This window comes from Somniosus microcephalus, chromosome 20, assembly GCF_052327205.1.
Source record: "Somniosus microcephalus isolate GS21.2 chromosome 20, FLI_Smic_1.0, whole genome shotgun sequence".
Taxonomy (NCBI): domain Eukaryota; kingdom Metazoa; phylum Chordata; class Chondrichthyes; order Squaliformes; family Somniosidae; genus Somniosus; species Somniosus microcephalus.
This window is the reverse complement of record NC_141006.1, coordinates 25,613,158-25,757,336: the sequence shown is the minus strand read 5'-3', so window position 1 is coordinate 25,757,336 and position 144,179 is coordinate 25,613,158. Positions and strand designations below refer to the sequence as shown.

Below are 144,179 nucleotides of genomic sequence, written 5' to 3'. Positions count from 1 at the left end.
TCAAAGACAAAACAAACACATGGACTCAGAAGGGAACTGTCCTGAGTGAAGTTCAACCAAGATCATACACCATTCAGACAGATGAGGGTGCTGTTCTGAGAAGAAATCGTCGAGATCTTCTCATGGGACCAGCCACAGCAGGTCAAGAGACTGATACTGTTGAACAACCTGATCACACAGCTAAGAACACATCATCTGAGGCAACAACTCAGATTCAAGGACAATCAATCAGAAAATCCTCAAGACACGTGAAGCCTCCTGAGAGACTCATTGAGCAAGTTTAAGGACTATTGTTATAGAAGGAAGTAATGTTATCTTATTCTTTCTTCAAGTTCTAGTGTATTGACATATTTCATGTGAACACACAAAGCAAGGTTAAAAAACCTTGATCATGATAATGATAATGTAAGTTCATTAAGTGTTACAGTTAAAATGCAGATTAATACAAAGAAAACATGTTGTTAGTTAAAAGTAAAATACTTTTGTTTTAAGAAAAGGAGATGTAATGATATCAGCAAATAGTGATGTTATTTGCCTGTTCGATTATGATGCCTACCAGCATGATTGCAGATATTGACTGCGTGTGCCTGACCAGCAGAGGTCATGTGACCGAGACAAGCAAGGCAGTCTAGTTTAGTTTCGGTTTCGTTCTAGATGCATCACTAGCATAATGGTGTCTCCTGAATGCTGTATAAAGAGTTGAACAGACTTTAGATTAAAACTCATTCTCTTTCATAAATGTGTATTCATTGAACCCACAAAGAAATCAATACATGTAGGAGAGGGGAGGGGGTGTAGGAGAGGGGGGGTGTAGGAGAGGGGGAGGGGTGTGTAGGAGAGAGGGAGGGGTGTGCAGGAGAGGGGGAGGGGTGTGTAGGAGAGAGGGAGGGGGTGTAGAAGAGGGGGAGGGGTGTAGGAGAGGGGGAGGGGTGTAGGAGAGGGGGAGGGGTGTAGGAGAGGGGGAGGGGTGTGTAGTAGAGGGGGAGGGGTGTAGGAGAGGGGAGGGGTGTAGGAGAGGGGAGGGGTGTACGAGAGGGGGAGGGGTGTGTCGGAGAGGGGGAGGGTGTGTAGGAGAGGGGGAGGGGTGTAGGAGAGGGGGAGGGTGTGTATGAGAGGGGGAGGGTGTGTAGGAGAGGGGGAGGGGTGTGTAGGAGAGGGGGAGGGTGTGTAGGAGAGGGGGAGGGGTGTGTAGGAGAGGGGGAGGGATGTAGGAGAGGGGGAGGGTGTGTATGAGGGGGGAGGGTGTGTAGGAGAGGGGGAGGGGTGTGTAGGAGAGGGGGAGGGGTGTAGGAGAGGGGGAGGGGTGTGTAGGAGAGGGGGAGTGGTGTGTAGGAGAGGGGGAGGGGTGTGTACGAGAGGGGAGGGGTGTGTAGGAGAGGGGAGGGGTGTGTAGGAGGGGGGAGGGGTGTAGGAGAGGGGGAGGGTGTGTCGGAGAGGGGGGGTGTAGGAGAGGGGGAGTGTGTGTAGGAGAGGGGGAGGGGTGTGTCGGAGAGGGGGAGAAGTGTGTATGAGAGGGGGTAAATGGAGGAGAGAGTTGGATATGATCGAGTGAGATATGTAGAAGGGGTTGGAGTGTGTACGAAAGCGTCCGGGTATATATGAGAGGGTGGGTTTGTGCAGGAGAACGTTGAGGTATCTAGGAGAGTTAGTGTTTGTTGGGGAGAGTCGGGATATGTTGGAGGGGTGAAGTATGTATGCAAGTATTGTCAGGTATTAAGTACATAGCATACAGTTGGTGCTTTTACATCAACAGCAGCAATAACGTGTATTTATATAGCGCCTTTAACATAGTCCATCTACAGGAGCAAGGGATCCCACTGACCATGAGAAGGTGCTACAGACCCGAATTCATAACAGTGAGAAAGGGTTGGGTTTTATATGAGTGGGCTAGTGTTACAGTGTAGTAAAGGGTTGAAGTATGTAGGAGGAAGCTCGGGTATGTATAGAGCAGTGAGCTTTGTGTGAGTGGGATGTTGAAGAACAAGAACGTTGGGGTGTGTATAAGAGGGATAGCGTGTGTTTCATAGGGTCGAAGTACGTGGGAGAAGGTTTGGGTATGCAGAGTCTCAGGCTGTGTGTGAGTGGGATGGTGCCTGTACCAGTGGGTCAGAGTATGTAGGAGAATGTTGGGGTATGTAGGACAGGGTTGGCCTTTATAGGAGGTTTGGAGTGTGTACAAGAGGATCGGAATATGTAGGAGAGGGTCGGGATATATAGGAGAGGGTCAGGATATATAGGAGAGGGTCGGGCATGTAGGAGAGTGTCGGGATATATAGGAGAGGGTCGGGATATGTAGGAGAGGGTCAGGCATGTAGGAGAGTGTCGGGATATATAGGAGAGTGTCGGGATATGTAGGAGAGGGTCAGGCATGTAGGAGAGGGTCGGGTATGTAGGAGAGGGTCGGGATATATAGGAGAGTGTCAGGATATGTAGGAGAGGGTCAGGCATGTAGGAGAGGGTTGGGTATGTAGGAGAGGGTCGGGATATATAGGAGAGGGTCGGGATATGTAGGAGAGTGTCGGGATATGTAGGAGAGGGTCAGGCATGTAGGAGAGGGTCGGGATATATAGGAGAGGGTCGGGATATGTAGAAGAGGGTCGGGATATGTAGGAGAGTGTCGGGATATGTAGGAGAGTGTCGGGATATGTAGGAGAGGGTCGGGATATGTAGGAGAGGGTCGGGATATGTAAGAGAGTGTCGGGATATGTAGGAGAGGGTCGGGATATGTAAGAGAGGGTCAGGCATGTAGGGTTGATTTCCTTGACAGCTCTGCATTTTCCCCTGTGTTTTTTTGTTTTATTTTTGTTCCTTCATTTCTTAGCTCTGTTTTTTAATCTTGCCATTTCCATTTCTTTTGCAGTATTGCCGACGATTGTCGACAGGTTGACTGAGTAACCTGGAGACTCCATCAGTGTCTGGCTCACGGAGTCCCCTGCTGACATGATTCAATCACAATACTGAATTAATACTGACTGGTGCCAAATTTCATAACATGAGGGTCATTTCATTGAAGGGGAGACAGTGCTGTGCATCAGAATCTGAGAGACAGAAGCTTTATTTAAAGAATCTAAGAATTTTGAGGAATAAACTGTCTTTATTTATTCACTCTCGAGGTGTGGGCGGTGCTGGCAAGTCAGCATTTATTGCCTATCCCTAGTTGCCCTTGAGAAAGAGGGGAAAGTGGGCCTTCTCATTGAACTACTGGCAATAGTTTTGATGGGCCTTAATAACCACAAAACTAGAAGTTATAGACATAAACAAGTTGGCTTTTAACCACTAAGATCAGAGCTAACATCTCAACACACCGACTGGTTCACAGGAATGAGTCATACAGATCCTGGGATCTTTATGTAAGAGAAGTCAGGGGCGGAGCCAAGAGCCAAGACCTGGAACCTCCCAGGTTAGTCGGGAAAGAGGAAGTGAAACTATACACAGTGGGGGAGGGTAATATACATGAGTGCAAAACGAATACAGGATCAAGACAAACAGATTTCATTACATTCACCCCTTCTATAGATTTAGTCCATCGGGGTGATGTTTCTTAAAAGTTGGTATAAGTGAGTCTGTCAGGAGGTTTTGCAGTTCTCAGTGATCGGCGCAAAGCCGGTTGGGGTGCCTCTAGGGGAGTGGATTCTGGCTCCTCCGCTGTCCGGGCCTCCGCAGTGTCTTCCAGGTTATCTGCAGTGTCCTCCAGGTTAAAGTTGGGTATTGATACCTCTGGGCGTCCTGTCTCTTTGTAGTGTAGGTCTTCATCGGGTAGTCTCCCATCGTTCTCTCCGCTCCCCGAGGGAGCGAGGTCTTTTATGGAAACAGTGTCCTCTCGCCCGTCAGAGTATTCGATATAGGCGTACTGAGGGTTTGCATGGAGGAGCTGTACCTTTTCCACAAGGGGGTCCGTTTTATGGCCTCTCACGTGCTTCAGCAATAGTACTGTCCCCGGAGACGTCAGCCACGCGGGTAGAGATATGCCCGAGGTGGATTTCTGGGGGAAAACGAACATCTTTTCGTGAGGGGTAGCGTTAGTGGCAGTACATAACAGAGACCTTATGGAGTGGAGCATGTCTGGGAGGACTTCCTGCCAGCGGGAGGTCGGAAGGCCTTTTGACTTTAAGGCTAACGTGACAGCCTTCCAAACAGTAGCATTCTCCCTTTCCACTTGCCCATTACCCCGGGGGTTGTAGCTAGTGGTTCTGCTAGTGGCTATCCCCTTCGAGAGCAAGAACTGGCGCAGCTCGTCACTCATGAATGACGTCCCCCTATCGCTGTGTATGTAGTTCGGCATGCCAAACATGCAGAATAGATTACAGAGACACTTGATGACCGTGGCACTGGTCATGTCTGGGCAGGGAATGGCGAAGGGGAAGCGGGAATATTCATCAATGATATTGAGGAAGTATACGTTACGGTTGGCAGAGGGAAGGGGTCCCTTGAAGTCCAGACTTAGGCGCTCGAATGGCCGTGTGGCTTTGATAAGGTGTGCACGGTCAGGCCTGTAGAAACGAGGCTTGCATTCCGCACAGATGCGGCAGGCTCTGGTCATTGCCCTGACCTCCTCGATGGAGTGGGGCAGATTGCGGGACTTTATAAAATGGTATAGTCGGGTGACCCCTGGGTGACAGACGTCGTTGTGGAGACCCTGTAATTTGTCCGTATGAATGCTGGCACACATTCTCCGCGATAGGGCGTCTGGGGGTTCATTAAGGGCTCCCGGCCTGTACATAATATCATAGTCGAACGTGGATAGTTCGATCCTCCACCTGAGTATTTTGTCATTCTTGATTTTCCCCCTTTGTTTGTTATTAAACATGAAAGCCACCGACCGCTGGTCAGTGAGCAGGGTGAAACGTTTGCCGGCTAGGTAGTGTCTCCAGTGCCCCACTGCCTCCACTATAGCCTGTGCCTCCTTCTCGACAGAAGAGTGCCTGATTTCAGGTCCCTGAAGAGTTCGGGACAAGAAGGCCACAGGTCTCCCAGCCTGATTGAGGGTCGCAGCTAAGGCAAAGTCTGACGCATCGCTTTCGACTTGAAAGGGAATGCATTCGTCCACTGCACACACTGCAGCCCTTTCAATGTCCTGTTTAATACTGGTGAAAGCCTCCCGAGCTTCAGCTGATAGTGGGAAGGACGTCGATTTAATGAGGGGTCGGGCCTTATCAGAGTAATTGGGCACCCATTGGGCATAATACGAAAAAAATCCCAGGCACCTTTTTAAAGCTTTGGGATTGTGTGGCAGGGGCAGTGCCTTTAGGGGGCGTAATCGGTCAGGGTCCGGTCCAATTACCCCATCTTCCACCACACAGCTGAGGATACAGAGACGGGTTGTGTTGAAGACACATTTGTCTTCGTTGTAGGTTAGATTCAGCTTTAGGGCAGTTTTTAAAAATCTCGCAAGATTTAGATCGTGGTCTTGCTGGTTGTGCCCGCAGATAGTGACATTGTCCAGATAGGGGTAGGTAGCTTGTAGTTTATTCTCGTCAACCATGCGGTCCATCTCACGTTGGAAGACCGAGACCCCATTTGTTACCCCGAAGGGCACTCTGAGAAAATGGTAGAGGTGCCCATTCGCCTCAAAGGCGGTGTATGGGCGGTCCTCCGTTCTAATGGGGAGCTGGTGATACGCGGATTTGAGGTCGATAGTCGAGAAGACTCGGTATTGCGCAATCTGGTTGACCATTTCTGATATGCGGGGTAAAGGGTAGACGTCCAGCTGGGTATAAATATTAACAGTCTGGCTGTAGTCAATTACTATCCGTTTCTTTTCGCTATTTTTCACTATGACTACTTGGGCACGCCACGGGCTGGTACTGCATTCAATAATGCCTTCCCGCAGGAGTCTGTCCACTTCCGCCTTGATAAAGTGTCTGTCTTCCAGACTGTACCGTCTACTTTTGGTCGCTATGGGCCTACAGTTCGGAGCGAGATTAGCGAATAAAGAGGGCGGGCTGATTTTTAAGGTTGATAGGCCACAGACTGTGAGTGGCGGCTGGGACCCGCCATATGCTAGCGTGACACTTTCGTGGTGGCACTGGAAGTCCAGGCCCAAGATTACATTAACACAGAGTTCTGGCATCACGAGGAGTTTAAAATCCTTGTAGTCCGTGCCTTTCACAGTCAGTGTTACCACACAGTAGCCCAAAATGTCCGAAGTGTGGGGCTTAGCAGCCATAGCAATTCTGCTCCGTGTAGGGGTTACCGTTAATGAGTGCCGCCGTACCAGGCTAGGGTGGATAAAACTCTCGGTACTCCCGTAGTCAATTAAACATTTCATTAAATTCCCGTTTACCTGTATGTCCATCATGGATTTTGTCAACAGGTGTGGCCTGGATTGATCCACCGTGATCGAAGCCACTGTTGGGCCCTGGGCGGCCGTTGAGTCGGGAAAAGATGGCGGATCCCAAGATGGCGGCCCGCACAGCACGCACGAGGCGGTGACGGAGTTGGAAATCGGATTCCCCCTGCAGACTTTGCTAAAATGCCCCTTTTTCTTACATTTGAAGCATGTAGCGTCCTTCGCTGGGCATCGTTGTCTGGGGTGCTTGGCCTGGCCGCAGAAGTAGCATTTCGGGCCTTGAGACATTGCCGCTGTAGTAGGACTCCTGGGTGAACTTCTGTGTGGGGACTCCGGCGGCGTAGAGCTGGTCTGAGACCTGGATGGGGAAGATGTCTGATTCCAAGATGGCGGCCCCCTCGGCGCACACGAGGCGGTGAGGGCCGCATGGCCGGAAGAATAAGAGTCAGAGTTTCTCTGGGCCACGTCCAGCGATCGCGCAGTGGCCACTGCCTTTTTTAAGTCCAGGACCTCCTTCTCCAGCAGTCTCTGCCCGATATAATTTGATTTGAAGCCCGTGATGAAGGAATCGCGGACCAATTTGTCAGAGTACTCGTTGGCCGTCACGGCCTTGCAGTTACAGTCCCGGACCAGGTCCTTTAGGCCCTGTAAGAAATCGTCCATTGATTCCTCTGGTCGCTGCCTGCGTGTAGCCAGCAGATGTCTGGCGTACACTTCGTTTACCGGCCTCTGGTATTGGGCCTTCAGGATAGTGATGGCCTCCGTGTAAGAGGTGGCATCCCGGATGAACGAATAAATCCGATGACTTACGCGAGTAGTCAGTAGACTCAGTTTATCTACCTCGCTAGCGGATGAGGCCCCCGCGAAGAGTTCGAAGCATTTGAGCCAGTGTCCAAATTGATTTGATGCTTCAGCAGAATGTGGATCCAAGTCCAGACGCTCTGGTTTTAGGAGTCGATCCATCCTAGTATTTTTTAGTGATTAAAATTGATGGGCGTTCAATAACCACAAAACTAGAAGTTATAGACTTAAACAAGTTGGCTTTTCATCACTAAGATCAGAGCTAACATCTCAACACGCCGACTGGTTCACAGGAATGAGTCATACAGATCCTGGGATCTTTATGTAAGAGAAGTCAGGGGCGGAGCCAAGAGCCAAGACCTGGAACCTCCCAGGTTAGTCGGGAAAGAGGAAGTGAAACTATACACAGTGGGGGAGGGTAATATACATGAGTGCAAAACGAATACAGGATCAAGACAAACAGATTTCATTACAAGTTTTTAATACGACTGAGGCCACTTCAGAGGGCAATTAAGAGTCCACCATGTTGGTGTGGGACTGGAGTCACATATAGGCCAGACTGGGTAAGGATGGCAGGTTTCCCTCCCTGAAGGACATTAGTGAACCAGATGGGTTTTTTACAACAATCTCACAGCTTTGTGGTCATTTTTATTGACACCTGCTTTTTATTTCCAGATTTTATTTTTAAACTGAATTCAAATTCTCAAACTGTCATGGTGAGATTTGAACTTACGTTCTTTGGATTATTAGTCCGAGCCTGTGGATTTCTGGTCCATCAAGCTAGCCCATTTTCACTGATCTGCAACCCACCCGCTCAGTATATCCCTCAATTCTTCCTTCTCCAGCGATGCATCAAATTGGCCTCTTAAATACATGAAAGTTGCAACACGGAAAGAGGCCATTCAGCCCAACTGGTCCGTGTTGGAATCCATTTTTACCGTGTGTTTTAAAGTCCCTCCCTGGTCACATATTCCACATAAGAAGGGGGTAGCAGGGCAAAATGGAGTACAAATACATTTACAATATTCTTGAGTTGGTAAAACTGTGCCTCCCTACAGTATATTAAAATCCATGGGTCACGCCTGTTATTTGCGCTCCAGAGGTGGGGCTCAAACACATAACTATTTTCCTGACTGCAAGCGAGCCCAGGGGAGATTTTCTGCTACAAAGTAAAAACTAAGAAGATAATCACACACCATTTGTAACGGCTCTGTGGATTATATTGTTCTTTTTTCGAATTCAGCTTATTCTTACTTTGTTTCAGTACACACCAAGAGAGGAAACAAGCGAGCCCGGGTCTAAATACAATCCCTCCTTCCTTCCCTCCACCCACCCCATCCACCCCGATCCCCACCCCCACCCCGCCGCATCCCCCTGTCCCCACGCGTCCCCCCCCACCCCCGACCGTCCATATCCCATCAGAGGCCTCAAAACTTTACAATAGGGACACATCCTTACAAGCCCTTGATTGGGTTAATTTCATACTTTCCATTTCATCGCACATTCCAATTACTTCACAAAGGCAACAGGAAATGTCATGAATTGTTTTAAAATTATATATCTGTACCAGACTGCGCATTATATGCTGGTTAAGGGGCTCATTAATAAATACCATGTGACACTCTCGCAATGAATAATGATTGTGTATCTCGGACATGCTCTCTCACAGAGTCTTTCAGTATACCAGGCTCCAGCGGAATTTATTGTGGCCCCTGATACTCAATGTAGCAGATAAATCTTACACTGTTATTCTCTTATCTCTACAGTGTCAGCCATGGCTCAGTGGGTAGCACTCTCGCCTCTGAATCAGGAGGTTATGTAGTTCAAGCCCCGCTGCCAGAGACTTGAGCACACAATCTAGGCTGGCACTCCAGTGCAGTGCTGAGACAGTGCTGCATTGCTGGACGTGTCGTTTCTCGGACGAGGCATTAAACCGAGGCCCCCGTCTGCTCTCTCAGGTGGATGTAAAAGATCCCATGGCAGTATTTCGAAAAAGCGCAAGGGAATTTTCCCCGGTAACTTGGCCAATATTTCTCCTTCAGCCAAAAACAGATGATCTGGTCATTATCGCATTGCTGTTTGTGGGACCTTGCTGTGCACAAATTAGCTATTGCGTTTCCAACATTGAACTACACTTTAAAGTACTTCATTGGCTATAAAGTACTTTGGGACATCCTGAGGTCATGAAAGGTGCTATATAAATGCAAGTTCTTTCAATTTTATTATATCTACTCCTTTAGGTAAAGGGACAGAGCCGGTAGTGTAGGATACACCGAGGCTGAAAACAAGACGAGAGAAGACGAGGTGAATTGCATAGTGGTGGTTAAGTGATGCCAAGATTGGGAATATTTAGCAATAGATGGGAGTGTGATCCAATACACCACTGAATATATTCCTTATCATCCTGGATGAATCTCATCCCTTTCTTATTTTAACACCTATCTGGGGTCCATCTTCAGCTTCCACAGTATCAGTGGGCAGTGACCTTTGTGCAGGGCCGTAGTTCAGCTTGAGTCCCAACAACAACATCTTGCATTTATATAGCGCCTTTAACGTAGTAAAACGTCCCAAGGTGCTTCACTGGAGTGTTTATTAGACATAATTTGACACCGAGTCACACAAGGAGATATGAGGACAGGAGCGTCTTAAAGGAGGAGGGAGAGTTGGAGAGCAGAGAGGTTTAGGGAGGGAATTCCAGAGCTTAGGGCCTAGGCAACAGAAGGGGATGCGCAATGGTGGGGCAAAGGAAGTCAGCGATGTACAAGAAGCCAGAAGTGGAAAAACGAGTTCTCGGAGGGTTGTAGGGCTGGAGGCGGTTACACAGATAGGGATTAACCTTTATACAAATAGATTTTACAGGGTAACAATACTGTCTGCCGATTTTTTGATGGGGTGTGGTTCAACAGTCAGCTGGTGCCCTCCAATTCCTTGCTGGTTCCCGATGTGTGAGCCAGACAGTGAACATCGGCAGGCTACTCCATTGAAGGGGGCAACCCAAATAATCTTCTCAGTTGATGGCCACACTGACACTTTCTAAAGGGAGTCAATGGATAGCATTCAGGAACCCTGGGTGAATTTTCACTCTCTAGCCCATGGGTGATGATGCCACATGTAACACCCCCAAATGCCACCTGGGCACAGAGCAAGACTTGAATGTGGGGCCTTTTGATCTGTATGGCTCAGTGAAGCATGAGTGACACAGTGCTCTGTGCAGGAATAAACTGACCTCGCAAGATAGTTCATCTAAATATTGTAGCAGTACCTCTGGCCTACACTGCATAACTCACAGGGATTACCATGGTGATCAGAGCCGGAGTGTTAGGTACCAATAGGCAGTGAAGGGATTTTGGACACCTAAGGTTCACTATGTTTCTTTTTTAATTGATGCAGTACCAGGTTCAGACTGAAGAATAGTCCAGTACAGGCCAGTTGCAGCAAGCTAAATTTTTCCCTTCTCTCATAGCTCTACCCTAAACACATTTTCCAAATAGGCACTTAGTGGCTCACCCGTCTCCCTTTTGCTCGCTGACCTCATATATATTTTGATCATTGCCAGAATGGATATTAAGAAATTGACTGCTGTAATTGCAAAAGTTTTTTGTCTCATTATTGCCATTGCCACATCCATGCCTTTGTTACCTCTAGACTTGACTATTCCAATGCATTCCTGGCCCGCCTCCCATGTTCTACCCTACGTAAACTTGAAATCATCCAAAACTCAGCTGCCCGTGTCCTAACTCGCACCAAGATCCCATTTGCCCATCACCCCTGTGCTCGTTGACCTACATTGGCTCCCGGTTAAGCAGCACCTCGATTTCAAAATTCTCATCCTTGTTTTCAGATCCCTCCATGGCCTCGCCCCCTCTCTCTGTAATCTCCTCCAGCCCTACAACCCTCTGAGATCTCTGCGCGCCTGCAATTCTGGCCTCTTGCACATCCCCGATTTTCGTCGCTCCACCATTGTCGACCGTGCCTTCAGCTGCCTAGACCCTAACCTCTCCGCCTCTCTACCTCTTTCTCCTCCTTTGAGGCACCTTAAAATACATCTTTGGCCAAGCTTTTGGTCACCTGTCCTAATATCTCCTCATGTGGCTCAGTGTCAGCTTTTTGTCTGATAACGCTCCTGTGAAGCGCCTTGGGATGTTTTACGACGTTAATGGCGCTATATAAATGCAAGTTGTTGTTGTTGTAGGATGACATTTCGATGCATTATGGGGAAACCATTTAATTTAATTATTGTCTGGAACATGAAGGAGCCTCGTCCCCATTCAGTACACAGGCTCCCACGCTCCAGTCACTGGCTGGCTGCATCAGGCCTGGTGTACGCTGTGCATGTCCATGCCTGATTATATGGGACTATTGCAGTATCAGCCCCATTGCGCTCAACATCAAAGCCTTCGAGGGACCACAGTCATTTTATAAAACGTTTTTCTTAAATTAATTCTTGGGATATGGGCGTCGCTGGCAGAGCCAGCGTTTATTGCCCGTCTTTGGTTGCCCCTTGAGAAGGTGGTGCTGGGCCTTCTTCTTGGACCGCTGTAGTCCGTGTGGTGAAGGTGCTCCCACAGTGCTGTTAGGTAGGAAGTTCCAGGATTTTGACCCAACAACCATGAAGGAATGGCCGATATAAGTCCAAGTCAAGATGGTGTGTGGCTTGGAGGGGAACCTGGAGGTGACGGTGTTCCCATGCACCTGCTGCCCTTGTCCTTCTAGGTGGTGGAGGTCGTGGGTGTGGGCGGTTTCATATATTTTACATTTTAAATGGATAGCGACATCAAGTCTCCATTAAGAGCTGTACCCCGCAATACGTAACAGCACATTTAAGCACCATAATTTCAGACTCTACGACTAAACTTGTGTTTTTTTAAATGTAGAAAGATTATTTGGTTACAATTTAGTAAGTATTAAAATGGTTAATGGGTTTAATTTGCATTTACACAGGTAATGGATGCATTCCTTGAAGATGAGCGCCAGCAATATTTAATATACATTAGATTACATTCAAAATATTGGGTCATATCGCGGGTTATATCACATTTTTAACTGAATTCTTTACCAATTGCTGTTTGTTATTCCCCTCTGACAGAATTTCTATCAGCAATGAAGCGGAAACAGTGACAGAGGGATATATTAATCCCTCTAGAAGTCGCATTTCCTTATGAATTTATTAAATCAATTTCTGTAATAAAAATGTAGAAACAGTAAAATTATTATTGGCCTTGTGCATCAGTGCACATTTGCTAGAATGGCAGACCTGAAATAATTACTGTAACTATATGAGTGAAACTGAATTAAATTTAATTCCCAAAACAATTCATGTTTTAAAAAAAACATGGTGTTCTACTATCCAATCATTAACTGTTTCCAAGACAAAGTCGTAAGAAACGTCCTCAGGAACACGGGGACATAATCTTAAAATTAGAGCTAGGCCGTTCAGGGGCGAAATCAAGAAGCATTTTTTCACACAAAGGGTAGTAGAAATTTGGAACCTTCTTCCCCCAAAAAGCAATGGATGTTGGGCCTAAATTATAGCTTTCAGGACCGAGACAAATAGATTTCTGTTAGGTGAGGGTATGAAGGGATATGGCGCAAAGACAGGAAAATTAAGCTGAGGTGCAGATCAGCCATGATCTAATTGAATGGCGGAGCAGGCCCTAGGGGCTGAATGGCCTACTCCTGTTCCTCATGTTCCTATGTCCCAAAGTGGTTCACAGGCAATGAGTTGTTTTTGAAGTGTCGTCCCTGTTGTTTTGTAGGCAAACATGGCAGCCAATTTACACACAGCGAAGTCCCACAAACAACAATATTACATTGAATTTATAACACAGAAATAGGCCATTCAGCCTAACTGATCAATGCCAGTCTTTATGCTCCACATGAGCCTCCTCCCACCCGACTTTATCTAAACCTATTAGCATATCCTTCTATTCCTTTCTCTCTCATGTACTAGCTTCCCCTTAAATGAAAAGCTCCTTAGTTCACATTCAGTCACTGATTCACATTAAGCTGTTCTTACTTGTAAGATAAAAAATATCAAAATATGCACCAAGAGGTTATAAGCAATTCATTAATCAATGGCCGGTTAATCTGTTTTGGTGAAGGGGAATAGGTGGGATTGAGGGAACAGCGCACTAAAACATGGTCCAGGCACTTGGTTCAGATAGACTGGTTGTACTGAAGCGCTGTCCTCTCCCCATTGGCTGGGTCCTGATGGGACGGTTGTGTTGGAACACAGTTGTGACATCTTGGCACGGCTGACACCAGTGGTACATCTGGTTCTGCTTAAAATACGGCGTATTCACTACCTGTGTTCAAATGCTGACCAGACCGATTGATTGAAAATCTCCTGGTGAGGATATTATCTTTTGATTCCCTGGGATTTGTGATCCAATCTAGATCCAAGATGGACTGGATGAGTATCTCTTTCAAATGGGGATCAGTTGTGTTGGAACCCTCGCTGTTTTGCTTCTAAGACCTGGATTCAGGCTGCAGCATTGTGTCAGCATACTGTCCTTTCACCTCTGGTACTTGAAAGAAAAAACTTACATTTCTACAGCGCCTTTCACGACCACCGGACGTCTCAAAGTGCTTTAAAGTCAATGAAGTACTTTTAAAGTGTAGTCACTATTGTGATGTGGGAAACACAGCAGCCAATTTGCACACAGCAAGCTCCCACAAACAGCAATGTGATAACGACCAGATAATCTGTTTTTGTTATGTGGGTTAAATATTGGCCAGGACACCGGGGATAACTCCCCTACTCTTCTTCAAAATAGCGCCATGGGATCTTTTACATCCACCTGAGAGCACAGACGGGGCCTCGGTTTAACGTCTCATCCAAAAGACGGCACCCCTGACAGTGCAGCACTGGAGCATCAGCCTAGCTTTATGTGCTTAAGTCCCTGGAGTGGGACTTGAACCCACAACCTTTAGTGACTAGGAGGTGAGTGTGCTACCAACTGAGCCACAATGTGACACCGTGCTGACAGTTGAGTTCAAGTTCAGATCAGATGAGAAGGTAGGAAGTCCCCTCCCCCATGGGGAATGAGTAATAGAGTTGTTATAAAAAGTTGGTCATTCATTTCTGGAACTCAACTGGTTAAAGTCTCTCTGGTGGTTGCGAAGAATCATCCAAAGTGACGTGAGTTTATGGGCCCAACCTAATCTCCAGGGAAAATGGCTCTACATAACTACCCATAATGTCACATTAATTATCAATTGGAAAAGCACGCGCAGTAAGCAAAAATTGTGCAAGACATCAACGTAGCACAATAGTGCCATGGAGTATACTTCACAAATTGAGGGTTGAGGCAATTGTCACGTCATTCTATAGAAGTCCTAATATGGAAGTGCTTAGTGCTTTCACTGAAAAGGGAGAAGGAAGACATTATATTGCACAACCTGTCAGACACGAGGCACCTCCAGTCAATATATCTTTCACGAAATAAACAGTTTGGGCATCTGGTGTCAGTTTTTGTAATTGTGTTATTTTTACCAATGTCAGAGATCATAACAATTACAGTACATGGCCTTGCACTCCTGAATTGGTTTCATACAGTTCCTGTCTTGTCAGACAACACAACCACTTCAATGAAGAGAGCCTTTCAGACAAAGTATAATATGCTTCTCCTCACTTTAATCTGCCGAAACGATCTATGCCGGTGACCTTCACGTCCAAATGGATAACTGTCTCTTGTAGAATTTTTTTTTTTTTTTGCGCCGTTATTTTGTAACGGATACGAAACAAATTTTAATGGCAAAATGTTAAGCCTTAGGTGAGAGGAGTTATCTCATTGGGGAGCAATGACAGTGGCACCAGGGAGCTACCTGATCAACTTTACTCACTAAAACCCGGTAGCGTCCGTCATAGGAGCAGGTTGGTCTTTCACTTCCCGAGTCCCATTCAGAAGGAAATCTGACCTTTGGGGCTGGTGTGCGACCAAAGGCCAATTCTGAGCAACGCGGGCCTGGAGTCGGCACCTCGGGGAAACAGGACAGAAGAAGATTTTTACATCGGTAAAATAGGGGACAGGTATAACAAAAATATATCATTGGCAATAAAGGAAAAGTAAAGTTAAAATAACAGAACAGAATAAAGAATAGGGCGGAAGGGAAGTCAGGGCAAGTGGTAACAAAAAGGCTGATATTCCTGCCCTCACCCAAAGTGTACTCTGTGGCTCAGTGGGTGGCACTCTCGCCTCTGTGTTAGAAGGTTGTGGGTTCAAGCCCCACTCCAGTGACTTGAGCACATAATCTAGGCTGACACTTCACTACAGTACTGAGGGAGTGCTGCACTGCCAGAGGATGAGACGTTTAACCAAGGCCCATTTTGCCCCCTCAGGTGGATGTAAAAGATCCGATAGCACTATTCAAAGAAGAGCAGGGGAGTTCTCCCCGGTGACCTGGCCAATATTTATCCCTCAACCAACACCTAAAAGTAGATTATCTGGCCATTGTTACATTGCTGTTTGTGGGAGCTTGCTGTGTGCAAATTGGCTGCTGTGTTTCCTACATTACAACAGTGACTACACTTCAAAAGAACTTCATTGGCTGTAATGTGCTTCGCGATGTCTTGAAGCCGTGAAAGGTGTTACAAAAATGCAAGTTATTTCTTTACTTTTTATATCAATCAATAGATATTATATGTATAATATATATCATACTAGCTGAAGTGCCCGGCGGTGCCGAGGCTTTTTCGAGGGAATGTTGTTGTTGGAAGAGAGAGAGAGAGCGACTGGGGGGAAGAGAGAGAGCGACTGGGGGGAAGAGAGGGAGGGGAGGGGGAGGGGGGGAGGGAGGGGAGGGGAAGGGGGGAGGGGAGGGGGGGAGGGGGAGGGGAAGGGGGGAGGAGGGGAGGGCGGGAAGGGGAGGGAGGGCGGGGGGGAAGGGAGGGGGGAAAGGGACGGCGGGGGGAAGGGAGGGGGAGGGCGGGGGGGGGGAAAGGGAGGGCGGGGGGGAGAAGGGAGGGCGGGGGGCCCCCCCGAGGGTCGCGCCACCCCCACCCCCGCCCGAGGGTCGCGCCCCCCCCCCCGAGGTGAAGACCGCCGATTGCGCGCGCAGCAGGAGCTGAGACGCGGCGTCTCTGGCTCGGCTGGCAGGCCCGGTTGCCAGGGTAACCGTGGCGCTGACCAAGCCCCGCCCCCGGGCCGAGCCAGAGAGAGACGCCGCGTCTCAGCTGCTCCTGCTGCACGCGCACGGCCCCCCCCTGAGGGTCGCGGCCCCCCCCGAGGGTCGCGGCCCCCCCCCCCCGAGGGTCGCGACCCCCCCCCCCGCCCGAGGTGAAGACCGCTGATTGCGGCTGTGCGAGACGGCCGGCCGGGGTTGCCAGGGTAACGCTTGACGCTCAGCAAGCCCCGCCCCCCGGCCGAGCCAGAGAGAGATAGCTCCTGCTGCGCGTGCTGGGCTGAGGCTCGGCCCTCCAGCCTTCGAGTGGGGCCGGGAGGCGCCTAGCTCGGGCGTGGGTGCGGAGGAGACGCTGAGGCTTCTAGGCCTACCTGGAAAAACGGGGAAAGGTAGGAAAATTAATGAGATTAGATAAGTTAATTACTTTCTAAATCATTTTTTTTAAAAACAATATGTGTTTTAAAAGCAACGTTTTTTTTTAAGACGCAGAAAGCGGGAAAAAGAAAGGAACAGTTTGGAATCAAGATGGCGGCGACTCACCTCGGTTCAGAAGGATAAGGCCCGGCCACACGCGCACCGATTGGCCCGGCAGCACACGCCAGCAACCTGCCGTACGATTGGTCGAGCTCGAGGTCACTCTGTCGCTAATGAGCGGATAATGAGATGCTAATGAGCAGAACGTTGAAGGTTTTTGGGATACCGCTGGCGGGATTTTAGCCCGGCCAAAACGTAAATACACTTAAAACCGTCTCGGAAGCGTAAGCTTTCTTTGGAGGTAACGCGCGCGTAGGTACGCCCTGTAACTTTCGAGCGCATAGCTCGCCAGACGCACACGCGATGACAGAATGACAGACAGACACACCGACCGATTTATATATATAGAAGATATATTTCTGATCATTCCCAGAATGGATATTAAGAAATTGACTGCTGTAATTGCAAAAGTTTTTTTTTCTCATTATTGCCATTGCCACATCCATGCCTTTGTTACCTCTAGACTTGATTATTCCACCGCACTCCTGACTGGCCTCCCACATTCCACCCTACGTAAACTTGAGGTCATCCAAAACTCGGCTGCCCGTGTCCTAACTCGCACCAAGTCCCGTTCACCCATCACCCCTGTGCACGCTGACCTACATTGGCTCCCCGTTAAGCAGCGCCTCGATTTCAAAATTCTCCTCGTTTTCAAATCCCTCTATGGCCTCGCCTCCTCCCTATCTCTGTAATCTCCTTCAGCCCCACAACCCCCCCCGAGATATCTACACTCCTCCAATTCTGCCCTCATCCCTGATTATAATCGCTCAACCATTGGCGGCCGTGCCTTCTGTTGCCTAGACCCTAAGCTCTGGAATTCCCTGCCTAAACCTCTCTGCCTCTCTACCTCTCTTTCCTCCTTTAAGATGTTCCTTAAAACCTACCTCTTTGACCAAGCTTTCGGTCATCTGCCCTAATTTCTCCTTATGTGGCTCGGAGTCAAATTTCTTGTCTTATTACGCTCCTGTGAAGCACCTTGGGACATTTTACTATGTTAAAGGTGCTATATAAAGACAAGTTGTTGTTGTTGTTGTCGCCTATCTCATAGTGTAGTAACGCTAAGATCAGCATATACACCGAGTTGTCATGAGCAACACCTCAGGAGATCCACTATTATTACAATGATAAAGATACTCCTGACATTTCATGAGCTGAAGTTTGTTTCAGCGTCAAGTACGTGGGGCTGCTAACATTTTAAAAATGACCAGTCCCGAGAGCCTGGAAGTTCTCTGGATCTGCTGACAGCTAACAGGCTAATGATGCAATATTAACATCTTCACAACAAATGGAACGTGTAACCTCAGTGTTGTCCAGAAGCAAGCAATTTGTGCATTTATTAGTCAATATATAACTGGAGTTGCATCAAGTAGAGCTACAAGGTGTGAGACCAATTCATCTCTGAGTCGTCAGGCTTTGACCTCCAGTAGAACTTTATGCTGGTGTCGAGGGAGAGATCAACTGAACACTGCAGGTTAAAGCGACATTCAGTCCTGTTTTTTCTGTAGTCAGCAGGCTAAGATGCTGCATTATTATAATATACGTGTTAAATTTATCAGTCAGAATCCTGATGTTTACTGCATAAGTTAACACTAGGCAGTTTCAATTATTCATTAAGCAGGCCTTCTCCTTTCCTAAAGTCTGCAAGGAGCTAATGAGGGCTCGGGCTGGCAGCTTCATCATTATCTGACAGTAATACAGGGAGACGCACACAAGCCAGCGGGAATTCCATTCTAATATCACGGTGTACAATGTGGATTTGCATCGAGTATAAAATGGTGTTGGATTTGAAAACTATGTCACCCTGATTTTCCAATCAATTTATTTTAAATAGGTTAACGCTGACATTAAAGTAACACCAATCAGATAATCCAGGTTTATATGTCACAGTGAATTATGTTATATCCAGTTCTGTTAGCAATAACCAGCTACATCAAATCTATGTACTGTACATAACCAGGCACAATTGAATTGATACTTATCTGGTTCAATTGAGTATTCAATTGAAGAGCGCAATCAAAGTATGTTTGTGTGGAAGTACATTGTACAGAGCTTTCAATGCTGAAGTTCGCCTCAATCGGGAACGCTTTCCCACATGGTTGGCTAAATTTTATATTACATCGAGTGTCAGCTGTGGCTCAGTGGGTAGCACTCTCTAGGTGGGAGGGGCTAGGAGTGAGCAGGTGTTACTGGTTGCCTGATTTCTGCAGGGAGTTGGAGGGAGTTTGTAAAAAGTTGGTGGTGGGTTATTTATTTCAGGTTTTAGGGCCTGTTTGGCCCATAAACAACAGCCAGATGGCTGCTGAGGTGTCCAGAGTGCCGGGCCTCTCAGAAGACAGTGTTCTCAAGATGAATTTAATTAGGGGAGAATCTGTGGTTGGAAGGGAAAGAAAAAGGCCCAAAGATTTGGGCCGGGACCCCAGGAGGTTTGGAAAAGAAAACATGGTGGTGGTTCAGTGCAAGGATAAGGAGATACGAGCTTAGGATATTATCCAAGCGGTACATGCGGACTGTGGCGCAGGAAGCTGCTTTGCCTGCTGACCAAAGCTGAATGTTGGGTTTGCGGTGACGGTCAGTAGCCGAGAGGAGTTGGAAAGACTTTTACTCAGTTTGAAAGTTTGCGATAAGTTCTTGGAGGTATCTCTGCTATATTCAGAAGAGGTGGTGGTCTCATTCTTAAACTTGCCAGTTTATATTGAGGACGATGTGCTAATCAAAAAGTTGGAGTTGTGGGACATTAAAATTTGCTCAGCAATAAAGAGGAGATACTATCAAGGAACACGGGTAGCAGATGGAACCCGGTATGTAAAGGTACGGTTCCCAGAGGGGGTGAAGTCATTACCGTACAGCATGAAATTCGAGACAATGGAAGGAGTGCAGTACTTCCGAGTACTGCATGATAACCAAGTGAAGGTTTGTTATTATTGTCTTCGACATGACCATCTTGTAAGAAACTGTCCAGACTTGTACTGTTATAACTGCGGCACACCTGGACACATCGCTCGGAGCTGCAAAGCAGAGAGCTATGGGGTGTGTCACAAAGGCCCCACCCGCTGTGAGTGTGAGACAGAAGGAAGCTCTATGAGTGATGAGGAGATGGGAGAAGGAGCAGGAGGTGTAAGTGGAATGGCCAGAGGAGCGGTGCAGTCGGAGGACACAGCTGGTAAATTGAAGGAGAAAAGAGAACAGGAAGAGGCAGAAAATTGTGGAGCAGAGAACAGGATGGAGATGGTGGAAAACACACCAAGTACAGTGGAAAAGAACAAAGACAGCAGAGGGTAGCAAGGGTCGAGTGCAGACTCGAGCCTTAATACGGTTACATAAGAACATAAGAAATAGGAGCAGGAGTAGGCCAATTGGCCCCTCGAGCCTGCTCCGCCATTCAATAAGATCATGGCTGATCTGATCCTAACCGCCAATCCACTATGACAGGACTATCTCCTGAATCTAACAGCATTAGGCACACGAAAACAGGAGCAGGATCAGGCTACACGGCCCCTGGGCCCGCTCCGCTACCCACAGGGCCATGACCTATCCGAACCTAGACTCATGTCCAAATTCCTGCCCACTCCCCGTAACCCTTAATTGCCTTTTCTACTAGGAAATTGTCTATTTCTGTTTTAAATTTATGTAATGATGTAGCTTCGACAGCTTTTTGGGGCAGCATATTCCATGGACCTACCACCCTCTGAGTGAAGTAGTTCCTCCTCATCTCAGTTTTGAAAGAGCAGCCCCTTATTCTAAGACTATGCCCCCTAGTTCTAGTTTCACCCATCATCTGGAACATCCTCCCTGCATCCACCCGATCCAACCCCTTCATAATCTTATATGTTTCAATAAGATCGCCTCTCATTCTTCTGAACTCCAATGAGTAGAGTCCCAATCTACTCAACCTCTCCTCATATGTCCATCCCCTCATCCCCGGGATTAATCGAGTGAACCTTCTTTGTACCGACTCGAGAGCAAGTATGTCCTTTCTTAAGTATGGACACCAAAACTGTATGCAGTATTCCAGGTGCGGTCTCACCAATACCTTGTACAACTGAAGCAATACCTCCCTATTTTTATATTCTATCCCCCTAGCAATGAAAGCCAACATTCCATTGGCCTTCTTAATCACTTGCTGCACCTGCATACTAACCTTTTGAGTTTCGTGCACCAGGACCCCCAGATCCCTTTGTACTTCAGTACTTTCAAGTTTCTTGCCATTAAGATAATAACTTGCTCTACGATTTTTCCTGCCAAAGTGCATAACCTCACACTTTCCAGTATTGTATTCCATCTGCCAAATCTCTGCCCACTTACTTAGCCTGTCTATGTCCCCTTGCAGGTTTTTTATGTCCTCCTCACTCACTACTTTCCCTCCCATCTTAGTATCATCTGCAAACTTTGACATGTTACACTCGGTCCCCTCCTCCAAATCGTTAATATAGATTGTAAAGAGTTGGGGACCCAGCACTGACCCCTGCGGAACACCACTGGTTACTGATTGCCAGTCTGAATATGAACCATTTATCCCAACTCTCTGCCTTCTGTTAGATAGCCAATCCTCTATCCATGCCAGAATATTACCCCCAATCCCGTGATTTTTTATCTTAAGCAATAATCTTTTGTGTGGCACCTTGTCAAATGCCTTTTGGAAGTCTAAATACACTACGTCCACTGGTTCACCTTTATCCACCCTATATGTTACTTCCTCAAAGAACTCCAGCAAATTTGTCAAACATGACTTCCCCTTCATAAAACCATGCTGACTTTGTCTTATTAAATTATGATTATCCAAATGTCCTGTTACTGTCTCCTTAATAATGGACTCCAAAATTTTACCTACCACAGATGTTAGGCTAACCGGTCTATAGTTTCCAGCCTTCTGTCTACTGCCCTTTTTAAATAAGGGTGTTACATTAGCAGTTTTCCAGTCTGCCGGGACCTTTGCTGAGTCCAGGGAGTTTTGGAAGATTATTACCAATGCATCCACAATCCCTACCGCCACTTCCCTCAAAACCCTGGGATGTAAGCCATCAGGTCCAGGTGATTTATCCACCTTGAGTCCCATTATTTTACCAAGTACTACTTCCTTAGTGATTTTAATCGTATTTAGCTCCTCCCCCCCTATAGCCCCCTGCTTGTCAAGTGTTGGGATATTCTTGGTGTCCTCTACTGTAAAGACTGATGTAAAATATTCATTCAGTGTTTTTGCCATCTCCATATTTCCCACCATTAATTTCCCGGTCTCATCCTCTAAGGGACCAACATTTACTTTAGCCACCCTTTTTCTTTTTATATAACTATAAAAACTCTTACTATCTGTCTTTATATTTTTTGCTAATTTACTTTCATAATGTATCTTCCCTTTCTTAATCAATCTTTTTGTTATTTTTTGCTGTCTTTTAAAGTTTTCCCAATCCTCTATCCTCCCACTAGATTTGGCTACCTTATATGCCCTTGTTTTTAGTCGAATACTATCCTTAATTTCTTTACTTAGCCACGGATGGCTGTCTTTTCTTTTACACCCTTTTTTTCTCAGTGGAATATACTTTTTTTGGAATTTGTAAAATAACTCCTTAAATGTACACCACTGATCATGTATCGTCTTATCCTTTAACCTATTTTCCCAATCCACTTTACTCAATTCCGCTCTCATACCTTCATAGTCTCCTTTATTCAAGCTTAGCACGCTTGTTTGAGATACAGCCTCCTCACCCTCTAACTGAATATGGAATTCAACCATGTTATGGTCACTCATTCCAAGGGGATCCTTTACTAGGACATTTTTAATTAATCCTGTCTCGTTACACAGGACCAGATCTAAGGTTGCTTGCCCCCTGGTTGGTTCAGTTACATACTGCTCAAGAAACCCATCCCTAATACACTCAATGAACTCATCCTCAAGGCAGCCCAGCCCAATTTGATTCGTCCAATTTATATGATAGTTAAAATCCCCCATAATTATAGATGTTCCCTTATTACAAGCCTCAACTATTTCCTGATTGATACTCCGTCCAAACGAGTTGCGACTGTTCGGAGGCCTATATACTACACCCACTAGTGTTTTTTCCCCCTTATTATTCCTTATCTCCACCCAAACTGTTTCATTATCCTGATCCTTTGACCCAATATCATTTCTCTGTATTACAGTGATTCCTTCCTTTATTAACATAGCCACCCCACCTCCCCTTCCTTCCTGCCTGTCCTTCCTGATTGTTAAATAACCTGGTATGTTTAATTCCCAGGCATTGTCACCCTGCAGCCATGTTTCTGTAATGGCCACAAGATCATACCCATATGTAGCTATTTGTGCCTTTAACTCGTCTATTTTGTTACGAATGCTACGTGCATTTAGATAGAGAACTTTCAAATATGTTTTGTGACACTTAGTTCCTGCTATTGCCCTTTTTATTACTTTATCTTTTACTCCACACCTTCTACCCCTTCCTGACACGCTCTGGTTTTTAATTCCCCCACTGCTACCTAAGTCTATGACCTTCTCTGTTGTCATTTGTATTATTTGCTCTCTGGGAACCTCCCCCCCACTAGTTAGTTTAAAGCCCTCTCTACAGCCCTAGTTATATGATCCGCCAGGACTCTAGTCCGCCAGCTCAACTATTCAGCTCTCCCTAAAGAATCTGGTGTCTGCGGGGGGAGAGGAGGCGGGAGCGGGGTGCGTGGTAAATGTAAGTACTCCAAAGAAAGATGGGGAGTCGCACATCTTGGTAAGCAGGAGGGGGCAAGACAAGGAGAGGGTGCAAGTGGCAGGAGCCGCAAAGGGGCAGCAGGAGAGGAGCGGCAAGACAAAGACGGCAGAAGGGAGCAATATAGGTGCGCCATTGTCCCAGAGAGAGAAGGGTCAGGGAGCAAGTGTCAGAGGTGGAGATGAGGTCAAAGGGAGTGGCACTGTTGGAGAAACCGCGATAGCAGGAAGACTCTCTATGGGAGATGATGTATCTGACGGGGAGCAGGCACAGAGGGTTACAGAAGAGCTTGAGAGTGAGGAATTAGAGGGGGGCAGAGACATGGAAGTGGGGGGTGGGGTGGCATCATGTGGAAAGGGAAAGGTTAGTGAGGGGCAGAAGGAGGGAGAAAGGGCAACTCCTTGGCCCAAACTTAATGCAAGGAAGAGGCTGAAACAGCAGGGAAGGTTCAAACAGGAGGTGAAAAAGAGTTGGAGGCTGCAGGAAAAAGCAATAGCTGGCCGAAAAATTGGGAAGGAGCATGAGAGGAGGGAAGGGCCAGAGATTAAATGATGGGGAGATTATTAGGTATACTTCCCTTCTTCGGAGCCATGATTACATTGGTCTCGATTTAATGTGAACGGACTGAGGGGTGAGAAGAAATTGCAGCAGTTGTTGCAGGGTTTTAAAGGCACAGACTTGTTGTGTCTGCAAGAAACCTTTTGGGATGAGGATATCCTAGAAAGAGTTCAGAAGGTTTGGAAGGGAGAGGTGTTTGCAAGTTGTACAAACAATAACCGTAGAGGGGTGGCTGTTTTGGTGAGTCTGTCCATAAAAGAAAATGTTGCCTTGGTGAACAAGGACACTGAGGGGAGATTTTTACGGCTAAGGGTAAAAATGGAGGAATTTAATTGCGATCTCTTTAATATCCATGCACCAAACGACCATTGCAAGCGTCGCAAGTTTTTTCGGGGGTTATTCACTGAAGTGGCAGAGGTGGAAAATCCTTGTATAGTGGGGGATTTTAATGTATTTTTATCTCGGATATTTTAAACTGTGGCTTTTAAACAATCAATACCTGAAAGAAATTGTTTATAAAGAAGGGATTTTAAATATAATAAAGAATGCTCGGAAGGAACCTTTGTTCTTGAAAGAAAGAAGAGAGTGGTGGCACAATTTCAAATATGAGGTAAAAGTTTTTTCGGTACGTTATGGGAAAAAGAGAGCGGCAGCTAACCGGCGTCGAGAAGAGAATATAAACAAAAGGTTTACGGATGTCTGTAAAGCAGTTGACAGAGGGGATAAGGGAGCTGAGACTAAGCTCCGGGTGCTAAAGGAAGAGTGGGAATTATTGCAAGCTGAAAAATGCAAGGGGGCCATTCTCCGTGCAAAGGCTAGAGATGCATTGGAGGGTGAAAGATGCATTGGATATTTTCTAGAGCAAGAGAAGCTGCGACAGAGATTATCATTAATTGGAGAGTTGAAGGTTGGGGAGAAGATCATTCATGAAAGTGGGGAGATTTTAGAGGTGGCTAGCAGCTTTTATCAAGAGTTGTATACAAAAGAAGACATTTCGAATTTGGCGATGGAGAAGGTTAGTGCTTTTATTGAAGAGGGTTTAAAGGAGGATGAGAGAAGCATGTGTGACAAAGAAGTAGGATTAGCGGAAATAAAAGTAGCAATAAGTGGAATGAAGGGGGGGGAAAGCCCAGGGTCTGATGGACTAAGTGCAGAATTTTATAACACATTTTTTGAAATTTTAAGTCCATTGCTCTTAGTTTTTAAGGAAATTAAAATTGAGGGAAGCCTGGCCCCATCTATGAGGAGAGTTGTCATAAGCTTAGCTTATATAAAAGTAGAGGGGATAGAAGGGATCTGAAGATTTGGAGGCCCATCACATTATTAAATGTGGATTATAAGACCTTGGCGAGGGTTATGGCAAATCGTATGAAGGAGGTGTTGCCGCAGATAGTTTTACCCTCTCAGTTGTATGGAGTCATAGGCCGGGACATCGCAGACTCTGTAGTCTCAATCCGAGATGCGATAGAGCTCATGGAAGAGAGTGGGAGGGAGGCTTATGTATTACAGATAGATCAAGAGAAAGCCTTTGATAGGGTCTCTCCTGAGTTTTTATTGAAGGTTTTGGAAGCATTTGGTTTCGGGGAAAATTTCATTGAGTGGATAAGGATTTTTTATTCAAACAAATTTAGCTGTGTTAAATGTAATGGTTTTTTATCCAAGTATTTTCCGATACAGAGACAGGGTTGTCCCCTGTCCCCATTGTTGTACACATTCGTAGCAGAACCATTAGGTTACATGATACGAAAGAAACAAGGTGTAGTTGGGATTGTGGTTCCCAGTTCTGGGCTGGTGTCGGTGATACACCAATATGCAGATGACACAACTTTAACATTGAGAAATGGGGAGTCAGTGAGGAAAGCTATGGATGTAGTGGAGGAATATTTTAGAGCTTCAGGAGCCAGAGTGAATTATAGTAAGTCCCAATGCCTGGTTGCAGGAAGGGGTAGGGGGGAATGGTTGGAGGAAAGTTCCTTTAAGCTGGTGGAGGTTTTGGAAGTTCTGGGGGTGCACGTTAAAAGATTTTGGGAAGATGAGAAAGAAGGTGGTTGAAAGTGCAAGGAAGAGTGACAGTGGTGTCTGCTCTCCTGCTTTCTAAGCTATGGTACTTATTGATGGTGGAGGATATTCCTGAGTGGGCAGAAAAGTCCATCCGAGAGGCTTGAGTGAGGTTTTTATGGGAAGGGAAACCAGCCTTGGTGGTTTACAATACCAGCATTGGATGGAGAAATCAGAGAGGACTCAATTTCCCAGATATTGATTTGAAGAAAAAATTCTTTAGAATCAAATGGGTGAAGAGATTTCTTCAGAAGTCAAATACAAGTTTTTGGAAGAGTTGTTTTGAGCATTTTTTTAAACGAAGTGGGATAGGAGGGCAGGGGATATTGTATATGGAATACAATAATATGTTTTTGAAATCAATTAAACTTCTCCCTAGGTTTTATAAGGGGGTTGTAGAGACTTGGGCCCAATTTTTAAAAAGTGTGTAGTTTATGCCCAAGGGGGCTGAGGAATTTTTAGAACAGCCCTTATTTTTGAACAGGTGGGTCAACATCGAAGGAGAGGTTTTATTTAATCAAGCTTTTATAAAAGCTGGTATTATGTGTGTGAAAGATGTATTGTAGGAGGTAATTCCAGGTTGGTTGTCGGAAGTGATAGTGAGGGACATGGTGTGGGAGGAGGATCAGGAGGTAGAGGAAAAAGCAATAGGGATCATGTATGAGAAGATTGTGAGGGCAATGCCACAGGATTGGATGGAAGAAATAAATGCGGAAATCTCCAAAGGAAGTAAAATGTATCCCGCTTTTCCAAGCTTTCTGCTGGAGAAAGGGGGAGAGTTGGTCTAATTTGACAACTGTAATACTTGAGATTTCTATGAGGTATTTAGAGAATGGAGATTCAAGACACCTGCTGGTCAGGAGTTTTGGCAGAGTATATACCCACAGCTGGACTTCAACAGGATTTGGAAGGGAGTGTGGGCAAATTTTAAATGCCCAGAGTGGATTGAACTGGATTTCAAATTGGCTCATAACCGGACTTTTACCATGGCGGTCTTGTGCAAGATTGGACGAGTGGAGGGGGCAACTTGCCCAGTGTGTGGGACACGGGATGAGACTGTCCCATTTACTGGTGTTATGTCCGCAGTTAAATGATTTTAAGTACTATGTTCGACAGTTGTGTGAAGTTTTTTTGCTGGGTGGGGACTGAAGAGCGAGAATGGGAATCCCGTGGGACTCAATTTTGAGATGGGGATTGCAGGAGAGTCTGCCCGAGTCTAGCGGAGAAGCAATTAATTTAATGTTCAGTTAGGCTAGATACGTGATTGTGCAAAGAAGGAATGCTCTGCTTTTTAAGGGGAGGAGAATCAATCTAGAAGAGTATTTTAAATATAAGCTAAAAGATCATTATAAGGCTCTGTGGATGTTTTATTCAAAAAGGAATTTAAAGATAGTATTTTACAATCAATTTTTAAAGTACAATCGATTAATATATGTTACAGGAGACAAATTAAACTTCAGGTTTTGATGTTAAAATGTGGTGGCGGAATGGCTGTGCAGAGCGGCGGAATTGATTTGTATGATACAATGAAATGATCACGATGTTGTAAATGTTCCTAATATTCAATAAAATATATTTTTTTAAGAAGTGGATAGCTCCCTCGCCTCTGAGTCAGAAGGTTGTGAGTTCAAATCCTGCTCCAGAGACTTGAGCACAAAATCTAGGCTGGCACTCCAGTGCAGTGCTGAGGGAGTGCTGCATTGTCTGAGGTGCCGTCTTTCAGATGCGACTTTAAACCAAGGGCCTGTCTACCCTCTCAGGTGGATGTAAAAGATCCCACTGATACTATTTCGAAGAAGAGTAGGGGAGTTCTCGCCGGTGTCCTGGCTTTCTCCTTGGGTCATTTGGTGTTATAGAAACGGGGGCTAGTTGGGACCCCACACACTGCTTAGCCCAATTTCAGTGCTTTAACAAAAGTCTGAGAGCACTCCAGGGGTTGGTTGCTGTTGTGCACATTTTAGCACTCTCACCCCTGAGTCAGAAGGTTGTGGGTTCAAGTCCCACTCCAGAGACTTGAGCACATAATCCAGGTTGATACTCCAGTGCAGTTCTGAGGGAGTAAAAAGAAAGACTTGCATTTTTATAGCACCATTCACCTCAAAGCACTTTACAGCCAATGAAGAACTTTTGGAGTGTAGTCGCGGTTGTAATGTGGGAAACACGGCAGCCAATTTGTACATAGCAAGCTCCCACAAAAAACAATGTGATAATGACCAGATAATCTGTTTTTGTTACGTTGATTGAAGGATAAATATTGGCCAGGACACTGGGGATAACTCCCCTGCTCTTCTTCGAAATAGTGTCATGGGATCTTTTACGTCCACCTGCGAGAGCAGACGGGACCTATTTTTAACGTCTCATCGAAGGACGGCACCTCTGACAGTGCAGCACTCCCTCAGCACTGCACTGGAGTGTCAGCCTAGATTTATGTGCTCACGTCACTGGAGTTAGACTTTGAACCCACAACCTTCTGACTCAGAGGCGAGTGTGCTACCCACTGAGCCACAGCTGAGTACTGCGTTGTCGGAGGTTGAGTCGTTGCACCGAGGCTCCGTCTGCCCTCTCAGGTGGATGTAAAAGATCAGGGCAAGGGTGCTCAGTGGTGCCCGTCCCAATCTGCCCACTTTAACTCGCTCCCTGTGGTGCCCCAAGGCTCTTTTGGGTCAAGGAACAAACTTCACTCCCAGCGCACGCTTTATCTCTGCAGATTAGCGTTTGCGCCCCTTCCACAGGCTTAGGTTTGGACATATTCCTGGAGGTACCATCGCTTGACCTGCTGCCTCCGACCACCCCAATCCCGCTATTGGCCGCCTGACACGTCCACCCTCTCGGTTTGCCTCCTTCCCACGCCAAGAGGAAAGTGTATCGACTTTTCGTTGCCTGATTGGATGATTCTTGATTTTCCGGTATAACTAATCAACAAAAGTGTTCAAAGAATTTTTTTTTGAAAAACACAATTTCCCTGTTATTTTTCTCCCGGGGTCGCTGGCGGCAGTGTCCTGGAGATTAATCTTTAATTCCTGGAGACTCCTGGGCAATCCGGGAGGGTTGGCCACCCTCCACCGGCTGTCAGCTGGTGTAAGTTCCACCGTGGCCTGCCGAGGGCGGAGGTTCCCAGGAGCTCCCCCGAGTTACAGGCCCTTGACGCAGGGAGGCAGTCGAAGGTCTGCCCATAGTCCCACGCCACTGGAATTTAAAGGAAGGCTGTAAATGCGTCAGAATCCCGGTCCACCCAAATTCCTGGGCAACACCCTCCCCATAGACCGCCGATTAGAACAAATTATCCATGTGACATGAATCAATCATTCATGAAAGAAAGACTTATGAAATAATACTGAGCGGCCTGCGGGTGGCGCTGTCCAGGGAGAGTATAAATACTCGGGCACGGGCCCAGCTTGCGCAGGACATTCTTAACAGGAACTAGTGAAGGACACAACTAGACCTCCATGTTATAAAACAGTTGATTAAAGCTTTGTTTAATGCTTAGACCAAGTGCCTAGTAGTTTTCTTACGTCACTGTGTATGATCAAGTCCGTTATAAGTGACTTACCCCATACACAGGGATAGAGTTATCGCATTCCCCTTGTTTGGATTTGTTTTCATTTTTTCCCTCAGCTCTCACTTGCTCTCTTGCGATTGTGCGGGAAATGAAACTGGACATGGTTTTACTGGCTGGTTAAGGCAGTATTTTAACTGCCTAGTGTGTGTTTAGGATATACAGGGAGCTACGATCTTCTTGTTCAATGGAATTTAAACACGCACAGCGCTTTGGGCTGTCGTTTATCTGGACATTTTCTACACACAGCCCCGAGACATCACTTCATAGCAGGTGACTGTCATCATCTCTGTCAGTGCTCAACACAGGCAGAGTGCCTTAGCTCACCTACCAGCAGGAGCGCTCTCCTGTTCCCACTCGAGGATGTGTCTTGAGTGTTAGTGTGGCTGGTGAAATGAAAAGAGCCAATATCCTGAGCGCATCATTTCAAAGATACAAGATTTTAACTGTGCGTGGCCCAGAGGCATTCAGTTAGAACTAATTAATGTCAGAAGGCATAACTGAGATGGGATTACTGTACTCATGAAATATTTAGATGCACATCGATATTTTATAAAAACAGAAGCATTTACTCCAGTAGACGTGTGAGTTGCCTAACTTGTGCAGTTTAAATTATTTACTGGTTTATATGTACATTTTGTGCTTTTCAAGTTGAGAAACGTTAGAGTTAGGGACTGGAAGGATTTCCCCGCCCACCCCTTTATTTTATAAAAAAGAAAGACTTGCATTTCTATAGCGCCTTTCACGACCACCAGACGTCCCAAAGCGCTTTACAGCCAATTAAGTACTTTTTGAAGTGGAGTCACTGTTGTATTGTGGGAAACGCGGCAGCTAATTTGCGCACAGCAAGGTCCCACAAACAGCAATGTGATAATGACTTGGTAGTCTGTTTTTAGTGGTGTTGGTTGAGGGATAAATATTGGCCAGGACACCGGGGATAACTCCCCTGCTCTTCTTCGAAACAGTGCCATTGGATCTTTTACGTCCACCTGAGAGAGCAGACGGGGCCTCGGTTTAACGTCTCATCTGAACGACGGCACCTCCGACAGTGCGGTGCTCCCTCAGCACTGCACTGGAGTGTCAGCCTAGATTTTTATGGTCAAGACCCTAGAGTGGGACTTGAACCCACAACCTTCTGACTCAGAGGTAAGTGTGCCACCCACTTCTTTTTTTTTATTATACTTTATTGAACATTAAGAACATTTACAACATCGTGATCATTACATTGTATGATACAAATCAATTCCACCGCCCTGCACAGCCATTCCGCCACCACATTTTAACATCAAAACCTGAAGTTTAATTTGTCACCTGTAAAATATATTAATCGATTGTACTTTAAAAATTGGTTGTAAAATACTGTCCTTAAATTCCTTTCTGAATAAAACATCCACAGAGCCTTATAATGGTCTTTTAGCTTATATTTAAAATACTCTTTTAGATTGATTCTCCTCCCCTTAAAAAACAGAGCATTCCTTCTTTGCACAATCACGAATCTAGCCAAACTGAACATTAAATTAATTGCCGCTCCGTTAGACTCTGGCAGACTCTCCTGCAATCCCCATCTCAAAATTGAGTCCCACAGGATTCCCATTCTCGCTGCTCGGTCCCCACCCAGCAAAAAAGCTTCACACAACTGTCGAACATAGTACTTAAAGTCATTTAACTGCGGACAGAACACCAGTAAATGGGACAGAGTCTCATCCTGTGTCCCACACATTGGGCAAGTTGCCGCCTCCACTCGTCCAATCTTGCACAAGACCGTCATGGTAAAAATTCGGTTATGAGCCAATTTGAAATCCAGTTCAATCCATTCTGGGCATTTAAAATTCGCCCACACTCCCTTCCAAATCCTGTTGAAGTCCAGCTGTGGGTATATACTCTGCCAAAACTCCTGACCAGCGGGTGTCTTGAATCTCCATTCTCTGAATACCTCATAGAAATCTCGAGTATTACAGTTGTCAAATTGGACTAACTCTCCCCCTTTCTCCAGTACAAAGCTTGGAAAAGCAGGACGCATTTTACTTCCTTTGGAGATTTCCGCATTTATTTCTTCCATCCAATCCTGTGGCATTGCCCTCACAATCTTCTCATACATGATTCCTATTGCTTTTCCTTCTACCTCCTGATCCTCCTCACACACCATGTCCCTCACTATCGCTTCCTGCAACCAACCTGGAATCACCTCGTATAATACACCTTTCACAGATATAATCCCAGCTTTTATAAAAGCTTGATTAAATAAAACCTCTCCTTCGATGTTGACCCACCTGTTCAAAAATAAGGGCTGTTCTAAAAATTCCTCAGCCCCCTTGGGCATAAACTGCACACTTTTTAAAAATTGAGCCCAAGTCTCTACAACCCCCTTATAAAACCTAGGGAGAAGCTTAATTGATTTCAAAAACATATTATTGTATTCCATATACAATATCCCCTGCCCTCCTATCCCACTTTGTTTTAAAAAATGCTCAAAACAACTCTTCCAAAAACTTGAATTTGACTTCTGAAGAAATCTCTTCACCCATTTGATTCTAAAGGATTTTTTCTTCAAATCAATATCTGGGAAGTTGAGTCCTCCCTGGTTTCTCCATCCAATGATGGTATTGTAAGCCACCAAGGCTGGTTTCCCTTCCCATAAAAATATCACACAAGCCTCTCGGATGGACTTTTCTGCCCACTCAGGAATATCCTCCACCGTCAATAAGTACCATAGCTTAGATAGCAGGAGATCAGACACCACTGTCGCTCTTCCTTGCACTTTCAACCACCTTCTTTCCCATCTTCCCAAAATCTTTTTAATTTTCATAACCTTCGGTTCCCAATTTAATCGATCCACTTCTTCCCTGTCTTTCTTGCACCCCATATGCACCCACAGAACTTCCAAAACCTCCACCACCTTAAAGGGACATTCCCCCAACCATTCCCCCCTACCCCTCCCTGCAACCAGGCATTGGGACTTACTATAATTCACTCTGGCACCTGAAGCTCTACAATATTCCTCCACTACCTCCATAGCTTTCCTCACTGACTCCCCATTTCTCAATGTTAAGGTTGTGTCATCTGCATATTGGTGTATCACCGACACTGGGTACCACAATCCCAACTACACCTTGTTTCTTTCGCATCATGTAACCTAATGGTTCTGCTACCAATGTGTACAGCAGTGGGGACAGGGGACAACCCTGTCTCACTGATCTCTGTATCGGAAAATACTTAGATAAAAAAACATTACATTTAACACAGCTAAATATGTTTGAATAAAAAATCCTTATCCACTGAATTAAATTTTCCTTGAAACCAAATGCTTCCAAAACCTTCAATAAAAACTCATGAGAGACCCTATCAAAGGCTTTCTCTTGATCTATCTTTAATACATAAGCCTCCCTCCCACTCTCTTCCATGAGTTCTATCGCATCTCGGATTGAGACCACAGAGTCTGCGATGTCCCGGCCTATGACTCCATAGGATTGAGAGGGCCAAACTATCTCCGGTAACAGCTCCTTCAAACGATTTGCCATAACCATCGCCAAGATCTTATAATCCACATTTAATAGTGTGATGGGCCTCCAATTCTTCAGATCCCGTCTATCCCCTTTATTTTTATAAGCTAAGCTTATGATACCTCTCCTCATAGATGGGGCCAGGCTTCCCTCAATTTTAATTTCCTTAAAAACGTCTAAGAGCAATGGACTTAAAATCTCAAAAAATTCCTTGTAAAATTCTGCACTTAGTCCATCGGACCCTGGGCTTTCCCCCCCCCCCCCCCCTTCATTCCACTTTTTGCTATTTTTATTTCCGCTAATCCTACTTCTTTATCACACATGCTTCTCTCATCCTCCTTTAAACCCTTTTCAATAAAAGCAGTAACCTTCTCCATCTCCAAATTGGAAATGTCTTCTTTTGTATATAGCTCTTGATAAAAGCTGCTAGCTGCCTCCAAAATCTCCTCACTTTCATGAATGATCTTCTCCCCAACCTTCAACTCCTCAATTAACGATAATCTCTGTCGCAGCTTCTCTTGCTCTAGAAAATATCTAGTGCATCTTTCGCCCTCCAATGCATCTCTAGCCTTTGCACAGAGAATGGCCCCCTTGCATTTTTCAGCTGGCAATAATTCCCACTCTTCCTTTAGCACCCGGATCTTAGTCTCAGCTCCCTTATCCCCTCCATCAACTGCTTTACAGACATCCGTAAATCTTTTGTTTATATTCTCTTCTCGATGCCGGTTAGCTGCCGCCCTCTTTTTCCCATAACGTACCGAAAAAACTTTTACCTCATATTTGAAATTGTCCCACCAAACTCTTCTTTCTTTCAAGAACAAAAGTTCCTTCTGAGCATTCTTTATTATATTTATAATCCCTTCTTTATAAGCACTTTCCTTCAGGTATTGATTGTTTAAAATCCACACCCCTGAACCGATCTTAACTCTGCTGTTCTTAATTCTAAGAACCAAAGCCGAGTGATCACTAAAAAATACTTTTTTATAATAAATCTCCATCACCTCCGAACTTAACCCTTCCCGCATTAACACAAAATCTATTCGGCTCTGTTTTAAAACATCACCCACCCAACCTGCTCTGGAGAACTCCCTTTTTATGGAGTTCCGGTCCCTCAATAAGTCTTTGAAATTTAAATTTGCCATCATTTTTATAATCATCCCTCTGGAGTTATCCTCTTTAAAGGTCATCTGGGCTGAAATGGCCATCCAAGATAAAAATACATTAAAATCCCCCACTATACAAGGATTTTCCACCTCTGCCACTTCAGTGAATAACCCCCGAAAAAACTTGCGACGCTTGCAATGGTCGTTCGGTGCATAGATATTAAAAAGATCACAATTAAATCCCTCCAATTTTACCCTTAGCCATAAAAATCTCCCCTCAGTGTCCTTGTCCACCAAGGCAACATTCTCTTCTATGGACGGACTCACCAAAACAGCCACCCCTCTACGGTTATTGTTTGCACAACTTGCAAACACCTCTCCCTTCCAAACCTTCTGAACTCTTTCTAGAATATCCTCATCCCAAAAGGTTTCTTGCAGACACAAGTCCGTGCCTTTAAAACCCTGCAACAACTGCTGCAATTTCTTCTCACCCCTCAGTCCGTTCACATTGATCGAGACCAATGTAATCATGGCTCCAAAGAAGGGAAGTATGCCCAATAACCGCCCCATCATTTAATCTCTGGCTCTTCCCTCCTCTCATGCTCCTTCTCAACTTTTCGGCCAGCTGTTGCTTTTTCCTGCAGCCTCCGGCTCTTTTTCCCCTCCTGTTTGACCCCTCCCTGCTGTTTCAGCCTCTTCCTTGCCTTAACTTTGGGCCCAGGAGCTGCCCTTTCTCCCTCCTTCTGCCCCTCACTAACCTTTCCCTTTCCACATGATGCCACCCCATCCCCGACTTCCATGTCTCTGCCCCCCTCTAATTCCTCACACTCAAGCTCTTCTGCAACCCCCTGTGCCTGCTCCCCGTCAGATACATAACCCTGCTCCCCGTCAGATACTTCATCTCCCATAGAGTCTTCCTGCTATCGCAGTTTCTCCCACTGTGCCGCCCCCTTCGACCACGTCTCTACCTCTGACCCTTGCACCTTGTTCCCTCACTCCATGGGACAATGGCGCACCTAAATTGTTCCCTACTGACGTCTCTATCTCGCCGATCCCATTCTGCTGTCCCTTTAAGGCCCCTGCCTCTTGCACCCTCTCCCCGCCCCGTCCCCTCCCGCTCACCAAAATATCCGACTCCCCGCCTTTCCCCGGAGCACTCACTTCCACCACACACCCCGCTCCTGCCTCCTCTCCCCCCGCAGACACCAGACTCCCCAGGGGGAGCCGAACTGCACTAAGGCTCGAGTCTGCACTCGACCCTTGCAGCCCGCTGCTGTCTTTGTTCTCCTCCATAGCACTCTCCATGTTTTCCGCCATCTCCATCTCGATCTCCGCTCCGCCAACCTCTGCCTCTTTCTGTGCTCCTTTTTCCTTCATTTTACCGGCTGTGTCCTCCGACTGCACCGCACTTCCGGCCGTTCCACACTCCTCTCCTGCTCCTTCTCCCATCTCCTCATCACTCATTTCGCTCCCTTCTGCCACACACTCACAGCGGGCGGGGCCTTTACGACACACCCCACAGCTCTCCACCTTGCAGCTCCGCGCGATATGTCCCGACTCACCGCAATTGTAACAATACAAATCAGGACAGTTTCTCACGAGATGGTCATGTCCCAGACAATAGTAACACACCTTTACTTGGTTATCGTGCAGCACACGAAAGTATTGTACTCCTTCCAGTGTCTCGAACTTCATACTGTAAGGCAAAGACCTCACCCCCTCTGGGAACCGTACCTTTACATACCGGGTTCCGTCTGCTACCCGTGTTCCCGGATAGTACCTCCTCTTTATTTCGGAACAGATTTTAATGTCCCACGACTCCAACTTTTTGCTCAGCACTTTGTCCTCGATGTACACAGGCAAGTTCAAAAATGAAACCACCACCTCCTCTGAATATAGCAGAGTCACCTCCAAAAATTTCTCCCCAACTTTCAGACTGAGCAGCAGTTTTTCCACCTCCTCACGGCCACTGACCGTCACCTCAAATCCCACATTTGGTTTTGGTCGGCAGGCAAAACAGCTGCCCTCACCACAGTCCTCATGAACCGCCTGGATTATATCCCAGGCTCGAATCTTCTTATCTTCACATTGCACCACCACCGTATTTTCTTTACCAAACCTCTTGAGGTCCCGGCCCAAATCTTTGGGCCTTTTTTTTCCCCTTCCCACCACAATTTCTTCCCGAATAAAATTCCTCTCGGGAATATTGTCCTCTGAGGGGCCCGGCACTCCGGACCCCTCAGCAGCCATCTGGCTGTTTTTTGTGGGCCAAAAAGGCCCTAAAACCTGAAAACAACACCCCAAAACTCACCACCAACTTTTTACAAAACTTCCTCCAACACCCAGCTGCAATTAGGCAACCAGTCACACCTGGCTCACTCCTAGCCCCTCCCACCTAGAGAGTGCTGCCCACTGAGCCACAGCTGACACTAGCCAGTGTCCGCACCAAACACAGACCAAATACAGAATAAAATTCCTTCTACACTATCCTACCAGGGTGGCACACTCTGATTGGATGTATTTCTGGAGGTTTCATCACATGACCTGCCGCCTCCAGCCGCCCCGCCCCACACTCCCGCCATTGGTCGTCCGACATGTCCATCCTCACAGTGCCCCGCCTTCCCAAACCAATTGGAAAGTGAACACTCTGGGCCACCCCAAGTTGATGATTCTTAACTGTCAGTTAAGCCACCTTTTTCTCCCATCTCCGATATTTTTAGAATAATTCTACGTGCTTAGAGAACATTTAAAAAACGCAATTTTTTTTAATTGCCCCCTGTGATTTTTTTTCTCCTGGGGTTGCTCGCAGGAGTGTCCAGGAGATTAATCTTTCATTCTTAGAGACTCCAGGCCAATCCTGGAGGGCTGCTAAACCCCATACTCTACCTATCTACTCTTGCGGACTTTCTGAGTGAATGTACCAATTTGGCGCATTTTCGTGTTATGCACTATTCTATCAGTGTGGCCCAGAGCTGAACCGAGGTTCTAGAGATGAAAGGAAAGAAAATGTAAAACAGACATGGTAAGGGATCCTCTTCAGAGGGTGGGGTTAAGGTGCATTGTCAGGTTAGAGGAGAGGGAACTGTACCTAGAGGTTTCTGATATTGGGTGCTAAGTGGTCTCCTCCCCACAAAGAAAGAATGTACAATATTTGCAGTTAAATTTTCATGTAGTCTTTAAATGCAGTCAAGGATGCTGAATGCAGGTCCTGGTTTGTAAATCATGACTGAATTATTATGTTTTAATAGCTAATGTACAAATTTATTGTCCTGCACTGAAAATCATACCACTGTGTTGTGCCTTAATCTATAATTATTTTCTTATTATTTTGCAACTCTGAAAGCACAAGCATGTTCCTTTTTGTCAACACATCCGTCCAATTGGCACCCTGACATAATGGCCCAGAAATTCGGGTCTCCACGGGTGAGTACACATGGCGTACTCACCCGTCGGCCCAATGGAAGTGCCGGTTTCCTGCATGCACTGCGCATGCGCGGGAAACCGGCACTTCCGTTCCCTGAAAGAAGGGGTTGAAAGGTCAAACGCGTGTGCAGGAGAGGCAGCGCGTGCGCATCGAACTTACATTTTTTTTGCAGGTTTTCCCGGGAGGGTAAGTCTCCAGAAGTTACACATTTAAAAAGCAGGTGTAAGATGTAAGGCCTGCTTTTTACAAGGTAAGTGGTGAATTAATGAAAATTAAAACATTTTTTCCACAGGTTTATTATTTTTAAATACTTTAAAGAAAGTTAAGTTTATTTTTAGACCCGTTAGAAAATAAAATTATTTTTTCAAAAATTTAAATTGTTTAAAATAGTTATTTCATGTAATTTATAGTTTATTTTAAAAATGTGATTAAAAAAATTAATTATTTGAAGATTTAGTGATGTTTTGGGGCCCGTAGTATTTATAAGTTTTGACAGCTCTTCCTGTCAAACTTATGAATGAAGCATTCCCTGCTACCATTGGCTCCCCATGGCCCACGTGATCCCAAGGGACACTTCGAACTAACTGCGCCCCTGGGATACGCAAGCACTGCGCGCCGGCAGTTGGAGGAGGCCCAGGATCGGAATCCCACGCGGGCCCACAGCACAACGGCCGGCGCGCAAGGTAAGTGCAGGTCAGAGGCTTGCACCCGCGGGAAGCCCCCGACCCGAATTTCTGGGCCATTAGCATATTATTTTGAGGTCATCCAAAACTTGGCTGCCCGTGTCCTAACTCGCACCATCACCCCTGTGCTCACTGACCTACATTGGCTCCCAGTTAAGCAACGCTCCTGATTTTAAAATTCACATCCTTGTTTTCAAATCCCTCCATGGCCTTGCCCCTCCCTATTTCTTTAATTTCCTGCAGTCCCACAACCGCCCCGCCCCCCGCCCCCCCGCGAGATATCTGCGTTCCTCAAATTCTGCCCTCTTGAGCAGCCCCAATCTCAATCGCTCCACTGATGGCGGCCGTGCCTTACCCTGCTGAGGCCCTAAGCTCTGGAATTCCCTCCCTAAGCCTCTCTCTCTTTCCTCCTTCAAGACGCTCCTTAAAACCTACCTCTTTGACCAAGCTTTTGGTTATCTGCCCTAATAATTCTAAGTGCTTAGAGAAGATTTTTTTTAAAACATTTTTTTAAATTGCCCCCTGTGATTTTTTTTCTCCCGGGGTTGCTTGCAGGAGTGTCCAGGAGATGAATCTTTCATTCTTAGAGACTCCAGGCCAATCCTGGAGGGCTGCTAAACCACATACTCTACATATCTACCCATGCGGACTTTCTGAGTGAATGTACCAATTTGGTGCAGTTTCGTGTTATGCACTATTCTATCAGTGTGGCTCGGTGTTAAATTTTGTTTTATAACACTCCTGTGAAGCGCCTTGGGATGTTTCACTACGTTAAAAGGCGCAACATAAATACAAAGTTGTTGCTGTTTAATGAAAGACCTTCAAATTAAAAACAATTCAGCTCTCTCTTGAGGCATTTCCTAAACTAAGGGGGCACTCCACGTAGCAGTAAGGAGGCATTTATGTCTTAAATCCTATTCCGCACGAGTCTGCTCTGACTGCTGACCTGTGAACTGTGTATCGAGCTCTCCATGCACTAACTGGTGACAGGAACGATTTCTACAGAACTGACCAACTAGTCAGATCTTTATGAACATGCGCACTTTCAGAAAAGTTCCAAATTGTTACTCAGTATTAATCCCCACAACACAAGACTCTTTTACCATCCCTGCAGTGATACATTACAGTTATCCATTCCATTTATAGAGTTCCTTACTAGCTTTGGCTTTGCACACGCGTGGGTAGAATTTTTGTTCATGCCATGTCCCCAGTGTAACTCACAATCACACACAATGTCTCAGTCACGCCAACCATCCGTTTCACGAGAGTGAGTTAGCAGCTCACAGAGGCAACAATGCAATGCAATTTCAGGACTCAGTCCCGATGCAGCCAAGCTATGCAGTCCACTGAAAGAATAATGCCCCGTATTCAGTTTTGTCTCCATGCCATTTCCTCCTTGGTGCTAAGCATTGTGAGTACCCGAGAAACTGAACTGAAAGCATCAAATGGTCCAGCTTTACCTTTATTTCTGATTTGGGCTGAATTTGGGCTTTTTTTAAAGGAGATGGTAGCAAATCCATGCAACAGGACAAAAGACTCAACCTAATCCCAAGTGGTCGTGCACCCACGACCACAGAACTGTTGATAATTCACCTCCAGGCAAAGCTATTAGCACTGGTGTTGGGAATGGTAAAGTGGAGGCGAACGGACGTTGAGGCATGTAGTTGGGACAGAACAGAGCGAGCTTTAATTTCAATCTAACCGGAGCCACAACTTACCTTGGAGTGCTTGATGTTGACACTGGCTGCAATAGATGGAGGGGGGGTGCTGGGGGGATTCCATTTTCCAGTGTTTACCTCTGTCGCCATAAACATTTAACAAGAACTATGAATTAAAATGTATGACACCTTGATTTTATTAACCACACTTTATTTCAGTGACGTTTTCTTCACTTTCCTCTACAATAGAATTACATTATTAAAGAATTAAATTTGGCATCAGCCTTGGCTCAGCGGGTAGCACTCTCACCTCTGAGTCAGAAGGTTGTGGGTGCAAGTCCCACTCCAGAAATCTGGAGTGTCATAATCCAGGCTGACTCTTCAGTGTCGTACTGAGGGAGTGCTGCATTGTCGGAGGTGCTGTCTTTCAGATGAGAATGTTAAACCGAGGCCCCGTCTGCCCTCTCAGGTGGACATAAAAGATCCCATGGCACTATTTTGAAGACGAGCAGGGGGAGTTCTCCCTGGTGTCCTGGCCAATGCTTATCCCTCAACCAACATTACTAAAACAGATCATCAGGTCATTATTGCGTTGCTGTTTGTGGGAGCTTGCTGTGTGCAAATTGGCTACTGTGTTTCCTATATTACAACAGTGACAACACTTCAAAAATTACTTCGTTGGCTGTAAAGCGCTTTGGGACGTCCTGAAGTTGTGAAAGGCGCTTGAAGTGTTTTCTTTGTTGGCATCAGGCAGGCTTGTTCGAGATGGTCTGTGGTGTGGCTAACCTAGTACAATATCGCCATCTGCTGCTTATCAGTGGTGCAGCATAGGGCTAAGCAAATGTTCATTGATCGAAAACCTCACCAAAAAACTGCTTTATTTAAGAGAGGTATGAATATAAACTACTTTTTGTGTTAAAGGCACAACAAATAAAATCTATACCTAAATCTCGGAGAAAGAACTAGGGAAACTATTTTTTGTATAAAGTATTCCATATGTTATATTAAAAAAGATGGGTGATATATGTTACCAAATTGATAACCTTGTATATCTAGATTATTGTCCTTGCACATTTTCTATTTCTGGATTCCACTGCCCTGGCTGAGCATTCATTTCAGAACTGAGATTGATAGATTTTTGTTAGGTTAGGGTATTAAGGGATATGGAACCAAGGTGAGTAAATGAAGTTATGAAACAGATCAGCCATGACCTAATTGAATGGCAGAACAGGCTCGGGGGCCTGAATGGCCTCCTCCTGTTCCTATGTCTCTATGGCCCAACATTTGTGACCAGAGGCTTCCTGTGGGCGGATGCCTCCGACCTGTAAAAAAATCTACGCCTTTACCTGGTAGCCCAGGAGGTACGGAGACTCGCGCTCCTGGGCCTCTCCGGGTACCCATGGGCAGAGGTGCAGCATAGGGCTAAGCAAATGTTCAAGCGCCTCTGGGATCACGTGGGCCGGCCCAACCAATAAAAGAAGGGAATCTCCATTCACACTCATGGGAGTTCCGTACGTACGGAATCCCCATAAGTATGAATGGAGATCACTTAAAATATACACAAACACATGAAATAAATTTTTCAAAAAGACATAATTAAAATTAATTAAAATGCCATTTAATTAAATATTTTAAACAAAAATTTAATTTAAAAATTTTTTTTTAAATATGTTTTAACGGGGCTAAAAATAAACTTATCTTATTGGACGGGGTTTTTAAAGTGTAAATGAGTGATAAAACTTTATTTTTCTATTTTTTAAAACTCTTATGCAAGTAATAGTAGGCCTTACGTCTGCTTTTACCAGGCATAAGAATTTCACGGGCATTCAGCGGCCAGAAGTTGGGTAAATAGCGCAACTCTCCACCCACAGAGGCCCTTCTCCCGGGGATACGGAGGATTGACAGATCGCAAGTTCCGTGTTTTCGCGCATGCGCTTCACACGCCTGAACCCAGAACTTGCGCGGCCCCTACGGGCGCGTGCACACCTCGTTCGCACCCGTAGGGGTCGCAAAATACGGCCCAATGTAACTCTAGTGTTTCAAATTAGGAGAGCTACAGTGATTATACACCGCTTGAGTGGCTCCGTGTCAGAACACAGGCCAATGTGGACCGTAGGCTTGCTTTAAGATCAATAGAGCAACTCTGGGAAGCATGCAAGCTGCCCTTATGAGTTAAGACACCAAGCAGTGCAGAGAGAAATGGTGAGGCCCAACAAGCCAAAAATACTCTGTAAAAACATGGATACCTCCTAAAGGGTGGCCTTTTTTTCTCTTCTGTAGATGGGAAATAGGGGATATAGCAATTTGTGCAGAAAGCACTGCTGAGCTTCTCCCTCTCCTTTATGACAAGTACTAAACTGGATTGTAACACTTGGAGAGACTTGGGGGTTCACGCACACAAATCTTTCAAATTGACTGGACAAGTTGATAAGGCTGTTACAAAAAAGCATATGGGACCCTTGGCTTTATAAATAGAGGCATAGAGTACATATAAACACGTATATATATTTATACAGAAAGTTTTCTGCCAAGTTGACATTTTGTCTGTCAGACTTCAGCATCACACTGTGTAGCTCCTGCAAATCTGTGCGTCAGACACGTGCTCGATTTGCTGAAATTTTGGATTCATAAAATGATGAATTACAATTGAACAGGTATGGAAAGTACCAGTCAACACATAGCAAGTGGGAATGAAAACCACCAATCATCAATTTTGCAAAATTTCCAATCAGAAATTCACCTCCAGCAAATAGCTACCAATAGCCAGGAACAGAATGCAAGTCAATGAAATAGTTTCAAATACTTGTTGAAAACCCATTCAGCCATCATCTTGTTTTCTCAGAGTACTTAGTAATGGTATTAATGTTGTTACATAAACATAATGGCTCGGATTGTGTGGTCAGCGGCGAAGGAACAGCGCTCGCCATTCACTACGTGACAGCTGCCCACAGACTTTTCGCGAGCTTTTGAGCGGAGACTCGCTGTCATTGGGCGTCTGATCCAGAGCGGTGCCCTCTACAGGGGATCTGTGGCGTGTTTGAGCAGGACAAGCAACAGCGTGTCTCCTCAACCAATCAGATTGAAGAATCCTCACCGCAGAGTCTAAACCAGGAAGAATAAACCAAGAAGTGTAAACTAGACTTAAACCATGCACAGAAAGCAAAATAAAGATTAAGAAAGATGGGATTAAGAGCAAGAGATAAAGGAGACAGAAAGAAAAAGTTAAAAAAATGTAATTTAATTTTTTTTTAATTAAATTCTGAAGGAATGAGACTCCACACTTGTAAAATTCATTTTCAGTGCCAGAGAGGTTGTTTGGCAGTAATTAAGGCTTACCATGACGTTAAAAATTCACTTACACCTGAATGCCGTGCTTAAGAAAGACTTGAAAAGAAAGACATACATTTCTATAGCACCTTTCGCCACCTCAGGATGTCCCAAAGCACTTTACAGCCAATGAAATACTCCTGATGTGTAGTCACTGTTGTAATGTAGGAAACGCGGCAGCAAAATTGCGCACAGCAAGCTCCCACAAATAGCAATGCGATAATGACCAGATCATCTGTTTTAGTGATGTTGGTTGAGGGATAAATATTGGCCAGGACACCGGGGATAACTCCCCTGCTCTTCTTCGACATAGTGCCGCGGGATCTTTTACATCCACCTGAGGGAGCAGACGGGGCATCGGTTTAACGTCTCATCTGTTTAACGATTAGTGGGTAACTAGTGGGTACGTATCACAACTTCATGCCCTTACATTGATTTCAATGCCGAGTCAATCGACGAGGTACCGGTGTAGCGCAGCCTGTGGAGGAGCAGGGTAACTCGGACAGCAACTTCCAGATTTCCACGTTTAACTGCACATGTGCGTACTCCGGAAGTTGCTTAATTCCATAATCACGGTGAGCACTGATAGCCTTACCGTTATTCTCAATGCAAAATCTGGCCCATTGAATATGACATAATTCATCATAAAGTCATTAAACTGACCATTAAATTTACTAATCCCATCTTCTACTTACTCCAACAAATGCTGCACAAACACCCACTGGGCCTAATAAATATCCCCCAATCTTGGGACTTGAACCCAGTCTCATACAGGTCTGTTCCAGCCGATGCCTGTTTGAAACAGCCTGCCCTAGGCCTGGAAATTGTGCCAATTTCCAAAAGCCACCTCAGGGCCCATCTTCCACCATCGTGCATGTGGATATTTTTTTTTCCAAAAACTGTTCCTGCCAATCTGCTGTCTCACCCTCTCACTCACCTACCTGGAGACCTGCTGTCTCAACCTCTCACTCACCCACCTGGAGACCTGCTGTCTCACCCTCTCACTCACCCACCTGGAGACCTGCTGTCTCACCCTCTCACTCACCCACCTGGAGACCTGCTGTCTCACCCTCTCACTCACCCACCTGGAGACCTGCTGTCTCACCCTCTCACTCACCCACCTGGAGACCTGCTGTCTCACCCTCTCACTCACCCACCTGGAGACCTGCTGTCTCACCCTCTCACTCACCCACCTGGAGACCTGCTGTCTCACCCTCTCACTCACCCACCTGGAGACCTGCTGTCTCACCCTCTCACTCACCCACCTGGAGACCTGCTGTCTCACCCTCTCACTTACCCACCTGGAGACCTGCTGTCTCACCCTCTCACTCACCCACCTGGAGACCTGCTGTCTCACCCTCTCACTCACCCACCTGGAGACTTGCTGTCTCACCCTCTCACTCACCCACCTGGAGACCTGCTGTCTCACCCTCTCACTCACCCACCTGGAGACCTGCTGTCTCACCCTCTCACTCACCCACCTGGGGACCTGCTGTCTCACCCTCTCACTCACCCACCTGGGGACCTGCTGTCTCACCCTCTCACTCACCCACCTGGAGACCTGCTGTCTCACCCTCTCACTCACCCACCTGGGGACCTGTTGTCTCACCCTCTCACTCACCCACCTGGGGACCTGCTGTCTCACCCTCTCACTCACCCACCTGGGGACCTGCTGTCTCACCCTCTCACTCACCCACCTGGGGACCTGCTGTCTCACCCTCTCACTCACCCACCTGGGGACCTGCTGTCTCACCCTCTCACTCACCCACCTGGAGACTTCCTGTCTCACCCTCTCACTCACCCACCTGGGGGCCTGCTGTCTCACCCTCTCACTCACCCACCTGGAGACCTGCTGTCTCACCCTCTCACTCACCCACCTGGGGACCTGCTGTCTCACCCTCTCACTCACCCACCTGGAGACTTCCTGTCTCACCCTCTCACTCACCCACCTGGGGACCTGCTGTCTCACCCTCTCACTCACCCACCTGGAGACTTGCTGTCTCACCCTCTCACTCACCCACCTGGGGACCTGCTACCTACTAAGGTCTCAGCCATGGCTCAGTGGTAGTCAGAAGGTTGTGGGTTCAAGTCCCACTCCAGAGACTTGAGCAGCTAATCCAGGCTGACACTTCAGTGCAGTACTGAGGAAGTGCTGCAATGTCGGAGGTGCCGTCTTTCGGTGGAGACACTAAGTTGAGGCCCCTTCTGCCCCCTTAGGTGGACGCAAAAAATCCTACGGCACTATTCAAAGAGCAGGGGACTTCTCCCAGTGTCGTGGCCAACATTTATCACACAACCAACACCTAAAGCAGATGATCTGGTCATTTATCTCATTGCTGTTTGTGGGACAATTATCTGCAAATTATGCGCAAATTATCTGCCACGTTTCCCTACATTACAACAGTGACTACACCTCAAAAGAACTTCATTGGTTGTAATACAAATGATTTACAGCACAGAAACAGGCCATTCGGCCCAACAGGTTCATGTCGGTGTTTATGCTCCACACGCGCCTCCTCTCACACTTCCTCATCTCACCCCATCAACATATTCCTTTCTCCCTCATGTGTTTACCTAGCTTCCCCTTAAATGCATCTGTGCAAGTCGCCTCAACTACTCCTTGTGGTAGCGAGTTCCACATTTTTGTAAAGCGCGTGGGGACGTCCCGGGGTCGTGAAAGGCGCTATATCAATGCAAGTTCTTACTTTTTTTTCGTACCTGCCCCGGAGCCCTCCTACTGATGGCTTCTCATGCTGCAACACAAAAGCTGGATTGCATCTTCCCAACAGTGACCAGTACTCACAATGATGAACGTGTGAACTCAAAAATATCTTGGAAGGCAGTTTCCACAAGCCTTCAAAAATAAATAATAGCAGCAGAGGTAACTATTCATTTCCTGTCAGAACACTGCAAGGAGTGTTTCAAAAAGAAAATCAAATGTAAAAGCTAATGACAATGTAATGATATGAATACAAATGGCCTACTGTGGCTGCGTTCCAAATTGACTTGGCATCAATCAAGTGGGGCGATAATGATAGCTAAACTGCTGAATAGATATTGTTACTATTTTATAACAGCCTGCACACATTTATCACACATAAATATATCCAAAATGAGCAGCCACAAGTTCCCCTGGGCATTGTAATTCAAATGACTGACATCTAAGTGCAAAGCTGTTGTGGTGACTGATGGAGTTGCTTGCCAAGACAGCGGGAAATTTGATTTGAAGGCACACTGGCTGTTCCAAGCACTGTTGCCGCAGCACACCAATACTTTAGGCAACTAAACGATATTCCTTATTTTTTTTAATCCTTCCTGGGATGTGGGCGTCGCTGGCAAGGCCAGCATTTATTGCCCATCCCTAATTGCCCTTGAGAAGGTGGTGGTGAGCCGTCTTCTTGAACCACTGCAGTCCGTGTGGTGAAGGTACTCCCACAGTGCTGTTAGGGAGGGAGTTCCAGGATTTTAACCCAGCGACGATGAAGGTTCGGCGATATACTTCCAAGTCAGGATGGTGTGTGACTTGGAGGGGAACTTGCAGGTGGTGGTGTTCCCATGCACCTGCTGCCCTTGTCCTTCTAGGTGGTAGAGGTTGTGGGTTTGGGTGGTGCTGCCAAAGAAGCCTTGGCAAGTTGCTGCAGTGCATCTTGTAGATGGTACACACTGCTGCCACAGTGGTGAAGGAAGTGAATGTTTAAGGTGGTGGATGGGGTGCCAATCAAGCGGGTTGCTTTGTCCTGGATGGTGTCGAGCTTCTTGGGTGTTGTTGGAGCTGCACTCATCCAGGCAAGTGGAGAGTATTCCATCACACTCCTGACTTGTGCCTTGTAGATGGTGGAAAGGCTTTGGGGAATCAGGTGAGACACTCGCCTCAGAATACCTAGCCTCTGACCTGCTCTTGTTGCCACAGTCTTGATGTGGCTGGTCCAGTTAAGTTTCTGGTCAATGGTGACCCCCCAGGATGTTGATGGTGGGGGATTCAGCGATGGTAATGCCATTGAATGTCAAGGGGTGGTGGTTACAGACTCTCTTGTTGTTGATAGTCATTGCCTGACACTTCTGTGGTGCAAATGTTACTTGCCACTTATCAGCCCAAGCCTGAATGTCGTTCAGGTCTTGTTGCATGTGGGCACAGACTGCTTCATTATCTGAGGAGTTGTGAATGGAACTGAACACTCTGCAATCATCAACGAACATCTCCACTTCTGACCTTAGAATGGAGGGAAGGTCATTGATGAAGCAGCTGAAGATGGTTGGGCCTAGGACACTGCCCTGAGGAAATCCTGGGGCTGAGATGATTGACCTCCAACAACCACAACCATCTTCCTTTGTGTTAGGTATGACTCCAGGCAGTGGAGCATTTTCCCCGATTCCCATTGACTTCAATTTTACTAGGGCTCCTTGATGCCACACTCGCTCAAATGCTGCCTTGGCGTCAAGGGCAGTCACTCTCACCTCACCTCTAGAATTCAGCTCTTTTGTCCATGTTAATGAGGTCAGGAGCCGAGTGGTCCTGGCGGAACCCAAACTGGGCCTCGGTGAGCTGGTTATTGGTGAGTAAGTGCTGCTTGATAGCACTGTCGACGGCACCTTCCATCACTTTGCTGATGATTGAGAGTAGACTGATAGGGCGGTAATTGGCCGGATTGGATTTGTCCTGCTTTTTGTGGACAGGACGTACCTGGGCAGTTTTCCACAATGTCAGATAGATGCCAGTGTTGTAGCTGTACTGGAACAGCTTGGCTCGAGGCGCGGCTAGTTCTGAAGCATAAGTCTGTTGCAGTGAATGAGTTCTAGGGGCTTCTATAGATTCAATGGAGCAAATGTTCCTCTTACTGCACTTGTGCATAAGGATCCACCTGGACCGAATACCTAGAGGAACATTGGGCGGGGAGGATCGCATCGCCGTGTTGGAGCCTGCCCGGTACTAGATCTGTTAAAGTAATGGGCAGAAAGTATTGCGGGCTCTGTATGGGTGTGCGCCACCCCCACCCAATTTTTCTCTATATGTTGCGTCCAAGAGATCCTTCGTGCTCAAGCGCAATCAGAAGAATATCTGTCCCACCATGTCCAACCACCGTGCAGACCGAGAACTAAATTAATTGAATCAATTGTTGCAGGGGTTCAATTTTTTTCTTCCAAGTGACTGGCATTTAAAATACACTCATAGATTAGAGAGAGGGGAGAGCGGCGGGCCAGGAACTTGCCCACTGGTGTTGTGTCCCTGGTGGTAACTGTTAACAGCGGCGCTACGGTGGGGGGGCCTGATTTGGAGTGCGGCGCTGGATTTGCCTCGCCCCGGCGCTACTGCATCAGCCCCCCATTAGCGCCCCCGCCAGGCGCTAACGGGGGGCACTAATCAACTGAATTTCTCCCCATAGGGTCCAGCTTCCACATGTACACTGATGGCACCCCACTCTACCATGTCTCTTCACTCCTCCACTGCTTCTGTGCTGTCAGACTGCTTGTCCAACAGTCTTCCCATGACAAATGGTAAGTGAACCGACTCCTCGGTACCTGATTGGATGATTCTTGACTCTCAAACAGCCTTCCTCCCCCCCACCCTCAATATTTGTATAGCTAAGAAATGGAAATGTTCAAAGAAAATGAAAAAACATTGCTTTTTGATGCCCTTTAGTTTTTCTCCCGAGCTGCTCGCAGCGGTGCCCACGAGATTAAACTTAAATTCCTAGGAGACTCCAGGACAATCCTGGATGGTTGAAAATCCTAAAAGCGCTATATAAATAGAAAGAAAGAACTTGCATTTATATAGCGCCTTTCATGACCTCAGGATGTCCAAAATTGCTTTATGGCCAATGATGGATTTTTGATGGGTAATCTCTGGTGTAATGTAGGAAACGTGGCAGCCAATTTGTGCACAGCAAGCTCCCACAAACAGCAATGTGACAATGACTGGATAATCTGTATTTTAAGTGATATTGATGAGGGATAAATATTGGCCCAGACACCAGGGGAAGAACGCCCCCCGCCCTTCCGCAAAATAGTGCAATGGGATCTTTTACATCCACCTAAGAGGGCAGACGGGGGCCACGATTTAACATCCAAAAGATGGCACCTCTGACATTGCAGCACTCCCTCAGAACCGCACTGAAGTATCAGCCTAGATTTTATGTTCAAGTCTCTGGAGTGGGACTCGAACCTACGACCTGATCCGGAGGCAAGAGCGCTGCCACTGAGCCCTGGCAAAATGCAAGTTGTTGTTGTAGTACTGCCCGTGTACAAGGTCACAAGAGATCGACCGGTATATGTAAAATATCAGGGTGAAAACTATACTTTCATTATTCTCTACACAGTGAGTGAATTTCTCATTTTTCTTAAGCAAAACAAAAAAAAATGTTTTGAAACTTTGGGTCAATTCTTCTCCAGAATCTGATATTTTCTACACTAGACGTATCGTGTGACTGCGTACTGCCACGTTTTAAAATTTTCTCTGCAAGTGCTTTGTAGGTTCTAAATCAATGTTGTACACAATTTGGGGGCGAAATTCATTGTTAGCCCTCTAAGAGAGAAGTGGAGCGCTAAGTCAAGCGTTACATTCCTAACTTAGTGCGCTAACCTCAGAGCGGGGCGCTACTCGTACAGCGATAAAGAAGGTCATGCACAGTCCAAACGTCACTCTTTAATCTCACAGGCTGCTTCCATCTCTTAATGGGGAGAGCGGGAATATGGTATTGAGATAGAGGATCGGCCATGATCATATTGAATGGCGGAGCAGGCTCGAAGGGCCGAATGGTCTACTCCTGCTCCTATTTTTCTATCTATGTTTCTATAAAGGGAAGGGCCAATCACGCTGTATAACCTCAGTTATCAGTGGTGTTTTTCAACGTGACCTGGGCGACTGCCATTGCAGCCCCCATCACTTTCAGAAAGAGCAGCATTTGGAGATCTTTGAGGAAAATGTGTAAAAAATTTCACGCAGGCAGCAGACTGGTGCAAGTAATAAACGGTGCGATCGCTAAAAATGCCTTTTTCACGATGTTCAAGTGACACGGAAGCATTCCCTTTAATTACCGCTCCTGCAGCGCACTTCCGAGTGCACGGCACCTCCTCTTACTGGCGTTGTCGGCGCGAGGCGCTAAAGCAGGGGGCGAAAGGCAATTTTGCATTGGGGCCATTAACGGGGCGTAGCACATGCATTGACATCACGTGAGAGGCACTAGAGGCCTAGGTGCTAACAGTTAGCGCCAGTGTTAATTCGTCGCTGGATTCACCGCAGCCAGGCGCTAACCCCATAGTGCCCCCGCCAGGCGCTAATGGGAGGTGCCAACTACCGAATTTCAAGCCTGTGTGTTTTGTTGTACAAGGACTCTCCGTGACTTTAGTGATTCTCGTCTTCCAAATTGTTAAAGCTTTTGTTAGCTCTTGGTGTAACTCTTCTGTTCGGCCATGGCTTGCATCTCACAGTAATTTTCTGAAATTAATCAACATGTTTGGGTGTGGGGTAGGGAAGGGAGTGAGCTGCTGACTATAGGCATGGGGCTTAAGAAAACTCAGACTGAATAAATCCAGCCTATGTTTGCCCAACTTACATTTATATGGTGCCTTTAATGTAGTAAAACATCCCAAGGCACTTCACAGAAATGCAATCAGACAAAAATTGACACCAAGCCAAAGGAGACATCAGGACAGGTGACCAAAAGCTTGGTCAAAGAGCTTTTAAGGAAGGTCTTAAAGGTGGAGAGGTTGAGGGAGGGAATTCCAAAGTTTAGGGCCGAGACAGCTAAAGGCACAGCTACCAATTGTGGGGTGAAGTGGGGGGTTGGAGAAGAGGCCAGAGTTGGAAGAATGCAGAGTTCTGGGAGAGCTATAGAGCTGGAGGAGGTTGCAGAGATAGGGAGGGGCCCAACCAGCAGCCTCTTACTGACTGGAGACCTATCGGATGCAATTACCTGTCTGCCCTCTCGATTAGAAGGGCAGCAACTAAAAATTGGAGCTTTTAAGACTGAGATAGATAATTTTTTGTTTGGCAAGGGTATCAAGAGATAAGGAGCAAAGGTAGGTAAATTGAGTTGAGGTACAGATCAGCCATGATCTAAATGAAGGGTGGAGCAGGCCCTGGGAGCTGAATGGCCTCCTGCTGTTTCTAATCTTCCTATCTGAAGGCTGCCAACATCCAGATACAGCACCTTGAATCAGCAGAGTGGCAGGGAATCAAACTTGTCAGATTGGGAAGGAGCGTGCGTGTTTTTCATTGTGTAACAATATTCCTTCACAAAATTTGAATGAATCTCTGGGCTGACGGGTACACTTGTTAACTGTCAGTGGCTTTTCTTTGTTATGGGGCATTTGGTTCATTTCTGTAGCCTCACTCATAACCCTTCCATGGTTGAAGTTTTCCCCAGATGCAGCTGCTACATCTGTTGCAAAAGCAAATCAGCAGTGATGGCTGGTTTTATCCAACATTATTTGCATTCCTCAGAAAGAGCAAAATACAAGGGACCGGTGGGTAGAATCTGATACACTGAATCATTTCTGTAAAAGGGAGTTATGCAGCTTTAGAGGTGACATTTTCTGAAAAGTCTCATTCACCAGATATGTCCCTGATGTTACGATTTCTAGAGCGTCACTAGATATTTCAGATCGTGTCCTGCACCAAGACCCACATCCGTCAGCTAGCCCCCATTCCACGAACCAAAATGTGATCTTATCTACACATTATCTGGCACTGCTCAGGGGTAGAACTGAACAAACTTGTTACTGCAGTTTACTTCGTGCAATTGGCATGAGCCCTCTCCCAGCCTTCAAGTACCAGAATAAACACCATCAGACTGTGTGACTCAGGCTATGAACTAGAAGTTAGGTTTATTAAAAGGCAAAAATGAAACTGGCAGAAAATCAATACAGCAGGTTTCACTTGATCACAGAACTTTTAAATTACACTTCCTTCTAGGATTAAAAATAAAATAATAGATGACTCTTCTAATAACTCTGGCCCAAACCTGCAACACATACTTATATACACAAGCTTTGGTCTATCGTCAGGGAGTCTCCAGGTGTTTGTCTCTATCGCAATGAGCCCAGAGGAACTGCAACAAGCGGAATGGAAAATACCTCCCTCTCCTTTGTTGTTTAACCTGTGATGCAGTGAACACTGATTTACTGCATAACTTCAGGAGCGAGCTGGATCGGTTTCTGGCTGGGGCAGAGATTACGTTGTACAAGAGGTAGGTACCCTGGAATACAAGTCAGGGTCAATGTGGTTCTCCTGGACTAGGCTGGATAGACCAGCTGGTCTTTCCTGTCCTACATTTTCATATGTAAAATCAGTAAGATGTCCTTCAAAAAGCTGATTTCCTGAAGTACACCGAGGCACTAGACACAAATCCATTTTCAGTAAATTGATTATATTTTCTAAAGGCAAAAGCCAGCAGCCACTTTTAACTGGTTTGTACTTGGTTTCCAATCAAATCAAATTCACATAATAGCTGCCTCCTTGACCTGATACCCCCACAATTTGCTGGTGATGATCATGTACGCGAGCCAGATTGGTTGTTGCGGTAAATAAAACTTAGTGACTGATAGGATCCCATACATACATAGCAAATACATAGAGACTTAGAATTTGACTTGTGACAGAAATCCCTATTGATCACGCCAGATTTATTTATAGACCAGAATAAAAAAATAATAAAGCTATTTCATGATACATTGATTTTATTGCAGAAATATCTTACATTTCTTCCTAAAAAAAGTTCACTCTTGTGGTGTATAAACATTGCACAGTGCAGTTTTTTTGTGCAATTCTCTTTCCACCTTTCCACCTTTTCTCCATGATGCCACGGACCTTGGCCGCAAAATTCCTAGGGTCGGGGGTTTGGTTTTCAAGCTTCAACGGCAGCAAAGGGAGGGGGTGTGTGTGTGTCTGGACCTGAATCCGCCACCGTTTACACTGGCAGCTCAGCGTCTTGCAGCTGCAGCTCCAGCTCAAGGCTCCAGCAGCATCCAACATTCCTCACTCTCATCAATGTATTCATTTTTTTTGCAGCTTTCAGCTGATTTTGGGATCTTTACAGCCCCACCAGAAATCCTACCACTTTCAGGGGCTGGTGCATGAAGTGCCTCCCACAATGGGCAGGTATATCATAATGCAATGTGAATGAGGGAAATACATCATACATTTTCTTCATTCAGGCCCTTAGCAACGTTGCGGGGCAGAGATGCTTGTGCATCCTCGGTGTTGGGTATTCCTAGAACTTTGGGAGCTGGGGGGTGGTGGGGGGAGGTTGCTGAATTAAAAAATTCAAGTGTCAGTTTTGACTAGAGTGATCGATTGTACTACCGAAATTGACGGTATAAAGAAAGTGATCCTCCGAGAGCCCTGGAACCCTTTTATACTGCGGCGAGATGCCACAGTGAATCCCCTCGCCCCACTCAATGGGTGTCCCAGTTGCACCATTAGCAGTGTCGGCTGAAGTGGAGCAGCGGCGCCCTTCAGGAATTAAGGGGTTAACAATGCAGCTTGCACACTAGACAGAGATCAGACATGTTGACCACAAGGTCTTGATGCTTTTGCAAGATTAGATGAAATGAGCTCAGAAGCACCAACCACAAAATATGGAAGTAAAACCACACAGGGCACAGCAAAACAGAAATGCAGACATGTGGTTTTACTAAAGGTTACAAAATATAACAACAGGTGAGATCATAAAGATCATGTGACAATAAAATATAGGCGATAGATTGTGTGACGCGAGATAGGGAATTAGCCAAACAGCAACTGTGCACGTGGGCTTTAAGCCAATTAAAACAGTGCAACGGATTGTGCACGAGGCTACCACGACTTTTCAATGCATGAATATGTAACGCTTACTGTATCATTTTGGAGAAGTCTCCTGGTGCGCCAGTCGAAATTGTCTCCCCACCGGTGTAATAAAGACCATTTGAATAACGATCTAAAACCTTGTGTCGAGTGTTGGTTTAAAATACTCCACAACACGGCAAACCCCAAAGGTTTTTGGATGGGTCAGGGTAACAGACAAGGGGCAGGCGTGAGTTCCAGTCCATCCCCGATCTACACCCCATCCCGCCAGTAATTTCAGGACCTTTGCTTCCATATCTTTCGCTGCCACTTTAACTAACCTCTCAGGAGGCACAGCAAGAGCGGTGTGAGGCAGCTTTCCACTCCGCTCTTCCCTCACATTCTGCAGGATGCAGCCTCACTAGAGCAGTGTGGGTGAGACACAGAACTTACCGTGTGGGGAGTCGTGCTGCACCGCACTGGAGCTCCAACACGTTGGAACATGGCGTTATCCGTACATTGATTAAAACAGGACATGATTTAGAGTCCAAAAATGAGGTAAAAATACCAACTATGCCTGTACCGGAGGCTTAAGTCAGGCTGCATTCACGGCATACACCGGGGGGGGGCGGGGGGGGGGTGGTGAAATCGCCCCATAACCACCTTGCACGTCGAGACATGGTGAAATGCCCCTTTTCAGAACAAATTGCCTCTAGAAGAAAACAAAATCCCGACTGTTCCGGCGAACAGCTGCGGCCACGCTAGGATCCTCTGCGAGCTTCCATGAAGAACGCCACATTTAGTAGAGTATCTGCACCGTAAAAAGAGGGCAGTGACGTCAGTGACCCTGCAAGTACCACAGCCAGACAAACCTTTTTATTCCTACAAGTATAGAAACATGTTCTAGCAACTCAGATTTAATAAAACGATAATATGATTTGTGTTACTGATTTTTTTTTTCCATTTTCAGGGTGTGGGCATCACTGGCAAGGCCACAGCATTTACTGCCCAGCCCTACTGATACAAGAGTGGTTTGCTCAGCCACTTCAGTGGGCAGTTAAGAGACAACCATATTGGTGTGGGACTGGAGTCACATATTGGCCAGACCAGGTCAGGTTGGCCGGTTCCCTTCCCTAACAGGACATTATTCAATCAGTTGGGTTTTTACGACAATCCAACAGCTTCATGGTCACTTTTACTGAGACCAGCTTTTTATTTCAAGGTTTTTCTTTTAATATGACATCTTCTTTAACTGAAGTGACTCCAATGAAAGCATTACTCTGCGGTACCGGCTCCAGGTTTCAGATTTAAACCCTTTGGCCTAGAAATTCAGTATAGCCACTTTTGGGGCGCTAAAGTCGGGCGGCCGCTAAAGTTTGCGCCCAGCGCAAAGTCGCGCCCCCTTCGCCGATATTCAGTCGCATCGCCCCAAGAGGTTGCTGCTGCGCTAAAACAGGCGATGCACGACTATCTTTAGGCGCTAAGCCGGCGGTGCTGAGCGATACCCCCGAGGCCGGGCGCAGCGCCGGTGCGGCGAGTTCTTGATTGACGGCAGACACTCTGGCGCCGGTCAGCGCTTAAAGGGGGAGGGTGGGTTTGTTTGCCTGCCACGCCCTGCACACTGCAGCCCTCAACCTAGGCCTGACCACTTCAGCTTCACCTGCACAACGCCCAGGGCTATGGAGAAGGCCAGGGAGAGAGCGCAGCGCTTCAGCGACGGTGACCTGAGGCTGCTGGTTGGCGAAGTGGAGCGCAGGCGCCATGTTCCGTTCCCAGAAGGTGGCAAGAGGCCGCTGCCCAGCGCCGGCCGGAAAGCCTGGAGGGAGGTCTCCAACAGGGTGTCTTCCAACAGCGTGGTTGCCAAGACTCCTGTGCAATGCCGGAAGAAGTTCAACGACCTCACTCGGGTTGTCAGGGTGAGTACCCTTTCCAGTGTCCTCCTCATCCTTGCATGTGCACCTCACTTTATGGGCAAAGGGACCTGAAAGCCCTAATGGCCAGCCCTCATCCAGCAGCTATGGGACTGGCATGAAAATCACTTGCACATTCAGCACTTTACACACTGTACAAGCTCTTCGACCATGGGTGGCAGTGCAGACAAGATCAGGGCTACACACTGTACAAGCTCTTCGACCATGGGAGGCAGTGCAGACAAGATCAGGGCCACACACTGTACAAGCTATTTGACCATGGGAGGCAGTGCAGACAAGATCAGGGCTTCACACTGTACTTAGAGGCCGTCCTTTCTCTTGCAGGCCAAGGTGGCGCACAACCGGCGCAACCGAACTGAGACCGGGGGAGGCCGTCCTGACCTCAAAGAGCTCTCCGACCTCGACCAGCGTGTGGAGCGCATTATGGCAGGCCGGCTGATTGGCCCCGTCGCCAGTGGAGATGCCGACCCTGTTCTGGGCACCAATGGTAAGGGCATCACCTTTTGGACCTCTCTCGTTCCACTTGCGCATGAGATCAGCATCCTTTGCCACTGTCCGACCAATGCGGTGAATGGCAGCACTCATGCCTCCCTCGCTGCCGCCCTGTCCTCACTCTAAAGCTACTCTTGTGCCTTCCTGCTTTCAGATGGTGAATCGCCAGGTGAGGAGGCGGGCCCTCAAGCTGCCACTGTCAGCGCTTCGGAATACGAGGAGGAGCAAGAGGAAGCCGGCCCATCAGTGCCACCCTCAGCCGCGCCAGCCCATGGCGATGTAGGGGACACGTCTTCCCTGGAGGGGAGCCGGGGGGAAGGGTCGGAGGAGAGTGAAGCTCCGGGGCCCAGCGGCCTGCAGCAACGCGGGAGGGGTGGGGAAGCTCGGCGGACTTCTCCCCAGAGGGTGAGTGCGGCCTCCAGTCCTGCGACGGTGAGCGCAGAGGAGGTGCGCCTCCCAGAGGAAATGGCCGTCCAGGCTGAGCGCAGGCACACTGAGCTCATGGCTGCAGTGGCAAGGATGCCTGACTCCATAGAGTCTCTGTCAAGGAGTGTGCAGCAATTCGGAGCAGCACAGGCCAGGAGTCTGCAACAATTCAGTGCAGCACAGGCCAGGAGTCTGGAACAATTCAGTGCAGCACAGGCCAGGAGTCTGCAGGACTTCGCGGCAGCACAGTCGGCTTCTAGCCAAGTGCTCAGTCGTGCCGTCCATTCACTGGCTGGTGTCATGCGGACACAGACCAGGGCCACACGGGCACTAACTGCTGCCACCCTCGCTGGATCAGCCAGGCATTGCCAGGGCACTCGCCGCGCAGCAGCAGCCGAGCAGTCTGTTCTTCAGCTGTTTGCTGCGCATGCTGCAGTGCTGGCCCGTGCGAGTGCCAATGTCTCAGGCGACCAGCGAGCACCTGCGATCTGCCAGGTTGCCACCATTCCTGCAGCCGACACTGCCACTCCGCCATTGCAGCTGCCACGAGCCGCTGGACAGACTGCTGCCGCCCAGCCAGAGTTGGAGCAGTCAGCAGCCGGCCACTCCAAGGCCAGAGCTGGTGCAGGCCGACCCCCAAGGGCATCTGCCGTCTCGCCATCTGCCCCTCAGCAGCCTTCCCCCAGCCTTGCTGCAGCCACTGGGCTCCCATTGAGGAGGAGCTGCAGGGCGGGCAGGGGCCAGGCAAGGATGCGCAAGGCATCGCCCTCGCAGGGCAAAAAGTAGAGGTATGCACAAATGGCTGGTGCTTGTTGTAAGGCCGAGACTGGTGCAGTTGTGTTTGTGTAAGGCCGAGACTGGTGTCTTTCTTTCTTTTTGTAAGGCCGAGACTGGTAGTTTTGTGTTTTTGGAGGGGGCTTCTCCACATGAGGATGTCATGTGGGAAGGGCAGAGGTTTGCAATAAATTATTGTTGTTAAATTGCAGTGTGCATGGTTTTTTTGTTAAGTCCTGGTTGCCCTGCTCGGCTGAGGGCTTGTGGAGCGGCTACATTCATCTGCTGACATTGGCACAAGCCATTCCCTGAGAGGGGACCTAGAACCGACGTTCAATAAGCCGGCGACGGGCGGCCCTTGCACTTTCTGCCTCCCTCCTGTGCTGGTCCTCCTCCTCCTCCTGAGGTGGTCCTCCAATCTCTGGTGGCAGTGCCTGAGTCCTGCGGATAGCCAGGTTGTGCAGCATGCAGCAAACGACCACGAAATGGGAGACTCGCTCCTGCGAATACTGTAGGGCTCCACCGGAACGATCCAGACAGCGGAACCGTTGCTTCAGGACGCCGATTGTTTGTTCGATGATGTTCCTGGTCGCTTGATGGCTCTCGTTGTATCCCTCTTCAGCAGGGGTGCTGGGCGCACGGAGCGGGGTCATCAGCCAGGTACACAAAGGATAGCCTTTGTCCCCGATAAGCCATCCTCGTGGGTGAGGCTGTGCCTGGAACATGTCTGTCACAGAAGTCTGTCGCAAAATGAAGGCATCGTGGCTGCTGCCTGGAAAGCGGGCATTGACAGCTAGGATGAGCTGCCTGTGGTCACACACCAGCTGGACGTTGAGCGAATGGTAGCCCTTCCGGTTGCGGTAATCCTCGGCATTCTCCAGAGGTGCCTGCAAAGCCACATGCGTGCAGTCAATGGCGCCCTGCACCATGGGGAAGCCCGCGAATGCTGCAAAGCCCATTGCACGTTGTTGCTGCTTGTCAAGGGCCATGGAGAAGGAGATGAACTGACGTCTCCTTTTGAAAAGGGCATTGGTCACCTGGCGGATGCAGCAATGCACGGCGAACTGGGAGATGTTGGCAATGTCCCCAGTAGTGGATTGGAAGGAGCCGGTGGCATAGAAGTTGAGAGCCACCGTCACCTTCACTTCCACCGACAGAGACGTCCTGCACCTCAGCTGTGGCTGCAGATCACCGCCAAGCAGCTGGCAGATCTCTGTGACCACATCCCTTCTGAATCGCAGCCTCCGAACACACTGCTCGTCAGACATGTTGAGATAGGAGAACTGCTGGCGGTATACCCTGGGTGGGTAAGGCCTCCTTTCCCGACGCCTGTTGCCCCCTCTCCGTCTAGCCAGGGCTGCCACTCTCTCACGGCGTCTGTGAGCCCTTTGGATGTAATTGAGAAAGCCAGCGTTGACACCCATTGCAGCCCCCATAATATGCTGGCAAACAATGAGATGTCAATGAAGGCAAAGACTAGTGGAAAGCTGTGGCCTGAAGCCAGAAGTACCTGTCCGAGTGTTGGGCCAAAGCAGAAAGCTATCTACCTTGGTGTCTCTCCAAAGAGCCGTTTCTCAAGGAGTGCTGCGAAATGGCAGCCTTTTATAGTGCAGGAGCAGTGCCCTTTAATTTGCGCCCCCCGAGCCCCGCATCGGCTGAGCACCGTTCCACTCTAACAGTCGCTAGGGGCGCCAGGCGCACAATGGGGCGTCGCCACTGAAGTTCCGGTTGGGGGCGCACAAAGGGCGTTGCACGAGGAAATGACGTCATGATCTGCGCGCGCAGCTGAGCGCGCGCAAAGACTTTGCGCCGCCACTAAATCTCTAGTGAAGTTGGGGCGAGGCGCAGATCGCGCTGCGCCCGGGCGCTAGCCGCCTAGCGCCCGACATCTACTCCTCCTAAGGCGCTAACGGCTGGCGCAACCAACTGAATTTCTAGGCCTTTGTTCTCTCCTCTCTGTCCCCCTCCCAATTTTGTTCCTTTTTCTCCCTTTGCCTCTCAAAGAGTGCTAACTGGGGTATAGTTCCACAGATTCCGGAAGCAGTAACCCATCCAAGTTGCCGTTCTTTTAAACTGCTGGAGAAGGTGGGAGCCTCAACGAGGCAAGGTGCAAGCAGGAGGCCGAAGGAGCGACTACAAATTACCTTGAACCAAGTCCTGATCCATCTGTTCGGACACTCTACTCCAGGATTGTGGGAGAGCCTGAATATTTGGCAGATTATCATAGCCGATACTCTGAAGTAAGATTTTCCTGGATAGATATCTTGCACGAAGGTTAATGAAAGTAAACTACAAGCAGTTCAGATGAATCGTTCACTGTCAGTACCCTTAATCTTCAATAACCAACGACTTACATTTATATAGCACAGGTAGACTATCCTTTATCCGAAAACCTTGGGACCAGCTGAGTTTCGGTTTTCGGAATTTTTCGGATTTCAGAAGGTATTGGGAAATTTGTCGGGGGTCGGCGGGGCGGGGGGGTCGGCGGGGAGAAAAGAATATCGGACGGGCCGCGGTTCAGGTCGGGTCAGGGGGGAGAAAAGAATATCGGACGGGCCGTGGGTCGGGTCAGGGGGGAGAAAAGAATATCGGACGGGTCGGGTCGGGTCAGGGGGGAGAAAAGAAATATCGGACGGGCCGCGGTTCGGGTCGGGGGGAGAAAAGAATATCGGATGGGCCACTGTATTGTCGGGTTCACTCTCCCGGTACCTCCTTCACACTGCCCGGCTCGGCCTGCAATCTCCTACCCAGGAGGGAACTCTGTGACCCTCTGCCCTGCTCAGCGTAAGTCGTGCGCCACTCTGGTCATGTCGTGCGCACGACTTACGCTGAACGAAAAAACTTTCGGTTTTTAGAGGTTTTCGGACAAAGGATAGTCTACCTGTACCTTTACTGTAGCAATACATCACAAAGCACCAATAGCTGGAGGTCAGACCTGAGCACTATGGAATATTAAGGGAAATGGCTGAAAGTGTGGTTGAAAAGGTGGTTGTTTGAAGGTGGGGAGAGATATGTCAAAGGGATGAGTTTAGGCAAAGAGGGGTGAATGTTCAAGCCTCCTGCCTGGCAAAAAAAAAGGGTGGCAGTGCCCTGAAAATGGGGGGCAATGATCTACTGCTGTCGCTGTGGCCACAGCAATGTTCACCCGGGCCTACTGCTGGGTGGCTGGAGGGCCCAGAGTCGGGCGGTGGGCTCATTTAAAATGCCCATACATACATAGGACCCCAGCTGCCATTTTTGGAGTGACCCAGACCGCGCTCACTCCGACCAGTATCAGGTGGTGGTCCAGTCGAAGAAGGTCCAAAAGGTAAAGGTAAGTTCCTCTTCATTTTTGTGGGGCCCAGGAAGAGCAGTGTTCCTCCAGGCTCCACAAACACAGCCTGGGCCATTACTGCTCCAGCTCCCCTCACGCGCCCCCCACCGCCCCCCCCCCCCCCCCACCTTCCTCAGGCCTTGGGAGCCAGCCAGACTGCCTGATGTTGAGGCGGTCTGTAGCCGGCGGCCTACCCCGAGGTGTTTGGTTTCCGGTCGCAGCCCGCCAGGACGATGCAAATGAGGCCCAGTCCTCAAAATGGGCCAGGCCTCTCCCAGGGACTGCCACTCAGATTCTGCTCTGAGGGAATATCCACCCCAGAGCTTGAGTGTGGTGGCGAAACAGCTGAACGCCATGCCACCAATACTACAGCAGAGAGGGACCGCACGGAACAGAGTTGAAAGAGCAGACAATGTGAGCAAGGGTGTAGAGTTGAAGGAGGTTGCAGACACAGGGAGAAGCGAGGCCGGGGATAGGGTAGCCAAACCTCCCGGATTGTCCGGGAGTCTCCAGAAAGGAAGACTGATCTTTCGCGCACTACCGCTAGCAACCCGAGAGAAAAGTACTTTGTACCTGCGGTTCACGCTTGCCCGCCTATCTCCAGCTTGCAACCATTCCCGCCCCCATCATCATACCTGCCTCCCCCCCCTCACCACCCCCCCCCCCCGAGGCTCCGCAGTTACACTTGTCTTAGGTTGCCAGCCCTTCCATTTCAAGAAACGGCCCGGAATTTCCACATAGCTGGTCCCACATTTCCGGTGAAGTTACGGTGGAAGATGGAGAGGCACTGGTCACGAAGGAAGTCCTGTAGGCAGAGGGGCCGACGCTAAAGGATACTGGCTTCTGTAAAACCGCTCGATATCTTGAAGCCATTCCAGCATATCTGCCACAGAGGGGCTGAGACACGAGCGCTCAAGGACTGCAGTCAAACCAATGGTGTCAGCGTGTTGCTCGTACATTTGGAAGCACGTCGCCACTTGGTTACTCGTCGTGTCACGAACCCGTTTCAAAGCACTCCTTGAAAGATGTCGGAAAAGAACACTGTTAGCTCCATCAATGATTAATTACCAAAAGAATTCAAGTTACAGCCACATGGACAGCAATACTTTTTTTTTTAAAGGAGCATTCCTCCCTGGCTCTCTGTGAAATTTCCATTAGAAATGCAGCAGTTACCACAGCTGAAGTCTGATTCCACATCATTTTAGTGTTCTGGAATCACTCATAATAGAATACGAATTTATAATTCAGCTTTAATATTGCTTTCGTGCACAGTGAATGGAGATGGTCAAATAGTTCAGACAGGCAAGTCAGCTTGGTTCAGTTGATAGCACTCTAACCTCGGAGTCAGAAGGTTGTGAGTTCAAGCCCCACTTGGGTATTTGAGCATAGCGTGGGCTGACACTCCAGGTCAGTGCCTCATCACAGGTGCTGTCTCAGATGTTCAACTGAGTTCAATTTTCCTTCAATCACCAATAACAGATTAACTGGTTGTCATATAATTTGCTATTTGTGGGATCTTACTATGTGCAAATTCCCATTTTTTGTTTACAGCCACTGCGCTTCAACTGTATCCCAAGGACGTGATAAAGTGCCAAATAGATGCAAGTGACTTCTCAACAAGATGCCTCAGTATTAGAATGGGTTTTATTTTCTTTGTTTCTCCCGCTCACTTGTCCCCACACTATTCTTCTGAACCTTTGAATTGCACGGCTGATCTTGCAGAGTTTAGATTGTGCAACAAGAGAATGAACAGGGAAGCAACGGTTACTCCAAACCAGGACCAAAGTGAATCGCATCACACTGGTTGGACTCGGGGCTGCTCAGCAAACCAAGTGTAAATTTGCCGTTAACTATGAAGTTGTAACTAAAGTATATAGAGCTTCAAGATGAAGTTTCATCATCAATGCTCCCTTGAAAAGCGAAATGCATTGCTACCCCAGTGGCGCAGTCGGTATAACCTGGGCGTAGCTGTGCCATACAGACCAGAAGGTCCCCCATTTGAATTCCCAACCTGTACAGAGTTAGCCGACTTCAACTGTGCCGTCAGTGGACACCCTGTAATTGGCCTCAGCATCCCATTGCTGGGGAGGGGAGAAAATAAATAGGGTTCCCACTCCTGAGCCAGTGCACATTAATAGGGGTAGGGTGGAAGACAAGCTCCTGTGATGCCCCTCAAAGTTGACCAACACCAAAAACCGATCATCTAAGCTCAGGCATTAAAAACGCTCACTCTAATCTCAGATTCAGCAATAAACAAGTCAACGCTTGTAAAACAAAAGTCCCGAGACTGTACTTTAGGCTTCGTTATCAACAGGTGAATGATGTTGGAGCCTACATTTTTTCACCGAGTTTTTCCAAATTGATCTCCATAGCCTGGGTGAGTTTGTACTTCAGACGGGGTTGCAGATCAGGGAATTTTCGAAAGGGAGTATTCTTAAACACAACGTTGTTGCACGCCTGAAGTTGCTCCGCCAGGTTACTCAGTGAGCTCAGGGAGGGGGTGCATTCCGTCAGCGTACTGTCCCACGAACTTTGTTGCTGCTCAATAACCTGGAAACTTTTCTGCAGGGCTTGATGAACAGCCAGCATGGCTTGTTTCTGAGCCATTACTTTCTGTTATAGTAACCTAAACAGAGAATTACAAGACAACAAAGGAAAAAAACAAAATGCTGTGAAATAAAAAAATGTACGGGACATGGTGAGATTTGCACATGTGATCAAACTAATAAACGGCTTTAATTTTGAATATATTGATTGGCAAACTACTGCTAATAGATTATTTTTATGTTGTTTTAAAAATGCAGATGCTGAAACACAAACAGAAGATGCTGCAAACATCCGGTCATTCAGCATCTGTGGAGAACAGGTGAGTTAACGGGTCCAAACTTGAAATGTTAATTCCTCCGTTCTCTCCACAGATGCTGTCTGACCTGCTGAGTGTTTCCAGCAATTTCTGTCCTTGTGTTGATAGTAGCTATCCATCACCAATTAAGGAATATGAGGCCTTTATAATCAAACTTTGAATGAATTAGATTATAGGATTTGTATGAGACCTGTGCAAATTTGACATAAGAACGCCGTATACCAAACTACATCACAATAGTGACTACATTTGTAAAGTATTTCCTTGGCTGTGAAGCACTTTGGGACATTGAGGTCATGAAGGTACTATTTAAATGCAAGTTTGTTCTTTCAAACTAAACAAAAAGGCCTTTCAAACTCAGCTACAACAGATTTCATTCAAGTTGCTGAAGTGCTAAAGTTCAAAATGAAAACAAGTGGTCTGCCGTAAATCGAAGGAGAAACACTCAGCATCATTTCAGTGTAAAACGCCTCTGTTGTGATTTGGCACTCTTAGTGTAGGTGAAACTATTCAATCACATTCCTTGTTTGTGCACTCCCCTTTCTACTATACGAATGTAATTTGGTTTTACCATAAATTAAATAATGTTACCACAAATGCAGTATGGCAGGCAAAAAACATCTGTAATCTGCTGCTGCAGCCCTTTAAATGCTACTTCCCTAGCTGCAAATTCCCAGAAAAAGCTTGCCAGATGTGCAGGAGTTCACCTTTCACAGTAAAGTATTCTACAAATACAAATAACTAAAGAACGATCAGGATTGGGATAGGGCCACTAAGGGATGCACAAGATAAACTCACAGGTAAAGACAGCAAAATGGCACAAATATTGAATAATTACTTTGCCTCAGTATTGACCAGGGAGACTAACCAAGTGGGTATGACATTGGAAGAGATCAAAAAAGATAAAGACATTTAAGATAAAAAGGGGGGGTGGGAGATACAAACATAGAAGACAGGAGCAGGAGTAGGCCATTCGGCCCCTCGAGCCTGTTCTGCCATTTAATGAGATCATGGCTGATCATCCAAATTCAGTACCCTGTCCCTGCTTTCTCCCCATATCCCTTGATCCCTTTAGCCTTAAGAAATATATCTAACTCCTTCTTGAATATATTTAATAAGTTGGCCTCAACTGCCTTCTGTGGTAGAGAATTCCACAGGTTCACCACTCTCTGGGTGAAGAAATTCTTCCTCATCTCAGTCCTAAATGGCTTACCCCTTATCCTTAGACTGTGACCCCTGGTTCTGGACTCCCCCGTCATCAGGAACATCCTTCCTGCATCTAGTCTGTCTAGTCCTGTTAGAATTTTATAAGTTTCAATGATAATTGATAAAATAAACAAACTTAGAGAAGCTAAAACCTCTGGTTCAGATGGATTGCATCCGCGCATATTAAAAGAAGTCAGGGAAGAGATAGCAGAAGCACTACTACATATATATAAAAATTCATCAGAAAAGGGAATAGTGCCAGAGGACTGGGGGACAGCTAATCTGATTCCTTTATTTAAAAAAGGGAGGTAGAAGTTGTCCAGGGAACTATATACCTGTAGTTCCATAAACTATAGCTTAATGTCAGCCGTAGGATAAAATAATGGAATCTTTACTCATAGATGTAATAGAAAAACATCTAGAAACCGAACATATAATAAAGAATTGTGTTACAGGGTCCTACTGTCGTGGAGCCTTCTTTCTTTTACATGCAGTAGTCCTTGAACAGTCCAAGCTCCAAACACCTTTTAATACACAAAACAAGATCACACAAAGCATCTTCAACTCTCAGCCTCTCTCAACCCTTACTTCCCCTGAACCTCCCCTTATGCTCACCTGGCTGGGGATAGTTTCCTCCCACTCCAGGTACTTCCACTCCAAGTGCAATCATCTTTAAAGAGGAGGTTATTAAAGGGGCCATACCCTTACATGGGAACCAGAGCCGTCATCAGCCTGCGGCTGAAGTATCGGCCCTCAATCACCCTGCTACAGTAGTCAGCACGGATTTCAAAAGGGAAGATCATGCTTGACCATTCTTACGGAATCATTTGAAGAAGTAACAGAAAGAGTAGACAAGAGTAATGCAGATGTAATATATTTGGGATTTTCAAAAGTCCTTCGATAAGGTAGGCCCATGACTAAGAGCATGTCAAGTCAGGAGACAAGTGGCAGAATGCATAGCAAGTTGGCAACAGAACAGAGAGCAGGGGTCAAGGGTAGCTACTCAGACTGGCAAATGGTGGGAAGTGGTGTTCAACAAGGATTGGTGCTGAGATCACTGTTGTTCACAATTTATATAAACGATTTAGACTTGGGAATTGGAAGTACAATTTCAAAATTTGCACACACCAAATTGGGGGGTATAGTAAATACTGAGGAAGACTGTGACAAAATACAATAAGTCATTAATAAACTTGCAGTGTGGGCATGTAATTGGCCAATGAGTTTCAATACAGGCAAGTGTGAGGTGGTAGATTTTGGTAGGGAGGAGGAGGCCACATACTCCTTGGAAAATAAGTGTCTCAATGAGGTGGAGGAGCAGAGGGATCGAGGGGTACAGATACACAAATCACTAAAAGTAGTGACAGAGGTTATTAAGGCCATTAAAAAAGCAAACAAGGCACTGGGGTTCATTTCTAGAGGGCTAGAATTGAAAAGCGGAGAAGTTATGTTAAACTTGTACAGAACCTTGGTTAGACCACACTTGGAGCAGTGTGCACAGTTCTGGTCTCCATATTAAAGGTTTATAGAAGCACTGGAGAAAGTGAAAGAAAAAGATTCACAAGGATACCAGAACTGAGACAATATACAAATCAGGAAAGATTGAACAGGCTGGGGCTCCATTCTCTAGAAAGACGACTGAGGGGTGACCTGATAATAGGGTAGACACAAAGAAGATTCCACTTGAGGGAAGAGACCAAATCTAGGAGCCATAAATATAAGATAGTCACCAATAAATCCTACAGGGGATTCAGGAGAAACCTCTTTATCCAAGGTAAGAATGTGGAAGCCGCCACACGGAGTAGTTGAGGCAAATAGCATAGCCACGTTTAAATAGAAAAACTGAACGGCCTGTGACAATCTAAAGCTCCTGGAGCCAGAATACACCTCGTACCCTCAGCATTTGGCCCAGGTTTCACCCTTATAAAGTTTCCCTTCAGTTGGAAGGTTGGTCACCAGGTCAGAACTGAATCCACTGTGATCCTACCCCAGTCATTTATTGTGCTCCACATCCAATTTTACAAATCAGAAATAATCAGCTCACCATCAATAATACCAAATCATTGTAGTCGAGATTGCAGTTATACTGCCACTTGTGCATCGCTGCAAAGTGATTTCTGCTTCTCGGTGACATAAAATTTGCTCTGGTGCAAGATTGGTGACTGACTCTGCAGTGCGGTAATATAGGAATGATCCCCACTTTATGTTTAAATGTATTTTCCAGTTCAGAGGCATCAATACAGCGATAGTCTCCCATAATTAGATCAGAGAATTTTACAGCACAGGGGGCCATTTGGCCCATTGTGCCAGCTCTCTGAAAGAGCTATCCCAGCTCAGCACCGCAGTGACATTACATCGGATATACAGCACAGAAACAGGCCATTCGGCCCAACCAGTCCATGCCGGCGTTTATGCTCCACTCGAGTCTCCTCCCGTCTTTCTTCATCTAACTCTATCAGCATAACCCTCTATTCCCTTCTCCCTCATATGCTTATCTAGCCTCCCCTTAAATACATCTATACTATTCACTTCAACCACTCCCTGTGGTAGCGAGTTCCACATTCTCACCACTCTCTGGGTAAAGAAGTTCCTTCTGAATTCCCTATTGGATTTCTTGGTGACTATCTTATATTGATGGCCTCTAGTTTTGCGCTTCCCCACAAGTGGAAACACTCTCTCTGTATCCACTCTATCAAAACCTTTCAAAATTTCAAAGGCCTCTATTAGGTCACCTGAAGACATGCCGTCAGGTACCACATGCGTGCTGATGACACCCAGCTCTACCTCACCACCATCTCGCTCAACCTCTCCACTGCCTCTGTGTTGTCAGCCTGCTTGTCCGACATCCCGTCCTGGATGAGCCGCAATTTCCTCCAATTAAACATTGGGAAGACCAAAGCCATTGTCTTCGGCCTCCGCCACAAACTCCGCTCCCTCGAAAATTGGTGGAGTGGTAAATAGCGAGGAGGGAAGCCTCAGGCTACAGGACGATATAGATGGGTTGGTCAGATGGGCAGAACAGTGGCAAATGGAATTTAACCCTGAAAAGTGTGAGGTGATGCATTTTGGGAGGACTAACAAGGCAAGGGAATACACAATGAATGGTAGGACCCTAGGAAGGACAGAGGATCAGAGGGAGCTTGGTGTGCATGTACATAGATCCCTGAAGGCAGCAGGACAGGTAGATAAGGTGGTTAAGAAGGCATATGGGATACTTGCCTTCAATAGCCGAGGCATAGAATATAAGAGCAGGGAGGTTATGATGGAGCTGTACAAAACGCTAGTTAGGCCACAGCTGGAATACTGTGTGCAGTTCTGGTCGCCACAATATAGGAAGGATGTGATTGCATTGGAGAGGGTGCAGAGGAAAGTCACCAGGATGTTACCTGGGCTGGAGCGCTTCTGCTATGAAGAGAAACTGGACAGGCTGGGGTTGTTTTCCTTAGAGCAAAGGCTGAGGGGGGGCCTGATTGAGGTGTACAAAATTATGAGGGGCATAGATAGGGTAGATAGAAAGGAACTTTTCCCCTTAGTAGAGGAGTCAATAACCAGGGGGCATAGTTTCAAGGTAAGGGGCAGGAGGTTTAGAGGGGATTTGAGGAAAAACATTTTCACCCAGAGGGTGGTTGGAATCTGGAACTCACTGCCTGAAAGGCTGGTAGAGGCAGGAAACCTCACAACATTCAAGAAGCATTTATATGAGCACATGAAACGCCATAGCATACAAGGCTATGGACCAAGTGTTGGAAAATGGGATTAGAATAGACAGGGCTTGATAGCCGGCACGGACACGATGGGCTGAAGGGCCTCTTTCTGTGCTGTATAACTCTATGACTCACCACTGATTCCATCCCACTCCCTGGCCACTGCCTCAGGCTGAACTGACTGTTCGCACCACGGTGTCCTATTTGATGCTAAGCTGAGCTCCCTCCCCCAGATCTACCCAATCACCAAGACTGCCTACTTTCAACTCTGTAATAATCGCCCATCTCAGCCCCTGCCTCAGTCCATCCGTTGCTGAAACCCTCAACCATGCTTTTATTACCTCCAGACTCGACTATTCCTGACCGGCCTCCCATCCTCCATAAACTTGAGCTCATCCAAAACTCGGCTGCCCATATCCTAACTTGCACCAAGTCCCGTTCACCCATCACCCCTGTGCTCGCTGACCCGTATCCTAACTTGCACCAAGTCCCATTCACACATCACCCCTGTGCTCGCTGACCTACATTAAGTTCCGGTCCACCAACAAGTCAAATTTAAAATTCTCATCCTCATTCAAATCCCTCCATGGCCTTGCCCCTCCTCCCTATCTCTGTAACCTCCTCCAGCCCCACAACCCTTCAAGAACTCTGCGTACCTCCAACTTCGGCCTCCTGTGCATCACTTCCTTCAACCGTTTAGGTCCCAAGTTCTGGAATTCCCTCCCTAAACCTCTCCGCCTCCCTCGCCTCCATAAGCCATACCTTTTTCAGTTTTAAGTCATAGAAACATAGAAGATAGGAGGAGTAGGCCATTCGGCCCTTCGAGCCTGCTCCGCCATTCAACGAGATCATGGCTGATCATCCAAACCCTAGCACCCGGTCCCTACACCGACAGCCATTCCACCCAAGCCCTATCCCCATAACCCTGTAACCCCATGTATTTAATCCCCCCTAACACTAAGGGTCAATTTTTTTAATTTTTTTTTATCATGGCCAATCAACCTAACCCGCACATCTTTGGACTGTGGGAGGAAACCGGAGCACCCGGAGAAAGCCCACGCAAACACGGGGAGAATGTGCAAACTCCACACAGACAGTCACCCGAGGCCGGATTTGAACCCGGGTCCCTGGCGCTGTGAGGCAACAGTCCTAACCACTATGCCACCTAGTCGTAATATCATCTCCTTTGGCTCGGTGTCAATTTTTGTCTGATTATGCACCTGTGAAGCTCAGGTTTTTGTCAGCAACTGAAACATACTGAAAAAGCAATCTCTATTTGGTCCTATAGAGCCTCACTTCCTTACTGTTAACACTCTGATAAACTTCCCCGAGTTCCCAGTTGCACTGCTTGCTTGACAGGCGCACTTGTGAGTCACCACACTGACCATCTGTACATGTCCTGAACTAGCTCGGAAATTCAAGAAAGCCTACTGAGTTGAATCAGAACAAAAAAACAGGACGTCATAGAGTCATAACGGACAGCACAGAAGGTGGTCATTTGGCCCATCGAGTCCGTGCCGGCTCTCTGTAGAGCAATCCAGTCAGTCCCATTCCCCCACTCTATCCCCGTAACCCTGCAAGTTTATTTCCCCTCAAGTGCCTATCCAGTCTCCCCTTGAAAACATTGAGTATCTCCGCTTCCACCACTTCTGTTGGCAGCGAGTTCCAGGTCCTCACCACTCGCTGTGTAAAAGTTTTTCCTCACATCCCCAAAACCTTAAATCTGTATCCCCTAGTCCTTGTAACATTAACTAGTGGGAACAGCCTTTCCCCATCTAGCCTATCCAAACCCGTCATAATCTTGTACACCTCTATCAAATCACCCCTCAACCTCCTTTGCTCTAATGAAAACAAATCCAGCTTCTCCAACCTGTCCTTTAGCTAAGATCCCCCATCCCCAGAACCATTCTGGTAAATCTCCCCTGCACCCTCTCAAGGGCCTTCACATCCTTCCTAAAGTGTGGTGACCAGTGTTTATTTGCAACACCTAAAGCGCAAGATGCAGAAAAGATAGTCCAGGCTCGCTCCACCATGGATTAGCCGAACATGGACCTCCTCCCACACGAGAGTAACCTGGGGCATGTCGCCGGGCCCCACACGGCAGCGACAGTAATGCTGGGTTTAACTCTAACGGCGACTGAACCATAGGGCTTGATCGCCCCCCGCGGGAATACCTGACAGCAACACTACCTAGAACACACCTCATCCGCACCGCCTTAAATTGGGTCCCAATTCCCGGGCTGGCCAGGCACTCGAACAGCGCAACACAGGCTAATGGCGCCGGAGCCGCGCGTGCGCACAGCCTTTCACCCACAGCAAGACTACAAATCCCATGATGCTTTGCCAATTGTAAAACAGCGTATTAATTCCTGTATTTAAATCCAAAAGAGACTAAAGTGATATTTTTGACGCAGAATCATATTCACTTTTGTTTTAATCATTTGGTACTCAAAAAATATTTTAGACTTTGAAAACGCCCGTTGAACTTTGCTGCGGTTGGCTGAGAAAGCCGCACTGTGATTGGCGTTCACTGATAGCCGAGCTGTGATTGGTGGTGACTGAGATAGCCGAGCTGTGATTGGTGCTGGCTGAGCTGGCCATAGTGTGATTGGCGTACACTGACAGCCGAGAAGGTGATTGGCGGTGACTGAACAGGCCGTAGTGTGATTGGCGTGCACTGGGCGGGCACTGAAGCAGCTGTGCTGTGATTGGCTGCCGGCTGGCTTGGATCGGAAGTGTAGAGTTTTCTGGACTCCGATTGGCTTGTCCGGCGCATTTGAAATTTAAACTTGTGGCGCGAGGCGGCGAGGGCGAGAAGCGGAGAATAATTGTTTTTCTTTTAATATCTGAATCACGGTAAGAAGGGCCGGTGCTGTTTGTGTTTGGGGATGGTAGCGTTCCTGCGCCTCATTCCAGCGGCGTGCTGGGTATGAGACCCGGTTCCGATATGAGCTTCCTCTAACTTCCCTTCCTTCCCCAGCCCACTGGGCCAAACTCCATCTAAGGTTCCCCCTGCCCTCATCTTTCTCCAGTGTCTCTCTGAACTCCTCCCTGCCCTCACATCTTTCTCCAGTTTCTCTCTGATCTCCCCCCCGCCCCTCATCTTTCTCCAGTGTCTCTCTGATCTGCCCTCACATCTTTCTCCAGTTTCTCTCTGATCTCCCCCCCGCCCCTCATCTTTCTCCAGTGTCTCTCTGATCTGCCCTCACATCTTTCTCCAGTTTCTCTCTGATCTGCCCTCACATCTTTCTCCAGTTTCTCTTTGTCTCCCCCCCTGCTCTCACATCTTTCTCCAGTTTCTCTCTGATCTCCCCTCATGACCTCTCCGAGCTCATCTTGTCCACGAGACCCACCTCCTGCTCCCTCGACCCTATTCCCACCAAACTGCTGACCACCTAACTTCATTTTCTGGCTCCCATGTTAGCTGACATTGTTAACGGTTCTCTTTCCTCAATTACTGTCCCCCCTTCCCTCAAATCTGCCATCATCACCCCTCTCCTCAAAAAAAAACAAACCTTGATCCCTCCGTCCTTGCAAACTACCGCCCCATCTCCAACCTCCCTTTCCTCTCAAGTCCTTGAACGTGTTGTCGCCTCCCAAATCCGTGCCCATCTTTCCCGCAACTCCATTTTGAATCCCTCCAATCCGGTTTCTACCCCTGTCACAGTACCGAAACAGCCCTCATTAAAGTCACAAATGACATCCTTTGTGACTGTGACAAAGGTAAACTATCCCTCCTCGTCCTTCTTGACTTGTCTGCAGCCTTTGACACAGTTGACCACTCCATCCTTCTCCAACGCCTCTCCACAGTTGTCCAGCTGGGTGGGACTGAACTCGCCTGGTTCCATGCTTAGCTATCTAATCGTAACCAGAGAATCACCTGCAATGGCTTCTCTTCCAGCTCCTGCATCGTTACCTCTGGTGTCCCCCCAAGGATCTATCCTCGGCCCCCTCCTATTTCTCATCTACATGCTGCCCCTTGGTGACATCATCTGAAAACACAGTGTCAGTTTCCACATGTACACTGACGACACCCAGCTCTACCTCACTACTTCTTCTCTCAACCCCGCCACAGTCTCTAAATTGTCAGACTGCTTGTCCGACATATAGTTCTGGATGAGCCAAAATTTTCTCCAATTTAATATTGGGAAAACCGAAACCATTGTTTTCAGTCCCCACCACGAACTCCGTTCCCTAGCCATTGATTCCATCCCTCTCCCTAACATCTGTCTGAGGCTGAACCACACTGTTCTCAACCTTGGTGTCATATTTGACCCTGAAATGAGCTTCCAACCACATGTCCACAGCATAACAAAGACCGCCTACTTCCACCTCCGTAACATCGCCCATCTCCGCCCTTGCCTCAGCTCATCCGCTGCTGAAACCCTCATCCATACTTTTGTTACCTCCAGATTTGACTATTCCAACGCACTCCTGGCTGGCCTCCCACATTCCACCCTACGTAAACTTGAGGTCATCCAAAACTCTGCTGCCCATGTCCTAACTCGCACCAAGTCCCGTTCACCCATCACCCCTGTGCTCGCCGGTTAAGCAGCGCCTCGATTTCAAAATTCTCATCCTTGTTTTCAAATCCCTCCATGGCCTCGCCCCTCCCTATCTCTGTAATCTCCTTCAACCCCCCCCCCCCCGAGATATCTGCGCTCCTCTAATTCTGCCCTCTTGAGCATCCCTGAATATAATCGCTCAACCATTGGTGGCCGTGCCTTCTGTTGCCTAGGCCCTAAGCTCTGGAATTCCCTGCCTAAACCTCTCCGCCTTGCTACCTCTCTTTCCTCCTTTTAAGATGCTCCTTAAAACCTACCTCTTTGACCAAGCTTTTGATCACCTGCCCTACTTTATCCTTATGTGGATCAGTGTCAAATTTTTTGTCTTAAAGTACTCCCGTGCAGCGCCTTGGGGCATTTTACTATGTTAAAGGTGCTATATAAATACAAGTTGTTGTTGTTGAGAGCTCAAGCAACGCCCAGGGTGGGCGGTCAGTCCTCCAGACACCGCCCGCACCCGGCGCGTCACACATCGCCTCGGCATTGTGACGTTACCCCGTGCGACGGCCAAAAGCCATTCAACAACAACATCTTGAAAGAAAGACTTGCATTTATATAGCACCTTTCAGGACGTCCCAAAGTGCTTTTCAGCCAATGAAGTACTTTTTGAAGTGTAGTCACTGTTGTGATGTAGGAAACAGCAGCCAATTTGCGCCCAGCAAGCTCCCACAAACAGCAATGTGGTAATGACCTGGAGAATCGGTTTCACTGATGTTGATTGAGGGATAAATATTGGCCAGGACACCTGGAATCCCCCCCACGCCCCGCCCCGCCCTGCTTTTCTTCAAAAAAGTGCCGTGGGATCTTTTCCGTCCACCCGAGAGCGCGGAAAGGGCCTCGGTTTAATGTCTCATCTGAAAGACGGCACCTCCGACAGTGCCGCACTCCCTTAGCACTGCACTGGAGTGTCAGCCTAGCTTTTTGTGCCGCAGTCTCTGGAGTGGCACTTGAACCCACAACCTTCTGACTGAGGTGAGGGTGCTAGCCACTGGCTAACACATTTATATAGAATCATAGAACGACACAGCTCAGAAGGGGGCCATTTGGCCCATCATGTCTGTGCCGGCTCTTTGAAAGAGCGGTCCAATTAGTCCCACTCCCCTGCTTTTCCCCATAGCCCTGCAAATGTTTCCACTGGAAGTATTTATCCAATTCTCTTAAGAATTATTATTGAACCTGTTTCCACCACTCTTCCAGGCCATAACAACTTGCTGTGTAATTCTTTTTCCCCTATGTCGCCTTGGGTTCTTTTACAAATTACCTTTTAAAGGGTCGGTACCCTCTGGTTACGGACCCTTCTGCCACTGGACAGTTTCTCCTTATTTATTCTTATCAAAACACTTCATGATTTTGAAAGCCTCTGTGAAATCTCCCCATAACCTCTGTTGTAAGAACAATCCCAATTTCTCTTCACATAACTGAAGTCTTTCATCCCTGGTAGTAAAACATCCCAAGGCTTCACAGCGCCGTTGCCAAGCAACATTTTTCTTCTTTTATATAAATGACCTGGGCTTGGGTATAGGGAGCACAATTTCAAAATTTGCAGATGATACAAAACTTGGCAACGTAATAAATTGGCTCGTCCGGTCTATTTGAAATTTAAACCGTACTGGCGCGGGGCGGCAACTGCTGCAGTAAGAAGCGGAGCGCTGAGTAATTAGTGCGTGTTGCCCCTTTAATATCCGATTCGCCTTCACAACGATTGCCGCTATTTGTGTTTGGGGGTGTTTGCGTTCCGTGCTTCCTGTCTCATAGTGAATAGCAGGATAGTAGCAGACTTCAGGAGGACATAGACAGACGGGTGAAATGGGCAGACACATGGCAGATACAATTTAATGGGGATAAGTGTGAGGTGATGCACTTTGGGAGGAACAACATGGAGAGGCAGTATAATCAAAATGGCACTATTTTGAGGGGGGTGCAGAGCAGAGTGACCTAGGGGTATATATGCATGAATCCTTGAAGGTGGCAGGGCAAGTTGATAAGGCAGTTGAGAAACAGAAGAAATAGAAGCAGGAGTAGGCCATTTGGCCCTTCGAGCCTGCTCCGCCATTCAGTAAGATCATGGTAGATCTTCTACCTCATCTCCACTTTCCTGCACTATCCCCAGATCCCTTGATTCCCTTAATTTAAAAAAAATGTATTGATCTCTATCTTGATCGGCCGTCACTGAGCCAACAGATCTGTGGTTAAGTGCGGAATGTGGTGTTTTCTGGGCTCTGCTTGGCTGGTCCGGTGTATTTGAAATTTGAACGGTTGTGGCGTCAGTTAGCAGTGAGTGAGTGGCGCCTGTGACTGCTTTAATGTCCCAGTAACGCTAAGAGCAGCTGGGGATGGTTGTGTTCAGTGTCGGGTTGAGTCGCGGACTTCCCATCTCATTGCAGGAAGTTGCTGGGGCTGCGGTGGAGAGCCAGAGTTCTGGCATTTGTTACCGCGCGAGGATCGGGCGGATGTTGTTGGGGGAGGGTCACGGGATATGCGGGGAATGTTGTTGGGAGGGTCATGGGATATGGGGGAATGTTGTTGGGGGAGGGTCACGGGATGAGGGGGAATGTTGGAGGGTCGCGGGATGAGGGGGGATGTTGTTGGGGAGGGTCACAGGATGAGGGGGAATGTTGTTGGGGGAGGTTCACGGGATGAGGGGGGAATATTGGGGGAGGGTCACGGGACGAGGGGGAATATTGGAGGATCACGGGACGAGGGGGAATGTTGTTGGGGGAGGGTCGCGGGATGAGGGGGAATGTTGGAGGGTCGCGGGATGAGGGGGGATGTTGTTGGGGAGGGTCACAGGATGAGGGGGAATGTTGTTGGGGGAGGTTCACGGGATGAGGGGGAATGTTGTTGGGGAAGGTCACGGGATGAGGGAGAATGTTGTTGGGGAAGGTCACGGGATGAGGGGGAATGTTGTTGGGGAAGGTCACGGGATGAGGGGGAATGTTGTTGGGGAAGGTCGCAGGATGAGGGGTAATGTTGTAGGGGAGGGTCACGGGATGAGGGGGGAATATTGTCGGGGGAGGAGCGCAGGGCGACTGGTGTTGGGGGAGGGGTGCGGGGTGGCTGGTGTTGGGGGAGGGGGGCGGGTGGTGTCGGGGGAGGGGGGCGGGTGGTGTCGGGGGAGGGGGGCGGGTGGTGTCGGGGGAGGGGGGGCGGGTGGTGTCGGGGGAGGGGGGGGCGGGTGGTGTCGGGGGAGGGGGGCGGGTGGTGTCGGGGGAGGGGGGCGGGTGGTGTCGGGGGAGGGGGCGGGTGGTGTCGGGGGAGGGGGGCGGGTGGTGTCGGGGGAGGGGGGCGGGTGGTGTCAGGGGAGGGTGCGCGGGGCGGGTGGTGTCAGGGGAGGGTGCGCGGGGCGGGTGGTGTCGGGAGGGGGCGCGGGGCGGGTGGTGTCGGGGGAGGGGGGCGGGTGGTGTCGGGGGAGGGGGGGGCGGGTGGTGTCGGGGGAGGGGGGGGCGGGTGGTGTCGGGGGAGGGGGGCGGGTGGTGTCGGGGGAGGGGGCGGGTGGTGTCGGGGGAGGGGGGGCGGGTGGTGTCGGGGGAGGGGGGCGGGTGGTGTCGGGGGAGGGGGCGGGTGGTGTCGGGGGAGGGGGGGCGGGTGGTGTCGGGGGAGGGGGGCGGGTGGTGTCGGGGGAGGGGGCGGGTGGTGTCGGGGGGGGGGCGGGTGGTGTCGGGGGAGGGGGGGCGGGTGGTGTCGGGGGAGGGGGGCGGGTGGTGTCGGGGGAGGGGGGGGCGGGTGGTGTCGGGGGAGGGGGGGCGGGTGGTGTCGGGGGAGGGGGGCGGGTGGTGTCGGGGGAGGGGGGCGGGTGGTGTCGGGGGAGGGGGCGGGTGGTGTCGGGGGAGGGGGGGCGGGTGGTGTCGGGGGAGGGGGGCGGGTGGTGTCGGGGGAGGGGGCGGGTGGTGTCGGGGGAGGGGGGGCGGGTGGTGTCGGTGGAGGGGGGCGGGTGGTGTCGGTGGAGGGGGCGCGGGGCGGGTGGTGTCGGGGGAGGGGGCGGGTGGTGTCGGGGGAGGGGGGGCGGGTGGTGTCGGGGGAGGGGGGGCGGGTGGTGTCGGGGGAGGGGGGCGGGTGGTGTCGGGGGAGGGGGGCGGGTGGTGTCGGGGGAGGGGGGCGGGTGGTGTCGGGGGAGGGGGTGGTGTCGGGGGAGGGGGGCGGGTGGTGTCGGGGGAGGGGGGGCGGGTGGTGTCGGGGGCGGGGGGGGGCGGGTGATGTCGGGGGAGGGGGGGCGGGTGGTGTCGGGGGCGGGGGGGGGCGGGTGATGTCGGGGGAGGGGGGCGGGTGGTGTCGGGGGAGGGGGGGCGGGTGGTGTCGGGGGAGGGGGGGCGGGTGGTGTCGGGGGAGGGGGGGCGGGTGGTGTCGGGGGAGAGGGGGCGGGTGGTGTCGGGGGAGGGGGCGGGTGGTGTCGGGGGAGGGGGGGCGGGTGGTGTCGGGGGAGGGGGGGGCGGGTGGTGTCGGGGGAGGGGGGGCGGGTGGTGTCGGGGGAGGGGGGGCGGGTGGTGTCGGGTGAGGGGGGGCGGGTGGTGTCGGGGGGGGCGGGTGGTGTCAGGGGGGGGCGGGTGGTGTCGGGGGAGGGGGGGCGGGTGGTGTCGGGGGAGGGGGGCGGGTGGTGTCGGGGGAGGGGGCGGGTGGTGTCGGGGGAGGGGGGCGGGTGGTGTCGGGGGAGGGGGCGTGTGGTGTCGGGGGAGGGGGGGCGGGTGGTGTCGGGGGAGGGGGGCGGGTGGTGTCGGGGGAGGGGGGGCGGGTGGTGTCGGGGGAGGGGGGGCGGGTGGTGTCGGGGGAGGGGGGGCGGGTGGTGTCGGGGGAGGGGGGGCGGGTGGTGTCGGGGGAGGGGGGGCGGGTGGTGTCGGGGGAGGGGGGCGGGTGGTGTCGGGGGAGGGGGGGCGGGTGGTGGAGGGGGGGCGGGTGGTGTCGGGGGAGGGGGGGCGGGTGGTGTCGGGGGAGGGGGGGCGGGTGGTGTCGGGGGAGGGGGGCGGGTGGTGTCGGGGGAGGGGGGGCGGGTGGTGTCGGGGGAGGGGGGGCGGGTGGTGTCGGGGGAGGGGGGGCGGGTGGTGTCGGGGGAGGGGGGGCGGGTGGTGTCGGGGGAGGGGGCGGGTGGTGTCGGGGGAGGGGGGCGGGTGGTGTCGGGGGAGGGGGGGCGGGTGGTGTCGGGGGAGGGGGGCGGGTGGTGTCGGGGGAGGGGGCGGGTGGTGTCGGGGGAGGGGGGCGGGTGGTGTCGGGGGAGGGGGTGGGGGAGGGGGGGCGGGTGGTGTCGGGGGCGGGGGGGGCGGGTGATGTCGGGGGAGGGGGGGCGGGTGGTGTCGGGGGGGGGCGGGTGGTGTCGGGGGAGGGGGGGCGGGTGGTGTCGGGGGAGGGGGGGCGGTTGGTGTCGGGGGAGGGGGGGCGGGTGGTGTCGGGGGAGGGGGGGCGGGTGGTGTCGGGGGAGAGGGGGCGGGTGGTGTCGGGGGAGGGGGCGGGTGGTGTCGGGGGAGGGGGCGGGTGGTGTCGGGGGAGGGGGGGCGGGTGGTGTCGGGGGAGGGGGGGCGGGTGGTGTCGGGGGAGGGGGGGCGGGTGGTGTCGGGGGAGGGGGGGCGGGTGGTGTCGGGGGAGGGGGGGCGGGTGGTGTCGGGTGAGGGGGGGCGGGTGGTGTCGGGGGGGGCGGGTGGTGTCGGGGGAGGGGGGGCGGGTGGTGTCGGGGGAGGGGGGGCGGGTGGTGTCGGGGGAGGGGGGCGGGTGGTGTCGGGGGAGGGGGGTGTCAGGGGAGGGGGCGGGTGGTGTCGGGGGAGGCGGCGGGAGGGGGGCGGGTGGTGTCGGGGGAGGGGGGCGGGTGGTGTCGGGGAGGGGGCGGGTGGTGTCGGGGGAGGGGGCGGGTGGTGTCGGGGGGGGCGGGTGGTGTCGGGGGCGGGTGGTGTCGGGGGAGGGGGCGGGTGGTGTCGGGGAGGGGCGGGTGGTGTCGGGGAGGGGCGGGTGGTGTCGGGGGAGGGGGGCGGGTGGTGTCGGGGGAGGGGGGCGGGTGGTGTCGGGGGAGGGGGGGCGGGTGGTGTCGGGGGAGGGGGGGCGGGTGGTGTCGGGGAGGGGGGTGGCTGGTGTCGGGGTGGGTGGTGTCGGGGGAGGGGGGCGGGTGGTGTCGGGGGAGGGGGGCGGGTGGTGTCGGGGGAGGGGGGGCGGGTGGTGTCGGGGGAGGGGGGCGGGTGGTGTCGGGGGAGGGGGGGCGGGTGGTGTCGGGGGAGGGGGGGCGGGTGGTGTCGGGGGAGGGGGGCGGGTGGTGTCGGGGGAGGGGGGGCGGGTGGGGGGCGGGAGGGGGGGGGGGTGTCGGGGGAGGGGGGGCGGCTGGTGTCGGGGGAGGTCTAAGTTTAATTGCATTTCTTTTGCCCAGGCCAACTGCACAGTTGTCTGGTTAACATTGAATAAATTATTTGATTAATAATACAAGATAGTCGTTTCAAGATGGTCTTCCCCGTTCATACTTTGGCAGCGCAGAATTTCTAATTTAAACTGTCACAATTTGGAAGGGCTGGGTCTGCCAAGCACCCTGACCTCTTGCATGGCCTGAGTGTGAGTATACAAAGTGGACTGAAGTCTGGTATAGCCGGCTGGTCTCTCATCGGGCAATGATGACTGCGAGGACCAGAGGTCACCAAGGGCAATAAATGCTGGCCTTGCCAGCGACGACCACATCCCATAAAAGAATTTTAAAAACGCCCTGGACAATCAGGAAAATGTAGGACACGAGTCGCTTCCAGACTGACTGACCCACATTGTAAACCACCTCCCACCATTTATGATTACCCAGGGTGGGAATGCCCTTTTCAATGTACTCATTGTCCTGAAGCATGGACTTGGGAAGTTACTGTCCTATCCAGGGTGGATTGAAGACTGACAAAAGTGGCGGCATAGGATGGCCGAAGTGGACAATGGACTCTGAGGCCTCGTCCTGTAAGGGCAGTTCCCACCTGAGCTCAGTGACATTGCGTTGGTGAACAGGCAGGAGAGTGCTACCTAGGATTGCAAAATTCTGGGAATTTTTAAAAGAGGAAACTTTCCATGGGAATTTTTGGGAATTTAGAGTTTTTTTGCACACTGATGGTTTTTGTCTCTGACCCTTATATTATCTTTGTCATCAAAATAGACATACTGTTCCATACAAATAAAAACAGGCTTTCAAAACTTTATTTAGGTTATAATTTTGAACTTTATTGAACCCCCACAAAAAAGACCCATCTAAAATAAAATAAAAAGAGCGTCAGCGTATTTAGCCTGTAATTTGTCCTTATTTTGTCCCTTTTGAGTCTTCTACTCCTGAGTCTTCTCATCATTGCTTCTCCTGATTCTCTGACGTGTCCATTTCCTCCTCTGTGTCAGTGTCTAGCTGTGTGGTGGACACTTCTGTATCTGGCTCAATAAGTTGTAGGTTCGCCCGGATAGCCACCAGTTTCTCCACTCTCTTGTTAGTCAGCCTGTTGCGCACCTTTGTATGCGTATTCCCAAAAAGTGACCAGTTTCGTTCAGAGGCCGCTGATGAAGGTGGGATTTGGAGTATCACTGATGCAATGGGTGACAGGGCCTCAGATGCACAAAGTCCCTTCCACCAGGTATGTGCACTGATATGCTTGCATGATTCCCATATCCCGTCCCCATTCCAAAGACCTTGCTTGGTAGAGAACTTTGCCCGACTTCCCAGAACTTTGCCCACGTCCAGATTGAGGTGGCGTGAGAGGGTAGAAATCACACTGTAAGCGCTGTTGATCTGTTCTCCTGAAAGTATTGGTCTCCCAACATGCTTTGGGTCCAGCATGTATGCTGCAGCATGAATCGGCTTGACACAAAATTCTTGACACAACTGTATGAATTGAACAATTGCCTTCTCCTCTGAGCAGCAGGGATGTGGGTAGGGCAATGCTGATTTGTTCTTTTAAATCAGCAAAAAGCCTGAGAACATCTGACAAGACAGCGTCATCTCCTTCAATCTGAGCAATTGCAGATGCTACTGGTGACAGTAGTTTAAGGCTGCTAACCACTCTCTCCCAAAACACATCATCCAGCAGTATTTTCTTGATGGTGGTTTCCATATCCCCAGACTGGGATATTGCCATTTCTTGCAGCGACTCCTTACCCTCCAGAAGGCTGTTGTACATTATGACAACGCCACCCCATCTAGTGTTGCTGGGCAGCTTCAGTGTGGTGTTCTTGTTCTTTGTCGTTTGCTTGGAGTTGTAGGTTGCTGCAACTACCTGCTTTCCCCTTGTAGGGGGTTTCTCTTGCTCGTTCTGGTCTCCTGCCAGGCTTCGTGCAATAATTACCCTTGAGTGGTTCGACCCACTCCCCCTACGGTTCTAGACCTTGGACTTAGATGCAGAGAACAGTAGTGCAGAGAAAGGACTCAATAGACCAGGTTGAATAGCACGAAATGGATGCTTTTATTTTTAAACAGTTTGAAGCATTACAAAATACATGTCATAGGCACAGATTAAAGTAACTACAATCATGTGCAAATTTATGAACTTGACTCTATGGAAATGGGGAACACACGGCACATCGTAAAAGGGAAAACACATTACAATTACCCTTAACTCCCTCCCCTATACCTAAACTAAGTTTCGACCTGGGGAACTTGGGATCATGCTCACCACTCTCAAAATCGCGAAAAGGGGGTTCGCAGCCTTTTGGCACCGCTTTCCGTCGTCACGTGGATTTGGAAACTTCTAGCGCAGTTGATATTCTCTCTCTCTCTCTCGAGGCGGTGGGGTAGACACAGCCTCGATGAGCGCTCGTCAAGGTTGAAGATCCCTAAGTCTGTTGTCGATTTTGGTTCATGGAGCAGACCAACAACCAGATGGGATGTTGAGACACGAAAGTGTCAGGCCCGGAATGTCCTTTTCTCCAGCCTGGATCGTCGGTTTTCCAGAGGGTTTCTTCTCCTTCGGCCTGGGTCGTCGATGATCTCCCGACCCCAGTACCCGGGCCCTTCTCGTCGTGGCCGAGCCTTGTCTGGCTGAACACCGACCATGTTGTCTTTTCACCGAAATTGTCCGTCCGAAGCGTCTTTAAAAAGACGAAGCGTCTTCATCGATTCCGAGTCTACCGAGGTGGAAGAGGCGCCGATCCTGGCACCGTCCGTCCTTCGTTCGTCCGTTCGTTCCGTCGATCACTCCGATAACGTCGATCGTGTTTTCTCCGAATGTTCCTTGTAGAAGAAGCTCTGCCTTTCCGAGTGTCTTTGATGGACTTTCAATCCATAGTTATACTCTTTTGGGACAGTCTTATCTTCCGCCAAATCATAGTCCTGTCTTTGTATTAATTTTGGCGGGCAGAAATCTCTGCAGGGGCGCTTTGTCTTGTAACGGGAGCCGGTGATAACTTAACTGGCCTTCCTGGCCGATAATGTCTTTTACATTGTCATCGCGACTCGGTTCGCATATTGATCGGTCCGGAGATTTTCCTTGATGGCTGTTAAACGGTTTCTCCTTTGTACAATAAATGGGTATAAGTGTTTTTGCATTGTCCGCCCATATCTTGATGGGCCCCATCCTGTACTTAGAATCCATTGAATACGTATGCTGTTTCCCTGAGTTTCGGTTCCCAGATACTGGCTTTCGCGGGCTTACTGTCTTCAATCCACAAGCCTGTCTGGCTTGCAGTAACAGAAATAAAATGGTCCAGAAAACTGATCGAGGCCCGGCGGCCATTTTGTATGCCCTTTTATCAAAGGTTTTTCTGTGCAAGCTTACTTTGTCAATAAACAGTCTTATTTTATCCGGTTTTCTTGCGTGATTATTGCTGAAAATTTCGAATCTTACAGGCCCCCCTGTGATACTGATAGCTTGCTTAAAGTATCAATAATCCTTGGTGAGCAAATTTTCCCTGATTCCCCACATCCAAACATTCCTGGCACTTAACTATCTATGACCCTCACGACACATGCAGTTCCCATTTCCGAAAAAAAACGAAAAATTACCTTTTGCACATTTGGACAATCATAGGCAGCATTTCTTAAACTATAACACATTCATCTGTCAGATGTGCAGGGGTTGATGCCCCCTTGCACCACCTGCATACACCTTTTATTCAGCCAAAAAAACTTAAGAACGACTAATAACATAATAATATTCATGTCCTTAAAACCAGAAACAAAACACACAAATGGCCAAAATCTAAAAATGGAGGGACGCTTAACCTTCAATACTAGCAGCTTAAAGTGGGGTGTCTTCTTCCCCCATTCGCACATAGCGTTCTCTCCATTCTCCTGTGTTCTCGTGCCTCTGGAGGCGTTTGCCTCTTTTGCAATGCACGAAAAGCAAAAATATCACAATTAAAACCTGACACACTACTAGGATGTGGGATGCTATTCTAATCCAGGCCGGGACCTCTATGTTAGTGAACAAGTCCCACCATGGTGGGATGGTTATGTCCAATATGTCTTTTCCTATCTCTAAAGTCTTCTGCTCCAGTGTGTAAAAATGTTTCTGTGAAACTATAACGGCTTTTAAAATCTTTGTGAGGTGTTCGGGAAGAGGGGGAATGACATAACCAAAATGCGCGACGAATCGTTGCAAGTCCGTGAAATTTTCTTTGACAGTGAGGTGAACGGTGGAGGGTGCAGGAATGGGGACAATTCGTTGTTGTGCCACTTGAACCTCAGCCCTGGGTTTGAAACAGAAACTGCTATCACTGATCGAACACCACTCGTGTTGTCCGTAGCGGTAGTGAGGCGCTGCAGTGGTGACGCAGTATGTCCCACCCCCGATATATGCTACCTGCGGGGGCACATGGTCCTCTGCCATTGCCTCCATGGTGCAATTTATCGGCTTCACGCTAGCGGTTCTGAACCCGCACTGTGGTTTCAAAAAGGCATTCAAGTGCTGGGGACACAGGATGATGTGTGCTCCCCGGCTCCGACATCCCGAGAGGTCGGTGCCTGTCATCGTACGCTCCCATCTGATGACGTAAGGCGGGACCACTGCGTAACGAATGTGTGCGCCCCCCTGAATGACTCCAATGTTCTCTACCCTGTATACCGGGGCGGGCTTTGCTGCGGGACCCAACACCGGCATTCTTACCACTATTCCCATGATAGTATGATTTGAACGTCCGCAGTCCACTGGGACTGGGTACGCTTCTGCAGCTGGTCTGAGCTGGCACGGGCTTAATGCATTCTCAAAAGGGTGGAGCGCTTGCAAGTGCTTGTTGCTGATCCAGGACGGGACCAAACCCTGTTTTAAATCCTCAAGATTACTGCGGCCCTCGCCCAGTAACCACGCCCCGTATAGCACATAGGCCTCGTTTTGCGCAGCTTGATCGGACGCATTCCGATCCTCCTTAATGAGCGCATTTACCATTCTCGCGTGTTTCTCCAGCTCCGCTATTATTTCCTTAAAGTGTAGTGTCATGGCCTGATCCTCATGTAACTCAGAACCCACTACCTTATTTTCGTCCATCAGTATGTTTCTTAACTGGGCTTTTAAACCGTTGATCTGTGTCTGCAGCTCCACGTTATCTAGAGCGTTGACGACAGATGTCCCGGTATTAAAAGCAGTGAATATGTCATTTACTGTACCCCTTCTTTGCCTCCCGACTCGATCCAAAACTTCTGGTGGTGTGGTGTATAATTTGTCTTTGTCGATGTCGGCAAAGTCAAATTCGTAAAACTGTCTAAACATTCGGGTTAACAGGACCTGGTATAATTGTTCAGTTTCTTTGGGACACCACTCCGGCAAGCGTACCTCAGTGCGATTTAAAATCACTGAGGCCACCGCGTAGTGTACCCCTTGGTACAGCACCTGACCAGTGGGTACCAATACTAAACCGTTCCCGGGTCCCTTGGTGGTGGTTGGGCACCCTTCTTTCTGGGCTAGTGCTACCGGAAGCGTGGGCAGCGGCTTGCGTGGGCGGGTGATGAGTTCGGTGGCGTTTACTGGAATAGGGGAGTATGGGGCTCCGCACGCTCGAGTGCTGACATCCCATCTCATCCCCTTTCCTTCATCCTGCCACTGCCTCTGGAAGAAGATGGATACGCCCTTGAGGCAAACGTGTCTCGAGCCCCACATACAGACATATATTCCTTCATCTGGTTCCCACCATTTGTCCCAACACACACGTAATTGTCCGTGAGTCCTCGTAATAGTCCGATGGGTATTATTACCCAGTCGCTCCCACTCGACCGTAGAGTTTCTCATGTCCTTTCCCAGCTTTCGCAGCCACCACCATCGCCTTAGTGGTACGTTCCCATTACACACCAGACAGATCCTCTTTCCCACGGTAACGCTGACTCTGGGTGCAAGGATCCTCACTCGAGGGCACGTTAACGAAGTCTCTTGGTAGGCAAAACCGAAATTGCTGGAGTATTCCGTGGAATTCGTTCCCAGCCAACCTGGCCATCTCCCTTGGTGGAAGTAGGTGGCGGTTTCCTCAACCTCTCGCTCCCCTGTCCCATCCGTTGCGATGGGGGCCGTGTCCCCGGAGCACCCGAAGATGATGACGTCCTTGGTGCGGCCTTGGTAGGCCCACCCGCACCCGATCGCCACGAACACGATGAGAATCTTTTTCATCATATCCCAGGTTTCTGTAACCAATAAAATGATGTAGCCGGGCTCCCAATAGGTGCTGGCCTAATTAAATGGACGCGCGGGTTCCTGGACCCCGCTCCCAAACAAACACACATACCGGGCAGACTTCAAAATTGTACTCTTAACATTGCTTAACACCGTATACTACATATTCCTTAAACTATCACCATAATTACCTAACTTAACTTATCTACAGCGCCGCCCTCCGCGGGGCGGCTTGCCTAATCCCTGTGAGGGCTGTCGCGCGCCACACCCTGCGGTGGGGTTGCACTGGTCCTCGGCTTTGATCCCCCGCAGCCTGTCGCTGTTGAACGGGAACCATGCCTTCCTGGGGCTGCTCTAAACCGTGGCTGGGAAAAATGGGGAGAATCTGGCCAAAACTTTCTGGGCTGGGGCGCTCGAGCCGACCTACGAGGGGCTGCTTTGGGTTGGGCTCCCGGGGCTGATGGACCGGGGGTCGGGACTTTCACCGTCACAGCCTGTGGTTTCTCCACAGCTGCCGGCTCAGGCTCCGCCCCCCCGGGGTCGGGATTTGTTCCTTCCGACTCCACCTCACCTGTCCCTACAGGTAGTGAGTCTCCGCCCCCATTCCCTACCTCTCCCAAGCTTGAGTCGAGGGCGGGATCGTCGTCCTCTGACCCTTCCTCCTCCGTGATTGGGTCTAAGGCGAGGTCGAGATGTTCGGGCTCTTCCTCGTCCGAATCCCATTCAAAAGGGGAGACCTCCCACTCCAATGGGATGGCCTCTCCCTTCACGCAGGCTACTGTTCCAGCCTGTGTGGTCTGTGACTCTGTTACCGGCTGAGGATCTTTGTTCTCAGACCTGGTCCCCTTTGATGGCCCTTGTGCACCCGGTTTAAACAGTTTACACTGGTTAATGTGAAACCATTTGGTACGTCGGGGCACCTTCACTGCATAAACCATGGGGCTGGCCTTGTCCACAATGCTGTAAGGCCCCATGTACAATGGTTCAAAACTCCCTACCCTGGCGTAGTTTCGGACCATGACCTGGTCTCCGACTACCCACTCTTGTTGCTTACGAGGTTCCAGTAACAGTCTATTTCCCTGGTGCTGTTTTCCCATGTTCCCAGCCGCCTGCCCATAAATCTGTTTCAGGCGCTCCAAAAGGGTTTGGACGAATTTGCCTCGTTTCACCTCTCGGAGCTGGCCCTCAGTGAGCACCGGGGCTAGTACATGGGTGGGGGTTCGCATGATCCTTCCAGTCATTAATTCGTGCGGGGAATACCCCGTACTTTTGGACTGGCTGGCTCGGATCCCCATGAGGACTAAAGGCAGGACCTCCGCCCATTTCTGGGGCGAGCCCATTGTCTCTTTCCTCAGCTTTTCCTTGAGGGTCCGATTCATGCGTTCAACAATCCCGGATGACTGGGGATTGTATGCTACGTGCCACTTCCCCTCAATGCCCAAGAGCATGAGGGCGTTCTGCATTACTTGACCGGTGAACTGACTCCCTTGGTCGGACTCTACAAAACGGGGGAGTCCCCACCGTGAGAACACTTCCCGAATCAAGATCTTAGCAGTACCCACTGCCGTAGCTGTTCTGCATGGGAAAGCTTCTACCCATTTGGTGAACACATCTACCAGGACAAGGCAGTACTTATAGCCTCCCTGGGCGGCGGGCAGGGGCCCTATGTAGTCGACCTGAATCGACTGCCATGGTCCCTCTACCCTCCTGATGTGCCCCATGGGCACCTTCCTTTTGTGGGGGTCTGGGTTGTTTGCAGCGCACACAAGACAGCTTGTGCAGAATTTGCGGACATCGTCCCGAAGTCCCGGCCACCATCCCGCCTGCTCTACCCGTTGCCAGGTGACCTCAGGCCCGGGGTGTCCCGCTCCTGAACCCTCGTGGGCCAGTTGCAGGAATTCCCTCCGGTGCTGCTGCGGCACAACCCACTGCTCTTCTCGGAACAGCATGCCTTCTTTGACTGTGAGGGTTGCCGTACTGTACGGACCCTCTACCTGCTTGCCTTCTGTGATGGCTTTTAGGGCGGGATCCAGGGTTTGGACGGTCTTTAGGTCTGGGGGCGTTGTCACCCCTGTGTTCCCTGGAATTCCCTCCCTGCCTTGAATCGCCTCCACGGGTCCGGGTTCATAGGGGTCCCAGAGAATGCCGTTGCGGGCACCCTCCCTGGCTAGCGCATCCGCCTGCTGGTTGCCCTGACTGCGGGGTTCTGTGGTGGAATGAGCCTTCACCTTATGGATGAACACCTCCCCTTCCTCGCCCACAGCTGCCAGGATCTTCTCCAGCAAGGGCTTAACTGTTAAAGGCCGCCTGTCCGCGGAGGTATATCCGCGTCGGGACCAGATGGCGAGGTACTCTGTACACGAATTGCATGTGAACATGCTGTCTGAGCAAATCGTGTATGGGGTTGGGAAAATCTCGGGGTGGGTAACCACGTACGCCACCGCGGACAGTTCAGCCTGCTGTGCGCTCATAGTGCTGGGGAGCTTAATCGCCAGGGCAATGTTTGCCGCAGGGTCATAAACTCCACACCCTGCGAGTCGTTCGCCAGCAGATACAGTGCTAGAACCGTCTACGTAGATTTTGCGGCCTGTGGGGTGTATCCCGGCCCGTAAACCTATGTTGACCTCCCATACCCCACTCTACGGAACACCAATGGGCTGTTCCGGGATATGCCATGTTGGCTGCGAGCCTTGGCGCGCAAAGGCCTTTAACTTTGAGATCCATCTGGGAAAGGAGGAGGGTCCAGCGCGCAATCCGAGCGCTGCTTACGGTCCCATCCTTAATCCTTCCATCCAGAAGCATCTTTGTGGGGGTGTGATGGGTGAGGAGCGTGATGGGAGAGGTTCCTGTGAAGATCACTGATCTGTTCACAGCCCAATGCGTGGCCAGGAGATGCCGTTCGCAATTGGAGAAACTCCTCTCTACATCCGTGAGCACCCTGGAGGAATAAACTACTGGTCTCAGCTTGCCGTGCCGCTCCTGGAGCAACACTGCGCTCAGGCTGTCCCCACTAGCGGCTACCTCCAGGAAGAACTCCTCTCCCCCATCTATGGCCCCTAGGGCTGGCGCGGTCTGCAGATCTCTTTTCAACTTCTCGAATGCTGCCTGGCACCCCTTATCCCAAGACCACTCGACTCCCTTGTGTAAGAGTCGAAGTAGCGGGGCTGCCGTGGCAGCATAGTCCTCGATGAAATCTCTGCAGTACCCGGTCAATCCCAAAAAGGACCTTACACCCGTTACTGTGTTGGGGATCGGCAGATCTTGTATTGATTCCCTTCTGGCCTTATCTATGGCTCTTTCCCCAGCGCGGATGGCCAGACCCAGGAATTTGACTTCCTGCTGGCCGATCTGGGCTTTCTTCGGGTTTACTTTGAAACCCTTCCTTTCTAACAGTCCCAACAATTCGGCCAATAGTGGGCCGTGCTCCTCCCTTGTGTCCGTGAACAGGAGTAGGTCGTCCACATACTGTACTATCTGGTTGGGCTGGCTAAACTCTTTTAAACTCCCCGCCATGCACTGATGGAAAATGCTGGGGCTGTTGTGAAAACCCTGTGGTAAGCAGTTCCAAGTGTACTGTTGCCCTTTGAAAGTAAAGGCAAACTTGTACTGATCCTCCCGCCGCAGTGGAATGGACCAGAAACCGTTCGAGATGTCCAGCACCGTGAACGTGGTCGCTGATGCTGGAATACTCCCTATTAGGTCTGCAACTGCTGCTACCGTGGGCGCGCAGGCTGGGATGTTACTACTGAGGACTCTGTAGTCCACCGTGGCTCTCCACGAATTGTCCGGCTTCTTTACCGGCCATAATGGGGAGTTCACGTGAGTAGCTATTGTTCTCAACACGCCCTGCTGCACCAATGAAGATATTGCCGTTTCCATGTCGGGTTCTGCCTCCTTGGGGAAATTATACTGCTTTTGGGGTCGGATCATGGGGTCCCCGTCTACGCTGACTTCAAACCCAGTGACTCTCCCACAGTCGTGCTTGTGGGTGGCAAACGCGGTCAGATTTTCCGACACGCACGCCTGCAAGTCCGTTGGGACGTTCGCTACCATGAACTCGAGATCGTAACCTCCTGACGGCTTCATGGTGCACAGGGCCCCCTTTTCTTCCTTCCCTGGGATTACGACTACCTTACCTAAACCGCTCTCGGCTCCCCAGAGACAGTGATTTCTCAGGTCCACGAGGATCCCGTGTTCCACCAAGAAATCAGCCCCGAGGATGCCTTTTCCACCCCCCTCACTCCACTTCAATAGGATGCACGTCCATGTGGTGTGGAGTGCTCCCAACTGAATGGAGAGCGGGAGGGAGTACGCGCCAGCCTGTTCTTTGCCTGTGAAGCCCGCTACTAAGTATGGAGCCTGGGCGGACAGAGGTGAGGCAAAAGGTTTATCCGTGTGGATCACGGTACACGAAGCTCCCGTATCCAACAGGTAACTACCCTTTTGTCTTTCCACCTCCATCTCCACCACAGGTCTTCTCCAGGCGTCATAGCGGAGCGGACACAAGTAGACGGGCTGCGCAGGCGTCAGTCATTTAGGTGTTTCGGTTGGGGTCTCGGGAGCGATAGGGCTGTTGGCGACCGCTACCTTCCCCTGCCAGGTCATCAGAGACCGCATAGTCTCCAAGACTGACTCGATCGCAGCGGGATCCACAACCGCACCACCCCCTGTGGTTGGGGCAGGGGCTACGGTTGGGTTCTTGACTGGTGCTGGGGCAGCGGTCTGGGCTTGGGCTTGGACGGGTGTTGGGATAATGATCTGGCCGTGGGCTTGGGCTCGGGCTTGGGCTGCGGCGAACGCTCTCTCTCTCTTATCCTTCCATGGATTCCTACAGTCCTTGCGCCAATGACCCTCCTTCCCACACCCGTAACAACTGCTGTTGGCTTGGGGAGGGCGATTTCCCTCCTGATGCCATTCCTTTTTAGCAGAAGCTGCGGGCCTCACCTCATGCACCTTTCCTTTTACAACAGGCGTTTTCTTACCCTTGTTGTTCCTGTAACTGATCGTGAGCTGATCAAGTACTAGTTCCTCCGTGGAGCGGGCGTTAGTGGGGTCAAACCATGCTTTGGCCTGCTCCCTCACTACTGGCAAGCAACCTGCTACCAGGCACCGAAGCCAATGAGCCCTTTGTTCATTATCTAGCGCGTTCCGTTCCGGTCCTCCCGGGCAGCTGCGCCGATACACGGGCCACAACCTTCCGGCGAAAACCCGTGGGGGTTCTCCCTTTAGCTGCACTGTCTTTTCTAAACGGAGGAACGGAGTTCCGTCCCCCTCTCCTATAATCTCCAGGATCTCATCCCGTAGCAACTCATAGTCCCTGTGCCCTCTCTTGCTCTCGTCAGGGAGACACTGGAGGAGCGAACTGTCCAGGGAGAACAGCAGCATTTTAGACTGTTCAACCCCGTCGCAGTCATTGACTGCTGCGGTCTGCTCCACGTCCCTGAAATGCACGGAGGGATCTCCTGACTCGGAGAGTTTTGGGATGTGACTTATCATTTCCCTTAGCTGTCGTGCGCTATGGGGCATTATGATCTGACTCTCAAGGGGTCCGTCATCGCCATTCGCTTGGTCCGGACCGAGCCTCCGGTGTCGCGTGGGACACATCGGTGCCGGTCCTGACTCTGCTACCTGGGGTTGCTCTGCCTCAAGAACCCCTGTGTCTGACTCCTCCGTTTCCTTCCCCGGAGTCCAAGACTCATCATAGGCAGGAGGTGCTGAGGGCTCGGGGGTTGGTACCCTAACTATCTCTTGTGGAATCGGTCTTTTGGATTCCTTGGCCAACAGTAGCTGGCTTGCTGGTGGGTTTATGAGACACACCAATCCGTTTGCCTTGGCTAGGGCCGTTCTTAGGTCCTCTAGCTCCCGGTGGCAAGCGCTATGATCGGTGCTCTCAGATCTATCCTCCATGGCCATCTTGTATGCTGCCCTGGCTCCCAGAAGTTTTTCCTCTTGGGCCTCTATTTGCTTAGCTAGACGGAAATACCTGTCTCTCATTCTACCTTCACTGGCCTTGGCCTCAATGACCTGACATTTTATATACTCTACCCGGGTTTCGTGGCAGTGAATTATGGAGTGGCGTTCCTGATTCAGCGCGTTAAGCGATTCAATCAGTTTTTGACCTCCCGCAACTTTTTCCTCTACGTCTGTAAGCAACCCTTTGATCTGGGCTGTCTGTGCTGCAACGACCTGGTCCAAAAGCTGGACTTGCTTCTTGTAGCACATCAGCCAGACCGCCTTTTCTACATATTTCTTATGCTCTTTACCCGCTGTCCACTTGATGGCTGCGTCTAGCGGACGCCTATCCCTTAATAGGTCAGATATCCATTGTTTTGTGAGGTTGACTTTTCCAAAAACATAATCTGCTATTCTTTCATCCATCACATTTTGTTTATTCAGACCTTGATCTAACACACTACTTTCCTGCTGCCAAGGTCCTGCCGCGGTCGCCATTTCTGTAGGGGGTTTCTCTTGCTCGTTCTGGTCTCCTGCCAGGCTTCGTGCAATAATTACCCTTGAGTGGTTCGACCCACTCCCCCTACGGTTCTAGACCTTGGACTTAGATGCAGAGAACAGTAGTGCAGAGAAAGGACTCAATAGACCAGGTTGAATAGCACGAAATGGATGCTTTTATTTTTAAACAGTTTGAAGCATTACAAAATACATGTCATAGGCACAGATTAAAGTAACTACAATCATGCGCAAATTTATGAACTTGACTCTATGGAAATGGGGAACACACGGCACATCGTAAAAGGGAAAACACATTACAATTACCCTTAACTCCCTCCCCTATACCTAAACTAAGTTTCGACCTGGGGAACTTGGGATCATGCTCACCACTCTCAAAATCGCGAAAAGGGGGTTCGCAGCCTTTTGGCACCGCTTTCCGTCGTCACGTGGATTTGGAAACTTCTGGCGCAGTCGATATTCTCTCTCTCTCGGCGGTGGGGTAGACACAGCCTTGATGAGCGCTCGTCAAGGTTGAAGATCCCTAAGTCTGTTGTCGATTTTGGTTCATGGAGCAGACCAACAACCAGATGGGATGTTGAGACACGAAAGTGTCAGGCCCGGAATGTCCTTTTCTCCGGCCTGGATCGTCGGTTTTCCAGAGGGTTTCTTCTCCTTCGGCCTGGGTCGTCGATGATCTCCCGACCCCAGTACCCGGGCCACCCTCGTCGTCTTCTCGTCGTGGCCGAGCCTTGTCTGGCTGAACACCGACCATGTTGTCTTCTCACCGAAATTGTCCGTCCGAAGCGTCTTCATCGATTCCGAGTCTACCGAGGTGGAAGAGGCGCCGATCCTGGCACTGTCCGTCCTTCGTTCGTCCGTTCGTTCCGTCGATCACTCCGATAACGTCGATCGTGTTTTCTCCGAATGTTCCTTGTAGAAGAAGCTCTGCCTTTCCGAGTGTCTTTGATGGACTTTCAATCCATAGTTATACTCTTTTGGGACAGTCTTATCTCCCGCCAAATCATAGTCCTGTCTTTGTATTAATTTTGGCGGGCAGAAATCTCTGCAGGGGCGCTTAGTCTTGTAACGGGAGCCGGTGATAACTTAACTGGCCTTCCTGGCCGATAATGTCTTTTACATTGTCATCGTGACTCGGTTCGCATATTGATCGGTCCGGAGATTTTCCTTGATGGCTGTTAAACGGTTTCTCCTTTGTACAATAAATGGGTATAAGTGTTTTTGCATTGTCCGCCCATATCTTGATGGGCCCCATCCTGTACTTAGAATCCATTGAATATGTATGCTGTTTCCCTGAGTTTCGGTTCCCAGATACTGGCTTTCGCGGGCTTACTGTCTTCAATCCACAAGCCTGTCTGGCTTGCAGTAACAGAAATAAAATGGTCCAGAAAACTGATCACGAGGCCCGGCGGCCATTTTGTATGCCCTTTTATCAAAGGTTTTTCTGTGCAAGCTTACTTTGTCAATAAACAGTCTTATTTTATCCGGTTTTCTTGCGTGATTATTGCTGAAAATTTCGAATCTTACACCCTGACATACTTAACAACTTGCTTGGCTCTCTTGTACAGTGTTTCCATGGTTCTCAAACCCATGATGTCCTTGAGGAGCAGGTTGAGCCCATGAGCTGCGCACCCAATAGACGTAATATGAGGGTAGGCCTCCTCCTCTTGAGCTCAAGCAGCCTTCATATTCACAGCATTGTCAGTAACTACTGCAAAGACCTTTTGTGATCCAAGATCGTTGATGACCGCTTTCAGCTCATCAGCAATGTATGTGCCTGTGTGTCTGTTGTCCTTCGTGTCTGTGCTCTTGAAGAACACAGAGAGGAGTGGAGACGATGTAGTTTATGATGCCCTCCCCTCGTACATTTGACCACCCATCTGAGATAACTGCAACACAGCCTGCCATCTCTATCGTTTCTTTGAGCTTTCCTTGGATTCTGTTATACTCAGCCTCCAGCAAATAAGTAGACAAAGCATGTCTGGTGGGAGGACAGTATGCAGGGCGAATAACATTGAAAAATCTCTCCCAGTACACATTGGCTGTGAGCATGAGGGGTGAGTCTGTTGCATATACAGCTCGAGCAAGGCACTCATCTGCATTCTTCTGGCTATGGTTATCCATTGTATCAAAGAACCTTCCGAGTGGGCCAGGAGTTGCTGATGATAAGGAGCCTGATGCTGAATGTGAACCATCATCTTCTTGAATGGAAGCAGAGGAACTCTGGGCTGACTGCTGTGAACTTTGAGTGAAGTTGTTGCATTTGGATAAATGCTGCTGCATCTTTGTGGCATTCTTTACATATGGCTTTGTACAGTGTTTGCACATGTACACAGTCTTTCCATCTTTAATGCCTGGGGTAAAATGCTTCCACACATCAGACGGTAAACGTGGCATTGTTTTATGCAGAGAAATAAAGGGCATTCGTCTCTGTCAAACTGCGGTCGATCAGCACGATTGCAACAGGGTGAGTAAATTTTTCTTGATGCTACATGTGATGGAAGCATGACCTGTGCACGCACGACGCTACATCACCAATAGAGGGAGCTAATCGCTCATCCAACCAATCAGGACACATTTGTTCACAGTCACACACAAAACTTTTAATTATTAAAACAAGTCTAGTAAGAAGATAAACATTTAATTATTAAGGAATTTCTTAATCAATATGATTCCATCTCTGTTAGTAATTTTAAGAGAGGACCTGTGGGGAAAAAAAATGAAAGAAATACAAAAAAAAAACAATATTATGCTAGCATGTGCTTTTTTGGGGCAAAATTCCCATGCTAAACTTCTCGTGGAAAATTTCCGGAAATTTCCCAGAAACTTTCCACCCCTTCGCAACCCTAGTGATACCACCTGCACCGGAGAAGATGGAACAAGGCAGACCATGGGAGAGTGAATAGGACAGGAGAGGTCACCCGTGGTCATCTGTTTGGCAGTGGTGGTGGCACAATAGCATCCTCTTCTCGGGTGGACAGACCTGATTTCCGGCACCCCCCCCCCCCCCCCCCGGAATGTTTTTTAAAAAAAGACTTGAGATAACGCTTTTCACGACCACCGGACGTCCCAAAGTGCTTTACAGCCAATTAAGCACTTTTTGAAGTGTAGTCACTGTTGTAGTGTAGGAAATCCGCATGCTGGGGCAGAGTGCTGAGTAATGTCACAGCAGCGAATCCATTTTGCCTGGTGCAGTGTACAGCACCCAAGGCCTGGGCTCAACCAGGTGAAACCACGCCGGATCAACCATGGGGGAACGTCATGGAACTCCTTGAAGGTATCCTCTCTCCCTAAACCTCCCACGAACCCAACCCGATAAAAGTGAGCAGGACCCCCTCCCAGGCTCTTGCGGAGTGAAAGGGCTAACGCAACAGGGAGTGCGTCCTGTTTTATGGTCTGAAGAGACGCGTGGGGCTGGGATGGCCAAACCAAGTCTGCGGATACACTGGACACTAGCAATAGTTAAAGTGCCACTGCTGCAGATGCTGATTTTTCACAAAGGCGGGGACCCAGTTGGCGATATATCGGTGAGGCCCTTCTGTACCAGTGATTGTACGGGCCCTTCATTCTATCAAGCTTACTGGCCCAGGAAGCTTCACGTTGAGCTGAGTTTGGTAGGCTGGAAAGGAAGAAGCTCGTATAATCCCAACGTGCAACTATTGCCTTTTTTAAATTTTGCAACATTATTACAAGAAATGTTCCAAAAACGTCTGATGGAATGAAACTAGTTCAGATAATGTTAGTGAACTGTAGCAGCTGTTGCCTTTGTCAACCAAGCATAATGTTGCTAATCGTTCAAAACACTGGATTAAGATAGATGACATACTGACTGAAAACTGATATCTGAATTTTAAAAGGAGGGAAAGGTAAATCTGAATGCTTTTTCTTGTTCTTAGCGCATTAATCCTGTTCAGAAAGTCAGCACATCGGTTATCTTGACCTCGTACTGTATCACATTATGTTCAATTCCTCTCTTTCAGGAAATAATGCCTACAAAGCGGAAAGCAACTGGTCGCAAAAAGAACACGCTGGAATTAAAGAAGCATGAAAAGCTTCAAGCTTTCCTGAAGGATTTTGATATTGAAGGTAGTACTGTAATAAATTTGGACTGTCTGTTCAATAGTTCAAAGCTGTTCCATATTGGTAGCAGTTATGATTTTTATTTAAGCATAAGTGAGACTTAATACACTCAGTATTTGAGCAGCAGTTTACAAAGTATAATTGCGAATTATATTACCCGTTATTGTCCTTTGCGTAGAAGGCGTGGCCCTTTCATCCTACCTTCTACTCGCATCCCATCTACACCTGTCTGGTGTCCTTCCTGGCCCTTCTACACTGAGAATGACCCAACCTCCTCCAGAATGTACCCCCAAAAACTGGAACTATGGAAAAATCCATCCAATCGCAGGCACGGCAAGTTCTGTGTCCAGGCACAGGCCCTGGGCCTCCCTTATCCGCTTTTGAGCCTTAGCACAAGCTTGTTTTCTGCTTCCATGGTCGATGACAACAAGAGTTCTAACTCTAAATAAAATCTAGATTTTAACATACTTTTTCCAAATTCTAACAGATGAGAAATAAATCTAAAGTAATAAACCTATAGACTAGTAACCTTAATATTAAACTGCAATCTAGCAAAGCTTAATGCTGAAAATTAGTAAAAGGGATTTATATTTGATTATATTTCAACAATTTATAAAAGTTTGCGCATTTCCAGACATCGAAAGAGATAAGCTACAGATAGCTCTTAAGTCTCATCCTATTTCTTTTCCTCACTTTTCTAGCAATAATCATTTTTTTGCAATAACAAGGCCACTTGTGATTTTGTACCTGCCAGAAGTCAGCAGACGGTCAGAACAGTAGCTTTAGTGAAAAACTTGGGGTCACTTAACTCTTGCAATGCCATATCCCTCAAAATATCCTCAAACACCCTCACAGCGCCAGGGACCCGGGTTCGAATCCAGCCTCGGGTGACTGTCTGTGTGGAGTTTGCACATTCTCCCCGTGTTTGCGTGGGTTTCCTCCGGGTGCTCCGGTTTCCTCCCACAGTCCAAAGATGTGCGGGTTAGGTTGATTGGCTATGATAAATTGACCCTTAGTGTTGGGGAGATTAAATACATGGGGTTACAGGGATAGGGTGGGATATGTGTTGGTGTAGGGGTTACTACTTGGTAAAATAATGGGACTCAAGGCAGATAAATCCCCTGGACCTGATGGCTTACATCCTAGGGTCTTGAGGGAAGTGGCGATAGGGATTGTGGATGCATTGGCAATAATTTTCCAAAACTCCCTGGACTCAGCAACGGTCCCGGCAGATTGGAAAACTGCTAATGTAACACCCTTATTTAAAAAGGGTAGTAGGCAGAAGGCTGGAAACTATAGACCTGTTAGCCTAACATCTGTGGTTGGTAAAATTTTAGAGTCCATTATTAAGGAGACAGTAACGGGACATTTGGATAAACATAATTTAATAGGACAAAGTCAGCATGGTTTTATGAAGGGGAAGTCATGTTTGACAAATTTGCTTGAGTTCTTTGAGGAAGTAACATACAGGGTGGATAAAGGGGAACCAGTGGACATAGTGTATTTAGACTTCCAAAAGGCATTTGACAAGGTGCCACACAAAAGATTATTGCTCAAGATAAAAACTCATGGGATTGGGGGTAATATTCTGGCATGGGTGGAGGATTGGCTATCTAACAGAAAGCAGAGAGTTGGGATAAATGGTTCGTTCTCAGACTGGCAATCAGTAACTAGTGGTGTTCCGCAGGGGTCAGTGCTGGGTCCCCAACTCTTTACAATATATATTAATGATTTGGAGGAGGGGACCGAGTGTAACATATCAAAGTTTGCAGATGATACAAAGATGGGAAGGAAAGTAGTGAGTGAGGAGGACATAAAAAACCTGCAAAGGGACATAGACAGGCTAAGTAAGTGGGCAGAGATTTGGCAGATGGAATACAATACTGGAAAGTGTGAGGTTATGCACTTTGGCAGGAAAAATCATACAGCAAGTTATTATCTTAATGGCAAGAAACTGGAAAGTACTGTAGTACAAAGGGATCTGGGGGTCCTGGTGCATGAAACTCAAAAAGTTAGTATGCAGGTGCAGCAAGTGATCAAGAAGGCCAATGGAATGTTGGCTTTTATTGCTAGGGGGATAGAATATAAAAACAGGGAGGTATTGTTGCAGTTGTACAAGGTATTGGTGAGACCGCACCTGGAATACTGCATACAGTTTTGGTGTCCATACTTAAGAAAAGACATACTTGCTCTCGAGTCAGTACAAAGAAGGTTCACTCGGTTAATCCCGGGGATGAGGGGGTGGACATATGAGGAGAGGTTGAGTAGATTGGGACTCTACTCATTGGAGTTCAGAAGAATGAGAGGCGATCTTATTGAAACATATAGGATTGTGAAGGGGCTTGATCGGGTGGATGTGGTGAGGATGTTCCCAATGATGGGTGAAACTAGAACTAGGGGGCATAATCTTAGAATAAGGGGCTGCTCTTTCAAAACTGAGATGAGGAGAAACTTCTTCACTCAGAGGGTAGTAGGTCTGTGGAATTTGCTGCCCCAGAAAGCTGTGGATGCTACATCATTAAATAAATTTAAAACAGAAATAGACAGTTTCTTAGAAGTAAAGGGAATTAGGGGTTACGGGGAGCGGGCAGGAAATTGGACATGAGTCTAGGTTCGGAATGGTCATGGCCCTGTGGGTAACGGAGCGGGCCCAGGGGCCATGTAGCCTGGTTCTGCTCCTACTTCTTGTGTTCTAATTATGTGTTAGATTTCAGGAGATGGTTTTATTCCTGTTCCTGGCTGGGGTGGAGATCACCTTTTACAGAAGGTAAGTACTGTAGAAAATATAGGGACAGTGATCTCCTGGACGAGTTTCGATCGCCTAGATGGGTCGGAGAGGAATTTCCCAGATTTTTTTCTCCCAAATTGGCCATTGGGTTTTTTATCTGGTTTTTCGCCTCTCCCAGGAGATCACATGGGTTCGGGAGGGATGCAGAGTGATAGTAGATTTGAGGTTCGGATCAGAGCAGCCATGATCTTATTGAATGGTGGAGCAGGCTCGAGGGGCCGATTGGCCTACTCCTGCTCCTATTTCTTATGTTCTAAACACTTTACACTCACCTCTCATACTTACCTCTCCACACTTGCACCCATCACTCACCTCCACAGCACACTTTTCGACCCCTCTCACCCCCGCAGACCCACTGCTTGTCTCGCTGACCCTGGCGAGGTTCGCAGCCGTCAATAAGCTTGCACTTGCAGGGGTAGAATGGGGATAAGCCTCAAAACTGCCTGTTAACTACCTCTTAACAGGCAGTTAATTGGCTCTAATCCCCATCCCGCCTCGAGGAGACGGGTCCCTGCGCGAATCGGGGACCCGCCTCCCGGGAAGATGGCACAGAGGCGGGTTGGGAGCGGCTTTAGTACCCGCTCACAGTTTCTGCCATTTTTCCTGGCAGACCCACCTTCAAACCCGCCTCCCCAGGGCTGGCAAAATTCCCCCCCCCCCCCCCTAGTCTTTGTATCTACGTTTGACTTTACTCTGTCTCCCTGTTTCTCTCTGCTTATAAAAGGAGATGATGTCTGTGTGGATTTGACTTTCAGCCTTCTGGTTCCAGTTTTGATGAAAGGTCATCGACCTGAAACATTAGCGCTCTTTCTCTCTCCTGCTGCCTGACACATTGAGTGTTTCCAACATTTTCTGTTTTTACTTCTGATTCATTTGTGTGTGTGTGTGTTAATTACTTTATATGTTTTCTGGTCAACAGTCACAGGACTATATTTTTGTTTGTTTTCTTCTCCATTCTTGCTTCCCTCCCGCCCCCCCCCACACACACCTTCTGGGAGGAAAAATATCATTGGTGTAGTTGATTTTATTTTGAGGTTGGGGCGAAGATATGTTGCTGTAGCACTTTGCATCTATCAGTTCCAAGCTTTAATGGTTGCAGTGAACTGGGGAAAGTGCTCCTTTTCTCCAACAATAATACCCCTCGACTGAATTCGGAATGAAGCTGAACAGCAGGTAATTTGTCCGTCTGTAATTGCACTTTGTTTCTTGGTCTGAGCTGTAACTCTTTTTCTTCTGTAGTTGATCGGCGAAAGCGAGAGATGGAAAAAGCATTGAACAACCTTCTCCTCACAGTAGATGCTCATTACAGTCGTGCAATTATGAAACTTCCATTGGCTGTTAGACAGATGAATCACCTGGAGTATCTTGGTAAGACATTGCTCCCTCTGTATCTGCCAAGCACTATTACAGGCTTGAGATAGATTGGGGCTCTCGCACAGAAATCACTGCTGTATTTTTCTGATTTATCCAGCTGAAGGCCTGAATCATAAGTGCATTAAGCCTGTGATATCTGCAGAAAACTCAATTTTAAGCACACCTCAGGGCATTTCTCCTATAGATTTGGTGGTCAGCTTCTCCAGAGCTCAGGAATGAGCATAAGGGTCCCAAAATGGCTGATCTGGGAATAAGAACATAAAAATTAGGAGCCATACGGCCCCTCGAGCCTGCTCCGTCATTCAGTAAGAACATGGCTGATCTTCGCTCTCAACTCCACTTTCCTGCCCGGTCCCCATACCCTTGATTCCCCTAGAGTCTAGCTCAGCCTTGAATATACTCAACGATTCAGCTTCCACAGCCCTTTGGGGTAGAGAATTCCAAAGATTCACAACCTTCTGAGTGAAGAAATTCCTCCTCATCTCAGTCTTAAATGACTGACCTCTTATCCTGAGACTAAGCCCCCTACTTCTAGACTCTCTAGCCAGGGGAAACAACCTCTCAGCATCTACCCTGTCAACCCCCCTTTAGAATCTCATATATTTCAATGAGATCACCTCTCATTCTGCTAAACTCCAGAGATTGTAGGCTCACTCTCTCCTCATAGGACAGCCCTCTCATCCCAGGAATTAATCTAGTGAACCTTTGTTGCACCACCTCTAAGGCAAGTATATCCTTCCTCAGGTAAGGAGACTAAAACTGCACAGTACTCCAGGTGTGGTCTCTGCAAGCCCTGTACAATTGTAGCAAGACTTCCTTACTCTTATACTCCAACCCCCTTGCAATAAAGGCCAATGGGCAGTGAAGTTAAAACATCAGTCAAGTTTTTCTGAGCCACTTTATTTTTACTGTTTGGGGTAAGGAAGGAAACTGTTCCATTTTGTGCATTTGCTATTGTTTCAATGGATGTAACTTAAAATTTAGGCTAAAAGTCTTTAAATAACACATGGTATTGAAATCTGTTTGTGTACTGGAAATTGGACATTGTACTTCTAGGTTAATGTTTTCAAAATGTTAATGTACACTAAAGTGCATAAAATCAACAAGATTTGGATGTTTATTGTTAAAATCTTACAAATTAATTTGCAAGGATTAGAAATGAATATGTTTCTTTACTTTCAGTACATGTCTGTATGTGTTTTATTTTCCTGAAACCACTCTGAAGCCATAAAACTGCACGAGTTAATTCCTGTCTTTCATAATCCAGTGCATTGTTAAGTTTAACAGCCAGATTCTCCGGTATTTGCTTCAGTGTAACTGAAAGATGTTGAAGTAATCGAGGCCATTGTGTAGCGCAGCTTTAAGCAATGTCGTTTGAGTTTGGTTCAAATGATGGCCAGGCTGATGGAAAGAAATGAATTTGGAGAGTCTAATTGCTGTCGAGTCCCACAAGCTACTTCCCATGCTAATCATCCCCCCCCCCCCTCCCCCCGCTAAAATAGATCTCCATTCTTGTCAGTATGACCAATGAGCTGTCAGTCTAGCTCTGTTGCCTCAGAGGGAAAAGGTCTTAGGTTCGACCCCACTCCAGGACTTGAGCACCTAATCTAAGCAGCCACTTCTGTGCAGTACTGAGGGAGTGACTTCTTTCAGATGGGGTGTTAAGCGGAGGCCCTGTTAAACATCCCATGGTGCCACTTGAAGAGCAGGGAAGTTCTCTCAGTCTTCTGGCCAACATTAACAACAACCAGATGCTCCGGTTTGTTGGGTTTCCCAGTTCATCGCCATCCCAGGGTCCTTTTCTGTTGAGGCAGGGATGTCCTGATCCTGGGATCTGTATGTTGGCAGCCTGCACGGGGTGAGGTGGCTGCTCTATGGCCAGAGTGCCTGGCAGATCCCAGCCAAATTGGGGGGAGGGGTGGTTAATGTCCTGGAGACCCCAGTCCAGGACCCCTTTCCTCCGTGTGCTGCAGCTGCTAATGTTTGAAATGCTGGAGTGTGGGTAGGGGGCTGCTAGCAGTGACGTATTGGTGGAGTAGAGTTGCCAACTCTGGTTGGAGGCATTCCTGGAGGTTTGATCATGTGATGTCTGACCACATGACATCTGACCATGTGATGCACATGACTTCTACAAATGTTAATGGATTTACCTGTTATTGGGTCCCCTGTAGATGAGAATCTTTATTTGTGGTTTTGTGCCAGCAGCTGTTGTTAGAAGTTCCAAGAACCAGGGGGCCACCCGAGAGCAGGCGAAGAGGGGAAATGGAGGATGAGGAAAGGGGGAATCTATTCTCTCCATCTCTTCCGCCCCCAGTCTCCATTTCTCCCCTGAGCCCCCATTCCCCAATCTCCCTCTCGCCCAGCTTCTCCCGAACTCTTGAGCCCCTTGCAATTTCATTCCCCCTGCCCTCCTAACAATTTCAGGCCACCCTCCTGTGATTTCAGGATTCTCAACTCTCCCCACCCTGGACCGGCAGTTCCCAGCTTTTTTGTTCTGCAGATCTCTTTACCGAGCATCCGTAGTGGCAGAGAAACCCCTTTATCCCTATGATCGAGCCGTCCAAGCATTCAGTCCCAGAGACAGAGCGGTTTCTCAGTCACTATGCATACTGGGTAAAGAAATCTCCATTTCACAGAAGCTGCTTTTCACCCACTGCCGCCTCGCACTTACTGCGCGTCCAGTGTTTTATGTTCTAAACAGACTTGGTGCATTTCCGTCCATAGTTGGTCATTTGCGAGTGTCTGTGTTTTCACGGGGCAGTTTGTATTTGTTATTTGGAACTGTTAGTGTTTTTTTTTGGGGGGGGTGTCCATTTGTACAGGTTTCACTATTACTATTAAGAATTTTTTTTCTTTCTTTCCTTAAAGCCATGGGTGGAAGTGCAGAGGCAGTGGCTGAAGTTGAACAAGTAAGTTTTTTCTGATCTTGTCACTTCAAATGTCTGGGTGCTGAGTGTAAAGTAAAATCTTAATGCAACATAATGCCCTTCCAGAAAGGTAGGATATCAAAGGCTTCCAGGCGGCTTACCGAGTAAATAACTCTTTCTGGTTTGGTACTAAACCATACAGACGAGGACTATTCTAGATTTGTAGCGTGCTCGAGGGAGTGAGCGGTCTAGTACACACACAAGACAACAATAAAACTGGCGATAAGTTGTTAATTGTGAAAATGTACTGAAGTACGCAAATAGCTTAACAGATGAGAGCTTTTCATTTGAAAGTGGTTTTTAAAGCTATTTTTGAATACCCAGTCACAGCACCGATGTAGCAGTGGCTCTGCTGTACAGACTCATCTGTAGCACCCAGTACAGTAACTAACTTGGCGGGTTCATTTACACCTGTCACTGGTCAAAACCAGATGATATGGTAGTCAGCTGGATTGAGGAGTCCCATCCCTATTTAATAAAACTAATAATGCAAAGGGGGAGGAAGTTATGCTTCAGTTGTACAGAGCCTTGGTCAGACCCCATCTGGAGTACTGTTCAGTTTTGGGCACCGCTCCTCAGGGAGGATATCCTGGCCTTGGCGGCGGTACCGTGCAGACTCAGCAGAATAATACCGGGGCTAAAAGGAATAAATTATGAGGACAGGTTACATAAACTTGGTTTGTATTTCCTTCTGTTGAGAAGGTTGAGGGATGATCTAATTGAGGTGGGGTTTTTTTAATAAAGGATTTGATAAGTTAGATAGAAACTATTTCTTGTGTGGAAATTCAGAACAAGGGGCACAATCTTAAAATTGGAGCTGGGCCACTTGGGAATGAAATCAGGAAGCACTTCTTCACACTAGGGGAAGTGGAAATGTGGAATTCTCTTCCCCAATAGGCTGTGGATGCTGGGACAATTGAAATTTTCTAGACTGGGAGCGACAGATTTTGATTAGGTTAGGATATCAAGGGATATGGAGTTGAGGTACAGATCAGCCATGATCAAATTGAATGGCCGAACAGACTCAAGGGGCTGAATGGCCTACTCCTGTTCCTATATCATGTATTGAAAAAGAAATGAATGATGGATACCCTAGTCAAAGTGCTATATGTCTAAGCTAATTAAAATGTTTAGCTTGTTCTCATAGACGATTAAATAAGTATTTGTGTGTATTTTGTTAAATTCCACTATACCTAGAAGACCATAGGACTGCAATTTTAAAACTCCTATACATGAAAACAGACGTAATCAAAGTATTTACAGGAAACTCTCGATTTACCGGCACCTAAATAACCAGAAATCTCTGTTAACCAGCAAAATTCAGGAGTAGGTTCAGGTAAGTTTTACTTCATATTAGTGGCTGTTCCTGGATCTGTGGCTGTGTAACTGGGGTTCCTGCACTTGTTGCTAAGCAACAGAGATACTTGGTCTGTGGCCGGAGTTCCTGCACCTGTTGCTAAGCAACAGGGAAGCCTGGATTTGTTGCTGTGTACGGAGCTCTCGTACCTTTTAACTATACCTCTCTGTAATCCGGACTTTTTGATAAACCGGCACCACGCCGGTCCCGTCGGTGCCGGATAAAAAAAGAGTTTCCTGTAAAACAGTTCATTTACTCTAAATCTACTGTTTGAAATAAAAATGGCCACTGTCCTATTTGAAAATAGCAAACGTGTTACTTTTATCCTTTTTAAGAATTTTATCTGCTTGGGAATCTCTCTCTTTATGTGAAGTGTCTAGTCCTTTTCTGGATTTGATAATGACTACAGGAATTGGAACATGTTCTCCTGCTGTATCTAATAAGTTTCTTTGCTACAGAAACGTATTAATGCTGCCTGTTTGGAAGTTGAAGCCATAGAGTCTGAAATCTTGAAAGATGCTGTACAGCTGAAGCCTACCAAAAAACGTAAGCTTGGTACAACCATTACTGTCACATTAACTTATGAACACTTAAATAATTTAACTGTCTAGCGTAAAATGCATGCATTTATTGGAAAATAGTAGACCTACAAATGTGTCAACTGACTTCTACATTTCCAGTTTTTATGAATGAAAACAATTTACTATCAGTGATGACCGTGTGTTGTTGCTCTTGTGTGCTGTACCTAGGAGGGCAGGGTCTGGTGCTAAATATCAAGTTAAATCTTGCCATAACTACTTGCCCTTTCAGACCAATAATTTCAACAATGCGCCATAGTAGTGTGGCTGAGCAGTATGCAGGTGACTTTTCCTGTATCAACATTTGCTCGAAAGAAAGGCAAGAAAATGAATTGAAAATGCCTAATTTAATTATAGTGCAAATATAGTCATGTTCTTTTCATTCTTGCTGGAAAGTTGTTTAGTTTTCGGATTAAGTGAAACACTGACTACTGGCAAGTTACCCCCATAGTCCAAAATTAGGAGCCTGATTTCCTCTAGCAGTGTTTGGTTGTTTGTGTAAAAGTCCTTTGCGCAATTCTTCTAATGCAATTTCCCATTTATTTTTAATTAGCTATAGATCGCATTAGAATAGTGGGCAAAGGAATTTTACAGCACATTTAATCAGCGCATGGCCAGAGGAAATGAAACACCTTCCCTTCTGGGCCCATAGAGGGTAAATGCACAACCCAGTCTCTTACTGAACCAAAGATGTGCCCAAGCTTTTTACTATTGTCGACCATGTAGTTATGTACAGTACTGTGACATCTTGGGCCACATATCGTTATTAACTTTCATATATCAAGTTGCTAACAGATCTTTGTGTTCTGATGATTGTGTTCCCCAATGAGGGAAACTGTCCCTTCCACACCTCCAGGTCCACAGTATCCTAAACAGGGCAAACCAGCAGATAAGAAACCAAAGTACAAATTGGATTAACTTGCCTAGGCTTTGCAGGCTAGCTTGCCAAGGCTCCAGGTTGGACATGCCAATACTGAAGGGTCCCAGTTTTGATCTCAGTGGGGTTTTTCTGTGTGTCCCCCAGGAGTTAACATTACAGGAAACTTTCGATTTACCGGCACCTAAATAACCGGAAATCTCGGTTAACCGGCAAAATTCAGGAGTAGGTTCTGGTAAGTTTTACTTCATATTGTACTTGCCTTCCTCGATCTGTTGCTATGCAAGGGTGTGGCTGCAGCTGTTGCTAAGCTACAGAGACGCTTGGAACTTGTGGCCATTGTTCTGAACCTGTTGCTCAGCAACAGGGTTTGTTGCTTTATACGGAGCTCTCAGCTCTCCGTATCTTTTACTATAGCTTTCGGTTATCCGGAATTTTTGATGAACCGGCACCACGTCGGTGCCGGATTAAAAAAAAAGTTTCCTGTGCTAGTGCTAGGAGAGGTGATGCCCAATAGTGCACTGCCTAATAGATACAGTGAGCAATGATTAGGCCGGGCCATCTTTTCCTCTTCTCTCTGTTTGTATACATATGAAGTAAATATTTGTAAATTTTTAAATAATTTGAAAAGTATTCCCTGCAGGTAAACAAAAAAGGAAGAATGACTGTGACGCAATTGCAAATGAAGGTGAAAATCTTCCTCCTTCAACCAAAATGCCCCGAAAGGTTAGTGTGTATATGACAATCCCATTACTAGTCGTCATTTAACGGATGAATTGTAACCAGTAACTGAATGCAAATCTGCACAAGGCAAGTGAGCCATTGACTAGCAGAATTAAAACTGCAATTCTCGTTCTTCGTGTATAAATGTGTGTGTTCTTTACTTTACTGCATGTTCTATACTTTACTGCATGTTCTATACTCGGGCAGTGTGAGTACCAGTTAATGGTCAGCTCAAACCTAAATTGCAATCTGCTTTTGGGCAATAGTGACCTTCAGTCTACTTCAAATAAACCTGTTTCTGGGTTTGATATGTATTGGGTCATTTTTTTCTCTGCTATATATTGGGTATTGGCTTTTAGCTTTCTATTGCACAGAATGGGGGTTTACAAAGAAAGGCAGGAGCTCTTTCTAATGTGTGCTTGTGTTCACACACATGGGGATGTTTGACCCAATACTGAGGAGAAATCTTTTCAGTATTTCAGGAGGGGTGTTCCTCTGTATGAGAGCAGCCTATTCGGTGCTTAGCAACCCCGCTCAATTTTTTTTAGCTTTTTAAATTTCTTTTGTACTTGCAGGTTACTTTAAATTGTAATACTGAAGTATTAGGATCCATAATGGCAAACTTAAAATTTGTTGCCAATCCTGGTAAAGATGCATTTATTGCCCATCCCTAGTTGCTCTCAGAAGTTGGTGGTGGGCCTTCTTGAACCTCTGCAGTCCTTGCACTGCAGGTGCTCCCATGCTAGTGTTAGGTCGGGAATTCCAGGATATTGACCCAGAAACAGTGATTTGTGTCCAAGTCGAGCTGATTTGTGACTTGCAGGTGATGGTGTTCCCCGGACATTGCTGCTCTTCTTCTTGGTGGCTTGGAGGTGCTGTCTCTTGTTAAAGTAACCTTGGTAAGTTGCTGCAGTGCATCCTGTAAATAATGCTGCAACTCTAGTGTGCCAGTGGTGGATGGATATTGCGTTCAGTGGTAAGGAATCCAGTCAAGCTGACTGATGCGTCGTGAATGGTTTTTATTTCTTGAGCATTGTTGGGACTGCACTCGTCCTGGTGAGTATTCCATCAGACTCTTGACTTGAGCGTTGTAGATGGTTGAGAGTCTTGACTTTGAAGGGTCAGGAAGTGAGCCAGTAGCCTCAGAGTACCCAGCTTCTGCCATGCTCTTGTAGCCAATGGCATTGTTATGTTTGGTCCAGTTAAACTTTCAGTCAGTGGCAATCCCCAGGATAGTAGTGCTATTGAAGGTTGTGGACATAGTTGGGTCTTATTGGAGATGGTCATGCCTACTGTTTATGTGATGCAAATATGACCTGTTATTTGTCAGCCCAAGTCTAGATGTTGTCCAGGTCCTACTGGAATATTGATCTGAACTGACTTTTTTCTTTTAAATGATTTTCCATTAGGGTAAAAACGGTGTAACCTTCTCAGTCAAAAGTAGACCTCCATCAGCATGTGCCACAGCTACCCGGCCCAGAAGGTAAGTATTCACCCCCAAAAAGGTTTTATTTCTGGTACAGAAAATGAACCTGATTTTTAATGTTCTGATAATTACAGTTGACGAGTTTACCAGTTCACAAGTGCTTCTTGGCAATTTTTCACGTGTATGACCTGGTTGCAGCTTTGCTGTGACAATGCCAATCTTCATAATCAGAGCATTTTTAGTAACTGCAAAACTGGGCTTAAAACAAGTGTTCAACAAAAGGCTATCCTTTGATGGTTTCTAGGATTGCATCCCAAGTTGTCCCTTTAAGGAACTGTTTAAAATAATTCCTGGGTCTGGTTCTTCTGTTGGGGTCTAAGAGCATTAGCAAGTCACCATATGTAGCCCTAGGCTCCTGAAGGCAAGTTCTGCATTAAGTGGCAGAGTCCTCCTCCCCCTAGGAAATGGCTTAAGCCCAAATTATCATCCTTGCATTTTATTGGGCCTTCCAGAAAGGCTTGATTATGGAGCCCCTCAAAGCACAGTTGGATACAATCGGTAGCTTCCTGCAAGGTATGCGACCTCTACCAGGCAATCAGAGTACTCCGAATTGACTAGTTGATTTAGAGGTGTTAATTATACTCCCACATCTGGCTATAAGATATTTCATTTCTACTGGAACATCTTCAATGGTTGTGTAGTTCACGACTGTGGAATGGTGAAAGTCTCCCAAGGACATCTCTCTTGCCAAAATCTTCTGTTATTGATGGGGTGCTAAACTGATCAGGCTAATCAATTTCAGCAGTCTGCCTGGCACATCAGACAGGTTTGAACTCTGCATGATGTGATTATCTGCGCAGCATTTCCTCGTAAACTCGATCTTCTGTCCTGATATGCAAGGGAAAGCTTGCCAGAGAAAATCTGGTGCCTTCCTGCTGTCAGTTTATGATTGACAACCTAGATTGATTCCTGGGATGAGAGATTGAGTAGAATGGGCCTATATTCTCTCAAGTTTAGAAGAATGAGAGGCTGTTTCCCCTAGCTGGAGAGTTTAGAACTAGGGTTCATAGTCTCAGGATAAGGGGTTGGCAATTTAGGACTGAGATGAGAAATTTCTTCACTGAGGATTGTGAATCTTTGGAATTCTCTACCCCAGACAGCTGTGCATGCTCAGTCGTTGAGTATATTCAAGACTGCGATCGATAGATTTTTGGGCACTAAGGGAATCAAGGGATATGGGGATAGGGCGGGAAAGTGGAGTTGATAAAGAAGATCAGCCATGATCTCATTGAATGGCGGAGCAGGCTCGAGGGGCCGTATGGCCTACTCCTCTTATTTCCTATGTTCTTAAAAAGGATCGCAGATCTTTTTGGCGTTACCCACTTGTCATTGGACTGCTGATTTTCTAGGAACTCCTCCAAACAAAAAAATGTAGCTGACAGCTTTCAAAAGTTTGTACTGTGAAGCCTGGATTAGAATGTGAATGTAATAAAATTCCCATACAATAGTAAAATACTGCAGAGGCTGGAATCTGAAATAAAAACAGAAAATGCTGGAAATACTCAGCAGGTCAGACAGCGTCTGGAGAGAGAAACAGAGTTCATGGCCCAGAAATTAGGTTCGGGGGCTTGCCGCGCGTGCAAGCCCCCGATGTGCACTCACCCTGCGCACCGACATCTGAAGCCCGGGCCTGCTTGCATTTCCTGTCACAGGCCCGGTTCAGATGTCAGCGCGATGTGCTTACCTGATCCAGCGGCGTAGTTAGTGCGATGTGCCGGCTGGGATCAGGTGAGCACTGTACAACCAATCAGGGGAGGGGAAACTTCATTCATGAGTTTGATAGTAAGAACTGTCAAACTCATGAAAAGTATGGGCGCCCAAAAGACTAGTTTAACTTTAAATAAAATTTTTAAAAACATCCCAATAATTAAATAAACTATAAATAACTTTAAAAAACTATTTTAAACAATTAATCAAATTTTTTAAAAAAATAATTTTTTTAAAAATCGGGTCTAAAACTACACTTACCTTACTGTAAAGTCCTTAAAAACAATAAAGCTGTGGAAAAAATGTTACTATTTTAAGTAATAGACCACTTACCTTAAAGAATGAGGTCCTTATGTCTCCTTTTTACATCCGTAAAAAGGAGAGGCCCTTACACATGTGCAAACCTGTGGGGGGGAAAAAGGAATTTCAGCGCGCACACGCAGACTCCTGCGCACACGCGTTCGTCCTCTGAACCCCTTGGTTCAGAGGACAGGAAATGCCGGTTTTCCGCGCATGCGCTGTGCATGCTGAAAACCGGCACTTCCATCGGACCCACGCGTGAGTACCCCGTCCGTACTCACACGTTTGGCCCGGAATTACTGGGCCCATGTTTCAAGTCTGTGACCTTTTGTCAGAACTGGAAAAAGTTAGAGATGTAACCGATTTTAACCAGATGCAGTGGCCGGGGAGGGGGGAGAAAAGGGATGGTCTGATAGGGTGGAAGGCAGGAGTGGTGAAATGCTGCAAATGGGAATGGCAGAATCATCAACAGCTGCCGTCTGGAAAATAGGGGCTGAGGTTATGGTCTGAAATTGTTGAACTCGATGTTGAATCCAGAAGGCGGTAAAGTGCCTAATCGAAAGATGAGGTGCTGTTCCTCGAGCTTACGCTGAGCTTCATTGAAACAGTGTAAGAGGCCGAGGTCAGAGTGGGAGTGGAGCGGAGAATTAAAGTGACAGGCGACCGGGAGCTCAGGTCACCCAATCTGCGTTTGGTCTCCCCAATGTAGAGGAGATCACATCGTGAGCAGCAAACACAGTATACTAGATTGCAAGAAGTACAAGTAAATCGCTGTTTCACCTGGAAGGAGTGTTTGGGGCCCTGGACAGTGGGAAGGGAGGAAGTAAAAGGGCAGGTGTTGCATCTCCTGCACTTGCACGGGAAGGTGCTGGGTGAAGGGGAGGGGGTGTTGGGGAATGGATCAGGGTGTCGCGGAAATGCTGAAAGGGATGGGGAAGATGTGTTTGGTGGTGGGATCATGCTGGAGATGGCAGAGGATGATCCGTTGAATGTGAAAGCTGGTGGGGTGAAAGGTGAGGACAAGGGGAACCCTATCGTGGTTCTGGGAGGGAGGGGAAGGGGCGAGAGCAGAAGTGCGGGGAATGGGACAGACACGGTCAAGGGCCGTGTCAACCACGATAGAGGGGAATCCTCGGTTGCGGAAAAAGGAAGACATCTCGGAAGCACTAGTATCGAAGATGGCATCGTCAGAACAGATGCGGCGGAGACGGAAAAACTGAGAGCATGAAATAGAGTTCAACAATTTCAGACCGTAACCTCTTCCCCTATTTTTTTCAGATGGCAGCTGTTGATGATTGCCATTCCCATTTGCAGCATTTAACCACTCCTGCCTTCTACCCTATCACAGACCGCCCCTTTTGTTCTTTCCCCCCTTTCCCTGTCTCTGCACCTGGTTAAAATCTGTTACATCTCGAACGTTTTCCAGTTCTGACAATAGGTCACAGACCTGAAACGGTAACTCTGTTTCTCTCTCCACAGATGCTGCCTGACCGGCTGAGTATTTTCAGCATTTTCTGTTTTTATATATAATAAAATTCCCAAGCACTAGAATTGGCTCAGTATCCTGAGGGGAAAGCAGCAGGGAAATGCTTTTTCTCTTTGTACTGTAAGTGTTTTGATAGATTATTTCATCACTAATTGTGTCTTTTCAATTGTACAGGACAAGCCGGACCAAGGGCCTCAGTTCTGCGAATAAATCTGATATATGGGGACCCACCCCACTGATGACACCTAAATTTGATTCACGGTCAGTTATTATTAAATGTTCAGTAAAACCAACCATAAAATTTAAAATGTTTGCGTTCTGGAGGTTGAAGTAAATCCTAGATATAATTTTATTTTTCTAGTACCAAATCTAAAACAATTGCTGAAAAACCAACGTGAATTTTTGAAACGTTGCTTTAATTGTACAATGTGTAGCTTTAAAATTAACCATGAAGTTTCAATTTTATCTCCGATTACAAAAGCTTTGAAACTCAGTTTGAGTAGCTACAAGAAGTTGTTTTAGTTGGTATGATGTTTTCGAATGATTTTGTATCAAGTGACGTTGATGTAATCTGTTTTGTAAATGGTTCACTTAGGCTGCCGAAGACAACAACTCGCTTGCGAAAAATGGGGGAGCGTGTGTTTAGCTTTTCAGGAAGCCCACTCGCCGAAGCCAAAGAAATGACCATCAGTATCCCAACTGAGGGTGGACAGGTGAGCTGAGCTGACTGAGGACTTTGGCATCATTTCTGTAGCAACTGCCCATTGTTTAAGATCTAAAAACAGAAAATGCTGGAAATACTCAGCAGGTCAGGCAGCATCTGTAGAGAGAGAGAAACAGAGTTAACGCTTCAGGTCAATGACCCTTCGTCAGAACTGGAAAAAAGTTAGAGATGTAACATAAGTGTAGGGGCAGGGAGGAGGGGAGGAAAGAACAAAAGGGAAGGTCTGTGGTAGATGGAAGGCAGGAGAGATTAAAAGAAAAGAGCGATGAAGGTGCAAGGCAAAAGGAGATGGTAATGGGACAGGTTAAGAAACAAAAGGTAACTCTAGATGAGGTGTAAATGGCAATGGCAGAATCAACAAGAGCTTCCATGTGAGAGAAAAGGAAAAAATTGTTGAACTCAATGTTGAGTCCAGAAGGCTGTAAAGTGCCTAATCGAAAGATGAGGTGCTGTTCCTCGAGCTTACGTTGAGCTTCGTTGGAAGAGTGCAAGAGGCCGAGGCGGAGAGGTCAGAGTGGGAGTGGAGAATTAAAGTGACAGGCGACCAGGAGCTCACGGTCACACTTACGGACTGAACGGAGGTGTTCCACAAAGCGGTCACCCAATCTGCGTTTGGTCTCCCCAGTATAGAGGAGACCGCATCGTGAGCAGCGAATACAGTATACTAAATTGCAGAAGTACAAGTAAATCGCTGTTTCACCTGGAAGGAGTGTTTGGGGCCCTGGACATTGGGAAGGGAGGAGGTAAAAGGGCAGGTGTTGCATCTCCTGCGCTCGCACGGGAAGGTGCCATGGGAAGGGGTGTTGTGGGTGATAGAGGAGTGGACCAGGGTGTCGCAGAGGGAGTGGTCCCTTTCGGATTGCTGAAAGGGAGAGGAAGATGTGTTTGGTGGTGGGATCACGCTGGAGGTGGCAGAATTGGCAGAGGATGATCCGTTGAATGGGGTGGCTGGTGGGGCAAAAGGTGAGAACGGGGGAAAACTATCGTGGTTCTGGGAGGGAGGGGAAGGGGTGAGAGCAGAAGTGCAGGAAATAGAACGGACACGGTCAAGGGCCGTTTCAACCACAAGCATTAGTATGGAAGGTGGCATCGTCAGAGCAGATGCGGTGGAGACGGAGAAACTGGGAGAATGGAATAGAGTCCTTACAGGAAGCGGGGTGGGAGGAAGTGTAGTCCAGGTAACTGTGGAAGTCAGTGGGCTTATAGTGAATGTTTGTCACTAGCCTATCCCCAGAAATGGAGACAGAGAAGTCGAGGAAGGGAAGGGAAGAGTCGGAGATGGACCATGTGAAGATGAGGGAAGGGTGTAAATTGGAAGCAAAGTGAATGAAATTTTCTAGTTAAGGGCGAGAGCAGGAAAAGGCACCGATACAGTCATCAGTGTACCGGAAAAAGAGGTGAGGGAGGGGACCTGATTAGGACTGGAACAAAGAATGTTCACATATTCCACAAAGGCAGGCATAGCTAGCACCATGCTGGCTCCCATTGCAACACCTTTTGATTTGGAGGAAGTGAGTGGAGTCAAAGGAGAAGTTGTTCAATGTGAGAACAAGTTCAGCCAGGCAGAGGAGGGTGGTGGTGGATGGAGATTGATTGGGTCTCTGTTCAAGGAAGAAGCGGAGCGCCCTCAGGCCGCCCTGGTGGGGGATGGAGGTGTAGAGGGATTGGACGTTCATAGTGAAAAGGAGACGGTTGGGGCCAGGAAACTGTTAAAGTGGCGGAGGGCATCGGAAGAGTCGCGGATGCAGGTGGGAAGAGACTAGACAAGGGGAGAAAAAATAGAGTTGAGATAGGAAGAGATAAGTACCGTGGGGCAAGAACAGGCTGAAATGATGGGTCTACCAGGGCAGTTCTGTTTGTGGATCTTGGGAAGGAGGTAGAAGCGGGGTTGGGGAACTATGAGGTTAGCGGCCGAGGAGGGAAGATCTCCAGAGGAGATGAGGTCAGTGACAGTCTTGGAAACGATGGCTTGATGTTCAGTCGTGGGGCCATGGTCCAGGGGGAGGTAGGAGGAGGTGCCGGAGAGTTGGTGTTCAGCCTCCGCTAGGTAGAGGTCGGTTTGTCAAACAACAACAGCACCACCCTTGTCAGCAGGTTTAATGACAATGTTGGGGTTGGATCTGAGTGAACGGAGTGCTGCAAGTTCAGAGGGAGGTAGGTTGGAGTGAGTGAGGGGAGCAGAGAAATTGAGACGGCCAATGTTGGTCCATTGTTTAAGGATGTGCACTGCAGATGAGTGTTTTAGGTTCCGTTTGTTCTACGACCAGACAGAAAGTTGATTTAAAATGGAGCTTCTGCAAAGACTAAATCAAGTTTTTCCTATGTTTCAGAATATCCAATTTCTGGCCAGCAAAATTAACAATACAGATTTAAATCAATTGGACGACAAGACATTTAAAAGTTTTGAGCAACTTTCTGTAAGTATCATTTTATTATGTTAAGTGTTGGAATTTAGAATTTTCAAATGTCTTAGTGATCACACTGTAATGGTGTAGTTACAACTAATTAAACAAATGCAATCCTCTGCCAGGCTTGTACCTCACACTCTCGAGCCCTTGTGCATGTCTGATACTATTTCCCATAATCATTTGTGGCTTGGAAAATGCTTCTTGGGTTATCCTACAGTTGAAATAATTGGCTTGATTATCTGCCTTTGGTTTGCAGTGGTTCTGCTTTACTGTTTATTAATTGTCTAAAAGTTGAAGGTAAAGTACGTGGAAAAATGTATTATCAAAGTGTGTCTCTGCAAAGATAGCTACTGTGCTTCTTGGGAAATGCTGGGATTAAAATGGGTTGACCCTTGCAGCTTTTTTTTATTCGAGAAATTTAATCCCTTCACTGCCCACCCATCCATGAAGGTGAATTTCCAGTTGTGGGCCCTCCTTTTAAAATGTGGGCTAACACTTTATCACTGTGTAAAATGGGCCACTCTTGAAGGGTGAAAGCTTTAGATGATCAGAAATGGAAGCCATGAAGATTTTCCCTTTTGTTTTCCTTCTACCCATCCCCCGCCGATCTGCTAACCTAGGGTGCGGAGGTAAATTGTAACATGGACGTCAGAAAATGCACAGCTTGGGCTGCTGCTCCTAGCCAAAAGATGAAATGAAGATAAATTCTAAATGTACTTTGGGAGAGGAGTCGGGGGAAGAAGAATTGTGGAATAAATGTCACCTGGAGTACAGCATTCTACAGTAATTTGTATTTGTTTTTACTTTGCAGCGTCAGCTCAATGAAATGTTGATGGCAAAAAGATGAAAGCTGGGAGATGCCAACAAATACTATTCATGTCATACTTCAAACAAGAATTCACATCATAATGTGGTTTGATAGTGAATAAAACTTTTAATAAATATTATGGTTTTTAACAATAACCCATTGGTTCAAGTCAGCCACTGCACAACAAAGTTCTTGCCTCTGAATTTCATGCAGCATCTATATTCTACCAGGTCTGTGTGCCAACGTTTTATTGACGAACCTTTTCACACGTTCAGAGCAAGTAAGGGTGAACATACATTATTCTAAAGGCTGGCATCTATTGCCCATCCCTAGATGCCCTGAGAAGGTGGTGGGTGAGCCACTTTCTTGAACCACTGCAGTCCGTGTGGTGAAGGTGCTCAGCGCTTTGATACAACCGAGTGGCTTTCTCGGCCACTTCTGTGGGCAGTTTGGAATCTGCCATATTTTTGTGGGACTGGAGTCCCATATAGGTAATGGCAGCAGGTTTCCTTCCCCGGTGAACCAGTTGGGTTTTTGCAAGAATCCGACCACTTCATGGTCACTTTTACTGATGCCAGCTTTTATTTATTTCCAGATTGGTTATAGTTCTCCTATCCTCCATGTGTGTGCAAACCTGCCAATAGATGCTATGCTGGGATACGTAACCATCCCAGCATGGGTTTTGGGTCAAGCTGTCCGCTGGTCATATAGTAGTTCCTGGGCAGGTGCCGATATTTCAGCTGAACGGGTGCTTTATTTCACTTTTTTTTTTTTAAACACATTTTGAAGGAACGACTTGCACGATAGACATATATGAGCAAGGAACATTTGGAAATGGAGATACAGGAAAATGATTTTTAGGTATGTAAAACCGAACACAACCTATTTAAATGGAAATGCTTCCAAGATTGCCCGAGAGCAGCAGGCCATTAATCCCTGAACCAAATGCTTCTAGATGGAAGTTGATCAGTCAGAACAATGAATAGGGCAGAGAATGAACTTGAATGCTGCAGTACAAGTGGAAAAAGTGAATCTTAAAGGAAAAGAGAGAATTTGCATTTATATAGCGTCTTTCACAACCTCCGGACGTCCCAAAGCGCTTTACAGCCAATGAGGTATTTTTGAAGTGTCGTCACTTGTAATGTAGGCATCGCAGCAGCCAAATTATGCAGAGCAAGGTCGTACAAACAGCAATGTGATAATGACCAGATAATCTGTTTAGGACACCGGGGAGAACTCTCCTGCTCTTCTTCAAAATAGTGCTATGGGATCTTTAACGTCCACCTGAGAGAGCAGGCGAGGCCTCGGTTTACCGTTTCATCCGAAAGACGGCACCTCCAGGAGTGCAGCACTCCCTCCGTGCTGCACTGGAGTGTCAACTTAGAGTTTGTGTTCAAATCTCTGCAGTGTGATTTAAACCGGGTGACAGTGCTCCCACTGAGCCATGGCTGACGCTTATTATTGTAATAATAAAAGAAATGAGGAATAAAATAAAGGAAGAATATCCAGTTTTGGGGGGAAAGGTGAGGGGAGTCAAAAAGCATTCATGACAAATTAGTCAATGTTAAGTGCATGCATTTTGAGGGGAGTGGTTGGTTCCCATGCAGGTTACAGTAATACTGAGCATCCACTATGATAGAATCTCTGAAAGGATGTTAGTGAATTAAAATCACCTTTTTGAAAATGCAACAGGCTGTTACTTCAAGCTGTCCACTGGTAGTATAACTTGACCAATCAATGTATGATGTCCAGTGTCGCAGTTCTATTTCCAATACACTGAACACACTCTTTGCAGTTTAATTTGATGGTTCCATCCACTGACATTAAATGAAACAACATTCATGGTTTAGCTGATCAGACAGATGGAGGCGCAACACTAAGTCGCACCTACAGCCAAGCGGAATTCAGGCAATAACCAAAAATGACACAAGTAAATATTATGGGGGAGAAATTGGGTATAGCCTCGTTTGGGGCGCTAGAATTGGCGCTGCGCAAATTTTATCGCCAGGCGCAACTTATCACCACCTAGAGCGATATTGGGTTGCTGAGCCCCTAAAGGTGATTGCGGTGTTGATTCAGGCGCTGCACGGGAGTCTTAAGGCGTTAACCCAGCGGCGCTACTTAATATGTCGGTGGCCGGGCGGAGCGCAGGTGCTGTTAATTGATTACCCCGAGACATGCTGGCGCCGGCCAGCTCTTAAAGGGGCGGGTCAATTAGGATCAGCAGCCACACTCTGCGCCTTGTAGGCCTCAAAATTGGCGCTGTGCTTTCTGTGGTGTTCCAAACTTTGAACATATGAAGAGGGTGAGGCAGAGAGCGGAGTGCTTTACCGATGGGGCATTGGATGCTTTGGTTGGCGAAGTGGAGCGCCGGCAAGCTGTGCTGTACCCCGACGATGGCAGGAGGCCTCATCAGAGCGAGTACCGCAGGGCTTGGAGGGAAGTTTGTCAAAGAGTCACCTCAAGCAGCGTGGTGCCCAGGACTCCTGTGCAATGCAGGAAGAAGTTTAATGACCTCACTCAGGTCGTTGGGGTGAGTGCCTTTTTCGCAATCTTCATCCCTCCATCTGCACCTGACATTATGGCCAGCAGGTGCGCGAAGCCCCAATGGCCATCTGTCAGCCAGCACCCATGGTGCTTTCTGGAAACACACGCACATTCAGCTCAATGCATAATGTAAGGGCTATTCTACCATGGGGGCATGTGATGTCAGCTCAGGCCAGCATGTTTCATCACTTCCTGTCCTTTCTCCTGCAGGCCAAGCTGGCCAGGAACCGGAGGAAGCCCTCCTCAGCTGCAGACACTGATGGACCTGGAGGAACGAGTCCACCAGATTGTTGGAGGCCGGATGATTGGTCCTGTCACCACTCGAGCTGCCGACCCCATTGTGCACAGCGATGGTAAGGTCATCACCTTTTTGAACTCTCTCCTTCCACTTGTTTCCCCCACCAGCATGCTTTTTCACTCTGGACCCATGCCAGAGCATTGCAGCACTCATGCATCCCTTGCTGCCACCCTGTCCTTTTGCTAAAGCCACTCTTCAACTTCCCTGCTTTCAGATGCTGCATCACCAGCTCGGGAGCCGGGCCCTCAAACTGCCACTGACTCTGGAGGCGACGAGCAGGAGGAAGCTGGACCATCCCTGCCACCCTCGGGCGAGCCAGCCCCTCTGCAGACTGGGGAGACTACTTCCCGGGAGGGGAGCGGGGGGGAATGCTCTGAGGAGGGACCAGTTCCAGGAACCAGCGGGCTGCAGCAACGCAAGGGGGGTAGGGAAGCTCGGGGGCCGTCTCCCCGGAGGGCAAGTCAGGCCGCGAGTACTGCTGCACAGAGTGCAGAAGAGGTGCGTTCCCTCGCAGAAATGAGCGCCCAGGCTCGGCTCAGGCACACTGAGCTCATGGCTGCAGTGGCAAGGATGCCTGAATCCATCGAGACACTGGCAAGGAGTGTCCAAGACTTCGGGGCAGCACAGGCAAGGAGTGCACAGGACTTCGGGGCAGCACAGACGAGGAGTGCGCAGGACTTTGGCGCAGCACTGGAAAGGACTGTCCAGGACTTCGGGGCAGCACTGGAAAGGACTGTCCAGGGCATCGGGTCATCACTGGAAAGGACTGTCCAGGGCTTCACCGAAGCAGTGGAAAGGACTGTTCCGGCCTTCAGCGAAGCACTGGAAAGGACTGTCCAGGGATTCATCGAAGCACTGGCACCTGCCACGCAAGTGCTGAGTGCTGCCGCGCAGTCACTCGCTGGTCTCATGCAGACGCATATTGAGGCCACGCGACCAATGACTGCTGCCACCCTCGCTGGATCAGGCGGGATTACCCGGGGCCCTTGCAGCACCACAGCAGGGCATCAATCTGTGGACCAGCCGATTGGTGCACATGCTGCGGTGCTGCCCCGTCAGAGTGCCAGTGTGTCGGTCGACCAGGGAGCTGCTGTCCGCTCTCAGGATGTCAGCATTCCTGATGCCACCGCTGGCACGTCTCCACTGCAGCTGCCACCACCTGCAGGACAGACTGCTTCCACCCATGCACAGTTGGAGCAGTCAGCATCCGGGCCCTCCAAGGCCAGAGGTCGTCCAGGATGTCCCTCAGGGGCATCTGCGCTTTCGGACAGCCAGCAGGCCTCCCCCAGCCTTGATGCAGCCACTGGGGTCCCATTACGGAGGAGCTGCAAGGAGGGAAGGGGCCGTTCTCGCAAGAGAAGTAGATCACCATCAAGGGGGAAAGAGTAGAAGGTGCTGCTGAGACGTCTTATTTGTAGAAATCAAGGCCGTGGATGCTGGTCTGAATGTTAGTAATGTTTTGGATAGTCTCCCGGGTGTGTGAGGCACTTATGTGTTAGTGTGTTACTTTTGCTTTCTGTAGCCATTGCTTTGTCATGTTGGAAGGAAGCACATTTTGCAAAATAAACAACTTTTTTTATTTACATTGGCCATGTCTGCTATTTACATTCATACTGCCCTTCATAGGCTTTGGGTTATCCGAACGGTTCCATTCCTGCTCTTCGAATGGCACCAAGCATTCCGTCAAAGGGGCCTAGAAGCGGCTTGTTATCAGCCTCTGACGGACGGCCCTTCCAGTTTGTACCTCGCTCCCGTCTTGGTCCTCCTCCTTCTCCTCCTCCTCCTTCGCTGGTGCTTCAATGTCTGGTGGCATTGGCTGGGTGCGTAGGATGGCGAGGCTATGCAGCATGCAACAGACAACCACGAAGTGGGAGACTCGCTCTGGTGAGTACTGCAAGGTGCCTCCGGAATGGTCCAGACAGCGGAACCGCTGCTTCAGCACACCGATTGTGTGCTCCACAATGTTCCTCGTCGCCTGATGGCTCGCATTGTAGCGCTCTTCAGCAGGGGTGCTGGGCAAACGGAGCGGCGTCATCAGCCATGGGCACAGAGGATAGCCCTTGTCACGGAGAAGCCAGCCTCCTGGGTGGGCCGGGGCCTCGAATAGGTCTGCAACTGAAGTCTGGCACAGGATGAAGGCGTCGTGGCTGCTGCCAGGGAACTGCGCATTGACTGCGAGGATCAGCTGTCAGTGGTCACAGACCAGCTGAACATTCAAGGAATGGAACCCCTTGCGGTTGCGGAACTCCTCCAGATTCAAAACAGGTGCCCGCAAAGCCACGTGCGTGCAGTCAATGGCGCCCTGCACCATGGGGAAGTCCGCTATTGCTGCGAAGCCCTCTGTGCGCTCCCACTGCTTCTCCAGTATCATAGGGAAGGAGATGCACTGCCGCCTCCTTTTAAATAGGGCATCTGTTACTTGACGGATGCAGCAATGCACTGCAAACTGCGATATGTTGGCGATGTCCCCAGTTGCGGCCTGAAAGGAGCCGCTCGCATAGAAATTCAGGGCAACAGTCATCTTGACAGCCACCGACAGAGAGGTCCTGCACCTTATCTGAGGCTGCAGATCTGGCTGAAGCAGGTGGCACAGCTCAGTCACCACCTCCTTTCTGAAGCGCAGCCTTCTAAGACACTGTTCCTCTGACATGTTCAAGTAAGAGAACTGCTGTCGGAAAACCCTGGCAGTGTAAGGTCTGGTGTGGCGACGTCTGTTGGCCCTCCTCCGTCTGGTCATTCCTGCCCCTCTCTCCCTGCGTCTCTGTGCCCTTTCCAGATGGTTCAGCAGTAGGACGTTCCCCTCCAATGAAGCCCCCATAATAATAGCGCACAAGAAATTGTTAACGTTGTAAATGCTCACCAGCAGCAAGGTGGTGGTCAGAAGGCTGAAGTTCCTCTGGCCAGTGCTGGCTTACTGGTGCAATGGCTCTCAGAGTGCAGCTCAGCAACTCTGTGAAAGTCTCGAGGAAGTTGTGCTCCCAAAATGGCTGCTGCTTTTATACCAGTGCAGTCCCCTTTAAAGAGCGCCCCCCCCAGCCCGAGAGCAACTGGGGAATGTTCCAGGTAAGCAGTCCTCATTAGCGCCAGGCGGAACGGAGGGGGGCGCCACTGAATTTCCGGTCTGGGGCGCCAAAAAGGCGTTGCACACTGAAATGACATCATGATCTGTCTGCGCCCGCAAGCGGGCGCTAAGATTTAGCACCAGCGCTAAAAGCCCACTCAACATGGCAAGAGGCGCAGGGTTCGCTGCGCCCGGGCGCTAGTGGGCTAGCGCCCCACTTCTCGGCCTCTTTAGGCGCTAATCGCTGGCGCTACCAACCGAATTTCTCCCCCTATATGCTGAATGACAGCCAGCTATCAGACAAAGCAGCAATCTCTGACACCACACCCTTAAAAGGCCATGACATATGGAGGAGACAATCACACAATTCACCCCATTTACTTTAAGCACTGGAAACAATTGAATAAGCCAAGGCTCCTGAATACCCTCCAGAAACAACAACTTGCATTTATATAGCACCTTTAACATAGTAAAATGTCTCAAGGCATTTCACAGGAACACAATTAGATAAAAATGAAGACCGAGGCAAAGAATGAGACAGTAGGACAGATGGCCAAAGAGGTAGGTTTTATGGACCATCTTAAAAAGAAAGGTTTAGAGGGGAAATTCCAGAACTTAGACGGCTGAAGGCTTGATTGCCAATGGTGGGCTGAAGGAAATGGCAGACAGACAAGAGGCCAGCGTTCGAGGAACACGGAGTTCTTGAAGCCCATTCCCCTACCATCAGGCTGAATGAATTCTCAGGAGAGCCAAGCAAGACACGACACACAGTAAGAAGGTATTCACGGCAGCAAATAAGCTCAGACTGCAAGACATTTTTAAAAAATACAAGGAAAATCCTCACAACGTCTCATAAAGCCTCCAGCAGTCAGGGTTGGAAAATGGTCAGATGATTTCTTTTGGAAACCACCAACCTGAGAGGCGATCTTATTGAAACATATAAGATTGTGAAGGGGTCGGATCGGGTGGATGCGGGGAAGATGTTCCCGATGATGGGTGAAACTAGAACTAGGGGGCATAGTCTTCGAATAAGGGGCTGCTCTTTCAAAACTGAGATGAGGAGGAACTACTTCACTCAGAGGATGGTAGGTCCATGGAATATGCTGCCCCAAAAAGCTGTAGAAGCTACATCATTACATAAATTTAAAACAGAAATAGACAGTTTCCTAGAAGTAAAGGGAATTAAGGGTTACGGGGAGCGGGCAGGAATTTGGACATGAGTCTAGGTTTGGATCGGTCATGGCCCTGTGGGTAGCGGAGTGGGCCCAGGGGCCGTGTAGCCTGATCCTGCTCCTATTTCGTGTGTCTAATTCTGTTAGATTCAGGAGATGGTTCTGTGATAGTGGATTGGCGGTTAGGATCAGATCAGCCATGATCTTATTGAATGGCGGAGCAGGCTCGAGGGGCCGATTGGCCTACTCCTGCTCCTATTTCTTATGTTCTTATGAGCACAGGGCCTGACAGTAATAAAGAGGATACACCCCTTCATACTACGTGATTGTTACAATATATATGTACAACAATCTGCTTTTATGTAGGGCCTTCAACATAGAAAATTCTCCCGAGATGAAAATGGATGCTGAGCCAAAGGAGATATTAAAAGTTTGGTCAGAGGTGGATTTTAAGGAGGGTCTAAAGGATTAACTGGTCATTCACTTCATTTGCTGTTTGTGGAACCTTGCTGTGCTCAAGTTGGTTACTGTTGTTTGCCTGCAGTGACTGCACCTCCAAAGTAACTCATGGGCTGGATTTTGCTACGGGGGCGGGTTGGAGGTGGGAAACCCACATTCGGGCTTGTTGTCCCGCCTCCATGGAGATGTAGCCAACCCACTGGATTTTCCTCTGATTGACCTTGTTGAGCCCGCCCTGTGGGCTCAGCAGGCCAATTAAGGGCCACCCGGCAACAGGTGACGTCAGAGATTGACATTTCATCTGTCAAAAGCTTTTGGCAGATGAAATATCAGTGTTTAACAGCTGTTTGAAGCTGTCAAGCACTGAAAAACTGCTAATTCAGCCTCAGTCCTTTCTCAGGATAACTTTAAAATCATTTTGCTGCAGAAACCAAGAAGCTGATTTTTTTTTTTTTTTAAATCGGAGCTTCTGTGGTTCTTGCAGCCGACTCCCGACACCGGAATGCAGGACTCCTGTAAAGGTAAGTAAAAGTAAGTTAAACTTATTTAAACACTTTAAACACTTGCAAAACACTTACCTTTGCACTCCTGCACCCCTCACTCACCTGAACACTGGGCATCTCGACCCCTCCAAGACCTCAGACCCACGTCCCGCCTCGAAAACTTTTCGTGGTTTGGAGCTGTCGGGAAGCCCACAAACCAGCAATAAAAATCGCGAATAGGCAAAAAACTACCTGTTAACAGGCAGTTTAATTGCCTTTAATCCCTTCCCGCCTCTGGGAGTCGGGTTCCAGCATTTGTCGGCAACCCGACTCCTATGAAATTGACATGGAGGCGGGATGGGGTCGGGAACCCCGGATCTCCGATTTTTATCGCCCGCACGCCTCCAACCCGACTCCAGGGGCTTAGGAAAATCCAGCCCATAGGCTACGTAACGCTTCGAAAGGGATAAGCTGCTAAATAAATCCCAAGTTCCTTCTTTCTGAAATGGTTTTGCTGAAAAGTATATTTGTTCTTTACAAAGTTGTTTTGCTGATTACACCAAGATCTTTATCATTCCAAATATTTTGTTTTATTTTAAACTCAGTAAAATATGGATTTGATTACAGATAATTTCACGTAAATCCAGTAAAAAAAATCAAATAATAAAACTAACAGTATATTGTACAATATAAAATAGTCAACCAGTTTCTAGAAAGCCAGCAGATGGCAGTAAATACTTATCTTTTCAACCATCCCCTAAACAGGCAGAACAAGCATCAGTGAACTTTCCAAACTGGATGAATAATAAAATAATCACTAGGAACTTGAAAAAATATAAAACTAGCAGTAATTTTTAATGTCTGCAGACCATTTGATTGTAATATTTTGCACGTTTCTAGTCAAATTTATAACAAAACAACCTAAATATTTGCATTTTTTTTTAAATCACCTGAAATTTCTTGGTTGTTTTGTGTGTTTTTTTAAAAAATGAATCCAGGTGAAATTTGTGGAACAGGAGAGGAATTCATTGTTACAAAACATCTTATTCATTTACATATGTGCCAACTTAGAAAAAACAGCACAAGCTGACACAACCTCAGCAAAGTTGACAGTTGAAATACAACCTTGTGAGATATCTGGAGGTCATAATTTAAGATTTATCCAACATTTGATCACTCTTTGGATGAGACGTTAAACCAAGGTCTACCTCTCAGGTAGACGCAAAAGATCCCACGGCACTATTTTGAAGAAGAGCAGAGGGCAATTCTCACCAGTGTCCTGTCCAAAATTTATCCCACAACCAACATCACTAAAACAGATTGGCCCAGAAATTCGGGTCGGGGGCTTCCCACAGGTGCAAGCCCCCGACCTGCACTTACCTAGCGCGCCGGCCGTTGAGCTGTGGGCCCGCGTGGGATTCCGATCCTGGGCCTGCTCCAACTGCCGGCGCGCAGTGCTTGCGTATCCCAGGGGCGCAGTTAGTTCGAAGTGCCCCCTGGGATCACGTGGGCCATGGAGAGCCAATGGTAGCAGGGAATGCTTCATTCATAAGATTGACAGGAAGAGCTGTCAAACCTATAAATACTATAAGCCCCAAAACATCACTAAATCTTCAAGTAATTTTTTTTTTAATCACATTTTTAAAATAACTATAAATTACATGAAATAACTATTTTAAACTAATTTAAATTTTTGAAAAAATTAATTACATTTTCTAACAGGGCTAAAAATAAACTTACCTTTCTTTAAAGTATTTTCAAAATAATAAACCTGTGGAAAAAAAAGTTTTAATTTTAATTAATTCACCACTTACCTTGTTAAAAGCAGGCCTTACTCCTGCTTTTTAAAAGTGTAACTGCTGGAGACTTACCCTCCCAGAGAAACCTGCAAAAAAAAAATGTAAGTTCAACGTGCATGCGCTGCCTCTCCGGCGCACGCGTTCGACCACTGAACCCCTTCTTTCAGTGGAACGGAAGTGCCGGTTTCCCGCGCATGCACAGTGCATGCACAAAACCGGCACTTTCGTTGGGCCAACACGTAAGTACCCCGTGCGTACTCACGTGTTGGGACCCGAATTTCTGGGCCATTATGTGGTCATTTATTTCATTGCTGTTTGTGGGAGCTTGCTGTGTGCAAATTGCTGTGTTTCCCACATTACAACAGTGACTATATTTCAAATTGCTTCATTGACTGTAAAGCGCTTCGGGGCGCCCTGAGGCCATGGTTTTGGTAAATCACATGCGTTAGAAAATCGGTTTTGGGAGGTGAAAATGACTGAAATTTGATCATGGAGAATCTTAAAATCTTAAAATCTTCGAACCTAACAGTGAAAATTGTTTTTAACATAAACAAAGCAATGTTGCCATTCATAAAAGATAATTTAACTTTGCAAGTTAAGATGTGGAAAATATCTTTGTGTGAAGTGTCACTGGAATTACTCTGCAACATGCAGACTCATATACAATGCAAACTGGTGAATCTTTGTGAGTTAGTGTTCATCGGACTTAGAGGCATTTCGAGATACAGAAGGCAGCGAAGCATGTGAGGGTAAGAATTCGGTTGCTTGCTACGTGTAGCAGCATTGTACATACATCTGTAAACAGCAAAATCATTCTAAAAGGATGTGTTTATGATCTTGCTATGAATAACAGACAGAGCAAATCATTCCAAATGTATCTGTGGTGTTACTCCGCACACTTACCCTCATGGCCAGTTGACAGGTAGGTGGAGCTACCATGGCAGTTTGAGAATTTGAATTCAGTTTAAAAAATATCTGGAGATAAAAACTGATATCAGTAAAAGTGACCATGAAGCTGTTGGATTATTGTTAAAACCCAACTGTTTCACTAATGTCCTTCAGGGAAGGAAACCTGCTGTCCTTACCTGGTCTGGCCTATATGTGACTCCAGCCCCACACCAGCATAGTTGACTCTTAACTGCCCTCTGAAGTGGCCTAGCAAGCCACTCAGTTGTATCAAAACTGATAACAGCAGTTCAAGAAGGCGGCCCACCACCACCTTCTCAAGGCAACTCGGGATGGGCAATAAATGCCGGTCTTGCCAGCGACGCCCACATCCCAAGAATGAATTATTACTTTTTTTAAATGATCTGTTAAAACATGACGGGCATGTTTAGCCTGCAGGCCATTTCTTGTTCCTAAATTTTGAACACAGCTACACAGGAAAATATACTTGCTTTGATTATCGATCAGACTCACATAGATTTGTAAAAATACTTTTTGTTCCAAAAACTTGGTGCCTTCAAGAATTTGCACAGCCCCACTAATCTTGATTCAAAATGTATGTTCCTCGCAATCTGTTTGCTTTGAAGAAAAACACCTGGAGAACACAGTGCAGTGTAATAAACTTTTTTAAAGTCACAGTACTGGAGCATCAACTTGCTGCGCCCTGGGATAATGGCCCAATGGGTTCAAGGGCCAGGGTTTTTTCCCTACCCAGAGGAGCAATTGGAGAGAGAGCCATTTCAAAATGATCTCACATCTAGAGGCCTCCTCAAGAATTGGCTTAGGTCTTGGAGTAGGTTCCCACTGCCAGCTACAGAATGGTTCGAGGCCTTAGGAGTGGGGCAAAAGGCAAAAAGAAATGGGTGAAACGAGGAGAGCACAGAGATCTTGGGTAGGAGAGAAAAGTTGGGTGTCTAGGACTGCCAATGCCATACATGGACGGGAAGGAGTGGGTTCGATTGCCAAGCTTCAGGTCCCAATGAAAAATAAAGCTAATCAGGTAGCTGGAAAAGCCGAGTTACATACTTACCAATATCAGAGCAGCTTAGATTAAAGAAAGAAAGACTTACATTAATATAGTACCTTTCATGACCTTAGGACGTACCAGCCTATGAAATACTTTTGAAGTGCAGTCATTGTTGTAATGTAGGAAATGCGGCAGCCAATTTGCACACAGCAAGGTCTGGCTGGTTGAATGACCAGATAGGGCAGCACGGTGGCATAGTGGTTAGCACTGTTGCCTCACAGCGCCAGGGACCCGGGTTCGAATCCGGCCTCGGGCGACTGTCTGTGTGGAGTTTGCACATTCTCCCCGTGTTTGCGTGGGTTTTCTCCGGGTGCTCCGGTTTCCTCCCACAGTCCAAAGATGTGCGGGTTAGGTTGATTGGCTATGATAAATTGACCCTTAGTGTTAGGGGGATTAAATACGTGGGGTTACAAGGATAGGGTGGGATATGTGTTGGTGTAGGGGTTACGGGGATTGGGTGGGATATGTGTCGGTGCAGGCTCGATGGGCCGAAATGGCCTCTATCTGCACTGTGGGGTTTCTGTGATTCTGTGATTTCTGTGATAATCTGTTTTTTTAGTGATGTTAGTTGAGGGATAAATAGTGGTTTGGTCACTGGGGAGAAATCCACTGCTCTTCTTTGAAATAGTGTTATGTGGATCTTTTATATCCTCCTAAGAGGGAAGATGGGGCCTCAGTTTAACATCTTATCTGAAAGACGGCACCTCTGACAGTGCAACACTCCCTCAGTACTGCACTGGAGCGTCAGCCTAGATTTTGTGCTCAAGTCTCTGGAGTGGCACTTGAACCCACAACCTTCTGACTCAGACCATTGAACCATGGCCTGCATCAACTGAAGGAAGAAAATGGAACAGCTTAATTTTAACATTAAAAGGAAAAGCTGGTGGATGGAGAAATCTATACGTGGCACAGACTTGTTAAAGGGGATGTATATTACATAGGATTACATAGGATATACAGCACAGAAACAGGCCATTCAGCCCAACCAGTCCATGCCGGTTGTTCTGTCCTCCTCACAACTATGATTCGACAGACAGCTAAACCCTCATCACCAAACAGGAGGCGTTGTTACTTTTAATCCAGTTTAATGACACAGGTGAAACTACGAAGAGAGCAAGAAATTACAACAGCAAATAAGGCCGATTGATATTACAATCACGATCTGAATACACAAAATAAACCTAGGCTAGTAGAACGAAATGTTACCACTATAAATCAACAGTTCTATTACAATTTGAGGTAAATCTGATACAACAATCAAAGGTCTAATGCATGAATGCCAGGAGAAAGACTAATAGCCAGCCACATGGAAACTCCACAAAGTGCAATATTTTAACTCATCTGGCCACAAATATCAAGAAATGGTGACATAGATCAAACATAAAGACATCTGATAAAAGGCTACTTACAGACAATGCCAGTCAAAGGGGGAAACTGGGAAGGATGGCGTTAGATACTGTATACATCACCAGCCATGAATTCTGGGCTCCCTCGTGGTTGTGTTTTACTTTCACTTTCTCATCATGTCACATGACATAAATCAACAATAAGGAGGTAAGTAGTAAAACCACTAGGGGGAGACAAAACACAATATTAAAAGTCTCAGGGGGACATAACACTCCCCGTCTGGTATCTCTAAGATGCCACATAATAAAGAAAATACAACTTATCAGGGAGCAACTGTCTGGTCTTCCTTGGAGAGAAGAAGCACGATCTCTGTGATTGGGCTGTAGAAGAGCTTTGTCCCATCACCGATTGGGATCTTGACCTCTACCATCTTTGCTGGGGAAAACCTTTGAGATGATCCCCATCGGCCATTCACTTCTTTTGTTCTGACCGTCCTTCATTAAAACTATGTTCCCCGTCTGGACGTTGGTCTTTGATGACTGCCATTTGCTATGTGCTTGGAGAATTGGCAGGTACTCGCGTCGCCAACGGCTCCAGAAGGTATTGGCCAGACTCTGTACCTGCTTCCACTGACATCTGTGGAGGTCCTTGCTGCCGAACTCTCCTGGAGGTGTAGGAACGGCTTCTCCTTTCTGAGTGAGGAGGGTGGCAGGCGTCAGGATGAATGGAAACTCTGCATCTGATGACGGAGGGACGAGTGGTCTTGCATTGATGATGGCTACCACTTCAGCCATGAATGTGGTGAGGACTTCATGAGTGAGTCTGGAAAATCCATGTTCCAGAAGCATTGCATCCAATATGCGGTGTGTGATGCCTATCATTCGTTCCCATGAACCTCCCATTTGTGAGGAATGTGGCGGATTGAAGATCCAGGTGCAACTTTGGTCTGCGAGGTATCTCTTAACTGTGTTGTCATCGTTAGAAGAAGGAATGTTGAGCTCCTTGCAGGCTCCAATGAAGTTGGTACCACAGTCAGATCGAAGCTGCTTGGCCGGTCCACGTATGGAGAAGAATGACACTTCTGTGACTTTCTGCTGGGGACGACACAGGAATTCAGGTCCTAGAAGCCATGTGGTATCCCTTAAGTGAGCTGCAGTGACAGATCTGGTGGCGTGATCGGCTGGATTCAGGTGAGTAGGCACGTAGTGCCATTGTTCAGGTTGTGTTGACCTTCTGCTGCGTTGGACTCTGTTATTGACGTACACATAAAACCTTCTAGTCTGGTTGCATATGTAGCCCAGCACCACCTTACTGTCTGTGTAGAACTGGATAGAGTCAGGCTTGAGATCAATCTCGGAGGTGATCAGTTCTGCCATCTTTACAGCCAGAACAGCAGCACAGAGCTCCAGCCGTGGAATGCTGTGTTTGGGACGTGGTGTTAACCTTGCCTTGCCGAGGATGAAGCCTGCTTCACACTCTCCATTGGGGTTTGTGACCCTGAGGTAGGCAACTGCAGCTATGGCATTGTTTGAAGCATCAGAAAAGACACATATTTCTTTGTGTTGAGCTTCAGAGGGAGAGATGAGAGTATAGGGTCTTGGAATTTGAAGCTTTCTGAGGTCTTGGAGAGAGTTTCTCCAAGTGTGCCAAGATCCCTCCTTTTCTCGAGGTAGTGGTGAATCCCAATCGTTTGTGTCTGCCGTGAGGTCTCTAAGCAGAGCTTTTCCTTGGATGATGACTGGTGCCACAAACCCAAGGGGGTCGAACAGGCCATTCACTGTAGAAAGGACACCACGACGAGTGAAGGGCTTTTCGCTGTCTTCAACTTGGAAGGTAAAGGTATCCGTATTCAGGTCCAAACTGAGCCCAGGGCTGCGCTGTAGAGGAGGTAAGTCAACTCCAAGGTCCAGGTCCTTTAGGTCATTGGCGTGGTCTTCTGAGGCAAAGGCTTTCTGCACGAATGAAATGAAGTGGTCCTTTGTATCCGGCTTTCTTTCCAGCGTGTGGCGGAGAGAGATGAGTCGATTGAGTGCCTGTCCTCGGTTGTTAGGAAGCCGTCGTCTTGGAGTTCTGAACGGTAGAGGAGCGACCCAGCTATTGCTACTGTCCATGGAGACCTCTTCACCCATGTTCTTTATAAAGAGTTTGTCCTCAATGGAAGGAGCAAACTTGTCATCGTCACTCGTCCCTTTGAAGACTGCCTGGCCAAGACAATCCTCTTGCTTTCCGTGTTCTGGTTGCTCAGTAGGATCATCAGAGAGAGAGCTTGGAACCTGTATGCCGTATCTTTCTTTCACTTGAAAGCTTTTGGGGCACGGATCAAAGAGTGAGGGGCGACCATTCTCCAGCACATTTGTATGGAATGTGTTCACTTTGGCAGGTCTGTGGGCGTTTCCCAGACAAACATCACCGATGATGACCCACCCTAGGTCAAGTCTCTGAACATAAGGTGAGTCGTGTGGACCATTTATCTGTTCACGTACCTTGTGGATTCTCAATATGTCTCTGCCTAGTAGCTTGAGGGTTCAACGGTGGAATCTGGTAAGCCACTGGTTTGAAATGAGCATGATGAAGTGCTGCTTCAGGTGTAGGGATCTCTGACCTGTTATTAGGCACCTGGTTACACTCTATTAGTGTGGGCAGAGGCAGGCTCGTCTTTCCATCAAGGGTCTCCACTACGAAACCACTGGCCCTCCTTCCTGATGTCTCCACTAGGCCGGCACAAGTTTTCAGTGAATATGGGGAGCTGTTTCCTTCTATGTTAAAGTGGTCAAAGAACTGAGACTTGGCGAGTGATCTGTTACTCTGATCATCCAGCATGGCGTATATCTTTATGGCTTTCTCTTGCTGTCCTTCAGGGTAGACCGTCACAAGACAGATTTTGGAACAGGATTTGCCGCTGATGTGTGCTCCGCAGACCTTGGTGCAATGTGAGGCTACTTCAGGTGTCAGAATGTCTTCCTCTTCCTCCCTGCCGTGCTCTGCTGCAGCAGTAGAGGCCGTTGAGACCCAGGGGGCTGGACCTGGGTGGAGTGCAGTGTTGTGGCCTTCGCTATTGCATTCTGCACATTTGACGGCCGTGATACAGTCCCATGCCAGGTGAGTTGAAGAGGAACAGCATTTATAACAGATGCCACGTTCCTTTAAGAATGATTTGCGATCCTCCAAAGTCCGTTCTCTGAAGCTCTGACACCTCCTGAGCGGGTGTGGCTTGTTGTGAATGGGGCATTGCTTGATGGGGTCGTCCGTTTTCCCATCTGCGTCGTCGCTGGAGGAGGTGGTGGACAGTGACATTTCAGTTTTATGAACTGACACAGGAGTTCTCTGGTTGTAGCTTGTAGCAGACTGTGCTGTCTTCGGTGGCCCAGGGCTTTGAGTGGAGAAGAAGCAGCTTGGGTCGTTTCTTATTTTAGCCTGCTGGCAGATAAACTTGGCAAAAAAGGAGAAAGGTGGGAAGGGAACGTTGTGATCTTCCTTATACTTTGATCCCTGAGTTATCCATCTTTCCTGCAAGTTGAATGGTAACTTTTCAACAATGGGATTTATCCCACGTGCCATGTCAAGGTACAGAAGACCTGGCAGACATCCCTCAGTTTTGGCTGAGTCAATTTCCATTAGGACGTCACCTAACTCTCTGAGCTTCAGGCGGTCTCGATTGAGGATCTTGGGAAAGTTCTCCAGCTTCTTAAACAGTGCATTCTCAACCACCTCCAGGGAGCCATAGCTCTCGTCCAGACAATCCCATATCCTCTTCAACCCCCTTTCCGGGAGGTTAATGTGCACAGCTCGAATTCTTTTGGCCTGCTCAGAGGATTCTTTACCCAGCCATTTAGCGAGTAGGTCGATTTCTTCGCTTACTGACAGGTCTAACCCTCTTATGGTGTTCCGAAAAGTAGACCTCCATGCTCTGTAGTCTTCAGGTTGGTTGTTGAACTGTAGCAACCCGGTGGTGACGAGTTCACGACGTGCGAAGAACCTCATGAAATCTGACATGCCTTGGGTCTGTTCGTAGTGAGGTAGAGCAGCTGGACTGTGATAGGTCTGCAGATATTGTGAACGATAATGATGGGTTAGCCTTTGGTCTTCTGGTTGGAACTTGTGTTCATCCTCTTCCACAGTGTTTTTGTTGAGCTCACAATGGCACTGAGATGCATGGCCAGGCTCCTCCTGTTTGTGTATTAACTCTGGAACAGGCTCTATGTCGGGCATGGAAGAGTTAACAGTTTGTGACCTGGAGTGGCTTTGTATGTATTCTGTGGTGCGTTGCACTGGATCTTGGTGAGGGAGATGAAGGTTAAGGTTGCTGCCTGTTGCTTCACCTTCAACAGCTGCTTCAAGGACTTCTGCCTCCGCTAGAGCTGCTGCTGCCTCTTTTTCCATATCCAATACAGCTAATGTTGCTTCAATACGTGCCTTTTCCATTTTTATGTCCATTTCCCTTTGAGCAAAGGATATCTTTGCTTTGGCTGCTTCGGCCTTGGCTCTGGCCATCGCTGCTGCTGCACCAGTAACAGACCTACTTGAATGCCTGGAGGAGCCAGAACAGTGAGATCTGGTCTCCTCTGCTTGTTTCGATGGTGACTGTTCCTCCATTTCAGCTTTTGTGACTGGTGTCTGGAATGTGTGGCTTCGGAGATGCATTGAATCGTGTTGGTGTTGAGTATCTGTACCTTTAGTAGATTCGCCCATGGGAAAGGTGTCTTTTCACTGTTCTGTCCTCCTCACAACTATGATTCGACAGACAGCTAAACCCTCATCACAAACAGGAGGCGCTGTTACTTTTAATCCAGTTTAATGACACAGGTGAAACTACGAAGAGAGCAAGAAATTGCAACATCAAATAAGGCCGATTTATATTACAATCACGATCTGAATACACAAAATAAACCTAGGATAGTAGAACGAAACGTTACCACTATAACTCAATGGTTCTATTACAATTTGAGGTAAATCTGATACAACAATCAAAGGTCTAACGCATGAATGCCAGGAGAAAGACTAATAGCCAGCCACATGGAAACTCCACAAAGTGCAATATTTTAACTCATCTGGCCACAAATATCAAGAAATGGTGACATAGATCAAACATAAAGACATCTGATAAAAGGCTACTTACAGACAATGCCAGTCAAAGGGGGAAACTGGGAAGGATGGCGTTAGATACTGTATACATCGCCAGCCATGAATTCTGGGCTCCCTCGTGGTTGTGTTTTACTTTCACTTTCTCATCATGTCACATGACATAAATCAACAATAAGGAGGTAAGTAGTAAAACCACTAGGGGGAGACAAAACACAATACTAAAAGTCTTATGGGGACATAACACCGGTGTTTATGTTCCACTCGAGCCTCCTCCCGTCTTTCCTCATCTAATTCTATCAGCATAACCCTCTATTCCCCTCTCCCTCATATGCTTGTCCAGCCTCCCCTTAAATGCATCTATACTATTCGCTTCAACTACTCCCTGTGGTAGTGAGTTCCACATTCTCACCACTCTTTGGGTAAAGAAGTTTCTTCTGAATTCCCTATTGGATTTCTTGGTGACTATCTTATATTGATGGCCTCTAGTTATGCTCTTCCCCACAAGTGGAAACATTCTCTCTGCATCCACTCTATCAAAATTTTTCATACTTTTAAAGACCTTTATTAGGTCAACCCTCAACCTTCTTTTTCTAAGAGTAAAGAGACCCAGCCTGTTCATCCTTTCCTGATATGTATACCCTCGCATTTCTGGTATCATCCTTGTAAATCTTCTCGGCACCCTCTCCAGTGCCCCATATCCTTTTTATAATATGGTTACCAGAACTGTACATAGTACTCTAAGTGTGGTCTAACCAAGGTTCGATACAGGTTTAGCATAACTTCCTACTTTTCAATTCTATCCCTCTGGAAATAAACCCTAGTGCTTGGTTTGCTTTTTTTATGGTCTTGCTAACCTGTGGAGCAACTTTTAGTGATTTGTGTATTTGTACTCCGAGATCCCTTTGTTCCTCTACCCCACCTAGACTCACACCCTCCAACTGATAAGTGACCTCCCTATTCTTCCTACTAAAATGTAATACCTCACATTTATCTGTGTTGAACTTAATTTGCCAATTATTTGCCCATTCTGCAAGTTTATTAATGTCCTCCTGTAATTTGTTGCAGTCCTCCTCAGCATTGACTATCCCCCCAATTTGGTATCATCCGCAAATTTAGAAATTGTGTTTTTGATTGCAAAGTCTAAATTATTAATGTAAATTGTGAACAGCAGTGGTCCCAGTACTGATCCTTGTGGAGTTTCTGTGGCCGAGACCGAGACTCCAAGATGGTATGTTGCCTCCCTGGTGCAAGGGTCAAGGATGTCTCGGAGCGGGTGCAGAGCATTCTGAAGGGGGAGGGGGATCAGCCAGTTGTCGTGGTACATGTAGGTACCAACGATGTAGGTAAAAAGAGGGAGGAGGTCCTACAAGCTGAATTTAGGGAGTTAGGAGCTAAATTGAAAAGTAGGACCTCAAAGGTAGTAATCTCTGGATTGCTACCAGTGCCACGAGCTAATAAGTTTAGAGAGAGTAAGATAGATAAGCTAAATACGTGGCTTGAGCAGTGGTGCAAGGGAGAGGGATTTAAATTCTTGAGGCATTGGAACCAGTTCTTGGGGAGGAGTGACCTGTACCAAGGGGACGGTCTACACCTGAACTGTGAGGGAGCCGATGTCCTCGGGGTAATATTTTCTAGGGCGGTTCAGGAGGATTTAAACTAATTTGGCAGGGGGATGAGAACCTAGGTAGTGGAAAAGAGGGAAGTCATATGAAGTCAGAAATAGATGGTAGAAAGGTGAGAAGCAATAAGCAAAGGAGAGAAACACAAAGGGCCAAACTAATTCATAATGAGAGTGTGAAAAAAGCAAGCCTGAAGGCTTTGTATCTTAATGCTAGAAGCATTAGGAACAAGGTGGATGAATTAGTTGTGGAAATAGAGGTAAACAAGTATGATTTGATTGGGATTACAGAAACGTGGCTGCAGGGTGGGCAAGGCTGGGAACTTAACATCCAGGGATATACAATATTTAGGAAGGATCGGCAAAAAGGTAGGGGAGGTGGGGTAGCATTGCTGGTAAAGGAGGGGATTAATGCAATGGAAAGGAAGGATATTAACTCGGATGAAACGGAATCTGTATGGGTAGAAATGAGAAATAGCAAGGGGAGGAAAACGTTAGTGGGTGTGATATATAGGCCTCCAAATAGTAATATGGAGGTGAGGGAAGGCATAAAAAGGGAAATTAGAGAAGCGTGCGATAAGAGCACAGCTGTCATCATGGGTGACTTTAATTTACATATTGATTGGACTACCCAAATTAGTAAAAATTCTGAGGAGGAGGAATTCCTGGAATGTTTTCGGGACGGTTATCTGGACCAATATGTCGAGGAGCCGACTCGAGATCAGGCCATTTTAGACTGGGTATTGTGCAATGAGAAGGGACTTATCAGCAATCTTCTTGTACGAGGCCCCTTGGGTCAGAGCGATCATAATATGATCGAGCTCTCAGTCGAGATGGAGAGTGAGGAAATTGAATCAGAGACTAAGGTCCAGAACTTAAATAAAGGGAATTACGAGGGTATGAGACGGGAATTGGGTAAGATTGATTGGGTGGTGTTTCTGGGGGGATTGACAGTAGAGAGACAATGGCAAGCATTCAAAGATAGAATGGAAGAATTCCAGAACATGTTTATACCGGTTTGGCATAAAAATAAACCTAAAAAGGTGACTCAACCGTGGATAACGAGGGAAATTAGGGACAGCATAAAATCAAAAAAAAGGGCATATCAACTGGCAAAAAAAAGCACCAGACCGTAAGATTGGGGGCAGTACAGGATACAGCAAAAGAGGACAAAGGGATTAATCAGGAAGGGGAAAATAGAATACGAAAGTAAACTTGCAGCAAACATAAAGACAGACTGCAAAAGCTTTTATCGGTATATCAGGAGGAAAAGACTGGTAAAATCCCAAGTCGGTCCCTTGCAGTCCGATTCGGGAGAATATATAATGGAGAATAAGGAAATGGCAGACCAATTAAACTCATACTTTGGTTCTGTATTCACAAAGGAGGACACAAATAACCTCCCAGGAATATCGGCAAACATAGGGACTAATGAGAGGGAGGAGCTGACAGAAATTAGTATCTCTAGGGATATGGTGTTGGGTAAGTTGAGGGGACTGAAGGCCGACAAATCCCCGGGGCCTGATAAACTACATCCTAGGGTACTTAAGGAGGTGGCCCTGGAGATAGCAGATGCTCTAAGGATCATCTTCCGGAACTCCATTGACTCGGGAACAGTACCCGTGGATTGGAGGGTAGCTAATGTTACCCCAATATTTAAAAAGGGGGGTAGAGAGAAAGCAGGGAATTATAGACCAGTAAGCCTTACATCGGTTGTGGGCAAAATGCTAGAGTCCATTATTAAGGATAAAATAGCGGAGCACTTGACAAATGGGGAAAGGATCGGACAGAGTCAACATGGATTTACAAAGGGTAAATCGTGTTTGACTAATCTGCTGGAATTTTTTGAGGAAGTAACTGGTAAAATAGATGGGGGAGAGCCAGTGGATGTGGTGTACCTTGACTTCCAGAAAGCCTTCGATAAGGTTCCACACAAAAGATTATCATGCAAAATTAAGGCTCATGGAATTGGGGGCAAAGTATTAACGTGGATAGAGAACTGGCTGGCGGATAGAAAACAGAGAGTTGGAATAAACGGCTCGTTTTCGGAGTGGCAGGCAGTGACCAGCGGGGTGCCGCAAGGATCTGTCCTGGGACCCCAGCTGTTCACAATATATATAAATGATCTGGATCAGGGAATTGGATGCAATATTTCCAAATTCGCTGACGACACTAAACTAGGAGGAGGGGTGGGCTCTGATGAGGATGTCAGGAGGCTACAGTGCGATTTGGACAGGTTGGGGGAATGGGCGGATACGTGGCAGATGCACTATAATGTGGATAAATGCGAGGTTATCCACTTTGGGGGTAAAAACAGGAGGGTAGATTATTATCTAAATGGCAATAGATTGGGAGATGGGGAAGTGCAGAGGGACCTGGGTGTTCTTGTGCACCAGTCACTGAAGGAGAGCATGCAGGTGCAACAGGCGATTAAGAGGGCAAATGGTATGTTGGCCTTCATATCAAGGGGGTTCGAGTATAGGAATAGGGATACCTTACTACAGCTGTACAAGGTGCTGGTGAGACCGCATCTGGAGTATTGTGTACAGTTTTGGTCGCCCCATCTGCGGAAGGATGTTCTTGCCATGGAAAGAGTGCAACGGCGATTCACCAGGCTGATACCTGGAATGGCGGGAATGACCTACGAAGAGAGATTAAATAGTTTGGGCTTGTACTCACTGGAGTTTAGAAGATTGAGAGGGGATCTCATCGAAACATATAAAATTATGGCAGGCCTGGACAGGCTGAATTCAGAGAGAATGTTTCCAATGGCCGGGGAGCACAGAACCAGGGGCCACAGTCTAAAAATAGCGGGCAAATCATTTAAAACGGAGATGAGGAAGAATTTCTTCACTCAAAGAGTGGTGAGCCTGTGGAATTCCCTGCCACAGAGGGCTGTGAAGGCTAATTCAATAAATATTTTCAAGAGAGAATTGGATATATTTCTGAAGGCTAAGGGGATTAAGGGTTACGGAGAAAAGGCGGGGACGGGGTACTGAACTGGTAAGATCAGCTATGATCTCAGACGAAGATCAGCCATGATCTCATTGAATGGCGGAGCAGGCTCGAAGGGCCGAATGGCCTACTCCTGTTCCTATCTCTATGTTTCTATGTTTCTAACACCACTACCCACCTTCTGCCACTGTGAATAGCTACCCTTTACTCCTACTCTCTGCTTTCTGCCTTGATGCCAACTGGCAATCCATTCTGCTACTTGTCCCCTGACTCTGCATTCTCCTACCTTATTCATTAGTCTATTATGGGGTACCTATCAAAGGCCTTCTGAAAATCTAGATAAATTACATCTACTGCATTATCATTGTCTACTTTCTCTGTTACCTCTTCAAAAATTTCAATGAGGTTGGTCAAGCAAGACTTTCCCTTTTGAAATCCATGTTGACTATTCATTATTATACTTTTCATTTCTAGATGCTCTTCTATTCTCTCCTTTAGTAGGGATTCCATTATTTTTCCCACCACCGATGTTAAGCTGACTGGTCTATAATTCCCTGGACATGTTCTATCCCCCTTCTTAAATATAGGTATTACGATAGCTATCCGCCAGTCCTCTGGCACTACACCTTTTTATAACAAACTATTAAATATGTGTAGTAATGTCTCTGCTATCTCGTCCCTAGATTCCTTAAAAATGCATGGATGCAATCCATCCGGACCAGGGGTTTTATCCTCTTTGAGTTTGATTAGTTTATTTAGTATATCCCCTTTTTTTTATTTTAAATGCACTTATCTCAATATAAATCTCACCATCCAATGTCATGTCCACCTGTTCTATCTCCCTGGTAAATACTGAAGCAGAATAATGATTTAATATTTCAAATCAAATCAAATCAACTTTTATTGTCATTGTTAGTGCACAAGTGCAGTACAACGAAATGTAGGCTTGCGGCTCCCGAGAGTGTACAATTTGGATTAGGACACTTAAACATTTCAACATCCCTTAATGGCCCTATTCCCATCACAACCTTCCTTTTTTTATTGATGTGCCTGTAAAATATTTTACTATTTTGTTTGATGTTCCTTGATAATTTAATTTCATAGTTCCTCTTTGCCTTCCTAATTGGTTTTTTTGACTTCTAATCTCTTTGTATTCTCTCTTATCATGCATTCCTCTGCTGTCTATGTACTTAATGTATGTCTCTTTCCTCACCCTCAATTGTTCCCTTATGTCTTTATTCATCCATGGAGTCTCATTGGTGTTTAGTTTGTTCTTTCCTTTTAGCAGAATATATTTTTCCTGCACTCTGTTGAACACCTTTTTAAATGTTTCCCATTGTCGTTTGCTAATATTGTTGCCCATTTTATCTTCCCAAGTTCTATTCTCAGCCCCTCAAAATCAGCTTTTTTCCAATCTATTAACCTGGTTTTTGTCTTACTTATGTCCTTCTCTATTATCATCTTAAAGTGTATTATATTATGGTCACTATTGCCTATATGTTCCCCTACTTTTACTTCTCTTATCTGCTCTGGCTCATTCCCCATAACTAGATCCAATAGTGAATCCTCCCTTGTTGGGCTTTTTACATATTGGGTTAGAAAGGAGTCCTGTATACATTGTAGGAACTCTATTCCCTTATCCCCTTTACCTACCTCTTCTGTCCAATTAATATCAGGGTTGTTGAAATCCCCCATGATTATTAATCTGTGTTTTTCACTTATTTCTCCAATATGTCTGCATATTTCTTCTTCCACTATTAGGTGATCTGTAGACTACACCTATTAGTGTGATTGATCCTTTATTATCTTTTATCTCTACCCATATGGATTCTATTTTTGTCTTGATGATAGCTGCGTCACCTTTTTCTACTGCCATTATGTTATCTTCATAAGTACAGCTACTCCACCTCCCCTTTTTCCCTCTCTATCTTTTCTAAATATGTTATACCCTGCAATGTTTAATTCCCAGTCCTGATTTTTCTGTAGCCATGTCTCAGTAATCCCTACTATGTCTGGTTCCTCCCAACACACGATTGCCTCCAGTTCCTCTGTTTTATTATGGACTCTGTGTGCATTGCTATACAGACAGGTTAACTAATTTTTAATAGGATTTCCTCTCACTTTATGTTTAACCATCTCTTTAGACTCTTGTTGTATAACTCTATTTGCTCTCTTGCCGTCAATGTCCTCCCTTAATTTATTCTTTCCTCTGCTCACTTTTCCCATTTTGTTTATATTTAGGCTGCTTACTTTTCTTGTAGATCCCTCTCCCCTTCTTACTAATTTAAAGTCTTTGATGCTGAATCTAACAGAGGGGGCTATCTGCACACTTCCAGGCATCTTTGTTTTAATCGTTTCCTACTAGTTGATGGCAGCCCAGGAGCAGGCACTTCCATTCCATTTATACATTTGGGATTCTGCAGCAATTCAATTAATCTCTCTCACCTTTGTTGGAGTTGAGGGGAATCGCTGTTATATGTAGTTGTGTGTATATTAATCACTCAGTGAACCAGTGTTAATTGGGCCTAAAGACATTTCTAGAGAGAGAAAGGACTGCAGCATCTGATAGATTTTTGTTAGGCAAGAGTATTAAGGGTTACGGAACCAAGGCGAGAAGATGGAGTTAAGATACAGATCAGCCATGATCCAATTGAAAAGCGGAACAGGCTCGAGGGGCTGAATGGCCCCCTCCTGTTGCTATGGATGTAAGAATTCCTCAGGTTGCCAAAGGTAGCAACACCATAAATACATGTAAACACATATAACTACATAGAAATTACAACAGGGAAACAGACGGTTTGGCCCAACCAGTCCGCATTGCTATTTATCATACACATGAGCATTAGTACTAATCCCAGGTGCTACATGAGCATTAGTACTAATCCCAGGTGCTACCCTGTTCCCATATCCCTTTATTCCCCTTTCCTTCAACCACCTATCCAACATGTTCTTAAATGTTGACATGGTCTCTGCTTCAATCACTAACTCCAGTAGTTCATTCCACAACCTCACAACCCTCTGTGTAAAAAGTTTCTCCTGCTCTCTGTCCTAAATCTCTTCCATTTAATTTTTATCTATGTCCCCACATTCCAGATCTCGCCATCACTGGAAACCATTGGTTTCTATCTACTCTGTCCCATTCTTTCATAATTTCTCAGATAATTTCCACTGTTCTAATAATAACAGTCCTAATTTTCCCCGAGTCTTTCTTTGTATTAGTATTTAGAACATAAGAACATGAGGCGTAGGAGCAGGAGGAGGTCTTTTGGCCCCTCGAGCCTGCTCCGCCATTCAGTAAGATCATGGCTGATCTGATCTTGGCCTCAACTCCACTTCCCTGCCTGCTCCCCATAACCCTTGACTCCCTTACCATTAAAAAATCTGTCTATCTCCACCTTAAATATATTCAATGACCCAGCCTCCACAGCTCTCTGGAAAGAGAATTCCAAAGATTCATGACCCTCTGAGAGAAGAAATTCCTCCTCATTTCTGTTTTAAATGGGCGTCCCCTTATTCTGAAATTATGCCCCCTATAGTTCTAGATTTCCCCACGAGGGGAAACATCCTCTCTGCATCTATCCTGTCAAGCCGCTTCAGAATCTTATATGTTTCAATAAGATCCCCTCTCATTCTTCTAAACTCCAATGAGTATAGGCCCAACCTGCTCAACCTTTCTTCATACGACAACCCCTTTATCTCCGGAATCAACCTCGTGAACCTTCTCTGAACTGCCTCCAATGCAAGTATATCCTTCCTTAACTGTACGCAGTACTCCAGGTGTGGTCTCACCAATGCCCTGTACAGTTGTAACAGGACTTCCCTACTTTTATACTCCATTCCCTTTGCAATAAAGGCCATTTTCTCATATCAAGCAGCTTCCTAGTGAATCTGTGCTGTACCCTCTCTATTGTCGCAACATCCTTCATTGTGCAGAGCCCAAAACTGCACACAGTCCTCCAACTGTGGTCTTACTAAGGTTTTATATTGATTCTCCATTACATCTTGACTTTTATATTCCATATCACTTCATTCCATTTGTTTTTTTATGGCCTTATCCGCTTGAGGAGCTGCTTTTTAATGTTTTCTGAACCCCCAAATCGCTCTGTTCTTCCACATCACCCAACCGTCCCTGAAAGTATAATTATTGACATTGAATTCCATCTGCCATTTTTGTTCCATTCCACTAGCTTATCAACCTTTGCAGGTTCCTTTGGTCCTCAGAATTAATTACCACACCTTCTATTTTAATACCATTTGCAAATTTTGACTCCATTCACTCTCGCCCTATATTCAAATCAATGATGTACACAGTGAATAGAAGTGGCCCCAGAACAGAACCCTGTAAGACACTACAAAAATTTCCCTTTAACTCCTACTCTTTGTCTCCTTCCTTCTTACCAGTTTTTAATCCAATATGTTACCCTTCCCTTAACTCAACACTTCTTAATCGTCTCCAATAGTCTCCTGTGTAGTACCTTGTCAAAGGCTTTCACATCCACTGCATTTCCCCCATCCACCATATCTATCACCTTCCCAAAGAATTCTACCAGGTTTGTCAAGTATGATCTTCCTGTCTGAAATCTTTCTGGCTACTACCAATTATTTTCACTTCATATGGATATTTAGTAATTTCATCTCTAATTGAAGATTGCAAAATTTTCCCTACCACTTTACAATGTTACAAGTGCATTTGACAACTCTCATGAAAAAGGGAGGTAAGAGAGTAAACCACATTCTACAACTCCGTATATTGTTAAAAAATCTTGCAGAAAGTGTGCATTTCCTGTCCACGAACCTTACTATCTGTTGTCACGATTGTTTTTGGCTCATACTTTTGGATCAACGTTTGCCATGCCAACAACTCGATTTTGCTGTGTCAACTGTCACATGTAGTTGCAGATAGTAAGTCAGTGGAACACAACAGGTGTGGATATTAATTCATTGCTGAAAATATCTGTTAGTGTACCGGTGTCGAAGAAGCAGTGACCTGCCCCCGCCACACAGTACTGCCCCCGTTTATCAAAATCCACGACAAGCCCTTGGATAACATGGATCACTTTCCATACCTTGGGAGCCTACTGTCAACAAAAGCAGTCGTTGATGACGAAGTCCAACACTGCCTTCAGTGTGCCAGTGCAGCCTTTGGTCGCCTGAGGGAGAGAGTGTTTGAAGACCAGGACCTCAAATCCAGCACCAAGCTCATGGTCTACAGAGCAGCAGTGATACCCGCCCTCCTGTATGCCTCAGAGACATGGACCATGTACAGCAGGCACCTCAAAGCACTGGAGAGGTACCACCAACGCTGCCTCCGCAAGATCCTGCAAATCCATTGGCAGGATAGGCGCACCAACGTGAGTGTTCTTGCTCAGGCCAACATCCCCAGCATCGAAGCTTTGACCACGCTCGATCAGCTCCGATGGATGGGTCACATCGTCCGCATGCCCAATACGA

At 47.7% G+C, this 144,179-nt stretch overlaps 2 protein-coding genes across 2 annotated transcripts; one reads left to right on the top strand and one right to left on the bottom strand.

The window, feature by feature from the left end:
• Nucleotides 1-52,101: 52,101 nt before the first annotated feature.
• Nucleotides 52,102-71,075, bottom strand: airim (AFG2 interacting ribosome maturation factor). The gene is made up of 5 exons (XM_085962416.1): nucleotides 70,973-71,075; nucleotides 63,334-63,624; nucleotides 61,836-62,015; nucleotides 59,830-59,948; nucleotides 52,102-54,873 (listed from the first exon to the last, which is right to left on the bottom strand). The coding sequence occupies exons 2-5, from the start codon at nucleotides 63,603-63,605 to the stop codon at nucleotides 54,824-54,826; spliced, it is 621 nt and encodes a 206-aa protein (XP_085818542.1). The 5' UTR covers nucleotides 63,606-63,624; nucleotides 70,973-71,075; the 3' UTR covers nucleotides 52,102-54,823.
• Nucleotides 71,076-71,521: 446 nt separating this feature from the next.
• LOC147103097 (borealin-like) lies at nucleotides 71,522-116,070 on the top strand. The gene is made up of 11 exons (XM_085962415.1): nucleotides 71,522-71,627; nucleotides 96,294-96,399; nucleotides 100,421-100,549; nucleotides 103,424-103,464; nucleotides 105,298-105,385; nucleotides 106,938-107,020; nucleotides 108,427-108,500; nucleotides 112,171-112,257; nucleotides 112,592-112,709; nucleotides 115,051-115,137; nucleotides 115,940-116,070. Exons 2-11 carry the CDS (start codon nucleotides 96,300-96,302, stop codon nucleotides 115,973-115,975), a joined length of 843 nt encoding a protein of 280 aa, XP_085818541.1. The 5' UTR covers nucleotides 71,522-71,627; nucleotides 96,294-96,299; the 3' UTR covers nucleotides 115,976-116,070.
• The last annotated feature ends 28,109 nt before the right edge of the window (nucleotides 116,071-144,179 follow it).

Bases quoted from the DNA above. Each gene is read 5' to 3' on its own strand.
- airim (XM_085962416.1), bottom strand. From the start codon at position 63,605: ATGGCTCAGAAACAAGCCATGCTGGCTGTTCATCAAGCCCTGCAGAAA. The intron at 62,016-63,333 runs GTAGGCTCCAAC...ACATCTTTCAAG, and splicing joins GAAAAACTCGGTGAAAAAAT to GAGTGCTTTGAAACGGGTTC. The intron at 59,949-61,835 runs GTATCCTTTAGC...CCTTCGTGCAAG, and splicing joins GAGCGGTTTTACAGAAGCCA to ATATCTATCCAGGAAAATCT.
- LOC147103097 (XM_085962415.1), top strand. From the start codon at position 96,300: ATGCCTACAAAGCGGAAAGCAACTGGTCGCAAAAAGAACACGCTGGAA. The intron at 96,400-100,420 runs GTAGTACTGTAA...TTTCTTCTGTAG, and splicing joins GAAGGATTTTGATATTGAAG to TTGATCGGCGAAAGCGAGAG. The intron at 107,021-108,426 runs GTTAGTGTGTAT...ATTTTCCATTAG, and splicing joins CAACCAAAATGCCCCGAAAG to GGTAAAAACGGTGTAACCTT.